The following is a 138,338-nucleotide window of genomic DNA, read 5'->3' as shown; positions in this document are numbered from 1 at the left end:
GGCATATGGGCTAATATCAGACTTATGGACTTGATCTGGAGCAGACTGGGATGTTTTCTCCAGAACCAATTGCTCTTTGATATAAAACTCTCTCTTATATACAAATGAGTGTCTGGATTTGTTTCTGTAGTCAACCTGGCCTACACCAGGCACCATCAAGAAGCACTTATTTGCAATCGGAATTCTAAAACACAAAAGGAGGAGAGGCGGGACTCACAGAGAAAACTGAGAGATTTGTTAGGAGGAAAGTTCCCTAATATCATGAAGATGGCGCATTGATTATTCAAGAAGCTGAATGAAAACCTATCTTTTTGGATAGGCCCCAAAAGAAAATCACCAAGACATAGCAAAGCCAAACTTTCCAAAACCAAAGACCAGGAAAGAATCCTGAAAGTATCTCAGGAAAAACGGGAAGTTGTCTACCAAAGGCAGTCACTAAGACGAAGTGGTTACAGACTGTCAGAAACTGGGCCGGCAAGAAGGCAATGGGGTGACATATACGAAACTTTGTGGAGAAAACACCAACCACAACATACAACTAGCAAAATTGTTCCTCAAATGCAACACCAAAATCTGAGAATTTCCCAAAAAACAGAAATAAAGAGCATTTGTAAATACCACACCAACCTTACAAAATTTCCCAAAGGACATTTTTTAGATAGAGAGCCAACAACAGCAGAGACAGCAGCCTGAAATTAACACCTATGATGACATTAGCAGAAGCCCACCCAGCTGTGGGCATTTCCAGAGTAAAGCAAACCTGAAAGGCTGAAAATACTCCACATATTACAAATTAAAAAGAGGGAATACAGAGTGTAGTTACAGAACTTCCAAAATGAAAGGAAGTCGGAATAATTTTGATATAGAACATCCTCTTTCAAACTTCAGAAGAAAACAATAAATTACTGGGAAACCTCAAAGAAAATCAATAAACTGTCTCATCAAAATTTAAAGTGACATCAGTCAGTTCACACCCACAAGTAATCATAAAAACAGACCAAGAATCAAAGGGTGGAATATACATATCCAACAATAAGAGAGGAGCAGGAGAAGCAATATTAACTTCTACTAAAATAGACTTGGTGCCAAAAACTAGCATAAGAGATCAAGAAGAACACTTTATTTGTTTTAGAAGAACACTTTAGAATGATTAAAGGGTTAATCGAACAAGAGGGCATAGTCACAATTAACATCTAGGGACTACAGAGAAAACCTCAAAAATATATAAATCACGTTTTAGCAGAAAGACAACTCCACAATAATATACCAAACAAACAAACAAAAACCCCACACTGCCATTGAGCTGCCCCCAGCTCCCAGCAATTCTAGAGGGCAGAGTAGAACTGTCCCTCGGCTTCCAGTCTTATGGGTGCAGCAAAACCTCATCATTCTCCCACGAAGGGGCTTGTGGGCTTGAACTGATGACCTTGCAGCGAACACCCTAAGCATCACCCGCTATGCCTCCAGGGCTCCTTCCACAAGACTGTAGGAAACTTTAATACACTACTTCCAGTGGAGGCTACAACACCTGGAAGTAAACTCAACCAAGACACAGGAACTGAGAACCGCAATCAGCCAACTTGACCTCACAGACAAAGCCCGCCACCCAACAACCGCCCAGCACGTGTTTTTCCAGCACATGGGGAACATGCTCCATAACAGACCACATTGGGCCACAAAGTAAGTTTCAATTCATGTCAAAACATGGAAACTCTACACAGCATCTTCTCAGGTCGCAAGGCTGTGAAGTTATAAATAACACCAAGAAGATCAAAAGGGTGGGGGCTTAAATGCATGGAAACTGAGCAACGCCCTGCTCAAGCCAAGCTAGGAAGAGTGCAGTGGGCTTGTAGCAAGATGAACAGTAACACTCGGCAAGTACACCTGAGATCAAGGACAACGCTCAGACATAGGAATGGAGGAGGGCAGGGAGTGGGATGTTGTCAGAACTGCTGAATGGGAAACTGATTTGCTTTGTAAAATCTTCACCAAATTCACAAGTTAAAATAAAAACAAAAAAAAAAACAAAAACCAAGAGGACAATGTTGAGGTAGGCTGTGGGACCTACCTTTTAGCTTCACCTGCTCGTAGAAGACAACAAAAGCAAACATCAGAGCTCAGAAAAATCAAATCCTTTTGTTCATCAATTAACTTTATCAAGAAAAGACAACCTACAGATTAGGACTGCCAAAAGAACAAAGAAATCTGTCTCAAAAGATGAACTGTCAGAATGTTCCTTAGAAGTGAGGAGGGGGAGACTTGGTCTCTTGTACTTTGGACATGTTGTCAGGAGAGCCCAGTAAGTCCCTGGAGAAGGAAGGACATCATGCTTGGTAAAGGGAAGGAGCAGTGACAAAGAGGACAGTCCGGGACAAGACGGATGGGCTCCAACAGAAGAACGGTGGTGAGGTTTCATGCTGCTGGGCAAGGGGTCACTAGGAGTCAGGACCCGCCCAAGCCACCTCAAAAGGGAAACGTGAGGTCATCCTATAACTTAACAGTATACAAACGCCTAAGGAAAGCCAGCGGAAACCTTCAAATATGTGTTTAGCACTGTTAATAAAAAGCAGGGAGCCAGCTCTCCGGGAACTTTATTCCCTGAGAATCAGGTGTTGCTGTCAGGAGGGGAGGGAGTGCGGGCGGGGGAGACTGCGGTCTACACCACCTGCCCTGCTCTTTGCCCTCACTCAGCGCTGGGTGTGAACCACGGGGCGGCAGTTAGAAGCCACCAGGTGCTCTGCAGGAGAAAGATGAAGCTGCCTCTCCCATTAAGAGTTGCAGCATCCTTGGAACCCCGGAGGGGTAGGTCAACTCTGTCCTATACGATCGCCAAGTCGGGATGGGCTGGATAGCACAGAGTTCGGCTTTTTAGTAACTTTTCTCTTAAAAAACAGAGAGGCTCGATGGCCCTACTGGACACACTACAGGAAAGCCATCCAGGGAGCAAACTGCAGCTGCCCTGAGGGGGACCCTAATCCAGGCTACCCCCACACTGCTGCAGAAACCCAGAGGGCGTGTGGACCTTCTGAGGTGGGTCCCTGCCTCCGGGGCTGCCCTGCCCTGTCTAAAATCTGGAGAGGACGCTCACACAGGGCCGTGTGATGTAAAGATGGCATGATGGATGGGTCTGCCCACCTCTCACTTCCTGAGAGAGGAAGTCACCATCAACACCAACCCAAGGCCTCCTCTCCAGCCTGTCCTAATGCCAGCCCCTCCCAGGGCACTCTCCCAGGATAGGAAGGGAGGATAGGAAGGAGGGGAGACCAGCGGCCCACTCACCTGCTCCTTGTTCATGTCCTCGGGGGCGAGCCCATCGACAACTGGGGTGCCTTTGGCTTTGCCTTTCTTCCCTTTCTTTTTGGGCGCCTGTGATTAAATGCAGGACAAAGGGATAAGTGAGCATCTCCAGGCCCTGCCTCTTGGCCAGCTCTAAGGGTGAGAAAAGCGCCTCATTGGAACCTCCATCAACAGGAGGGCCCTGGAGCCACTCTCTGGGGCTCACGCCTGCCCGCCCCTCTGGAGAAGCCAGAGGAAAGGGTCCCTTTTCAGACAGATCTTTCCCACTGAAAGTAGAGGAGGGGCCACCAAACTCACCACTTCGTGGTACAAGATGAACTCCTCTTAGTCTGGATGCAAAACTGACTTGCACTTAAAATGGAAAATTCCCAAAACCACACTGCCAAACTCGACGCCACTGGGGACAAGCTTAGTGACCAATGTGGAACCTTCCAGAAACCCAGCCTTGGGGTACAGAGATCAGGGCTCTGTTGCAATGACAACACAACGGTATCAATTTGAGGCTTTCTGGCTCAGAAGCGAGGGCAATTCTGCCCTGTCCTACAGGGTCATTAGGAGTCAGCATTCACTCACTAGCAGTAAGTTTTTGTGGAATCTTCTAAATAAGAGTCTAATGGCCATGTGTTAGGCTGCAGACTGCAAGGTCGGCAGGTTGAAACAACCAGCCACTCTGTGGAAGAAAGGTTTTCTCCTACAGTGAAGAGTGACAGTCTCCAAATCCCACAGGGCCAAGTCTACCCTGTCCTATAGGGTCACTGTGCTTCTGAATCGACTCGATGGCAGTGAGTTTGGTTTGAACTTCCAAACTAAAAAACGCTTTCAAGGAACCTAGGTCGGTCAAGAGAACATCCAATTGGAGGGGGGGGGCAGATAAGTTGGGAAAGGGGGAACAGACAGCAATGATGGTGGAATAACCCCCCTTGAGGGGGATGAACACCAGCATAGTCGGTGTAGGGATAGAATGGGTCGGTGTAAGATATGTAGAAGTAACAACACATAATATAATATTATGGGTTCGAGAGGGTGGCAGGGTAGGGAGGGAGGGAATAAAGAGAAGCTAATAACAAGGGGCTCAAGAAGAAAGATAATATTTTGAAATTGTTAATAGCAACATTAGTACATGTACTCTTGACATAATGGATGTATGAATTGTTATAATATATGTAAGATCCCCCAATAAAATGATTTATTAAAAATTTTTTAAAAGAGAACATCTGACCTTCAGTGGTGGTGGTCCCCAGAGGCCCTGCTCACCCTGAGCATCTTCCAGCCCACCCCCAGGACCCACCACCCTGAGAGCTCAGCCTGAGTCCACACTTCCGTGGGTCTCCATGTATGTAGCTTTCCCATGATTTCACAAAAATTTCTCAGGTGAGAATTTTAGAAAACAAAAGGAGGCAAAAGAAAAAAAAAATCTCGCCCATTCCTACAAGCAAATGACAATCAGCTTAACTACTTTTTTTTTTTCCGGGCGGGGGTGGAGTGGGTGGTGGTGCTGTCTTCAGTCTGCTCAACAACCACCCAACCCCAAATCCCCTCCCCTTTCACAGCTCTCCCTAGCCCATCTCTGAAGGTTCCAATCCTAGACGTCTTAGCCGGCTGCCTCTGAGCGACCCGTGGTGGGCGCGGCTATGCCCCCAGAGCCTGCTGCCCAGCCTGTCTTCCCAGGGCCTTGTGTGCCCTGGGCGGGAGCCGTGAGGTGAGACCCTAAGCCCCAAGTCTGCCCCCTCAGGCAGGAATTCCGGCGGGCACATGCTCTCTTAAGGGGCTCTTAAGGGCATCTGCACACCGGACCCTCGGTCTCAGCTTCTCCGAAGGGCCCCGTAAGCACAGCATCTGACAGCCCGTTAGCTCGAAGCCGGCGAGGTCATAGCCAGGAGTCGGAGCCAGGCCCAGGGCGCGCAGGTCGGGACCCCGATCTAAGATCCCGGTCTGGGGGGTCCCAGGACGCTCAGCTTAAGGGTCAGAGCCTGGTCTGGAACTTCCAGCGCGCAGAGACCCCGTCCCGCCCTCCTCACCATGGCTCTGCAGGAGAAGCGCCGCCGCCGCCGCCGCCACCTCTAAACCAGCGCGCCTGCACACCGCGGCTGCGCGGTCTCCCGGCAACGCGCCGCGCTTCTGCGCGAAGTCTCGGGGATCTTCGCGAGACTCCTCCCCCAAGGACGGGCGTGGCAGCAACAGCAGCGCGTCCCTAGCAACAAGCTCCTGGAAGGAGCTGTCTGGCGCTGGAGGCCGGATGCGGGAGCCTGGACGCAGCCTCGCCGATTGCCGGGACACCGCTCAACGCGCGTTGTTGCCAGACTCAAACGAGGGATTCCGGGATCCGAGTCGGGTCTGAGGCCAGTGGGGGTGCTGCCTCACCCATTCTAGCAGAAGCACCGTGAACGGAGGGGCCTCGAACCGAGGGGAAGCACCCCTGACCTCTTGCGCTCGCGCGCCTTGAACCAGCGCGCTCAGTAAAGATGTGACGAATAAAGGAAGGAGTGGGTGGACAAATGGCCCCTCATTAACAAAGTACCGATCATTGTCCACATCAGGTTCAGATTTCAGTTGGAAATTCTGCCCCGCTGGGCTGCCCTGCCCACCTTGGAGGGGTCTTCCTACTGGCTGTCCAGGGAGTGGGTTAAAGTGGTTGAGTTTCCATAAACCCTTGGCGGTGGAAAAAGGAAGGAGTGAACTTTCCAGCTTTGCGCCAGCGTTTTGAAATTAGCAGTCGACTTGACCCCTGTCCCCACTGCCAAGAGCAACCCTTAACAGAAACAACCCTGTCCTCAAGAGGAGAAATCCCTGGGGCTTGCAGACAGGTGCTACCTGAGAGCGCACAAAGAGGACAGTAAACAAAGGCTAGCCATTGTATGACACTCAAAGTGGATTTCCCTATGAAATTTGCTTAGAAATAAGCAAACGCCTGGAGGGAATGAATGTTGACCTGGGGGTCCAGGACAATCATCTCAGGGGACAGCAAGGTCAAGTCCCCTGAAGTAGTCCGCAATGCAGACAATGTTCTACAAACTACCTTGGTGACTGGTCACCCGTCTTGTCTTAGAATATCCCGAGGAGCCATCTGAGGTGCAGCTATGCATCTAATGTGCAACCATCACCCTCTCCCTGTCCTGTGCAAAACGAGACACATGGAAACAATTCATCCAATGAACTATGGACCACAGAGGCATCGGCCTCCACACCCCTGAGACCAAAAAAACCAGATGGTGCCCAGCCATCACCACCAACTGCTCTGAAAAGGGTCACATTAGAGAGTCCTGGAGAGAGGGGGAGAGACAGTGGAACAGAACGTGAAATCATGAAAGAGGCCAGGTTTCCTGATCAGATGGAGACTGGCCCTCAGCCATCAAGTCTGGAACTGGACTCACCTCCATGCAAGAATGATCAACCACGAAGACCAAAAGGACAACATGTGCCCAAGGACAGAGTTTCAAGGGTTGAGAAAGGAGGAGTGGAAGCAGAAGGTTTCCACAGGGAGGCAGTGGGTTAGCAGTGGTGCATCCATGGGACTGCAATGAATGCACTGAATCTGAGTGTGTGTAAACTGTTGAATGTAAAACTCTGTCCTGCTCTGTATTGCTCTTTTAAGTGAGTTTCCTCTCTGCCACCTGGACCTAACTGTGAGGACACACCACCTATCATAAGGACACCATTTGCCGTTTGTTCTGTGCGCTCAGCCTCAGCATCACCTCGAGCAGTGACTTCACAGTGGGTCTTGTTTTCCCATCTATTTTTCACCAGAGCAGATTTGTCCACCTTCCACTCCTGGAGAGCTGAGTGGAGGGACAATGTGAACAGTGACAAGGGCCTCCAGTGAGCTCTAGGGACCCCCACAATGCCTCGGTCCTCCAGTGCCCAGCTGCAGCTGGCTTCTGAGGACCCTGTGAGGAGCCTAGGGGCTTCCTGCTTGCCCACCAAATCCTGATTGTTCCTGGAGAGAAACAGTCTGTCTGTCAGAAGGATGGCATCATGATTTATGTACAGCAGGCCCGCCCCTCTTTGGTGGGGCCTGACTCCACTAGCAGGACAGGCCTCCTTCCCCAGAGGCAGAGACTTCCCAGAGTGGGTCTGGAAGGCAAGTTTGTGCAGCGGGGCAGCATAGGCGGCAAAAGTGATCGTTTCATGCTTTCGCCAAGATCCAATATGCTAGGTGCCTCACGCTGGTTGGTCTTTTGCTTAGAAGTGTGACTGTGAAGAGAAAAAGAAAAAGAAGTCTGACTGTGAGTACAGTGTTAAAGTAATAAATACAAAAAATAAAATAAAATAAAGAAATGCATGAGCAGCAATTCCTTTCACAGAAGGCAGGGAAAAGGTGAGCTAAAGACAGCGTGCCTCCCTAGGGAATGCCAAGGATAGATTTAGAGCCAGAGCATGGCACCTATCAGACTCGACTGGAAAGCACTGGTAAAGGACAATAAATAGACCTTGAACTATTTATAGGGGAGGGGGTTGTTGTTGCCTTTTTGTTGTTGTAGCTATTTTTTAATTTTACATTGTTGCTTCATTGTACTCAGTCTTGTGTTGGTGCATATTGTTGTTGCTGCATATCAACCTGGAAGGGATAGGTGGAATAAACAAGCCAGAAGAGAGAACAATGGGATGACAGTTTTGAGGGGATGTGGGAGACGGGGAGGCATGGGAAAGGAAGTGGGGGTTAACAAACCCAGGGACACAGGAACAACAAGTGATCCAAAATCAGTGACAAGGAGGGTGTAGGAGGTCTTGCAGGGCTGGATCAAGGACAATGTAACTGACAGGAATTCCTGAAACCCAAATGAAGGCTGAACATGATAGTGGGACAAGAGGAATAGAGGAAAGAACTAGGAGGCAAAGGGCATTTATAGAGATCTAAATACAGGCAAATACAGATGCAAATGTATTTATATACAACAAGGAGGAAATCTATGTACAGATAGTTATATGTTTAGTATTAAGGAAACAGTCAATGGACCCTTACTCAAGTACTCCCTCAACACAAGAACACTTTGTTCTAACAATTCGGCAGTCTAAGATGCTCACCTTCCTGGCACAATCTCTGAAGACAATGGGTGCATAAGCAAATGTGGTGAAGAAAGCTGATGGTGCCCGGCTATCAAAAGATGTAGCGTCTGGGGTCTTAAAGGCTTGAAGATAAACAGGTGGCCATCTGGCTCAGAAGCAACAAAGCCCACATGGAAGAAGCGCACCAGCCTATGAGATCACAAGGTGTCTAAGGGATCGGGTATCAGGCATCAAAGACCAAAATAATCATAGTATTGTGAATGAGGGCGAGTGCAGAGTGGGGACCCAGGGCTCATCTGTGGGCAATTGCTTGACACAATGGATGTATGTGTGGATTGTGATAAGAGTTGTACAAGTCCCCAATACAATGATTTAATTATTAATAAAAAAAAGAGCATGCCAGTGAGTCCCTCCATCAGAAAATGACTGCTCAGGGTGCTTCACTTCCGGGAAGCTGCTGGATGAAAAGTGGGAGCCCAGTTGCCATGCCCCCTGGATGCCAATGGGATCCTCGTTTTTCTTACATTGACTTTGAGTCCAAAGCTTTAGAAAAGGGCCTTTTCCTTACATGACTGGGCAGGATATTTGTTACACTGAGTAGCTAAGAAAGCTGCCTGGATAGCACCTCACTTCCTGCAGGACCCAGAGCAAATACTGATCCACACAGACAGAAGCACTGAACACTTCGCCTAACGTTTGATCAACATGGCCAAACTGAGGCTGCCTTTTCAGCACCCCGGGGACCTGGGTGCCACACACAACATGTTTAAGAAGACTGGACTCGCCTTTCTTAGAGATAAAGAGCAACATGTGTGCACATTAAAAATGCCCCCATGGTGGGAGGTTAGCTATAAAAGAAACAGGCCTGGCTATGAGCTGGAAATGGAACCATCTGAGCAAAGGGCCCCTCGGCTGGCTCTTTACCTTACCATGGGTGTGGACTGTCCTCCAGCTGGAGCTGCCTGCCGCTGATGAGCTCTCCCTGGAAAAGATCTAACCAGTTGTCAGGCTACATTACTTGGGCTGTTTAACAAGCTGGAGGGGTGGCTGACAAGCTCCTCCTGGACCAGCTTAGTCACCTCCCACGTGGGGATACTTAGTAACCAGTAATCAGGTTGTAGTTACCGGGGCTGTGTAACAAACAGTCCCTAATGCAGTGACTCTGTGAAATTATTTCCCTGAGTTTGCCATGTGGCCAGCACATGATGGGGACAGTTTCTTCTGTGTCCTCATCCACAGGGACAGAGTGGTCTGGAATCCTCTGGAGGGTCGTCAGGACTGGATGCTGACTGAGACTCTATCAAGGTTGCGTCAGGACACACGCAGGTACTCCTCCTTACACCGTGGCAGCTGGGTTTCAAGGTGAGCATTGTAAGGGAGCATGCCAGCCTTGCACGTTGCGTGATCATATCGTCCCAGCACACTCTATGGATTGGAGCAGTCTGGAGCCCAGCCAGATTCAAGCAGAAGGTATATACATGGAGCAAGGAGGTGTCTGTGGGAATGGAAGTTTCTGGAAGACCAAAAATACTGCTATGGCCATTTGGAGGATTATCCAAGCAGCAGTGCAGCACTGTTCTCAGTCTCCTGCTCCAGGGCTGGTGCGTGGCCTCCTCAGGGGGTCTCTGGGGACCTGGAGGCGCTACTGGATTTGGCCCCTTGCCGGCTGCATGCCCCCAACTCCTACGCCCACACTGCCCCCGCCCCCCGCAAGACAGCCTCTTCCAGCCTCTCTCCCACCTCTCTATCACAACCTGAAACCCCACTCGGTTCTCCAGCCTCCTGCCTCCCTGGCCACTGGCTGGGAGCTCTCGCTTTGGTCCCCTGAGCATCACACCCAGAGCCTCCACTTGCTGGCAACTGAGGAAGGATCTGAGTGAAAGGTCATATCAATTATGGGCAGGATTGCACAGTCAGTGATTGCAAAAAGTCGTGTGCTGGGTGCAGTTACAACTGCAGGGGGGGGGGGTAAAGAGCCAGTCCCTTGGATGGGAGGCTTGGGGCTAGAGTTTCGTGGGCCTCCAGACACTTGGCCTGACCCCATGTCCAGTGTGCCCTCACTGTTCATTACAGCCTTAAAGCTGGCCAGCAGGCATCCAGGACACAGCAGCTGGTCTCTGCTCACCAGAGAGAGTAGAAGTTGAGGAGGAAGTGGAAGGTGTGGCCCTGAGGACAAGCACCTCCTTTGCCATGAGACCAGAAAAGCTGCGTGGTGGCCAGTTCTCGTCACTGAATATTTTGATGCAAGATTTCATGGGGAAATCATGATCCAAAGGGGTGTGTGTGTGTGTGTGTGTGTGTGTGTGTGTGTGTGTGAGAGAGAGAGAGAGAGAGAGAGAGAGAGAGAGAGAGAGAGAGAGAGAGAGAGAGAGAGAGAGAGAGAGAGAGAACAAGAACGACAGAATCTAAAATTCTCATGGGCTGTAGGTTTTCTGAAGGCAAGACTGATGGACGAAACCCTGGAACCACTGCCCAGGATGCTATTGAAACTCTAAAACAAAGCTACCTCCGGCATCTTCTTCCAAGTATCAGCTCAGGGTAACTAGTAATGGAAGTCGGCTTAAGCAATGTCTACATGCGACCCAGTGGTGAGATAGGGGCGTGGGAGCAGCGGGCACGCTAGTGGGGTAGGGACACTCGGACAAGGACATCTGAGGACAGTTTTGCTTGTGTTTGAGGGAAAGAAAAGAGTAGGGAGAAGGGTGTGTGCCGGGTGGGGGCTTCCAGCGGCGGAGGAGGAAGATTATGAGGGGCCTGCAGCCGCCGAGGCAAGTTCCCGGAGGAGTGGGGTCCGCGGGTGGCGGGAGGAAGGATCGAAGTGGGGTCGCGAGGGCAAGGTCCGCAGTGGCTGGGGGGTTGGAGGCGGGGTCCACGCGCCGGGTCCTGGGGTCGGCAGGGGGCGCCCGCGGGCGGGGCGGGGCCGCACCTGTCCCGGAGGGTTGGGGATGGGCTGGGGAGGGGGGGCCCGGAGCCCCGGGAGCAGCTGCGCCCCGCCCCGCGAGTTCTTCTGCGGCCGCTGCCCCCCGCCCGCCACCCCGATGCGCTGCGCCCTGAGCCGGGGCCGAGCGCGAGCCGCCGCCGCCGCCGCCGCCGCCGCTGGGCCGCCTGGGCCCCGCCGGCCGCATGGAGCCCCCTGAAAGCGCCGGCCCGCGAGGTTAGTGAGCCCGGGACCCCAGGCCCCGCTGTGCCCGCCGGCCAGCTGGTGGTCGCCGCCGAGGTGGGAGCTCGGCCCGGGAGCCCGCTGTCCAGGATGCACGTCTCAGGCAAGACCCCCACCACCGTGGGTGGGGCCAGGAGCCCAGACACCGTCCCCACAAGCCGGGTCCCCTGAGTTTCCTCCCGGCCCTTACCCCCTTACTCCCGTTAGCTCCAGAGGGTGGGGGTAGGGCGGCGGCCCGGCCAGGTTTGGGGTCCAGCAAGGGGCTTAGAAGACCAGGCAGCCCGCTGAGCTGCCCGTCCGCTTTGTTCGCCGCGGCTCAGAGGGAAGGGGAGGCCGGGCTGGGGGACCTGCGGGGCGCAGGGGGCCGCGATGGGGTCTCCGGCCTGCGGGGTGCCGGGAGCGCTTCCTCGCCTCCCGTGGCCCCCATAGGGAGGCTGGCGATGAGAGGAAAGCCCGTCGCGGCCCACAGGGTTTTCACAAGGGTTTGCGGGGTGCACGGCCTAGCCACTTTGCCCCCCAATTGCTGGCCCCTCCAGTGATGGCCAAGCCCCATGCCCAAGCCAACAGGACTAGCTGGTCACGCGGGGCACATGTAGGCCTACTTGCCCTTCACTGGCCCCCACCTTCTCTGAGCCCAAAGACTGACCCTGCCCAAGTGTGGGGGGCAGAGATCTGTTCTGTGCTGGGTACTGGCTTGGGGCGCCTTCCTGACATTCCTTGGGCAGGGAGGCAGGGTGCACACCTAGGACTTGTTGGGTGTGGGTTTCTTCCTTGTATCATTTTTGAGGGGGCCCAGACCACTCTGTGAAGTTGGGGTCTTCTGGCAAGCAAGGGCTTGGAGAGACAGACCCCTCCCAGGCAGCTTGAGTTTACACATCAGTCAGTCAGTCCCCTACACCAAGCTGTAGGGCATGGGGGCTCAGGGGTCCCTCCTGGCTGGGGCCCTGTCCCCAGAGCGTTCTCATTCTCCATTGTTCTCCTGAACCCACATGTGGGTGGGCGCCTGGGAGATGATGGTCTGAGTCTGGCTTTGGAATCCTTTCCTTAGAGCAGTGGTTCTCAACCTTCCTAATGCCACGACCCTGTAATACAGTTCCTCATGTGGTGGTGACCCCCAACCATAAAATTACTTTCGTTGCTACTTCATCACTGTCATTTTGCTACTGTTATGAATCAGGCAACCCCTGTGAAAGGGTCGTTTGACCCCCAAAGGAGTCATGACCCACAGATTGAGAACCGCTGCCTTAGAGGGTCTGGAGGGTTAACAGGGAAATTGGGTGGTGTTGGTGTGACTTTCAGGGCGGGAGTCCACACCTCTGCCCCAGTTCCTGGCCCAACCAAGCCAGATGGGTTATCTCACTCTGAAACATCTCTGGAACTGAGAGGTGTGGACTCAATAAGCAGCGCTACAGCACCTGGGGACACTGGTGATTCTGGGATTGTCTTGCTCACCTGGTGTGACTGGGAAGGGGAACAGGCAGGCTGTGGTGCTAGCACTGGAGTCTTTGGAAACCCAGTGTCCCCCCAGGAAGATGGGGGAGAGTTGGTGGCCTTGGCCCTGCCCTCAGGCAGCTGTGGGTCTGGAATCTCAATGTAGCCTGGAAACACGAGGTAAGTGACAAGGTCTTGGGGAAAGAATGTAGATGTCCCCACCCTTATGACCATCTCCTCACTCCACATCCTCTTTATTTTTTCATGGCACGTGCTCATTCATGCATTCATGGTACATGCTCAGGGCAGGCCCTGGCACAGATGTGCTGAAAAAGTAGGCCATCCAACTGGCGCAGCTCATCCGGTGGCCCCACAGCAGCCTGGGCGAGGAGTGGCACTGAGGCACCCCAACTTGTGTGCAGTGCTGGGGAGTCAGGCTGGCGTGGCGAGTTCTGACCCGGCCTCTTGTTAACTGCCCAACCACCTCCTGAAGGCCTGGGCCTGGAGACCCAGTGGGAATGACAGCCTGGTCACACCATCCCAGCTAGAAATTGAGTGTGCTGTGCAGACACAGACACACACACCACTGCCATCAAGTCAATTCTAAGTCATAGCAACTTGCAGGACAGGGCACAACTGCTTCCACAGGGCTGCCGAAGTTGTAAATCTTTACAGAAACAAAGGGCCTCATTTCTCTCCCTCAGAGCAGCAGGTGGGCTTAAACCACCGACCTGCCAGCAGCCCAATGTTTAACCCACTGCACGCCGCTCTCCTCTTTCCACTGAGGTTTTCTGGGTTTTTGAGATATAGTTCACATACAGTACAACCCAACCCTCTGAAGTGCATAATTGGTGGTAATTAATACATTGTTATATAACCATAACCCATCTCCTTCCAGAACATTCTCATCACCCCAAAATGAAACCTCACCCCCATGGGCAGTCACTCCCCACTTGCGCCTCACCCTGGCCTCTGCCCATCACTGCTGGTCTGCTGTCCTTGGATTTCACGTAACCTTGTAACTTGGGGTCACTCGTCACTATTTGAGGCGTGTTCTCCCCACCCCAGCAATAGCTGTGCCAGCACGGCATTCTGGCTTTTGCTTGGATGATTGCCCCTCGTGTGGACAGGTCACATTTGTTTACCCGTTCCCCAGCTGGCAGTCATCTGTGCCATTTTGTTTTCTGATTGTTCCGAGTAATGCTGTTTTTAATCATAATATTGGGCGCTTGTACAACTCTTATCCCGACCCATACATCATGTCAAGCACATTTGTGTATGTGTTGCCATCATTCTCAAAACATTTCCTTTCTACTTGAGCCCTTGGTATCAGCTCATTTTCCCCCCACCCTCCCTCCCTCCTGAACCCTTGATAATTTATAAATTATTTTTTCATGTCTTACACTGTCCGCTATCTCCCTTAATCCACTTTTCTGTTGTCTGTACCCCCAGGGAGGGGGTTGTATGTAGATCATTGCGATGGGTTCCCCCTTTCTACCTCCCTTCCCTTTATCCTCTTGATATCGCTACTCTCATTATTGGTCCTAAGGGTTTTATCTGTCCTGGATTCCCTGTATTTCCAGCTCTTATTTATAGCAGTATACATTCTCTGATCTCGTCAGATTTATAAGGCAGAATTGGGATCATGACAGTGGGGAGGGGGGGAAGCATTAAAGAACTAGAAGAAAGTTGTACGCTTCATTAGTGCTATACTGCACCCTGACTGGCTTGTCTCCTCCCCACCGAGTAATGCTTTTATGAGATCTGGTGCATATTTTTGTATGGCCCTGTTTTTATCTGTAGCGGTGTGTACCCAGGACAGCATGGCTGGATCCTGTGCTGACTTTCCTGGGCCCAGGTATGCATAACGCAGTCTTCCAGCAAACAGCCTGGTGTCTTCGACAGCAGAGGTGCCACAGCAGAGCCCCTCCTCTGCCTCAGCTGCATCAGGTGCTCCAGCCTTGGGCCACCTAGTATCCCATGACTTGACACTGCAGCTTGCCAGGCACTAGGCGAGTAGGGCCCTGGGTCAATGTGCACTGGGCAGGGCAGAGGCCATGCTGAAGAAACCCATTTTGACATCTTCCCACGTCCCAGTCCCTCAGGGCAGTGTTGCATCTTCATTGATCTGGCAGGTCTGTGGCCAAGCCCTGTGACCACCTCACAGAGGCTTCAGCTGTGGGGAGGGTGCCCTGCCCCACTCACCTGCCTCTGCGGGTACATCACCCTCATGCCCTCTAGGAAGGAAGGTGTCCTTGCTGGCTGGTGTAACCTAACCCTGCCACCATAGCTGAAAACCTCACTTTAATCTCCAGCCAAATATGCAGGCTGCTAAAATTACCCACAACCAGGGTTATGTCTTCACCCCACATCTCTGACACTGCCCACCCTCCTGACACCAATGAGCGCCCTGCCTCATGGACAGTCTGACCGGGGCCCTGGTTCTGAACAGCGACCCTGGTGGTGGCAGGATAATGCAGCTGGTCCAAGGCAGGCACTGGAGAGACAGTTAGGGGTGCAGGGAAAGGGATGGTGGGGTGGGGCTGAGGGGGTCCTGTCGGGGACAGGCATGGACTGACAGGCCGCAGTCCAGGTGTGAGAAGTGGAGGAAGAGGTGATGGGATTTGTGGGTAGAGGGTGTGCCCCTGAGGAGACTGTGGGTGTTCCTGGAAGGGCTATGGGTAGGGCAGGCTGGAGGGGCCCGGGCCTATGAGGGGACATCCCTCCCAGAGACTATGGGGACCACTGGAGGGGGGCGGGGAGAGGTGGCTTCCTGCCTCTTGCCGTCAAAGTGTGTCAAGTTGTTAAAACAGGTCTATTCCAGCTTTGAAGCCATCTACCCAGCAGTGAACTCCCAGGGTGCCCTGCTCAACAACCTGTGCTTGCTACCTTTCTCTGCACACAAATGGGCTATTCTGAGTTTAGATGCTCATGGCCCAAGGCTGAAGCAGGTGGCTGGGGTGTAGGGGTGAAACAGGGGTACCAGCTGTGCTGCTCTTCCTGCCCCCCTCTCTGCACCCCGGCTTTTCTGAATTTAGACCCAACAGATCTCTTCAGGAGAAGCCAGTTGGCAGGAGGGGGTGTCTCCTCTCTGGGTAGGGTTGTGCTGGAGAGACATGTGGGAACCTGTAAGTGCCACCCTCACTGGTCCTGGAGGGGCAATGCTGGCATCCAACTCCCTGTGCCCATTCTGCCCACAGCAAAGCCACCACGTGGCCAAGGAGGCAGTAGCTTCCTGACACTTGTCTAGGCTTAGAGACCCCACTGCTGGCCACCCCTGGGTGCTACCCAGAAGCATCAGGAGAGCCCAAGTCTAAAGTCCTGACCCTGCAATCCAGTTGGGCAGGTGTGACCATCCATCCCAGTCTTGTGTCCCAGGTGGACAGGGTGTGGCCACCACCTCCCCCTGCATCCTAGGTAGACAAGTGCTCCTCCGTGACCTTGCATCTGGGGTGGACCTGGTGTCCCCTGAAAGCAACACCCTGTATCTTTGCTTTCAGAGTTCATTAAGGAGGTGGAGGTGCCCCAGGCTACTCTGGGTGTCCCAACCCATGGCACAGGGGGAGGCTGCCACACACCTGCGGCCGAGGAGGATGTGGGCATCCCCATCCCTGCACCGGGGCTTCTGCAGGTCACAGAGCGGAGGCGTAAGTAGTGCCAACCTGCCCACCCCACAGGGTCCCACCTCCTGACCCAGTGTGCCCTCCTGGGTGGGGACCTAAGTTGGAGTGAGGAAGGGTGAGGTTCCCCTGAGACCCTGGGTCCCAGACACTCTTGCTGAGCGTGGGCACATGGGCAGAGGGTGACACCCACCTGCCCCGTAGAGCCCTTGAGCAGCGTCTCCTCGCTGGAGGTACACTTCGACCTCCTGGACCTCACAGAGTTGACGGACATGTCGGACCAGGAGCTGGCTGAGGTCTTCGCTGACTCAGATGACGAGAACCTCACCGAGGACTCCCCAGCAGGTGTGGGCCTTGGGGAACCATGGCATGTGGGGGGTTATGAGGTTGTTAAGGGATGTGGGGAACTGTGTTGGAGGGTGCTGGGAACTGTTAACATGTCAGGGGCTCTGCGGTGTGCATTGGGGCTAACTGGGAGGAGATGGTGGCCACTGTTTCTGAACGTTGCTTGCTCTGGTTCTGTGTCATTCCCTGTGGCTGGCGCTGCACATGGCCTGGACTCTCCCACTGGAGCCAGGGAAGCAGGGTCACCAGGTGGGCTGGTGCTCCTGCTGTAGCCTCGCCCTCCACCTGCCCTCCGAGCCTTGACTCAGTTTCCCTCTTGACATGACTTCAAAACCCAAGGGACACAGAGGGTGCCCGGGGAGGTGATGGCACCCACGACCTCTCAGCCCTTAATGAGGGCACCTGGGAGGCACAAGACCCCACAGGCAGGGCCAGCAGAAGAAAGAGGGTCGGTTCAGCCCCCACCTTGCCCAGGACAACCCCATGGAATTGGACCCTGCCAATTCCTACCAGCTTCAGTGGCTGGGCTGTGTCCAGCCCGTTAGTCCAACCAGAGAGCGGGGGCTCAGGCCACTGCTGTGAAGTCGCCCCACCTCCCTGTACGCCAAGCAAGGCAGAGTGGACTCGCTAAGCCGCATGGGAGACTAATGAAATTCGGGTTCACACAGTCCCCATGGCCAAGGAAGAGACTGAAGGCTGACTGCCCTCTCGGTGAGGGCCCTGAGAACCACAATGACCACTGCCCCCTATGTCCCCCTCCAGGTCTGCACCCACTTCCCCGCTCCCCATCCTGGACCAGGGTGAGGGTGGAGCAGAACCGTGAAAAGCCCCCTGGTGAGCTGGAGCGGCCCACCACCACCAAGGACACTCTGCTCACCATGGACAGGCCCAAGGAGGACTGAGTCACCTGGCCTTCCCATAGACAGATGGGCAGACAGTGGACAGGCAGCAGCTCCTGGCCCTCCCCTTCGGCCCGGCCTGGCCCAGCCCCTGGGTCTCTGAAGCACAAGATCAGCCACTGGCCTTACTGAGCCCCGACCTGCACTAGGACCCCCCAGCCTGCACCTAGGCTCAGTCCTCACTCAGGGCCACACGGAATGACAAGGGAGAACGGGGAGGGGCACTGGGCTCGGCAGCTTCTGTGTGGACCTTCTTCTGGAAAGGTCCATCTGTATGGCCGAGTTCTCATCTGTCTTTGGCTCTCAGTGGGAAAGGCCCCTCACTGAGCCCCAGTCCCAGGCCTGTGACCTCATGTGTCCCACCATGTGCTGGGGACTCCTGGATACTCCCACCTCCCATATGTCGTCCACGAGCCACCCAGCCCCTCCCCCCACCAGCTGCACAGGCAGCAAGAACACACAGCTCAAAACACCACAACCACCTTGGCCCCAGCCGATGGTGGGACAGAGAAGGGCTGGCAGGTCACCTCCACACCAGGCCTGTGGGAAAGACACACACCTAGCTGGCCACACATGGTCCACCGCCACCCCAAAGCATGCCCATAGCAGTCACTCCAACCGGCAGCCTGCCCTGGGAACGTACACAGGACTGCCCTAACCCCAACTTAGGGGTCCGGCTGCCTGCTGTCTGCCTCTGCCCTCGACAGTCTGACAGCTGCAGGGAGGGTGACGGCGCCTGGCCCCCGTGCTCCTTGTGCTGTGGCTGCAGGGCCAGCTGCAGAGCCCCTCCTCACAGGCAGCAGAGGGCTGCCCATCCTCTCCTAATGGGAGGGGGTGTAATGGTCATGAAAGGCGAGGAGACTACCCTTTGTCCCTGTAAGGGTCTGGTGATGTGACTGCCTGCCCCACCCAGCACGCCCTGCCTGCTGCCATGGCTCTTGTCGCACGCGCACACACACACGGGATTAAAGTGTCACCCTGTCCACGCACGTGCCCATCTCCTTTATGGAACTGGGGGGCCATGCTGGGGGTGGGGGTACTGGCACAGACACTCCCCTGGGGATGCTGTGCACAGGCTGCACTGATCCAGGTCATGTTCTGGGGAGGAGTGCCCTGGATTTCGAGTCCCCAAGGGCTAGGGCATGCTGCCCACCCCCCTCCACCCCCCCTTCCGACACAGAAACCGGCACCAGGGGCAGGTGAGGTGCTGGGCTACAGCCAGCCCGTCAGCACCTGTAGGGATGTATGGGCGGTGACAAAAACGCTATCAGCAATGAACACTTTACAAACAGTGGAGACCAAAAGCATCCCAAGTTGGAGATTCTATTTTGAGGCTCTGAGGCAAAAGACAAATTGCTTGGAAAATTTTAGGCAACACTCCAGTGTCTGAGCTCTGGTTCAGGGAAGAGCCAGTGGGGGTGAGGGTGTGAGCCAAGTCATCCCACACCTTGGCCCCTGGTAGGGGTGACCCATGGCATAGCCGGGGGACCCTAGGAACCATGTGTATGCAGTGGATGAGGGGCTTACTCACCCCACCCTAAGTGAGCACTTCAGTGACAGGCCCACCTGCAGCCAGCCTCCAAGTCACACCCCATCCAGGCCCAATTGGCACCCCACCGAGAAGTCAGGGCTCCCCAGGTGCCTGGTGAGCTCCACAGGGCTGGCTGAATGCTGTCCTCCATGGTCAGCTGGAAAGCGGCCACCTCCCTTCCATGTCTCAATCACCACCATCACCACCACCCCCCAAGCCCGTGGTGAAGGCTGCTGGTAGACTGACACCCACTTCCCTTAGTACACCTGCTTCTTCCAGAGGCTCAGCATGGCCGCCACCCAGCAGTTCACTGGGAGGTTGGGTCCTGCCCAGGCCCCAGCCCTCTGGGGGCAGGTCAGAAATCCCGAGCCCCCACCACAGCACAGCCATGTGTCCAGGAAGAGAGAATCTGTAACTGAGTGCCTCGGAGGGCACCCCGAAGGGGTGACCATGGTTTAATGTGCGTCAGAGGCTGGGGTGGAGGTCGCGGCGGAGCCACTGAGCTACACAGGACTCTCTTGCACCCGGCCCTCTGCCTGCCCCTCAGTCCGCTCCTGGTTCCAGTCCTTCAGCCCCTCAGGGAGGGATGTGTCCTCATCCAGGCTGCCAGTGCCCTCCACAAACTCCTCGTAGGTAGACTTCTCCACAAAAGGTCTAGGCCCCAGCAGCTCCACCATGTCTGCCTTCTCCAGGACCTCTTTCTCCAAGAGCCGCTGCCCCACCTATGGAAAACACACACACACACACACACACACACGTACATCAGCCCCCAGCCACCGGAAGGGGCCATCTGGGACCTCACACATCGATCAGTCCCGGGAAGCCCACCCTTAGCTGACCCCTCCAGCCCACGTGCCTTCTCCACTTGCTCGCGGCAGCGCGTCAACAGCTCCAGGGTCCGGCCATGGGCCCTGCTGATAAGCTGCCGCACCTCCTCGTCGATGAGCTGGGCTGTAGCCTCGCTGTAAGGCTTCTCCACCAGTGCCCCGCCCTGCCGTGGTAGGTCAAAGGACACCTGGCCCAGCTTCTCACTCATCCCAAACTGGACGATCTGCAAGCACCCGGGAGTTGGTTAGCCTGCAGTCTGCACCACGCACCTGGGATGCCTGCCCATACCTGGGGTAATGCCAATGTGTGATGCCTCCTGCCTGCCCCGCCCTCAGGATATCACCCACGATGCTGCTGTACCTGAGAGTAGGCACTCTGAGTAACCTTTCGCAGGTCATCCTGGGCCCCTGTGGTGATCCGTCCAAAAAAGAGCTGCTCGGCGACCCTGCCCCCCAGCAGCATGCACATGCGGTCAAACAGCTGCTCTCGCGTGTACAGGTACTGCTCTCGGGGCAGGTACTGCGCATAGCCCAGCCCCTTTCCCCGGGGGATGATGGACACCTGCAAAAAGCAGCCAGGGCAAAGCCCGCCGTCACGCCTACCCGTGGGCACACAGGCCGTCCTGTGGAAGGCACCCGCGGAGTGCCAGTCCCTCAGGCAGCACATAACCACCTTCACCAGTAGGAGGGGTTCAGAGGGTGTGGTGGAGCAGAGCTGAGGGGGACGGAGGGACCTCGTGGAGGCGAGGGCATGAGGTGAGCAGCTGCAGGGAGCCAACCTTGAGTAGAGGGTCCGCATGCTCCAGGAACCAGCCGACCACAGCGTGTCCAGCCTCGTGGTAGGCCACAGTTGCCTTCTCGCTGGGCTGCAGGATCTGCGTCTTCTTCTCCAGCCCTGGAAACATGCTCCCCGTGAGCCAGGGGTGGGGCAAGAGGGACTGGAGGTGGGGGTCAGGAAGAGGATCCTGGCCCACCACACTCATCCCAAGTTCCACTGAGCCCCCCCAGTGCCTGATCCAAGGACACTTGCTTTAGCCCCATGAGAACAGGTTATGTGAGGGGTTCAGGAGACACCTGTGAGGCCCCCACATCCCCAGAGGACGCTGCCAGAAAGCTGGGGGTGGGAGTGGAGAGGATAGAGGAGGATGACGGGTGAAGTGAGGGTGACCAGCTAGCCCAGGGAGTCATAGCCCAACAAGCAATGCAGGCCCGGTGCGGGGTTAGGCTTAGCTCAGAGCTGCCAAGACAGCAGGTGGCCACTGAATGGGCACTCAGGGATCCTTCTGGTAGACCCACTGGGGAGTCCCACTCTGGAGGTTGGAAAAGCTTCTGCGCCCCAGTGTACTCTCACCCTCTGACCCACCTCAGGGTGACACAGGTGTTCTGGTCTGGCCCTGGGAGACCTTCGCCGGCTGAGGCTGTGGGGCTGAGGGCAGGGTCCAGGCTGCGCCACGGGGGCCCAGTTCATTGTGGTCAGTCGCAGCACCATCCCAGGAAACTGCCCGGGCCCAGGCCTCCAGCCTGCCTCTGACCTTTTAACCATCTCTCGCAGCCACCCTCTCTGCATGTCTCACTGAGGTCTTGGGTGGAAATTGGGTCCAGACCCTGTGTGCAGACGTGTGGGCTGGATCTCACCTCCCAGGACCCGCTCGATGGCCTGCTCAAAGTGCTTCTCCTGCACACAGGGGCTCAGGTGCCGGGCGGCGATCAGGGCTGCCTCATTGCAGACATTGGAGATGTCAGCCCCTGCTCGTGGCAGAAAGCTGGGGTCAGCCCTGACTTTGGGATCGGCCCTGCTCCCTCCCCTGAAAACCAAGCTGCCCAGCTCCCTCCATGTGGCATCAGGGCACCTGGAAGGGGGTCGACTTAGGTTTTACTTGAAAAGAAACAAGAAAAGCACAGGAGGGCAGGTGGGAGCTTGAGCCGCAGCAGGAAGGAGCGTGGCGTGTCCCTGTGACCCCAGATTCTGAGGGAAGGCTGAGGGGACAGGAGTACCATAGGCAACCAGCCCTGGGCTGAAGAAAAGCCGTGAGGACCATGACGCCCCCAAGAGAATTCACGTTCTGAGGTCCAGCATCACCTGTGAAGCCCGGGGTGTGTGCGGCCAGCTTCCTTGCCAGAGCATCCTTGCTGAGGCTCTCGTCCAGCTTCAGTGGGCGCAAGTGGACCTTGAAGATGGAGGACCTGCCTTTGATGTCGGGGGGTCCTGGAAGAGAGGCAGGCACCCAGGGCTACATCAGTGTGGGAGGGTGGAGGCGGTGCCCACCATCTGTCCTGGAGGCGCCCCGCAGCAGGGCCACCTCAGCATGGCATGGCTGTCGGAGGCAGGGAACAGGGCAGAGGGAGGGTCCCAGAGGCAGAAAGCAGGGCAGAACTTATGCAGTCCTCATAAAAACAACTCCCCAAAAGCGTAGACCTAAACTCACTCAAACTCACTGCCATCGAGTCTGCCCACTCACAGGGCCCCTAGAGGACCGAGCAGACCGGCCCCATGGGTTTCAAAGGCTCACTTCCTCCCCACAGAGCAGCCAGGAGGTTTAAACTGCTTACCTTGCAATTACAGCCTAAATGACAACCACACCATCAGGCGCCTTACTTCCTGGCCCAGGTGAAGTTGGCATTCCCAAGGCCACCACCTGGCCATACGACCTTCCCGAGCAGAGTCCCCAGGGAACGGCTGTTTACAAGCACACAGGTACAGGACCCAAAGGGCTGGGGTGAAGCCTAAGGGACCACCTTTCTCTCCTGGGTCATGCAGAAAGGTTTCCTGACAATGTGCTGGACAATAGAGCTGTGAAACCAGACGCAACCAGGAGCCCAAGGACCCTTCCTCCTTCTAAGATGTCACCAGTCACCTTTCAGGTACCACCCGTCTCAGCCAGGGGTCCACCCACCCAGAGGTAACTAGGGAAAGATAAGTCCCATGGGCAGCTACCGATGTAAATCTGCCGGTCGAAGCGGCCTGGCCGCATCAGGGCAGGGTCGAGGATGTCTGGGCGGTTGGTGCCAGCGAGCACGACGACGTTGGTGGAAGAGTTGAACCCTAGACACAGAGAGGCAGGTGGCACCTGAGCAGATCATAGGCCACGTCCCTAGTCACCTCCCCTCTTCCCTGCCCCACCTACAGGTACATCCTGTATACCTATACCTGCCCTTCCAGAGCTGCCCCATCCTCCCCGGTTCCAAGTGCTGGGAGGCGGGTGAGGAAGATGAGACACCTGCCCAGAGCTAGACTTGAGTGACTGCCCTGCAGTGCCCATCCCACCACAGCACCAATGGCTGGCTAACTGGGGGCCCTACTAGGACCAAGGGAGGGCAGACTTGTTCATCCTGGCCACAGCTCCCAGGGCTGGATGGAGAGCGCTCTCCCTGTGATGGGCTGCATTCGTCTCCTACTTTCTCTGTCATATTCTGGAATGTCCCAGAAGCACCTGGGCCTTTCCCCAGGGAGCATCAGGCTGGGCCCACAGCCTTCACTCACCGTCCATCTCCACAAGCATCTGGTTCAGCGTGTTCTCCTGCTCGCTCTGGCCCCCAAAATGTCCCCGGCCACGCTTCCTGCCAATCGCATCAATCTCGTCGATAAATAAGATGCACGGAGCGTTCTTCCTGGCCATCGCAAACATGTCACGGACCTACAGCAGGGGCCCAGAGGTCATCTTGCCCAAGTGCGACTGGGACAAGCGCACCCCAGCCCTGCCAGCTCTCTGTGTCCCACTCCCATGTGGTCCCATGTTAGTGAAGGACCCACATACTGTGGCCACCAACAGCTGCTGCCAGCCTCTGTCCACCCACCCTGGCTGGCCCAACGCCGACAAACATCTCCAGGAACTCCGATCCATTGACTGTGATGAAGGGCACACTGGCTTCCCCTGCGGTCGCTTTGGCCAAGAGGGTCTTCCCGGTACCAGGGGGACCTGTGAGCATGGCGCCCTGGAATGAGAGCAGGGAGCAGGGCGTCATCTCCACGTACACTCACTGCAACTGTTTCCTCACACAGCTCTGATAAGGGTCATTAACTCAGCCAAGACCTTGCCCAATCTTAGAGGCTCCCAAGAGAAGCTTACACACTATGGACACAGTGCAGGATGCTCAAGCCCCCTGGGCCCCACCCAGTGGGCGGGTAGACAGGCGAGCAGCTTTTTGTTTTTTTAATCATTTTATTGGGGTGATTTCTGAGGGAAAACTCCCCGGGTGGCACTGTGGGGTCAAAGTGGGTGAGCTGTCAGCACTTCCGGGTTCTACCCCTGGGACTCAGCGAGGCCAATGCCTTCCCTTCCCCGACACCCTTCATGACATCAGCAAGACTTCCGAACAGGGCACGCTCCATTTTCCATCCCTGTGTGACTTCAAGTCAGAGCCTCGAAAGGGAGCGCTGTGTGGCTTCATGAGAATCTACTCATGGCCGGGGGGCCCAGACCCCACAGCCCTGAGGGGAGTTCACACAGAGCCCCCACCCACCATGCAGAAGGGCTCTGCACCACAGGCTCAGGAGCCAGCCTATTAGCAAATAATGTTCCAGAAGAGGCATGCTGATGGAATTCCTGGGCAGAAACCCCGTAAGGAAAAGCTCACGGTCACACACCACTGTCCACTGCCCTGAGTGACCCTGGGGCATCTTCTCCCTGCCCACCAGGAGACCCTTGGCCAGTTGGGAAGCTTCTCAGCAGCTGAGAGGCCCACCCTCTTTTTCACGCACACTCCTATTACAAGCACCTGAGAACTCTGAACCTCTCAAGGCACAGCCCCTGAACCCCAAGCTAATGAGGGAGTGACAGCTGTTCGAAGGCCTCATCACCCTCACTGCCGCCCAGCTGCCCACAGTCAGCAGTGCACCCTCCTGCTCAGCACCCCCACCTGCACAGGGCAGCAAACCAAACTGGGGTAGACACAGCCACCTGGAGCTAGGATGAGTGTCTGCACCGAACTCCAGACCAACTCCCACTCAGCGAATGGGCTGCATGCAGTTCAGGGCCACGAGTCCCAGGCTTTCCCATCACACACTGTTCCTCAAGGACACCAGATGCCAGCTCTTCCCCACAGGCCCAGAGGGCCATAACCTCGTGGTGAGGCAAAGCTAAAGCTGTCGGAGTCTAGCCAGCCCAGCTCCCCAAGTGTGGGCCTCGGCAGGCTGCCTGGAGGTGTTGACACTTCCAGCAATCAGTACCTTGGGGATTTTGGCTCCTAAGTCTTGATATTGCTTTGGGTTTTTCAGGAAATTCACAAACTCCATGATCTCCAACTTGGCCTCTTCGCAGCCAGCTACGTCGGCAAAGCGCACATCCACACTGTTCTTTAGGATGCGGGCCGTTGTCTCTCCCACGCTGAAGATGCCCCCGCCACGCCCACCGCGCCCAGCCCCCATCGGGCCCCTCCGCACAGCGTACAAGAGGATCCCCACCAGGAGCAGGGTGGGCACCAGGCTGCGAACGAAGGAGCTGGGAACCAAGAAAAACAGCATTAGGGTGGCTCAAGGACTTGAGGCCGACGTACCTTCAGGCTGATGCAGAGCAGGCTGTGCTAGGATGCCACACTGCGACACAGGACACAGTGCATGTTCCTGCAGGTTTCAATGTCCACGTACAGATTGTGGCTTTCCCCAGGGGCTGGCCTCACGGCAGGGCAATTTAACCCTGGGCTACCTGGGGAGACTGCAGTAGCGACAGCGGACACCGTGCCCTTTGCAAGTAACTGAGCTCCCATTTCAGCTCTCCCCTCTCTTCTCTCTTATAGGCCAAGGAGCACAAGAAGGCTGAGGGCTGAGGCCTCCTGAACCACCCGCCCGCTGTCAACGTTACTTGTGCTCCAGAGCAAACCACATAAACCCACCATTCCTATGAGGCAAAAGGAGGGAGGCCTGAGTCTGCAGGACATGGCCGCCCAACTGGCCTGCAGACAGCATGGGCCCAGAACTCTGCCTATCCCACGGGAACAGAAATGACTTGAGGCACACAGGTGGCCCCAGAATGGTCAGAGGGACCTGGCATCACACATTCAGGGCAGAAGAGACAAGAGTAGGGAACCCAAGGCCCAGGGGCTCAGTCAGGACAGGGGCCCCTGTAGCTTCTGGGGACCCCAAAAGTCTCCTAAGAAGGGACATTTCTGCTAGGGTGACCCTGAGAGCCAGAGCTCAAATCTTCCTGCTGCTCTACACTGGCCCCCGGGAGACAAGCAAGGACTCTGCTCCTTGCTGCAGGCACAGCAACCGCTAGCTCATGAGCAGCCCAGCAGCCGGCCTCACGCGTGCTCACCCGTCACTCTCTGTGGTGTACACAACTGCGGCGTGGTTGGCCGGCTCGATGCCCAGCTCCCACTGCGCCGACTCCAGGTTCCGCTCAAACGTGTCCACGCTGCCAATGTTGAACCACACCGACTTCTACCAAGACACAGAAAGCTGACAGCCAGCAGAAAGGGCCTCGGCCCCCAGCTTCCTCTGCAAGTGCTTCCTCTAGCAGGGCCCCTGCCCAGCCCGCCTTCCACAGCAGGGTTGAGCCCCTTAGCTGAAAGCGTTGAGCTCCAGGATCAGTCTGACACGCTGGAACCACTGCTGGAACCTGCCCCTGATGACATCTTGCTGTGCTTGCTTTTACTCATGGCCACAGTCTTACACAAGACCAACTGCAAGTCTGTTGCCCATCAACAGAAACACTAGCAAACCTGGGGGGAGGGGGCGCGCTCCTTTAAACTACACAGAAACCACCGCCTGCCAGGAAAGCTCACCTCTGCCGCCCCAGGGGCAGGAATGACTCGCACATACTGCTTGTTCACCACCTCCAGTCGGTCCACCTGGAGAGTATAGCGGAGGTGAAAGGGGGCCTGTGATGGCTTCCCCTGGCCCTTGGACATGCCCAGCTGAGGTTGGATGCTGCTCCCAGCAGTGAGCAGAGGATGGAGCAACTCCACACCACTGCGAGGGCCCACAGTGATGTGAGAGCAGAGCCCGCTGCTGACGACCAGGCCGGTGCTCAGGGCCCTGTCTGCCCAGAGACACACCGTGCAAACAGACACGGGGTCTGAGCTGTTTAGCTACAAGGGCAGCGCTCACTCACTCACTCTCTCACTGACTCTCTCACTATCTCACTAATTCTCTCACTCACTATCTCACTCACTCACTCCCTCACTCTCACTCACTCACTCACTGACTCACTCTCACTCACTCACTCTCACTCACTGACTCACTCCTTCACTCTCATTAACTTACTATCTCACTCATTCTCTCACTGACATTAACTCTCACTCACTCTCTCACTTACTCATTAACTCACTCTCTCACTCTCACTAACTCACTCACAATCTCACTCTCACTTACTCTCTCACTCACTCACTCTCACTATCTCACTCACTCTCACTGCCTCACTCTCACTCCCTCACTCTCACTCCCTCACTGACTCACTCTCACTCACTCTATCTCACTCTCATTCACTCACTGATATTAACTCACTCTCTCACTCACTAACTCTCACTCACTCACTCTCTCACTTACTAACTCACTCTCTCACTCCCTCACTCTCATTAACTCACTCTATCTCACTCACTCACTCTTTCACTTACTAACTCACTCACTCACTCACAATCTCACTCACTCTCTCACTGACTCACTCTCACTGACTCTCTCACTCAATTTATCACTCACTCTCACTCAATCTATCACACTCACTTACTCTCTTACTAACTCTCTCACTCACTTATTCTCTCACTCACTATCTCACTCTCCCTCACTCTCACTCCCTCTCTCTCACTAAAAAAAAGAAAAGAAAAACAAAACAAGGGCAGCGCTTGTGTGTTCACACCCAAAGTGGGTGTGGGTCACACGACTAGTGAAGGTGAACCCAACACAAGCTCCTGGCCCTGTGGCCAGCCCACAAGACGGGGCTCAGGGCCCTACCTGGAGCATCTGGAGCAGTGGCACCCAAGGTCTGTAGCTTGGAGAGGGAGCATAAGGGCTCTGCACAGCCCGAGGTGTCTCACGGGGGGGGGGGGCGGGGGGGCCCCGAGGCCCTTGGAGCTCTGATGCTGGAGCCCAAGGGAGCGCAAGGTAGGGAGCTCTGGGCTCAGCCGCCAGAGCTATAATTCCTGGCTTGGAACTTGTCAAAAGGAGACTGCAGTTCTCAGCCACACAACTTGGTCGGGGAGGGATTTTTCCTAGGAACATCACTGGATGGGGAGCAGCTGGGAGCCAACAGGATACCCTAGGCTGCATGTCTCTCCATGAAGTCACCCAAGAGCGGAGGGATGTGCACAGTGCTCCCTGGCCCCAAAGGCAAGGAGCCCCTCTGGTGGGGAAACCCATGATCAGCAGAAGTGGGAGGGGCCCAATCCCCCAACCCCACCCCGCCCAGTGCATAGCCTCTCACCAGACCACGGGCCAGGTAATACTGCACAAAGTGCTTCCAGCTGATTTCTTTTCCGGGGTCTCGGAAGTAGAAGTACAAGAAGCCTGTGGCCAGGCCAGCTGCCAGCACGGCCAGGCTTCGAAAGTCCTTGTCATCCCATGGGAGCTCGCCCTGCCAGGGGAGTGGGGAGGTTGGGGGCTTGGGTCAAAGGGCAATGAAGACATCCTTCCGTTGTTCAGTTTCTCACTGCCCCTGCCAGGCATATGAGACCCGGCACGGTGCCACCCTGTGTAGGAGATGCTGAGCAGCCGAGTGCCTCTCTCCCAGCTCTCAACACGTCTTTGGATCTGACCTTTCAAAAATTAAACCTTTTCATAAATTAAACCTTCCTGTAAGCTCCCTCCCAAATTAGCAGTGCGCTCACACCAGTGGGGCCCTGCCGCAGCCAGGCCTGCGGTGGCACACCTACCTTCTGTAGCCGCCTCCACCAGTCAGCACCATCCCGTCGGCCGCCTCTCTTGCCACCATCGCCCACCGGCCCAGCACCCTTGGGTTCACCAGTTTCTAAGAGGAAACAGTTTGACTTTAGAAAGCCAATGCATGTAACTGCGGAGAGAGGGGTTAGGGGGTGCAAGGCCCTCTCCTACCCCCTTGCCAACAGCCAGGAGGCCTTCTGGAAGCACACAGGGATGGGGAGAGGAGGGGCAGCCTCGTCCAGCCTTGAAGGATGGACAGATGTCTAGCACCCCCAGTCCTGAGGAGGGGCAGGAGCATCAGTACACACCACAGACCCAGGTTTGGCCTCTGCAGTTGGGAGGGACTACACCCAGAGTGACTCGGTTGGCTGGGCTCGACACCAGGTGCTTGCTGGGCTTTCCTTTCAGGCACCTCATAGACACCTCCTGCCTCCTAGGGCTGGTGCCCATGCCTCACCCCTGAGGTGAAATGGACACTACTGGCAAGGGGCTGCAGACACCCTTCAGACTCACCCGCTGCCCACAGACCAAGATGCCATCGCACCATTTCTGGCCAGCCAGCATATGGGGGACAGAAGGAAGCCTTGGGCTGCTGCCTGCTGGGACTTCGCAGGGGCTCTCACTTCTGCACAAGTGCCTCCCCTGCCTGCAGGTCCATCAGAAGTGACTTCCAAGACCCTACCTGGTAGCTGGGGCCGAAGTCAGGGTCATGCCTGCCAGAGCAACTCTGAACACCACCTCACAGGTCAGGTGCTTAAATCACCTCCACCCGGCAGCCCAGGAGGGAGGGACACCCAGTCCCTGTGGTGGGGAGCTGGCCAGACCTGGGCAAAGGCATCAGGGCAAACAGAGGTCGGCTCTGTGGTGGGGAGCCAGTCACTGGCCTGGCTTGGCAGACAAGAGGCCAGCTCTGTGGCAGGCCCACCCACAGCTCCTTCCGGCCTGTCCCCTGCCACCACCTCCCCCAGGTATGCAGGGCTAGCCAACCGACCTTTCTTGGGAGCCGCTGGTTTGTCTGAGTCTGTGGTTCTTCCACTCCTCTGGAAGTACTCCTCAAGGCCTTGAGGACAAAACACTGAGGTCGTACTACTTACTGGCAGGGTCACACTGGATAGCCCCCCAGTGTCTTATCAGGATAGCACTCTCTCATCTTCCCGCCCAGAATGCATAGCCTCGGGGCAGCTCAGGGGCCCAGTGAGACAGCAACAGGGGCACATGGAGGGGTGGGGGGTCTCATAGGACAGACAAGGGGTGCCTAGGATGGGGAAAGGAGACCCACTGAGATTTCAGCAGGGGTGCCTGAGACGGGGTTGGTTCTAAAGAACTCAGCAGAAGCACCTCAGGGTGAGACTCACCTTTGGGTAGCGGAAAACAGGATGCTGGCCTCACCCTCAGAACCAGCTGTTGGCAGAAGCTTCGCTGGAGGCCCTGAAAGGGGAGGGAGGGTCAGTGCCTTCTGTGGGCAGTGGGTTTCTCACCTGGAGACCAGGCTCCTGGAGCCCAGGAGGGAAAAGATCACAGCCAGGGAACAAGCCTGGTTCTAGGGCTGAGGTCATAGAAAGCAAATTCAGGGCCTTCTGACTTGCCCGCTGGTCAGTCAGGGGACCTGCATGCCATCCTGACCTGGGCCTTCTTGGACCATAGCTGCCCAGGGCAGGTCCACTGACACGAACACTGGACAGGAGAGGATGGGGGCACTTTGGATGTTCCAGAACCATAGGTCTTAGGCCTTTACACAAACACGACAGCAATAAGAGCCACCACAACGATAAAAAGCCAACTCCCGAACCCCTTTGAGAATACACGTGTTTGGAGCAGCATCGACTGCACTCTGCAAAACCAGCAAAGCCCTTGCAAGTTAGCACTCTTACCCAGCCAGTGGGTCCTGCACACACGGCAAGCACCAAGCCTGTACCTCAGGTAGAAGTGCCCCGATGTCCCCAGCAGAATCCCTGTGGGTTAACAAGGTGAGGCGTGGCCAGAGATGACATGTCATCTACTCGATCTTGCAACCTTGGGACCTCCAAGGAGATGCTTGGACAGACACACAGGCTGACCAGGTGCCCACGAATAGATGTAGGTCTGACAAAGGGTATTTATTCGTGCATATTTACTCTTTTAAAAATGAAAGGAACAAAACTAGGAGAAAGAGAACGGTGCTGGCTGCAACTATGGTCACAATGTCCCCACCTCCCAATCCCCCTAGGGCGGGCCTGCCTACTGCAGCCCATCTCCAGCACCTGGAATGAAGCTGCATTCAGCTGGGAGGATGAAGATACCATGGAGACACGTGTGGTCGGTGGTTCAACCCCAACAGTCACTCCATTGGAGAAAGATGAGGCTGTCTGCTCCCAGAAAGATATTTAACCCTGAAAACCCTATCCAGAGCCGCCATGAGTCAGAATGTCAATTGTCTCCTCAGGGTGCCTTCACACAAAAGGATCCTATCACAGCCGTGTTGGGCTGTTAACTGTGAGGTCAGCAGTTCGAAACCAGCAGCTGCTCCTGAGAGAAAGAGGCAGCTTTCTCCTCTCATAAAGAGTGACCATCCCAGAAGCCCACAGAGGCTGTTCTACCCTGTCCCACAGGGTCGCTGTGAGTCAGACATGACTCCCTGGCAGTGGCTTTCCAGGGGGGCCGATGGGCCACTTAGATTCAAGGTGGATAAGTCAGCTCAGAAGACTATGGGCCTTCAAAGGGGTCAAAGGGCTACAATGAAAGGTTGTGAGAAAAACCTCACTGCAATGGTGAGGGGAGAGAACCTCACTGCAATGGTGAGGGGAGAGAACCTCACTACAATGGTGAGGGGAGAAAACCTCACTGCAATGGTGAGGGGAGAGAACCTCGCTGCAATGGTGAGGGGAGAGAACCTCGCTGCAATGGTGAGGGGAGAGAACCTCACTGCAATGGTGAGGGGAGAGAACCTCACTGCAATGGTGAAGGGAGAAAACCTCACTGCGATGGTGAAGGGAGAAAACCTCACTGCAATGGTGAAGGGAGAAAACCTCACTGCGATGGTGAGGGGAGAGAACCTCACTGCGATGGTGAGGGGAGAGAACCTCACTGCGATGGTGAGGGGAGAGAACCTCACTGCAAAGGTGAGGGGAGAGAACCTCATTGCAATGGTGAGGGGAGAGGTCAGAAAAGCTGCAGGGAGGGATTGTTTTTCCACCCAAACATCCCACCTGCTCATTCTTCAAGGGTAGCAAGAGCTGTCCGAGGAAATGTCATTGGGAAACCACATCCCAGCCCCATCTTGCCCCGCAGACTTAATTTTGTACCCCAAACTCAAAAAGCACGTCCAAGGAATGCCATTTGAGCCCCTTGGGGAGGGTGTCCAGACTGGCATTTGGATATGGCACAGGCCTGGGTACAGGTTCACCAGGGATCAGTAGTGACCAGAGATCCAACTCAGCAGGACAGTGCACATCGCCAGCATCGCCCCCAGCACTAGGGGCCAAGTTCAAGCCCAGGGCACCAAGATTGGGCACTCAAGCACCGTGGTGGGGTGGGAGGGTGGCCACTGTGGAAACGCTTCCAACTGTGGGAATGTGAGCAGAGAAAGGAAGGTGCATGCACACACTCCCTCTCACAACAGCAAGCGGGAGACAGGCCAGAGGGGGGTGAAGTAAGGAGGGCACATGCACACGATGGGCTGCATGCTGCGTGGAAGAATGACGAGACAAGGGTTACCTGGAGATCACCGTGTGGAGGACAAGTAGTCAGTCTCAAAAGGACACACAGTGCGTGGGGACTGTAGTACTTATAGCCTGGAAGGTTTTCACCCTAGCGGAAGCAGTCTTTGGGGGTGAACGGGGCGGGAGGGGAAGGAAAGGTGAGTCACTGACAAGAGGGCAGACACATACTCCCTCGGGTGAGGGGAAGGCAAGGAGATAGAGGTCAGCTGTGGAGACTGGACTCCATATGACAAAAACCAGGTAGATGCATCATTCAATGAATAACGGATTTGCTTTGTGGCCCTTCACTTGATTCACCATAAAAAGTAAACTCCAAACTCCAATACAAAAAAACGAACTCTGCCAATGAAGCCATTCCAACATATAGTGACCCTACAGGACAGAGTCGACGCGCCCCTGTGGGCTTCCAAGGCGATATTGATGGGAGAAGACAGCCTCGTCTTTCTCCCTCGGAGTGGCAGGGGCTTCAAACTGCGGCCTTTTCACTTAGCAGCTTCACTCCTCACCCACCCGCTTCCAGGGCCCCTCCCCCAAAGAGAGAAACAGGGCACACACACTGAGCAGTGTGTTAGAAAATGTATAAATCTGAACCCAAGTGGAAAGTGAATTTAGAGAATGACGAGGGCAACGAATGTATAAGGGTGCTTTACTCAATTGATGTATGTATGGATTGTGATAAGAGTTGTATGAGCCCCAATAAAAAGATTTTTTTTAAAAAGAAAATGTATAAATCTGAGGGAGATGCTATGCCAAGAAACAAGAGCTTCACATTTTCATAATTTTGTGTTTAAAGGTCTCTATAGAGTTTTGAGCAATACTTCTTGACAGAGCCCCGTGGGACAGGGTTATGCACTGGGCTGCTCTCCACAGGGCAGCAGTTGGAGGAAGCCAGGTCTTCTATTCCTGGGCACGGTGACAGTGTCAGACACCCCGGGGGCAGTTCCACACTGCCTGTGAGTCAGAAACGACTTTGTTGAAGTGAGTTTGTTTTGGGGGGGTTGGTAGGGAAACAAAATGACTTGGTATGGGTCTACTATCCACAGCCTTTGTAAGGCCCACCGAATGACTGGGTGGGACCATACAAATAAGGCACATTATTTAACTCTAATTAAAAGGGCTGGTCAGCTTTGCCGTTCCAATGGGTATAAAGAAAGGGAGGCATTTCAGAAACAAGAATAGAGAATCCCCCCAAGAAGGAACGAGAGGCAGAGCATGCCTGCGATCACTGTGCAGAGGCAGCGCCAAGACCATGAGACAGAACTGCAAGCTGCCAGGCTCCTGGAAGTGGTAACCTGCTGAGTACCTCTGGGAAAGAAGCGAGTTTGTCGAGTGAGGGCACCGCCTTTGGGACATTTAGCAGCTCTAAAGAGCTTTGTGATATCTGCCTGAGCCAGGCAGAGGCAGGGGCCACGTGGCTGAGAACCAGAGGGAGACATTTACCTACCACAGGACAAGAGAAGTGTGTCCTGACTTTACAGCCTGGTAACTTCCCTCCCAAAGACACCAACCGTGCTGCCATCCAGCGGATGCCTACTCAAAGCAACCCTAGAGAGCAGGGGAGAACTGCCCCTGGGTTTCCAAAACTGTCACTTGTCACAGGAGTAGAAAGTCCCATCTTTCTCCCTCTGGTATGCTGCTGGTCTTGAACTGCTGACTTTTTGGATCACATCCCAATTCATAACCACTATGTCACCAGGGCTCCAGTTAACTTTCCTAATAAACTCCATAACCATACATATTGTCTGTGAGGTCCATGTGACCACTGCGATGGTCACTGAGCCCTGAAAGCAATGTACCTGAGGGAAGGGTGGTGTCCTGCAAGCACATGAGAGCAGAGGCATGTCTGACCCCTGCCTGGCAGGAGCCACCCCTGGGCCGACATGGAGGTGGATTCTTGCTCCCTCCTGCTCAGGAGGTCACGTCCATCACATACACCAAAGGCAGAGCATGCCTATAATGGATCGGCATGCCCCAGAAAGGCTCACACTGATGCATGCCGTAAGATGGATGAACTTGGGAAGCATTATGCTGAGCAAAGTAAGTCACTCACAAAAAGGGCATCTCAATCATCTGAAGTAAGCAAGTAAAAATAAATAAATAAGCAAGTAAACAGAAACCAACAATCACTCATGGCTACCAGGAGTGGGAGGGAGAAGAAATGGCTTGGAGGACATTGAATTCGTTTAATGGCAGTGGGATATTTTCAAAAAGGATATTCATCATGTGACCCGAGATGAAGTGCCATCAGGTCCTGCTCTGCTTCCCGCTCCCGCGACAACCACAGACTCAACTCCCAATTGCAAAAGGTCATAGTCAGTGCAGGTCACAGGCCAACAGGCCGCCTCCTAAACAAAATGTCACTGCAGGGTAGCCAGCCACAGGGCACCACACCTTTTAACTGTAACACACATTGTTCCTGTCCCTTCAGCCAGCAAACCATCACATGCCCCTGCTCGCCATCCTGGTTAGTAGATTGTCTAACTAATGAGAGACGGATGAATGCTTGAGGCTGGGGCAGAAGTCAGAAGTTCACCCAACTTCCTCTCTCCCTCATAAATCAAAACTATGCAAGTCTCAGACTCACCAGTGAGACAGTAGGCCTGTCGACACTCAGCACACAGCTGAATTCAGCAGTGAGCGAGAGTCTCTGCCCTCTGCCCACCTGCCAATCCTGCTGGCAACAACTTCTCGTATACACAGTCTCCACAGAGATGTAAGAGAGAGAGTCCGTTCTTGAGGACAGAAAACAAAACCAAAGAATCTTCCTAGTACTGCCTGGGGACCATAGCACGTTCCTGGGACATGGGACGCATTAAACTTACCTAGCTATAGAAAGTTAAAGTTAAAGTTACCCTTCATGTCCATCCAGTGTGCTCACTGACCATGAACACGTGCCACTGGAAACCGCAGCAAGCCTTTCACAGGGGCAGAGTGAGTGGAACCCGAGGGAGAGATCGGGATGGTGCCTAAGCCTGAGGCACTGGAGCTGGAGAGGCCTGCACTGCTAGGCCATCCTTGGTCTCTACTCCTCTTCCATAAACCAGGATGACTGTAGGCTTTTACACCAAATAGCAGGTCCGTGCCCTGGAGCCGTGAGGCTGGTTAATAACCACTCCACGGAGAAACTTATCAAACGCAACAATGGGCACAAACATGAAAGCAACCGTGAGGACAGCCAGGCCAGGCAGTGTTCATGGCTACCATTCTGCTGTTGATGGACAGTCACTCTGAGTCAAACCTGATGCCACCCCACCAAGTGGAACAGAGAACGAGAAAAACTTATTTAGGAGGGTAGCCAGCGGAGCATCCAACAGAACCAAGCTGGTTAGTGGGTACTTGAATTACCCTGATTAAGTGATATTTATGTGAATTTCTGCTAGGTAGCAGGGCAGTGGTTCTCAACCTCCCTAATGCTGCGACCCTTTAATACAGTTCCTCATGTTGTGGTGACCCCTCATCCATAGAATTATTTTCGTTGCTACTTCATCATTGTAATTTGGCTACTGTTATGAATCTGGTGACCCCTGTGACAAGGTCATTCGATCATAAAAGGGGTCACGACCCACAAGTTGAGAACCTCTGAGATAGGGGGTTGCTCCTCTCCATGCCTAGAGGGCCCCCTACAGGAAGTTGGGAGCTGATGAAGGTTAAAGGGCATGTGCAAATTCAGGCCCTGGAGCCTGGAAGGCAGTGCACCTGGGTGGGCCCAATCTAGTCCAGGAGGGCTTAATTCAGTCAATGGGGTCGACCACGCCTCCCAACGGAAGGTCTTTAAAAAAGACTGGAACTTGGAGACCACCTGCTCTTTTTTAGCTCTTTTCCTCCATGTGTGGCTGGACCGATTACACACACACCACCACCAGCACCCCCCCCCCTTGCCATGAGGGTGCCTGTGTTCAGCTGACTGTAATGCCTGAAACTGCTGCTATACTATATAAAAACCCACTTGGATCACAAATTAGGCTTTGGCATGAATTCTTTCTCATGAGAAGCCAAGGACCGAGGCATTTCCCACAGAGGAATCTGACATTCCTTCTGTTAGAAGAGACAAAAGAGACAGAAGGTCTCAAATATAGTTTTGTTTTAAACATTTTATTAGGGACTCATACAACTCTTATCACAATCCATACATACATCAATTGTGTAAAGCACCCTTGTACATTCATTGCCCTCATCATTTTCAAAGCATTTGCTTTCCACTTAAACCCTTGGCATCAGGTCCTCTTTTTCCCCCCTCCCTCCTCACTCCCCCCTCCCTCATGAGCCCTTGATAATTTATAAATTATTATTTTGTCAGATCCTGCCCTGTCCGACGTCAAATATAGTTTACAGAGAACTTATTGAGTCTTCAGCAGGGCAACGATATCTCCAGATGGGGGAGATCATCAGCAGGAGGTCACAATGGCACCCAAGCATGTAGAGGGACTCAGAGTATTAAACAGGACACGGACAGGAAAGGAGGTCACAAAAGCATGACTGGTGGCAGGTCAATATGTCGTTGTTGTAGGCAGGACTGCAAAGGCAGGAATGGAAACATGATTGGGAGACACACACTGTGCTATACAGAAGAGCTTACAGATTGGTACAGAGCCCTCCAGTCAGGTAATCAGGCTGTAACTCGGGACTCCCCCCAAGTTCCACCAAGGACACACCAGGCAATTTTTTAAGGCAGGGGAGGGTAATGGCAGGCCCAGGGCCCATATAAGGCCCACAAAATCATCAATACCAGCTAATGTCACATGCCCGACCAAAGAGCAGCAGTTCCAGCCATCACAGCACAACCATTCATTCAATCAGCAGAATTGGTCCTAACTCAGAAATGCCACTGCAGGTTTCCGAAACTAACAATCTATGGGAGCAGAAAGCCTCATCTTTCCTCCAAGGAGCAGCGGGTGGTTCTGAACAGCTAGGCGTGAGTTAAATATCTGACCAGAAAGGCCTGTGAACAATATATCAATATCTATATGGCAGTAAAAAGGTTCCTCACCCCTGCTCTAGAGGCTAGGCACCCTCTCTGGTTAAGGGCAGTGATGATAATCCACTTTGTATGCACTCGGCCTGAGGGCAGGGCCTTTCACATAGTTCAAGTCAGAAAGACCTCAAAGGAAGCTTGAGTCCAGTGGAGACTCAACATCGGACTTCCAGCTAGCCTTCTGCAAACGTAGTACTCAGAACTATAATATACTTCTAACCATGAGTCGTGTTACAGCCCATATGCAGGTGGGCTATACTTCCTAAAACATTTCAGACTACAAAAAGCCAAAAGACGCAGTAAGAGCATAAAATAGAGTGAGTATATGAAAGAAGAGTTCTGCGATTCATTATCTGGGGGCAAGAGTCTCATCTTTCTCCCACAGAGCAACTAGAGGCGTCGAACTGCCGATCTACGAGGTTAGCAGGCCAATGATCCTCTGAGGCACAAAAGCCCCATGAGCAAGATGCTGCATTGTTAGGAGGCCGGGTCAAGAAGGTCTCGCAGTTCAAACTCTCGGCGTACTATCGAATCTGTTTGATAAGCAGCCCTGCGAGGGGCATGTCGGAAGAGGCTGTAGCACCGCGTAGCACCCCAAGAAGCCGGAGCGAGCTGCCCAAGATGACCTGCTTTAGGTGATGGTAGCGGAGGGACTCAAACTTACATCGATCCAGGTGACACTGGGCAGGGATGGGGGCACCTGTCCAGTTTGAGGACAGTGGGTAGTGACTGAGAGGAGCAGAAATTGGGACGAAGCGGGTCCAAGAGGGCAGGAGGCTGAGGAGCCGAGCTTTGGCAGAATCGAGAGGTGGGGCCACTTCACTGGGTACACGCCCACCACCTCCTCGAACTGGCCGGCGCACCACGATGGCGTCACTGCCGCGTCGAACGCAGTCAGGGCCCGCCCCTGCCGCCCGGAACCGACTGACAGCGCCCCTTGCTTACCTCCTGGGCGGTGCCGAGGGCCCTCAGGCTGGTGCTGGCTGTTCTGACGCCTCCTAGGCCACCACCGCCGCATCGCCACAGCACAGCGAGCGGCCTGGCCAACGCCCGCCCGCCAGCTGCTGCCACCAGCCAGTGCGACATCCCCCGCCCCCGACTGCGCGCCGCTAGGGCGCGCGCACGCGCAACACGGTAAAGGTCACAGTCGCCAAAGCTCCTGCGCGTGCGCAAGGGGCCCCAGGCGCCGCCCAGGGACCTCTGTTTAGATGTCTACTTCACCGCCGGACCCTCGAAGGAGTTAAACAGGAGCGCCTCCTTATCTTACTCAGACACCTGAGCACAGGAAACCCGGCGACGGACTCGAGCCAGGAGCGGAAGGATAAACAGCTCCACTGGACTTTTTAAGAGTCTGGCACATCCAAGGACACCTACTTTCGGGGTCCTCCCTGGGAAGTGGCTCACAAAAGTGAGACCCTCATCTCAGCGCCGCCCACCAGTTATCAGCTTCCTAGCTAGACCCAGTACTCACCCTCACGGGTTGCATGTTAGCGCTCGGATCGACGCCACTGCTGGACAGTACTGCAAGGCAGGCCCGTGGTGTTGAAGCTCCACAGGGACGTCAGCTCACTTCTCCGTTTTCTTTGAACAGATTAGGCGAGGGTGGTCACAGACTTTATTGCCCCTAGACAGCTATAGTTCCATTACGTGTGGGAGCAAACATGCCTGGGAAAAGGCCTCTTAATGCATCTGTCATCCTGAGGGCCAAAAGGGAGCGCAAGGCCATCACCCTCAACATCAAGTTAGAGGTGCTGCGGCGCTTTGAAGTGGGTGAGAAGCTCAGCCAGATCGCCAAGGCCTTGGGCCTCGCAGTCTCCACAGTGGCGACCATCCGGGACAATAAAGAAAAAATCAAAGCGAGTTCACAAATAACGACCCCCCTGAGAGCCTCGCGGCTGACTCGCCACCGGAGTGCGGTGATGGAGAACATGGAGCGCTTGTTGAGCGTGTGGCTGGAAGACCAGAGCCAGCGGAACGTGCCGCTGAGTGTCGCCATCATCCAGGAGAAGGCTAAGAGCTTGTTTGACGACTTACAGCGGAAACAGGGCGAGAGCCCTCCAACAGAGAAGTTCAGTGCCAGTAAGGGGTGGTTTGTGCGCTTCAAGGAGCGCCACTATTTACCTCACTTCAAAATGAACAGCACCCCTCTGGGCAGCAAGGTGAAGACGTATCCAGAAGTGCTGAAAAGCATCCTTGAAGAAGGTGAGTACACCCCTTGGCAAGTATTTAATGTCGATGAGACAGGACTTTATTGGAAGAGGATGCCCAAAGGAACCTTTCTTTCTGTGCAGGAGAACTTAGAGCCAGGGTTTAAGTCATCCCAAGATCGCCTGATGCTGCTTCTGGGAGGCAATGCTGCTGGAGACTTCCGGCTGAAGCCCCTGCTGGTGTACCACTCTGAAAACCCCGTGGCTCTGCGGGGTTACTCCAAACCCAACCTGCCTGTGATTTGGCGCTCAAGCAAGAAGGCCTGGGCTACCAGGGACATCTTTCATGAATGGTTCACATATTTTTTTTGCCCTGCTGTTGAAAAATACTGCACTCAAAATAACCTCACCAACAAAGCCTTGCTCATCCTAGACAGCGCACCATGCCACCCAGGGAACCTGAGCGATCTGTCCGACAATGTCCGAGTGGAATATCTTCATGACAGCACAGCTGACGCCATCCAGCCCATGGGTCAGGGTGTGGCCTCCATTTTCAAGGCTCATTACCTCAGAAGGACTTTTGAGCACATGCTGGAAGCAACTGATGGAGCAGATGAAGCCACAATCAGGGAGTTCTGGAGGAACTACGACATCATGGACGCCATGGACAACATCACAGTGGCTTGGGAGGCACTCAAACCATCAACCATGAACTGTGTGTGGAAAAAGATTTGGCCTGAGTGTGTTCAGTTCCACAGTTTTTCCCCAACAGACAATATTGCACGGATTCAACAAGACATCGTGAACCTTGCTAAGAATGTGGCCTTCGAAGAGGTTGTGGAAGCGGATGTGGGCCAGCTGCTGCAGTCCCATGAAGAAGATCTCTCAAATGAGGAGCTGATGCAGCTGGAACAGGAGCGGGCAGCAGGAGAGCAAGAGAGTGAAGATGCCCCACCAGCCTTGCGCCAGCTGACCACAGAGGCTCTGTCAGTAGCCCTTTCCCATTTTGAGGCCGGCTTACAGATTCTTACCAATAATGGCCCTGATGATGAGTGGATGCTGAAAGTCTCTAAGTCAGTCAATGATGCAATAAACTGCTACCGGGAGTTGTACAGTGAGAAGAAGCGGCGTTCCAAGCAGCTTTCTTAGGCCCCTTTTTCAGGAAGCATAACCACAAGTGAAGCAAGGTGACTTGAGCAGGTGAGGCCCAGGCAAGCCTTTCTGCTTCATCAACCAGCTCTGCTCTTTTTCACTTTGACCATTGGGAGCACGAAGTTTTATCATGAAGATTTCCATAACAAGAATGACCTGTAGAGTATTTTTAAAAGGCTACAAGGGAGGGACTAGCTCTGGTAGATATTAGAATGCACTCTGAAGCCCCTGGCTTGAAAGCTGTGGTTCTGGTGAGTCAATGGTCAGACCCATGAGATAGAATGGGGTGTCCAAAAATCAACCCAAGACCCTAGGATCATAAAGTTGACATCTCAATTCACTGGGCAAAGATGCGTTTTTTTATGATGGTGTGCCCAAGGGCTTTGCCATTTGGGAAAAGATACAATTAGAACTTTATCTCACAGCATCCTCCAAATGTAAAAAGTGAAATCCTACAAGTGCTAAAAGAACCCCGGGTTTATTCGTTTATAGCCTGCGTATCAAGAAGAACATTCCATAGGGACTTAAAACTCCAGATGAAACAAAGGGAAAGAAAATGTCACACATAAGGCCCACAGACACTGAATAAACTGAAAGCTGCCACAGATTGTAAATACCGTATATACTCGTGTATATTTTTTATGCTGAAAAAGCCCCCCTTGGCTTACACTCCAGTCAGGGTTCCCAATTACCTGTTTTCCGGTGCAGTGCGGGTATTCTCCGGTCTCTCCACTCATCTGCGGGCGCCCGCAGCCTCTGTGGGTGGTCCGATGACTGCTGGTGTCACAGCTCTTCTTTTCTCCTGCGCGCCCGCAGCCTCTGTGTTGTCCGTGCCGCACTGGGCAAGAACCTGCCCGCTTCTGTGTGCTGGGACTGGGGTGCACCGCATCCTTGTCAGATGAATGTCGGATGCGGCCGCTCTTCCCCAGGGCTGTGACCAGTGGCGTAGCCTTTACAGCCTTACCCATGCTTGGCCACGTCCCCTTGCTCTGCCCAAGCATTGCTGAATACAAGTACATCTCTGGTCTTGGATACACAGTACACTTATTTACAGTATTTAGTCTGCTATATTTTTATTTTTTACTTTATTATTAACCCTTATCTGGACCCAGTGTTGACTGTGCTTGCATTGGAGCAGCCTGTGTCAGGGCTCATCATATACATGCTGCGTTGTGTACGCACTGTGTTCCTGCATGTGTTGCTGTTAGCACTTCCCGTACATATGCAGTAATGCAGCTGCTCTGTGCAAACAGTCATGTCATCACATCCTGGAATATCATCAGACTGTATTAGGCTGCTACATTTCCCACCCTGGGTTTATACTCGAGTCAGTAAATTCTCAGTTTTTTGTGATAAAATTAGGTGCCTCCGCTTATATTCGGGTCAGCTACTACTAGAGCATATACAGTAACTCTTAAGGACTGAGAGGGGGCAGAAGATCAACAAGCAATACTAAAAATTACCCGAGGCAACAGTTCAAGGAGAGGCCGCCCCGGCATGTGTAGAAAGATGTCCAGCCTCACTGGCAATCAAAAACAAACAAACTCACTGTCGAGTTCATTCTGACTCAGGCGACCCTATAGGACAGGGAAGAACTGCTCCGTGGGTTCCAAGACTGTGACTTGGTGCTAACCGCTAAGCCACCAGGGTTCCTGGTAATTAGAGATTGGGATATTGAAAGGACAGATGCCATTTTTCACTGAGCAGATTCGCTGATAAAGTATGATAGCACTTTTCTCCTGGTGTGTTAACGTTGCCTTTTGTACACTGCTGATAGGATTCAAATCAGTACAGTTCCATGGAGGGGTGTTTGACACTTAAATAAACTGGTATCTTGACTCAGCAATTCCAGTAAGACTGTGCTCTGATACATACTCCTCCTACACAAGAAGACGCACGTGCATGGGGCCCTTAGTGACAGCAAAAGATGGGACGCAACCTCAGTACTCAATGGAATTCCACATCCTGGACTCTCCTGCCACCGCTGTGAACAGTAGTGATAACAGGGTGAAGGAGAACGTTGCTGGTGATGTGACTTCTTCCCAGGGTTACTGTTCAGTGAAAACAATATGCAAGAGGACAGCACACCAACTTCTTAGAGGAAAGAAATTCAGGCATGTGTATTTCATTCATTTGTACGAATGAGGCCCAGGAAGGGGAAGCCAGAAACGAATGAGGCTAGTCGGGGTGGAGGTAGAGGTAGCTGACACTTCCCTGAGTGGACTTTTTGTGAAGCTCTGACTTTGGGAACCATATTGATAAGTCAAATACATAAGATAGAAGGATGGGAGGAAAAACCATACAATGGACTCTTACTTGGGCCATATTTCCAATTAACAATCACAACGAAAGGTGACCAAGTGTGCTAAACAATCCATTAAATACTAAACTTTAGTTGCTAGGCTTCTTTTTCATGAGCCGTGGCTTAGCAGTTCTCAAAGACCCCCCTGTGTGTTGTAAGATTGGGCAGATAGGTAACTCTGTTGTGGAGAGCAGAGTCGAGTGTCTGATCTTGGTTGCCAACACCACTCTCACAAAAGAAAGTCAGGGTCCCTTAGCAGAAGGGTTCTCTCGGGCCTGGAATGGAAAGTGGTTTTGGCCTGGAGGCTTTATTGCACCAAAGAGGGTGGTGAGCTGACAGAAGCCGGTCAAAAGGATGCAAGAGAAAGGTCATGGGGGGCTTCCAGGAGCCCAAACCTGGGACTTGTTGGTTTTTCCAGTTCATAAATGTGCAGGTTTATTTCAAGCAAAAGATGTTCAAACGTGTTCCTGTGGTCAGTGGATGGGCACAGAAAAACTCTCAGTGACACACAAGCTCCCTATGGGTTCCGATGCATGGGTGAGCCTGTAGAACAGGGTAATGTGGCTTTCTGAGACGTCAACTGTATAAGGAAGAAGAAAGCCCCGCCTTTCTCCTGAGCGGTGGCTGGTGGTTTCGAATTTCTAGCCTTGTGGTTAGTAGCCCAATGTGTAACCACTATGCCATCAGCACTCCTTTAGTCTCCCTCTCCCATCCCCACCGCCACCCCCACAAAACCCCCTAAACTCACTGCCATCAAGTTGATTCCTACTCATAGTGAGAGGTGACAGCCTCTCTGTCTCTCTCAGAGCTGCTGCTGGTTTCAAACTGCTCATCCTGACGTTAGCAGCCCACCGTAGCCACTGTGCCACTAGTGCTCCTTAGGGAACCTTTAAAAAAGGTCCAATCAAAACAGTGGTTCCCAAAGGATGTGCTAGGCCAATTAAACTTCAAAACAGGCCAGCTCAGCAGGTTCAGGAGACTGTCTCTGGGGGCCCTCCAACAGCCTGTCTGACATGCTGAGAACATTCCAAACTGCACTGGTGAGGAAACGGCCAGGGGTTCCTGGGGATGTGTACCTCTTGGAGAACAGTGAGGCCCGCGGCCAGTGAGAATTCCAGTAGGGACTCTGCTACAATCTGTCTGACAGCCCTGCTCTCACCCCTTCAGACTCAGAGCATTTAAGAGGGACAGATTTGAGTATTGAAATTGTAAAGACTGCTACTTTGATGTGGTGTAAACCAGAGTCCAAACTTCTTCTAAGAAGGGTTAGAGAGCTGAAGCACCACCTTGCACATGTGGACAAGCCTGGGTCATTTTGCACATCAGGATGAACACAGTAAAGGATATGCACTGTAGAACAAAAGAAGAATTCACGAGTCCACAGTGAAAGAGGAAGAAGGGAAAGCGCTCCTATAAAATGGAACTGAAACATGCCAAAGGGAAGCTGGAGCTGGAAAAGCTTCCTCACCGAGTTAGGCAGAAATCACCACTGGAGCTGAATGTTGGCAGGTGGAATTTTGAGGAGAATCAGAATATTGGCATGGAGCTAAACATCTCTCTTCACAACTCCCAGATCCATGAGTGAGAAGGTTTAAGTAGAGATTTTATAAGCCCCCAGCCACCATCTTACCCAGAAGACCAAAGGTGACAGCCACCTGGGACACAGTGACCTGGTGTCCCTCCCGGTGTCACGCATCAAGAGCCACAGCGTCAGCTGGGCTACCTCTGCCAAAAGTGCAAAACCTACATGGAACGTGGGCCAAGTCCAAGCCGAGTAACACACCCCCTCCAGGTTAACGAGGCTGTTCAGGGGAGATTGGGTATAAAGGACATTATCTGGACAAGGTGAGTGGGGCTTTGGGTCACTGTACATGTCTTGTCAGTGTTAACTCCTTGATTTGATCACTCGTGGGGGGCGTGTCACAGTGACTAGTGGTCACTGTCCAATCGTCCAGAAAAATACCTGCGTGTGAGTGGAGAGAATACAGCAAACGTGACAGCAGTTAACAATTGGCCAAGAAACCCACACCCTTCATAGACTGCCCACCTCCCAGCCTTGGCTGTCCATCTGCAGCTGGAGGCAGCATGCTGACCCGGAGGGTCAGACCACCTCACAGCCCACTCTGCTCCAGAGAGGAACAGCCTCTGCCCTGGGCCCCCTTCAGGGGCTGTGTGGTGTCCACTGCATAAGCCACGGGGCATGAGCAGGCGTGGGTGATGTAGGAAGATACTTTCTAAAGCTTCCTGATGTTTTCTGGGGCCAGCCCCTCTGAGACCCTGCTCCAGACTACAGGGGATCTTCCCACATGGAAAGGTGTGGTGTTTTGACTCATTGGAAAGGAGTATTTATGGCTCTGTGAAGTCACCTATGTCATCTGCTTCCCAGATGGATGGAGACCAGGCTGCAGGAGCCTTGGACTGAGGAGACACGGGGGAGTCTGGCCTACGCACAACTGGCTAGGGCTGCTGAGCCTGCTCCTCCTCGGGAGTGAGACGGTTCTGGGAAAACAGACTCAGGAAGAGGCACAACTGCTTCATGTTGGCTGAGTGCTAGGGGAGCCCACAACCCCTCCAAGGCTGTCACCCCATTCTACAGAAGGAAAGCAAGGTTGGGAGAGACCACATCTCATCTGCAGGGGGCACCAGGTAGCCGCCCACCCCAGAGAGCAGCCCCCCGATCTACAACATACACAAGTCTACAGAACAGATGTTTAATGACCAGAGTCAGGGGCTGGAGCAGCTGGATGCCTTCCAGGCAGGGTTGTCCCCCACATTCCCCCTCCCAGAACCCCCTAGCCCTGCAGAACCAAGGAGCTAGTGGGTAGTCTGGTTCCTTCCTGATTCCTTCCCACCTCGATTGCAATCATGTTGAAAGACTGTGGACCAGACAGGTGTGCAGGGGACGGACAGGGAGGTGTGGCCAGAATGTAGGACATAGCCCGCCAGACAAATGCCACACATGAACACTTTCTGTGGCCACAGTGACTACGCAGCAAAACATGACACAGACAACATGGTGGCCGAAGACACGGGAATGTAACAAGCAGAGATGAGCTAGAAACGTGGAGCCCGGGGTGCAGGAAGGGGGTGCTGGGCCCGGACTCCACCCCCTCTGCAGCTGGGCAGAGAACAAGACACGCCAACCCTGGCCCTATGTGACATGGCTCTTAATGAAGGACCCCCAGGTCCTTCACCCATTGCCCCCCACCCCAACCCCCCACACAGTTCAGTGCCACCCTCCTGGTTGGTAGACAGTGACTTAGGGCCTGGCCAAGCATCACCATTCAGGCACCCCACACTCGGTCCCCACCCTGAGCTGACAGACCCATTGCTGACGGGCCCCCACTAGCTGTCTAGTCCAATTGGGGGAGGTCCCAAGAGCCCTGTCCCTCCCCCCTCCTGGGTGCCCATCGGTACCAAGAGTCCAGGGCAAGGAGACAGCAGCCGCAGAAGGCAGGAGTGGGCAACCCTGCTCTCCAGAGACCCAGACACGCCACTCGCCGTGCCCAGAGGGAGGATCTGAAAAGTGCACAGCACACTGGGCCGGCCAGCACAGTCCCACACCCGCCAGATGAAAGGTGGTGAGGTCTGACCTCTGTCATATGGAATGGGACCCTGCAGCTGAGGCACCTGGCCGCTCAGTCTGCCTCCAGACAGAAGCTGACCCTGCTGGCCAGCTTAGAGCAGCTGGAACCCTGGCAGGCCCTGGGACAGCAGGAGCAGGATGGGCTCATTCCTGGGTGACAGATTAATCCTGAGAAATGTCACTGAGCCCACTGTCTTCCCTAACCTGTCTCAGCATCACACCTGGGCCAGGGCCAGCCCTCAGCAGGACTCCTGGCACCCAGGTCAGAGCATGGAGAAGAAATGCTGCGGAAGGCCCTTCCCCTCTGTGTGGCCAGCATCATTGCATCCGAAGTCACTCCGGAGAACCCCCACTCCCACCCACCACCTGGGCTGGCAACCTCAGCCCCAACCAGCACATGGCTCTGCATCACTGGGAGGGGAGAAGTCCTCTTCCACATCCCTCCCCACAGGTAACAGAGAAGCGGCAGGTACAGTGACAGCCCTCGGGGTTGTGGGCTCATCTCTGCCCAGCAGGTGGATCCAGGGGGCATGTCTCTAGGGCAAAGCAGCACCTGGATTGGTACCGGCCTGCCTTGCTGCCCTGCACCCTAGGCGTCCACATCCAGGCTGGGCTCCTGGAAGAGCGACCGCTTCCGCAAGGTCAGGCGGGCACATTTGGGGCAGGTGGTGGAGTTGTCGTAGTAGCAGTCCCTGGAGAGAGGGGGGCAGAGACAGGGTCAGTGGGCTTGGGGGCATATGAAGTCTTCTGAGGGCCTCACACCCATTGTCCCCAGTCCTGCAGTCATACCCTGCAAACATGGCTGCCTGCCCAATAATGTCAGGGACCTCCAAACAAGTGGACTTTGAAGGGGACACATGTGACCTCTGGCAGATAGCGGGAAAGACACCTAGGGGAGGTTTTTCCTAGGATGTCATAGGGAACTGGAATTTCGGCAGTCACCATGAGAAACAGCGAAGACCATGGAAAACGGGGTCTGGGCAGGACAGAGGGGATGGTGTCCACGCTGACCTCAGCCTCCAGGCAGTCTGAAGGTATACCCACCTAGCACACGCCTGTTAGTTAGTCAATGAATGCTTTATCTATGAATGGAAGAAGTTGTATCTTTCGTCTCATGTGTGTGGCTCTTTTTCAAGCAGCCCCTAGAGAAATGAGGCTGTCTGCTTCCCTAGTCAGGGTTTGGCAACATATGTACCTGTGAGCTACCGGTGAATTTGTAAGTCCTTTGAACCTGAACAATTAATAGGGTTCCTTTTGGCTAGGGATGAAAGTGAGGGGCTTTGGAAAAAGGGCTGAGCAGAAAGTTTATGGACTGCTGGGCTAAGCTGAGCCTGAGGGAGAAGGCAGGGCCAGCTGGGGCTCAGACTGGTCCAAGCAGCCTGGACTGCAGCACACCCCTGAGCCCTTGGCTACCATTGTCTTCAACTCATAGACATGGGTGTTCAATCCTGTCCTTGCCACCTCAGCACCCAGGTCAGGCAGGAGGGAGACCCCAGGGGCCAAGCCCACCCACCTGTGGAAGACGGCCGAGCAGTCTGTGCACACGGAGGTGTGACTGTCAAACGGGAACAGCACGTCGCCCTCTCTGCAGAGTTCGCACACGAAGCCCTTGGCCTGGCAACGCTGGGGACGGGGTGTCTGCATGAGTGCCTGGGCCCCCCAGGGATGAGACCCACACCCCATGAAGCCCTTGGCCTGCCAGTGCTAGGCATAGGGTGTCTGCATGCGTGCCAGTTTGGGGCCACTGCTCCCAGTCCCACCATGGCTGAGACCACCCCACCGCCCTACCTCACAGTCCAGCTTGATGTGCTTGGCAAAGAGGGTGTGGATCTCGGTGAGCGAGCAGCTGAGGCGGCCCACATGCACGTCCACCAGGTCCTGGACGGAGTACATCTCATCGTTCTCCACGAAGTGCTGCCGGTCCTGGAGCTGCCAATGCCCTGGACCGTGAGGTCCCCTGCATGCATCCTCACCTGGCCACCCTCGCCCACCCACACCCAGGGCTGTGAGGCCAACAACACTCACCCACACCTGGCTGACCCACCATGGGGGCCTAGGCAGTGAGGCCGCCGCACACACCAGTCAGTGCCCAGGCTTCAGGTAGGAACCCACCCCACACCTGTACACTTGCTCCAGACACACCTCCCGGCTACCCCCGCCCTGCCCCCTCCTCTTTGTTCGCTGCTCTTCAGCCTCAGACGGTGTCTGTGTGCAGCAGATGTGCAGCCAACACCCACCAGAAAATAAGTAGGTGGCCTGGACAAGTCCGATCTGTGGGCAGCCCTGCTTGGAACAGCTGCACCCACACACCCCTCACCCAACTGCAGACACAGGGGCACAGGAAGACACCTGCTTACCTCAAGTCTTTGTGGGTAGGGTACTAACCGAGGTTCCTGGGGCAGTTTGGGAAACCCTGCACCCTCAGGGCAGCCCTCCGGTGCCCCCTCCCCCATGCTAGCCTCTGGCCCCCTGACCTGCAGAAGCAGACGGGACTCCATGGCCTCCTTGCAAGTGATGAAGTATGGCTTCATGAGCAGGATGTCCTGGCGCAGCTTCTGCAGCGGGAAAGATGAGGCACCCTCAGCCAGCGTTGGGGTGCAGGGGTGTTTCCAGGCCCCCAGGATGGCTCAGCCAGGCACAGGGCTGAGCCACAGCTGACCACACTCCTCCTGTACCTACACTCCCCCCACAGCATAACCCTTCTTCACCAACACCCCTGTCCAGGACAGACCTCCACCCACCCCAGGCCCTCTCAGCCATGGCCTTGGTCACTTCTCTTGTTCTGCCTCAGTCTCCACCTCCCTGAGAGACTTGCTGTCTGCTCTGCTTACTCCTCTCACACCACACTGGCCATCACTGCTGACACAGTGGCCCTCAGACACAGCGGCCCTCGCCTCGGGTGGCACTTGGCTCCTCAGGGTTCTCAGACACACACAAGAGTGGAAGGCTTGTTGTGACGTGCTATGGAGTTGGTGCTGACTCATAGGGACCCCGTGCACAACAGAACGAAATACCACCCAACCCTGAGTCATCCTCACAACTGTTCCTGTGCCTGAGCCCAGTGTGGCAGCCAGGGTAACTGTCCATCTCCTAACGGTCTTCCTATCTTTTCGCTGCCCCTGGACTTTAGCAAGCATGATGTCCTTCTCCAGGGACCAGTCTCTCTTGCTAACATGTCCAAAGAAAGTGAGATGAAGTCTTGCTATCCTTGCCCCTAGGAATTTCATGTCAACTTGAAAATATATAACTTGAAGATCTTTCAAAGTGTAGGGGTTGAGTTTAGTCTGTCAGTCAGGTCACAACTTTGATGGTGCCTCCTTGTGGGCATGGTCCTCTCAAAAAGAGGGCCCTGGGGACCTCCTCCACCCTCTCTGCCCTCACTCTTCCTGATTGCTGCCAGAGACCTGGAGATGTGTCCACTGCCATTGGATCGACAGGACTTTGCACCTACTAGTCTGTGATCTTGCTTTGTTCTGCATCATTGCATGTGGCTTCATGAGTCTGAAGAGGGACTTATGGACTAGTGTTACTGGACTTAAGGACTTAAATGGGATGTTTTCCTTATATACAATTACTTCTTGATATAGAGCTGTTTCTTACACATATGAGTGTCACTGGATTTGTTTCTCTGGTCAACCTGATGCCTGACACAGAAGCATTCTGGCCTTACTTCTTCCAATATAGATCGGTTTGTCCTTTTAGCTGTCCGTGGTACTTTCAATGTTCTGCTCCAGCACCACAATTCAAATGCATCCATTCTTTGGTCTTCCTTATTCAATGTCCAACTTTCATATGTATGGGAAGCAATTGACAATACCATGGCTTGGGTCAGGTGTACCTTAGTCCTCAAAGTAACAATTTTGCTTTTCAACATTCTAAAGAGGTCTTTTAATCTCTTGACTACTGCTTCCATGGGAGACTTAGGTAAAACGTCCCAGTGATTGTATCCATTGATTACATACCGACATCACCTTGTACACACAGTTAGAATACTCCATCAAGATTAGCTGCTCCTGTTTTCTTCTTCAAAGTGGCTGTCAGGTGAGTTAGATGATCCTCAGGGTCCCAATTCCTCCCTATCCTACACTAGGACTGGAGACCAGGTCCTGTGAGACCCTAGCCCCTCCCTGTTCCCTCTCACCTGGGGGAGAATGGACCCTGCCCCCTCCCACCCCAGGATCCTCACAGGCAGCTCTGCTCCATTACTCCCTACCACCACCACCACCCACTTGTCCCACGCCCTCACCAGGAGGACAGCCCCTCACCCCACCACCGCCCAGCCCCCTTCACCCGGAAAGCACAGACTGCCCCTCTGCCCTGTCCCCATCGCTACCCCTCCTGGCCCAGCCCTTCACCCGGATCTCCACCAGCTCCTCCACATAGTTGAAGAGCAGCGGGTTGATCTCGCGGAGCCGCAGGACCGGTCTGGACACCATCAGCGCCAGGTAGCGCATGCTGCAACGGGACACCTAGGAGGAGCTGAGTGGTACTACTGATGCTCGCCTGCCCCCCAACCCCGGCCACAGTCTCTGTCCCTCCTCCCCAGGAACAGCCCTCTAGCCTCTCAGACCTGCTCAGTGGACTCACCCCCAAACCACAAGCCCCTTCCCCCAAAGATCAAACCGACTGCACTAGGACCACACCCCTTGCACAAGAGCATGCCCCCTGAAGACTATACTCCAGCCCAAGCACATCCAGTGCACTAGGACCATAACCCTTGCACAGGACCACGCCCCCACCCTGAGAACATCCTGCCTCAAGACTACACCCACTGCTAGGACCATACTCGGCCCCAGCAGCACGCCCCCACCCCCCCACCCCAAGACTCCATGTTCAGGACCACACCCCCAATCCAAGACCACACCCACGGCACTGGGACCACACCACCGGCGGATGGGGAGACCACACACCCACACCCGCCCCAAGACCACATCCACTGCATGATGTCCCTTGGACAGAACCACACCCACTTCCACTTCCCCTTCCCCTGCGGTGCCTTCGCCTTCACCTTGCGGGGCTCGAAGTCCCAGTTGTGGATGACACGAGCAGGGATGACAGCCAGGTCGTTCCAGTGGCAGTGGCTGCAGTAGTACTGGCCAGTGTAGTCGCACTGCCGGGCCTCGCTGGGCACGCCCCCTGAAGAGCACAGCACTCAATGAGGAAGGGTGGACCCAAGGGCCACTCTCCACCGTGCAGAAGCCCACCGCCAGCCAGTCCACGGCCCCCTGTGCGCGATGCCCACAGCAACCTCCCATCTACACTCGACTCCGCCTCTCACTCTCTGCGCATCAGTTGAGCGCATCTCCAGCACGTGGCACATGCTTGCCCTGCTCTTCCGGGACTCCCGCCACTCCACTGGCCACCCGCTGAGGTCTGTGTGGGCAGTCAGGAGCGCCTGACTTTCAGCTTGCCCACACTGGGTCCTCTGGGGGACCTGAGGACAGTGGCGGGGCGGGCCCCCTGACCTGATCCCGTGTCCCCCATCCCATACCCTGCTCCTCACGCAGAGAGATAGGTGCGCGGCACTCTGCACAGCGGTAGTCCTGGCAGTCCAGCCCGGCCTCAGGGCAAATGTTCAGCTCGTATTCGGCTTGGTGGCTGACCTGAGACCGCACACAAGGCTTCGAGATGAGGTTCAGGCACTTGCTGTGACAGCGGTAATAACACCCTGGGGACATGCACACGTGACTGAGAAATGGGGGCATTGGCAGATCAGCTTCCTACCTTCTGCTGCCAGGACCCCACCACTGTGCCAGGCAGAGACTAGGCTGGTCAGACCAACTCCGATGAGTGCCCCAGACCCCAAACCATGAGGACCTTCTGTACTTGCACTGAAGGGACAGGCGTACCTCACCCCTCAGCTTCAGACCCCCAGGACCGGGGTTGCCTCCATGTCACCTCCATAGCCTTAGGGGACATCAAACCCAAGCTGCTCAAAACAAAAGTCCGACCTTCCTTACACCCCACCCCAAGTCTCCCTGTCTCCCCCTCCCGTGGCTCAAACCAAAGCTCCAAGGCCAGCCTCAGCCTCAACCTCCTCCTGGGTCTAAAACCCTTCCTCAGATAGACCCAGGGTTGTTACTGCTGTCTCCTCTCACACACCTTCCTCTGCCACCTTTGCCCTCCCCACTGCAGTCCACATTCAGGCCAGCCAGAGTGACCTGAAAACCAAAGTCAGCCCGACACCCACCCTGGGCCCTCGCTGCACTCAGAGAAAAGAGCCACCATCTGAGCCCCGTCCCCGCTGGCTGCTCCTCCAGACACACAGGGCCTTTGTCACTCCAAGCAGCACCATCCAGGACACAAGCAGGTTTGGGTCATCAGCTTACCTGTGCAGGTGTACCAGGACAAAGTCACAGGCTTGCCTGTGCAGATGTACTAGGACTGGGTCACCAACTCACCTGTGCAAGTGTACCAGGTCTGGGTCATCGGTTTACCAGTGCAGGTGCACCAGGACAGAGTCACCAGCTCACCTGTGCAGGTGTACCAGGTCTGGATGAGACCCCAGATGATGGTGTTACACTTGTCGCAGGTCTGCTTGACGCTCTTGCTCTTCTCCTTGTAGAAACGGTGCTCTAACAGGACTCGGATGTTGGGCTCATCTTCATTGGGGTCCTGCAGGGGAACAGAGGAAGTGGGTGACCCTGGCTACCATTTATAGTAAACTGTCTACTAGCTGTCCCCAGGGTCACATATATCCTTCTCCTTTGCACTAGAAAACCCAATACTTGCCCAGTACAGCCACCAAGAGTACAGAATGCCCTCCCAGCATTCCTTGCTATGAGGTGCTGCTATGGGATTGCACTAGGGCCAAGGACACATGCTAAGGGAACTGTACTCTCTGCCTCGCCCCTCTGCCAGAAGGGAAAAGTGGGGGCATCATGGATTCCTCCAGGGATGGGCTAAGGGACAGGACAGGAGGACCCAGGGTTCCAAGGTCCCCACACTGTAACTTGTCAAGTGGCCTAGGTCACCAACTACATTTGCACATGAGGGAAATGTGAAGCCACTGCCCTCTGGGATGTCTTTGTTAGCACTGATTTGTCTGTTTCTGAATGAGTCGCCCACCTCTGAGTCCCCAGGGTTGCAACCAGTGCAGGGGGTGCAGTAGCCCAGCCTGAGCACATGCCATCCAGGACCCAACACCCCTTCTACTATGCTTCAGGTGTTCAGCAGATGGCATATGACCCAGGTCTGGCCAATTAGTCACTGTGATTGCTTGAAGGGTGGACAGATGATCCAAGCCTGGCCAATCAGTCACCAGGATTAGTCTAGAGCTAGGCACATGACCCAGGATTGGCCAATGAAAGTCAGGCCTGAGACTTGAACTGTGAGCATGAAAGCTTCCATGTGTTCGGGTCCTGTGGGGCAGATAAGCTGATGGTCAGAGCCCTGGAGTATTTCTGGCACGCCTAGGAGAAGACCATCTGAGAAGAGGCCAGCCTGGGTCAGCAGAGCTTCTCGTTGCTAAATCACAACTCCCCCCCACCCTTTTTTTTTTTTTTCATTTATACTAATGTGTGGCTGGGTTTCTCTCATCTGCAGCCAGGAGGTTCTGGAGTCATTAAGAAAGAAATATGGAAAGAACAAAAAATCATATCATTGGCTGCACACCTCCATGCTAGGATCGCCGAAGACAATGGGTGCATAAGCAAATGTGGCGAAGAAAGCTGAGGGTGCCCGGCTATCAAAAGAGACAGTGTCTGGGGTCTTAAAGGCTTGAAGGTGAACAAACAGCCATCTAGCTCAGAAGCAAAAAAGCCCACATGGAAGAAGCACACCGGCCAGTGCAATCACGAGGTGCCAAAGGGACCAGGTATAAGGCATCATGCAAAAAAAATAGATATATATGTGTGTGTGTGTGTGTGTGTGTATATATATACCATATTGAATGAAGGGGGAAGTGCCGAGTGGAGACTCAAGGCCCAAGTGTCGGCCAATGGAGATCCCCTCATAGAGGGGTTTAGGAGAGGAGATGGGTCAGTCAGGGTGCGAGGTAGTACCGATGAAGAACACAGCTTTCCCCCAGATTCTGAATGCTTCCTCCCCCCAACTACCATGATCCGAATTCTACCTTGCAGGCCTGGATAGGGCAGAGGTTGTACACTGGTACATATGGCGGCTGGAGGCACAGGGAATCCAGGGTGGATGATACCTTCAGGACCAAGGGTGTGAGGGGCGATGCTGGGAGAGTGGAGGGTGAGTGGGTTGGAAAGGGGGAACTGATTAAAAGGAACCACATTTGACCTCCTCCCTGGGAGATGGACAGCAGAGAAGGGTGGGGAGACTCCGGATAGGGAAAGATATGACAAAATAACAATGTATAAATTACCAAGGGCACATGAGGGAGGGGGGAGCGGGGAGGGAGGGGGAAAAAAAAGAGGACCTGATGCAAAGGGCTTAAGTGGAGAGCAAATGCCTTGAGAATGATTGGGGCAGGGACTGTGCAGATGTGCTTTATACAATTGATGTATGTATATGTATGGATTGTGATAAGAGTTGTATGAGCCCCTAATAAAATGTTTTTAAAAAAATAAGGAAGAAATATGGAGTGAGGGCCATCTCCACCCTCATCCCCCCTCAGAGCCCACAAAGAAGCGGGCCCCTGGGAAGGGGCAGCATGTCACCACCTTCAGCTCTTGTAGCTTCAGCCGCAGGTGGATGAGCCGGACCACGGCGTCCTTCTGCTTTTCGGACTGCTCAGGGAGCTCCAGGATCACCTGCTTGCACTCTTCGATGGCCTGGCGTAGCTGCTGCACGTCCGAGGCCAGGAACAGGCCCTACCGGGTAGAGAGACACTCAGACCGATCCTCACAGACCCTTAGGTCAAGAGGGGACCTCAGTCCCTGGTCCCACATAAGGACACTGAGGTGAGGTGAGAGGGGTTGGCTCATGTCTCATGCAGTATCAGCCAGGATGGGACTCACTCCTGACCCCAAGCCAGCCTCTATCCACAGGCTCTGAAAACCCAATGCAGGATGTTTTTCAAAAGACAACTTCCTTCTTCAGGGGATCTGAACACTTTTGGGGCTTTACATTTCTGCCTTTCACTTCCTTCCTAGGACGAGACTGAATTCCTCCTCAAGCCCCCCACCTCTCCTTCCCAACCTCCCCACCTTGCACAATGGCTCAGAGGAGCAGGATCCAGGAAGGCTCCTAGGCTAAAGAGCTGCATTGTCCCCTGCCCTCAGGAGTGTCTCGGCATGGGAAGGAGGAAGCCATGCTGTCTGAGCCACAGAAAGGACTGAAAATGTTGCTTATAAGATTCACAGGTCAAGCTGAAGGGCCACACAAAAAAAGAAGTGAGTTTAGGGTTGGGCATTCCAAATGACCTTTTTGTTAAAAGGTGCATTTTTTAAAGTTTAAGGCTGGAATGATTTGACATAGGAAAGGAGATGCTTTAAAACTGACAGGGTAAAAAAAAAAAAACTGGCAGGGTATTCTGGAGCATATGAAAAAGAGGCAGGCCGCCCCGGGAAGGCCGAGCTCCCTGACATCATCAGCCACTCTGCAGGGTACTTACTCTCCAGTGTGATTACTTGCCCGGCATTTAACCATCACCAGAGGAACCTGGTGGCTCACTCATGGCAACGTTGGCAGTTGGAAACCACCACCACTCTTTGGGAAAATGATGAGGCTTTCTACTCTTGTAAAGAGTTAGAGTCTCAGAATCCCACAGACTCAGTTCTATCCTGGCCTATCGGGTCTGTGAGTTGGAATCGACAGGATGTCAGGGTGTTTGGAGTTGGAATGTTATGATGCTGCTTATTGCAAGTCAAAGTTGACATGGCTTGCCTGAAACTCAGAGGTTTTCACATTTTTAATTACCAGTGTCCTTCATATTTCTCATCGGTCCTTCTTGGAAGTCAAGCCTGGAGCAGTCAGAAGGGGCTGTGTGTGGGAGGTGCATATTAGAGCTCAAATTCTAAGCACTAGATTTGCAGAAGGCTACAGAGAAGGAGCCCTGGTGGGGTAGTGGGTATGAGTTGGGCTGCTAACTGCAAGGTCAGCTGTTTGAAACCAGCCACTTCACAGGGAAAAGATGAGGATTTGTACTCCTGTGAAGATTTACAGCAGTGGTCCTCAAACTTTTTAAACAGGGGGCCAGTTCACTACCCCTCAGACCCATTGGAGAGCTGGACTATAGTTTTAAAAAAATACTATGAACAAATTCCTATGCATACTGCACATACCTTATTTTGAAGTAAAAAACAAAACGGAGCAAAAATACCTGGCAGGCCAGATAAATGTCTGTGGCGGGCCGCATGTGGCTCGCGGGCCGTAGTTTCAGGACGCCTGATTACAGTCTTAGAAACTCGAGGGGCAGTTCTACTCTGATCTATAGGGTCCCTCTGAGTTGGAGTCAACTCGGGCACAGAGAGTTTGTTTTTTAGATGAAAGAACAGTGAAAGCCCCCAATCCATTTGGCGAGTCCCCACGAGGATAAGGTCTCCACTGATTTCCTTCTCACTCCGAATCATGAAGAATGTGAACCATCTGGCCCACAGGCAGAGTGCCTTAGAAAGTGGGTTGTTACCACTTACTTTGAGGTCAGAGGCATCCCTGATATAAGACATGGTATTTCCAACCACCTCAAATGCACGTGAAAGTTGGACATTGAATAAGGAAAACCAAAGAAGTCCTATGCCTGTGAAGAATCTTGAGAACACTACGACTGCCAAAAGAAAAGACAAATCTGTCTTGGAAGATGTTCAGCCAGAGTGCCCCTTCAAGGCAAAGGTTGCGAGACTTTGTCTCACATACTTTGCACATGGTATCAGGAGAGACCAGTCCTTGGAAAGGGGCACTGAGCTTGGTCAAGTTGAGGGTCAGTGAAAAGAAGACGCTCAATGAGATGGATTGACACAGCAGCTGCAACAGAGGCTCAAGCTTAAAGAACAATTGTGAGAAAGGCACAGGAACTAGCAGGACAGCATCCAACAACAACGGCAATGACCACCCACCTAGCCAACCCACAGAGGGGCTTCCCTGGGGGGGTCCTCGGTGAGAGCACCATACTGGGGCCACATAGTCATGGGCCATGATCTGACTGCTTTGGTCAAGGGCCACGAACCAGTCTTGTAAGCTCTTCTATCTAGCAAGTTGTGTGTGTCCCATTCCTGCCTCTGTTGTCAGACCTGTAACTGTGCCATGAATCAAGCTTTTGTGACAGTGCCCTTTGTCCTCCCATGTCCTCTTGAAGCCACTGAGTCTCTGTAAACCCTCGGGCACCATTATGATCTCATGTTCATGGTCTCCCTCATCCAGGTGACATGTGTCTGTCTCACCTTTGTCCTGTCTAAGACTTAAGAAATGTTCTCCTCAAATTGTACCTGAGATTTGGGGTCTCTTTTGGCCCCTAAGAGAGGTGGCAGTCCTCCTCTCGTTCCCTCTGCCTCTACCCTACGCAGGTCCACAGGGCCCCTAGGACCCAAAGTGCTCTGACTCTGCTTCCTGAAGGCCTGGGGCTTAGGGAGAGGCACAGCCCCAGGCCCCACCTAGCTGTCCCACCTGCCCTAGGTCCTGGCTGCCTCCATGGTCCTCACGGAAGTTTGGGGGGTTGGACGCACTGTTATGGCCTCTGATTTGAGGCCCAGGCTCTGGGTCAGATTTGGGGAAGGGGCCACTAAACTCAAGGACCGTGGCTTGGAAGAAAGTAAATGGGAGCAGCCCCTGGTGACTTGATGCTCACCCACTCCTGTCCCCCTCCCAGACCCCACCCCCTTACCACAGGCCGGGAGAAGTGGTCTTCAGCCAGGCCAAGGTCCATCACGCACTGGGTACAGTGGAACTCTGGCTCTGCAGGGGACAGCTCTGGAGGGGCCTCTGTGGGCAGCAGGGCAGGAGTGGGAGAGCAAAAACGTCAATGACACCACCCCACCACCACCCCCAGCATCCCTACCCTTCCTCAGGATCAGGGGCAGGGAGGTGGGGTTTGTGGGGCCCTGGGTGCAGGAAAGATCCAAAGAGGCACTTGGGGTGGGGGGGGGGAGCACACACATAGGTTCCTATCCCTCCCTCCCATGTACCTGTGGCCACACCTGTCATTTCTGCCTTCAGGTGGGCTCATCCTGGGGCTCCCAGGGTGGGGTGGTGGTGGGGGGCGGGGAAGCATGGGAATTAGAGGGAGAGCAAGGAAGTGAAGTCCAGTGAGAAGGGGGCAGGGGGGCTCCCCTCCAGATGGGCAGCTCCTTCACATTCTGGGGGACAGAGCTGAGGTCATGAGGGGGACAGCAGAGATGACCAGAGTAAGAAAAGAGTGCCCTGGCTATGCAGAAGTAAGTTGGCCAGGTATCAGTGACCTCCCATCCCCACCTCCACCCCCCTCAGTCCCCTTACTTAAGACCATCCAGGCCACTAGCCCCTGTGAGGACACACTGTGCCAGGGTCGTTCTGCATGAAGCAAGCAGGATCCCAACACAGGCTGGATGAGTTGGGGTGGGAGGAAACCGGCCCCAACCCAGCATCCACCTTCAGTAGCCAAGTCAGGGGTCTCGTCACCAGGTCGCTGTTCATGCTGCTGCGCTCGGAGCTGCTTGTTGAAGGGGTTGAGGTGGGCTTGCCGGAACCGGGCCAGCTTCTCATCATATTCCATAGCATCCCACCTATGGGCCAGGCAGGGTGAGGGGCTGGCTCAGGGATGCTGCAGTGTGACCTCCCTGGGAGCTGGTAGCGCCTGGCCCCTCACTGGCAGTGGTAAGGCCAGAGCTGCACCTCCTCCTCCCTCCCCTCCCCCCTGCTCCAGTTCAGTCAAGGGCAGTGATGGACCCTGCTTGAGAAGGTCCTCTCAGTGAGGCAGGATAGGGCTGAGCGGGCAGAGATGTGTCAAAGCCACACAGGAAGCACAGGGATGATGTTCCACTCTGTCTACATCCTTAGGAGCCCCAGTGGCATAATAGTTACCCATTGGGCTGCTAACCGCAAGGTCGGCACTTCAAAACACCAGTGAGAAAGACAGGGTTTTCTACTCTTGTGAAGAGCGAGATCTCAAACTCCCAGGGGCAGTTCACCCTGTCATCCTTCCTGGAGGGTACTATGCATTGGCATCGACTCAATGGCAGTGAGATTTTTGGTTTGTTTGTTTGTTCTTACCTCCTTCACACAAAACCAAACTCACTGCCATTGAGTCCTCTCTGATGCTTAGAGACCCTTTAGGAAGGGCTGAACTGCCAGAGTGGGTTTCCGAGTGGGAAACCATTCACGGTTATGAATAACTCCTCCTTGGAGAGATGTCACAGGTGGAGGAAGGCTGGGCCACCTGGAACCTGTCCTTCCTGTTCAGCCTCTGTGATGGCAGGGGTGTTGTGTGGCTGCGTTTCTGTTGGCAGCTGCATCAAGCTGGAGGCTCAGGGTTTCCCCTCCTTGCTGACCCTCAAAGGACTGTGACTGGGTCATACTAGGAGTTTGGGTTAGAGGTGGCCCCCTGATGTCTCCTGGCTCCCTGAAATGGGCAGGTGCTGGAAGGTTCCATGGAACACCCAGAAAGGAGATGTAGCGCTGTCCTAACACCCACTCACTCTTCTTGCCTCATCTTTCTCCAGTGGAACAGCTGGTAGTTTTGAACCGCAGATCCCAGAGCCCAACACACCACCCTCTGCCAGCAGGGTTCCTTGAGGACAAGCTCACTCACAGCCAAACTCAGAGCATCTCAACCCCCTGTGGGTTTCTGAGACAGGTACAGAAAACCCAGCCTATCTCTTGCGGAGCTGGTCGTTTCAAACTGCAGACCACGGAGGTTGCAGACCAGCCTGTAACCACTAAGCCCCCAGGGCTCTGTAAGGATGAGCAAGATGGATCCAGTTCAAATCCCAGCTCTGCCATTTCCTGCCTGTGTGGCCATTGTCAAATACCTCAGCTCCTTTCTGCTTCCAATCTCTCATGTCTCAGTGAGGATAACAAGTTGTGTTGTTGTGTGCTGTCGTGTTGGTCCCCAATCCTGGCAAGCCTGCAGGACAGAGGAGCGCTGCCCCAGCCCTTTCCAAGCCTGCAGGACAGAGGAGACCCAGCCAGGTCTCCTCTCCCAGGCACGTACTAGGGGTTCAAACCGCGGACCTTTTGCTTGGTAGCACAGTGCTTAACTACTGTGCCACTGGGCTCCTGAGGGGAACCCTAGGGCCCAACATGCAGGGTCACTGTGAAGATTCAATTTGTTAGTACCAAGTGACCAGCACCTAGTAAGTACTCGGTAACCACTATTGTTACTATTGAATTTGAATCCTGGCTTCCAGTTCTAACACTCCACCTCACTTTCTCACTTTCTCATAAACCAGGGTACAGAGCTGTCTCCCTGCCGCCTGTGTCAGAGAACCGGTACCAGGTGGGATCTTGTTCCTAGCACTGTGTGACCTGTCTGATCCCCCACTGGCCCAGAGCACCACCCCGACTTCCCTGAGAGACCCAGGAAACCTCTCAGGATTTTCCCACCTGGCCAAAGGAGCTCAGCCAGGCCTGCCAGGTGACAAGGGAACAAGATCAAGGCCCAGGAGTCACAGGACTTCTAAGAGCCTGTTTCTCTCACCTCTGCTTCAAGCTGCTCAGGGCAGGTGAGGGGATGTGGGATGTGGGGCTGACTTAGAGCTGAGTCTCCCCCTCCCCACCAGGGTCACCTCAGAGAACTCTGTGCCCATTGCCTCTGGAGGCCAGCCAGGGCTGAAGCGGAGCATGAGCCCTGGTACCCTAGTCAGCCACATACATCCAGTCCCTTGACAAGCCTCCAAGAGGTGGTGCTGTTTCCACAACTGCTGCTGGGAGGGCTCAGAAAAAGGGTGGGGGGTGGGGGTTGGGAAGGTCTGTCCTTTCTGCTTAGACCTGTAATGAAGCCTTTGGCTGGAAGCCAAGGAGATGAGGGGCCAGGGTCACTGTTCCTTTAAGAATTGTTTACTATCTCAGAAGGACCAGACTACAGAGTGGTCACCATCTGAGGCAGGGCCTAGCTGGCCTAACTGGCCCTCCCGCCACCCTCACCCACAAAAACAACAAACATCTGCTCCAGGCAGCCTCCTGTCTCCCCTTCACATGCTCTACAGACTACCCCTTCCACAGTCCCGTAAACTGAGGTCGGAGTAGACCAGCGACCACCTGAGGGGGCAAGGCCCAGGGCTTACAGTCCTCACAGATCCTAGTGACAGCCCCTATTGACAGCGCAGAGAAGGAGACAGTGTCACCTGGGCTGGGGCGGGGAAGAGAGATGACCGGGTGCTAAACTCTGCTCTAAAGGGGTCATCCACTCCCCCTATATCCTTTCCCCTCGGAGCCCTAGTGAGCGGCTGAAGGTAGTCAACCCAGGCGGCCGGGGAACTGAGTCTTGCCGCGCGCCGGTCACTGGCCCCTCGGGGTCAGTCTCAGAAGATGAGGAGTCCCGGACCCCACGCAGCGGGCGTATGAACCCCCACAAACGAGCCCCCCTGCCCGGCTCCCTTCCCCAGCACAGCTCACCAGCCCGCCGCCGCCTTGCCTTTGCTACATTGTAATCCGCCACCGCCCTCGCTATTTTTGTATCCAGCCCGCGGCCCACTGCTGCCGCCAGCGGCCTGGAGGCTCATGACATGCCCTAGGAGGGTCGGTTTCCCCAGAGCTAGGACCACACTCCTCCCCTCTGATCCAGGGGAGGGGTACATTCCCCGATGTCCTGTGGTCAGGCGGTGTTTGGGTTGATTTTTTTGGAAGAACAGTGGTTGTGAGAAAAGGCCTTAGCTTCTACCTGTTGAGCCCCGTGTGGTTGGCTCAGCTGCCAGCCAGAAGCACACTGACCCCGCATTCTATTTGTTTAAATCGTTTTATTAGGGGCTCATACAACTCTTATCACAATCCATACATACATCAATTGTGTAAAGCCCATTTGTACATTCGTTGCTCTCATCATTCTCAAAACATTTGCTTTCCACTTAAGCCCCTGGCATCAGGTCCCCATTTTTTCCCCTCCCTCCCTGCTCCTCACTCCCTCATGAACCCTTCATAATTTATAAATTATTATTTTGTCATATCTTGTCCTGCCCGACTGCGTTTGGTGGGACAGTCCCAATTTTTAACAAATTTTCCTGCGTCCCGCAGCGTTTTCAAAAAGTCCTAATTTTCAGGAGGAAAATCAAGGGAGATGGAGGAAAGAGCTAGGAGTCAAAGGGCATTCATGGAGGTCTAGACAAAGACATGTACATGCAAATATATATAGGAGGATGGGGAAATAGATCTATGTGTCTACATTTCTAGGTCAAGTATTAAGGTGGCGGAAGGACCTTGGGCCTCTACTCAAACACTCCCTCAATGCATGAATATCTTCTTTTATTAAATTGGAACTCTATGATGCTCACTCTCCCAACACAACGGCTGGAGCCAAAGTGGGTGAACAAGTAAATGTGGTGAAGAAAGCTGATGGTGCCCGGCTATCAAAAGAGATAGTGACTGGGGTCTTAAAGGCTTGAAGATAAACAAGCGGCCATCTAGCTCAGAAGCAACAAAGTCCACATGGAAGAACACACCAGCCTGTGTGATCGAGTGGTCCCAAAGGGATCAGTTACCAGGCATCAAAGAACAAAAAATCATATCATTGACTGCACACCTCCATGATAGGATCGCTGAAGACAAATGGGTGCATAAGCAAATGTGGTGAAGAAAGCTGATGGTGCCCGGCTATCAAAAGAGATAGTGTCTGGGGTCTTAAAGGCTTGAAGGTGAACAAGCGGCCATCTAGCTCAGAAGCAAAAAAGCCCACATGGAAGAAGCACACCGGCCAGTGCGATCACGAGGTGCCAAGGGACCAGGTATAAGGCATCATGCAAAAACAAAAAAAAAAAAAACTATATAAGTGTGTGTATGTATGTGTATATATGTGTATATGTATATATATATATATATATATACCATATTAAATGAAGGGGGAAGTGCAGAGTGGAGACCCAAGGCCCAAGTGTCGGCCAATGGAGATCCCCTCATAGAGGGGTTTAGGAGAGGAGATGGGTTAATTAGGGTGCGAGGTAGTACCGATGAAGAACACAGCTTTCCCCCAGATCCTGGATGCTTCCTCCCCCCAACTACCATGATCCGAATTCTACCTTGCAGGCCTGGATAGGACAGAGGCTGTACACTGGTACATATGAGGGCTGGAGGTACAGGGAATCCAGGGTGGATGATACCTTCAGGACCAAGGGTGTGAGGGACGATGCTGGGAGAGTGGAGGGTGAGTGGGTTGGAAAGGGGGAACTGATTACAAGGATCCACATGTGACCTCTTCCCTGGGAGAGGGACAGCAGAGAAGGGGGGAAGGGAGACTCCGGATAGGGCAAGATATGACAAAATAACGATGTATAAATTACCAAGGGCACATGAGGGAGGGGAAAGGGGAGGGAGGGGAAAAAAAAAAGAGGACCTGATGCGAGGGGCTTAAGTGGAGAGCAAATGCCTTGAGAATGATTGGGGCAGGGAATGTATGGATGTGCTTTATACAATTGATGTATGTATATGTATGGATTGTGATAAGAGTTGTATGAGTCCCTAATAAAATGTAAAAAAAGAAAAGAGAAGAAAAAATGATTAGGGCAAAGACTGTACAGATGTGCTTTATACAATTGATGTATGTATATGTATGAACTGTGATAAGAATTGTATGAGCCCCAATAAATTGTTAAAAAAATTTTTTAAAGTCCTAATTTTTAGAAGAATGCATGACAAGCTAGGGTATAGGGTTTTGGGCTGCCACATGGCTAGTTCGCCAGGATATGAGTTTTATCAATGGTGTCCCACTTTACCAATGTTAAAATCTGGTCACCTTCACCCACTTTTCTGTTGTCCGTCCCCCAGGAAGGAGGTCACATGTAGATCCTTGTAATCGGTTCCCCCTTTCCAACCCACCCTCCCTCTACACTCCCAGTATCGCCACTCACACCACTGGTCCTGAAGGGATCATCTGCCCTGGATTCCCTCACACCGCATGAGAAAACTGAGGCAGAACAAGGTGACCGCTGGTAAGTGGAGGAGCAGAGAGTGTGACTTCGGGGCTGATGCTGACTGCTTCCCAGTGGTTCATAAACTAGAAGATGCAGGCTCCCACCCCTATGCCTTCACACCCGTCCCATCCCACAGTCAACGTCTTCACAGAGTGGGTCTCGCACCCACAGGAGGTCACAAGGACACACCACGGCGAATACGAGGTAGCATCCCAGATGTGGGGCCCACTAGCATCCTTGGCTCTGAACATCCATGGCTCTGATTGCCTGAAACTGGCCCAACAGGTTGTGCCTTGGACCAATGGGCCATGACACCAGGATCCATTCACTGGGGACCTCTCAGGTAGGACTTGGGTCTCTGTTATAACCATACACTCCCTACAAGTCTGGGTTGTGGCTCCTACCTCGGGAGACTCAAGGATCTTCAGCCAACCCCAAGGTCTACCAGCATCCAGGCTTTGTCTCTGCTTGCTTTCAGACCTAGAGGGAGGTGACCCCAGTGGGAGCTGGTCAGCCCACTCCTCTGGTCCTTTTCCTCCCCTACCCCTCTGTGAAGAAAGGCCTGGCTGTCCACTGTCCTGACCTACTCCTTTCCCAGGGGCTTCAGGTGGATCTACACATCTGTCTCCACAGCTGTCTCCACTCTGCTCCCCAGGGAAGGGTGGTGACAGCCACTGCCCTGAGACCTCACTCCGCAGCAGCAGCAGCCCCCTCCACACGCAGACCTGATGGGCACACCGAAAACTTCCTCTGAGCGACTGGCTGGTGTGTCCGTCAGCCTGGCACACATATTTGGTACTACCCAAGCACGTCCTTTGCAAAGAAATCTCTTCTTCCAAGTGAAATCCAAACGCAAGGTGTGTTACTCTTTACAGAGGAGATTCGGCCCCTATGCGGGGGGGGGGGGGGGGGGGGGAAAGGGCCGCCCTCAGGAGGAGGTCGCAGGATGCCTGTCTGAGCAGGCAGAGCAGACCTCAGCCCGAGCCCCTCAGTCCCAGCAAGGCCCGGCAGACTGCAAGCACTGTGCCTCAGTTTCCTCATCCATAAGCCCGCCTCTTGGGATAGTGGGTAAAGGGTGTGTGGACTGGTAACTTCCAGATAGGTGGGCTGATCTGTCCAGAGCCAGGGGAGGGGAAAAGACCCATTAGGACAATTGGGACAGAGCCTAGGGGCGGAACAGCCAATGAAATAACCAGGCCTGAAATGCCAGCCAATAGGGCCTTCCACACGAATGGCACCTGACTAACCAGAAGCCCTCTGGGGAGTATAAACAGAATGGCTGGATGTTGTCAATTTGGGGGCGGGTCGACTTAGAGCCTTAGAATCCTCACTTGGACAGCACAATTGGATGTCTCTGGTACACATGCTTCTCTCTGAAGGTCACCTGGAGGCAGCTTTACTTTTCCTTTGTAAAGTAAGGAGATCGCTCCTTACCAACTCCCCCACACCGTCCCGCCACCACCCACACAACTGTAGGAGAGGCCGTGGTGGCAGTTGAGAAGGCACAGCGCCCGCTGAATGGCCTCCACCTCAGTGGACCGCAGACTAGCTTCCCCTGGGAAGGGCGCTGTCTACTGCCTGTAGGCCCTAGACCCCAGCATGGACCCCCCCCCCAACTTCCAGGAAAACACAGCCGGAGCTGGAGTGCAGCACCCCCAGGGCCTATTCTAATGACCTCTATAAGACTCAGTGGGGGGCACTGAGAATCCCCTGAAGGTATGACTTGTCCCCTGCTCCAAGCCATCTGGGGGCTGGGTGAGGCTCCACTCACAGGCCTGGAGCTGGACAGACCTCAGGCTTCCTCACAGGAAGGGATGTCAGAGCCTGGCGGCTTCCAGGGCAAGCTGAGGCCTGCCATCTCCTCTGCCTGGCTCTTTCTGAGAGGGGGCTGGGGCCAGGGGGTGGGTAGAGGGTGACGAATCCAGCTTGGAATGGCTGGGGTGGCTACCAGGGTTTCTCCCTGCAAGGAGTGGGGGCCAGGTGGAGTCAATTGGTGACACACCACAAACCCACACCTGGTCCCAAGGCTGCTCTCTCACCGCCCGGACACACACCTGCTACAGGGCATATTCCATGCTCCCCACTAAGGTTGTTGGGCCTCATGTCAGCCTCTGCCTTCATGTCCCCACGTGTACCAGCCATGGAGCTCTGGAGGGGATGCTCTTGTTGGCCCTCAGTGGGAGGTGAGGGAGTGGAGGGCTGACCCCAAGGCTCCCCAGAAGCCACTGCACAACATGCTTCTGAGTGTGCACTGGGGCACTGGCCCTGCCTGCCTGCCTCAGGCACCTCTTCCAGGAGCCCTGTCGGCTCAGAGCACCCACCTGGGAGATACGGTCCCTTGGCCTGCTCCTGCCTGGGCTTCCCAGACAGCCCCTCGTCCCCAAACAAAAAGAAATCTCCAACAGCAAGCAGAGGTCTCTGACAGCAATACATTTATTAAATATCCAAATCAAAGTAACACCAAAATAAACACACACCAGTAAAAAACAAAACAAAACCACGACACACAGATGGTAGGCCTGCAGCCGCAGTTGAACAGACACTGGAGCAACATGGATATGGAGGTCAGAGGACCAGAGCTAGGGGGCATGGGATGTGGGTGGCATGAACACTAGGGACAAGAACTCGGGACCCCAAGCAAAGCACTGGCAGCTAGGGTGGGGGCACAGAGCTGAGGGCTGCTCTGAGGAATGAGACCCTGAGGACAGATGTTGCTGCCCCCTCCCCCCTGCTCCCTCTGCCTCCAGCTAAGGGCTTTTACTTGGGGCCCTGGGCCTCGGACTCCTCATCGTCATCCTCGTACATCTCGCCCTCCTCCTCGGCCGTGGCATCCTGGTACTGCTGGTACTCGGACACCAGGTCGTTCATGTTGCTCTCGGCCTCGGTGAACTCCATCTCGTCCATGCCCTCGCCCGTGTACCAGTGCAGGAAGGCCTTGCGCCGGAACATGGCGGTGAACTGCTCGGAGATGCGCTTGAACAGCTCCTGGATGGCCGTGCTGTTGCCGATGAAGGTGGAGGACATCTTGAGGCCGCGGGGTGGGATGTCACACACGGCCACCTTGACATTGTTGGGGATCCACTCCACGAAGTAGCTGCTATTCTTGCTCTGGATGGCTAGCATCTGCTCATCCACCTCCTTCATGGACATGCGGCCCCGGAAGACGGTGGCAACGGTCAGGTAGCGGCCGTGGCGCGGGTCGCAGGCGGCCATCATGTTCTTGGCATCGAACATCTGCTGGGTGAGCTCGGGCACGGTCAGGGCGCGGTACTGCTGGCTGCCCCGGGCAGTGAGCGGCGCAAAGCCTGGCATGAAGAAGTGCAGGCGCGGGAAAGGCACCATGTTGACAGCCAGCTTGCGCAGGTCAGCATTGAGCTGCCCAGGGAAGCGGAGGGATGTGGTGACGCCGCTCATGGTGGCCGACACCAGGTGGTTGAGGTCCCCGTAAGTGGGTGTGGCCAGCTTGAGGGTGCGGAAGCAGATGTCGTAGAGGGCCTCGTTGTCGATGCAGTAGGTCTCATCTGTGTTCTCCACCAGCTGGTGGATGGACAGTGTGGCGTTGTAGGGCTCCACCACCGTGTCCGAGACCTTGGGCGAGGGCACCACGCTGAAGGTGTTCATGATGCGGTCGGGGTACTCTTCACGCACCTTGCTGATGAGCAGTGTGCCCATGCCGGAGCCCGTGCCCCCGCCCAGCGAGTGGGTCAACTGGAAGCCCTGCAGGCAGTCGCAGTTCTCACACTCCTTCCTGACCACGTCCAGCACCGAGTCGACCAGCTCAGCACCCTCTGTGTAGTGTCCCTTGGCCCAGTTGTTGCCTGCTCCACTCTGGCCTGCAGGGGTGGGCAGAAAAGGAGGAGAGAGACCCTGGTTTGGGATCTAAGACCGGACCTGTAGCCGCCATTGTAGGGGCTCAGGGCCTCTGCTCCCCATCCATGGCCCGGCAACACAACCCTGTCCTGCTGCCATAAGCCCAACAGGACCTGATGCTGGGACCACACCCAACCTGCTGGCCGCCCATTATGGACAGGACAAGGACCAGGAACCAGAGTGTTGGCCCCAACGACATTGAGAGGGGTGTTGGGCAAGTCACCTGGGTTCATTGCTAACCTCCCACCGCCCGCACCTACCCCCACCAGCATAGTCACAACCCACATGCTTGCCACTAGCTTGGATCAGGGTGTGAGTTCATATCATTTGTCAGGCACAAGGGTCCAGGGTCCAGCCGGAGGGCTGGCCAGGAGGCAGGCGGGCAACCCGGTGAAGACAGGCCCTGTCTTCTCTGCTCAGGTGCACAGGCCTCGCTTCCTAGGTCAGCTCTCCATGTTGCTGGAAGCACTTTGGCCTCAGTGTTACTGTGGTGGATCCTGTCACTGTGGAGAATCCCAGAATCCTGGCTTGCCCTGAAGACCTGGATGGAGGCCTCTCTGATGCCTGGTCCTGGCCCTTCACCCCACAACCGGGTGTACTCAGGACAGAGCAGGGCAGGAGGACTTACCAAAGATGAAGTTGTCAGGTCTGAAGAGGTGCCCAAAGGCGCCTGACCGAACGCTGTCCATGGTGCCAGGTTCCAGGTCCACCAGGATGGCCCGAGGCACATACTTGTGAGCTGGGGGTGGGGGTGGGGAATTATAGATTTCCAGAGGGCCATCCTCCATTCTGAAAACCAGACCCACCCTGTGGCCTCTGCGCTGGCCTTTGGCCCCGGGCTCCATGACAGTGGGGTCATGGTTGCCACTCCAGCCAGGGTCAATTGGGTGGCCCAGGAAGCCGGCTCTGCACCAGTCACCAGCTCTCCCTGAGAGCCCTGAATGACCCTGCTTGGTCCGCACAGCCCTCCCCAAATGACCATGGCCACCCAACTGTCCACATACCCCCAGTTCCTTTGGTCTCCTCTGACCTGTGACCTGCCTGCTTCCCAACTATGATCACCTCTCAGTTTCCACTGCTGGCCTCTGGCCCAACACCACTGGTATGCTTACTCCTCCTCTTCCCTCCCACCCCCATCCAGGGAAGGAGGATGAGGTCCATCATTAGTCAGAGGTCAGAGGGGGTGGTGCTCACAGGATGCCTCGTTGTAGTAGACGCTGATCCGCTCCAGCTGCAGGTCCGAGTCCCCAACGTAGTTGCCACTGGGGTCGATGCCATGCTCATCACTGATGACTTCCCAGAACTGCAGGAGAGGGAGCAGAGGGGCCTGCCCGTGAAGGTGTGCCTCTCCCCTAGCACCCACCCATGCTCCCTGAAGACCAGGAAGGCTGAGGCATGGAAAGCGAGGCAAGTGATAGAGCTGGGCTGCAGCCCAGAGTCTGGGCCTGAGTGCCTGGCCAAAGGCCATTGTGAGCGCCTTCAAGGGTCCAGCTCAGGGGTTTACAGTCTGCTTTCAGAGACACCAGGGGCTGCAAGTGAGAAGGAGCTGACAGAGGCCCCCCCTAACCCCCGCCAGCCTGTCCACCACCACTGCCCACCCCCCCAATCCCCAGGATTCCCTTTGGCCTGGACTTTCAACTATCAATTTCCGGCCATGGGTGGAAGTCCTTGGAGATTCTTGAATTTACTCCACAGAGTGGGACTGGACAAGGGGCGTGGACAAGGAGTCAGGCCCCACTCTTCACAGCGACCTTTGCCTGAACCACCATCTGATGGCGACCACAGTGTGACTCCCAGAAAAGCATTTGCCCAACACCTGGCATGCACAACACACACACCTGCTCCAGAGAGAACTCTGCCCGACCCAGGGCCTCTTTGCAGGGACACTGGGTCGGGGACTCCCATCACACGCTGGGACTTCTAGCCAGCTACTCCCCACCCTCCCCCGAGCCCTCCTCCGGGCTGGAGTGACTAATGGGTGTGAAGGGCCCGGAACACAAGCGCCCCATGCATGTGAGTCACATGGTGCAGTGGTTGCTCCGTGAGAAGAGCAGGTTACAAAACAGCGTGAGTGTGCTCGTTTATGTAAGGCTGTCCTGGCACAGGCACAGGCCCCACACAGAGCAGCTGCCCCTGGGGGACAGCACCGGCCGGCGGGAGAGAGGCGCCTTTTCATAGCTGGCCCTGTCATGTGCATGTGTCCATGTTGCAAAAAAATTAAAAAGGTTAAAAATAAATGGAAAGAAGCTAAAAGTACAAATTATGATTACACTAAAAGGCCCAGATGACCACTTGGCGATTCAACAGCAGAGTGTTCTGAGGTCAGCGCTCCAAGGGGAGGGGATTCTCCTTCCTCTGGGTGCATTTCTGTGATTGGTGCAGCTTCTTCCTGCATCCAGCCTACATTCGTTTTGTAATTAGGAAAAGCAGAAATGTAGGCATGTCACCAAGGTGTTTGTGACCTCTCAGTCTGCTCCTGGGCTGTGTCAAAAACAACAACAACAACAAAAACGAGCAGCAGTCTCCTCGGTGGTCCTCTCAGCCCTGTGGGGTCCCTGACCTTTGGCCTCAGGGACACTCACAGCCAGAAACCCCTGTCAGCTTGTGTGTGGGGCCAGGTGACAGTGACCCTACCCCCATCACATGAATCAAACCCAAATGAGACCCACCACTGTTGGGTTGATTCTGACTTGCTGGCCCAGAGGCTTTCTTCTAAAAGGTTGGTCCTCTTTCAGCAGACCACCCATCTCCCACCCCTGGAGTGGTGGGCAGGTTCAAATGCTAGCCTTTCAGTTAGCAGCCAGCTGCTGCCAGGGCTCTCTGCCATCCACAGACCACGGGAGGGCCTTCACAGCAAGAGCCCACAGAAGCCGTGGGAGCAGGCCCACCTACAGCACAAGACCTGCCCTGGGCAAGCACCAGCAATGCCAGCTTTGTGGCCTTCATGGGCATTTGGTGTCACGCAGAAACTATTCAAGTAAAAATGACAAAGAGCTTTGAAATCAGGTACACTCAGACCCTGTGTGGTAGCAGAAGACTGGGGCCGAGTTGTTAATGGGGTTAAACCCCTACCACAAACTGGAGGAAGCTACACTCTGATGAGGCTGGCTTCCCTATAAAGACCCCACACTCACTTAAGGAGGGTGCTGAGGGAGGCCATGACCATCTAGGAGCCTGCGGTGGGCTGGATAAAGGGAGCATTAGCCTTAGTTGCAATATTTCCACTTTTCACCTTTTATAGGAGAATCTATTAACGATTGCTAGAGCAGTTAAAATTTATGAAAATTTCCCCCCAAATTATGAAAATTTCAAGTAATTTAAAACAGCAAGTGTTACTTAGCAAAATATAGTATTACAGAATATATGGAATTTAATCGATAATGTCTTATTCTCAGCGCTACAAATGTGAAACCGTCCAGGATGGGCGCCCTCAGGGAAGCAGGTGAGGCCCGTTTTTCCAGAGGTGCCGGAGGCACCACCTGCGTGAGACCGCCGCTGTCCGTGGTGCTGACCCCTTCGGCGTCCCCCAAAAGCAGGCTGGGAGAGTAGGGGTGTTGAAGCTCCCTAACCGGAGCCTGCGCCTGCGCCCCCGCCCCCTCGCCCAGTCTCCCATTTAGGCTGAGCTGAGGTTGGGCGAATCCTTGCGTGATGCAAACCGGTGTGTGTGCGCTGCGGGGGGGAAGGGGGGCGGGGAGGAGCGGGGAAGGACTGTCGACAGAAAATTCCTTTCCCCATTGGTTGACCGGATAGGGCCCCGCCCTGGAGGCCCCACCCAGCAGCTGGGAAGGAGGGGTCCGGGTCCGCGAGCAGACAAAGAGCGCTCAGGGGGAGCCCGGCTCTGGAGTGCCAGGCACCCAGGAAACGGGTCTCAAAGACTGCCAGTGGAACCTGGGGTGGGCCGTGGGGATCCCTGATTTTTCTGCCCTGGAAGGAGCGCATGGACCTCCTCCCAGCCTGGGGCCCTCCCAGGTGTTCAACCGGCTTATCTCCACAGACTCCACCCACTTAAGACCTATCTCCGCAGGTCTTCTCAGACGGGTGTCGGTGCGGATCCTCGCGGTGCCCAACAGTCCCAGCAAACGATGGCTGTTATACATCGTTAACACCGTGTCGCCATTCAAGGGGGCCCCCTCCTGGCGCCAGCCCCCACCTTCACACCGCATCACCCCACCCGCTGAGGTGGCGGCGGCCTGCACAAGTGGCTTCTCCTTTCACTCGTCCCACCAGAGACTCCACACCACCATGAGTGCCTCCTAGAGTCATGCTCCTTGATGGGCCAGGTTTCCACAGCCCTTCTCCACTCAGCACTCCCTTTGGGAACCCCACTGAACTTTGAATTTCCTGGTTATCCCCAAAGGATAGCCGAGGACAAGGGAGAAACAACGGTGTTTCCTATAATGCACCTCTTTATTGTTTGCATTGTTTAAAAGGATGTTCACTTAGGAACCACGAATTCGGGGGGGGGGGGAAACAAAGGGAGCCAGAAGCTCTGGCACAGTCAAGGGAGGGCACCACATTGAGCCACAGAGACACGCCCAGAGGCTGCCCCTCATGCTGTGTCCAGTAACCCCATGGCTATACTCCACTCCCTTTCCTGGTGATCTCAGGCGGGCCCTTCCTAGGCCTGGAGCTGGGGGGTGGGTTTCATATAACCCTGGCCCTGGGCCACCTGCCCTCCCTGCTCCCTCTCCCACAGTGACCCCTAGCCAGCCTAGAAGCAGATGTTCAGGGCAGGCCTGGCCCCGGTGACACTTTAATGAGCCCTGGGCCCCTGAGACCTGGACGGGCCAGCTGTGTCTGCTGCCCCAGGAGCCCTGATTGATTTGAGCTCCCCCACCGAGATGGCACAGCTGTCTCTCCACGGATTAGTCTCCCCACTAGCACTCTTCCCCACCCCCCACCCAGCCACCTCCACCCTAGAACCAGCCAAACTTGCAATTTACACATCAGCCACGTGGCTGCCCCTCCCTCCCATTGTAATGAGCTTTTTGTTCTTGCCTGGTTTCCATGGCAACAGCATCCCTCTGAAGCGTTCAAGGTGCCCCTCCCCTCCCACCTATTTCTTCAGGGAGCCATGGTTCTGCAACCCAGAGCTTGGCCCCTCCCTGTATTGTTCCCTGGGACCCCTGGGGGCCCAGCAGGTCCCAGCCACCCTGTTGCTAACTCCGCAGGGTTTAGCTGTATGACCTTGGGTTAGGGACACTCTCTCTGGACTGAGGACTGTGACATATTTTATGGGGCTGGGGCGGGGGTCGCTACAAAGTCCCCTCCCGCTCACTTCAGCACCTCTTCCTGCCTCAGTCCCCTTGTCTGTGACATGGGCAACAGGGACCCGTCACTCAAGATGCAGCTCTATCCCTGATGGCTCGGGCTTTGTTCCCAGGTCGTCGGGGTCTGCAGAGCTCCTGGTGGGCGCGGTCGCCCCTTGGTGCGGCTCGGCATTGTCTAAATAGGGCTGCCTCCTGGGAGAGCAACGGCAAGGTCACCCGTCCCCTGATCTGGACCCAACGCCTCCCAGTTTCTCACCCAACCTAACAAAGACAGGCTGGGGCCTGGACACCTCCGGACTGGAGCGGGATGGGCGCTGGCGGCTCGGGTCTGATACAGACACCCCACTCTCTAGTCCGGAGGAGGGAGTCACACGGCCGTGGGAAGAAAGCCCCACCCAACCTCCCAACTCCTCTATCTCTTCTCAGGCGGAGGTGGGTCCCCGAGAGGACAGACGGCCGCGCCCAGGCAGAGGTGCCAGGGTCGCTGGCCCCGAGCTCGCTGAGGGGGTGGACGAGGGGATGATCCGAGCCCAGCGCGCCACACAGAGAGGCCCAGGACGAACAAGCCTGGGCAAGGCCGGCGGGGTGGGGGGGTGGGCGAGGCCGGGCCGGCTCCCCGCTTTGTTCCCAGTCCCGCATTCGGGGTGCGGCCAGCTGGGAGTCGGGCCGGCTTGGCGGGGAGAGGGGCGGGAGAGGGCGCACAGCCTCACCTTGGCCCCGATCTGGTTGCCGCACTGGCCAGCCTGGATGTGCACGATCTCCCGCATCTCGGCGCTGGGGCTGCAGATGGGCGCTGAGCGGCTGGCGACTGGCTGCGGAGACTCGGCGCGCCGAGCTGCGCCCTCTTATACACTGTCCCCGCCCGGCCGGTCGCGTCAGTGTCGCGGGCCAATCCCAGGCCTCCGCGCACTGCGGCACCGGCTCCGCAGCATCAGCACCGCGCAGCGTCTGGCTCCGCGCACAATGCGGCGGGGGCGCGGCACCTCCCCACCGCCCGCCGGAGACTGGGGTTGGGGGGTGGCCGGGCGGCGGGACCGGCACCCCGACCAGCAGGTGGGGTGGTGGCGGGCTCTGGGGCGGACAATGGCAGCGGTCGACCCCCCGACCCCCTGCCCCGCACCAGCTCGGAGGCGTTGCGAGAACCGAGATCCATTTGCTCTCTGCGCACCCGCAGCCGCCACACCCGCAGCCCAGTGGGGCAGGGTCTTTATTCTCCCTGTTGGGACCCCCTCGACCTTCTGGGGAGGAAACGCTGCGGGTGGAGAGAAACGGCTGTGGGTAAGGGTCACTCGACTTCCTTCCCCTCTGCTCTCCCTGCGGCTCGATAGAGGGTCTGTAGAAGGTCGGGGGAAGGTGGATTTGAAGGTGTGTCACCCTGGCGATCAGCACATCCGTCCCCCTGAGGGGACACGGTGACTGTGACAGGAGTCATCATGAGGTCGCACCAGCGGGGAGGGGCGGGATGGTGGTGAGGTTTGGGTTTGACTCACCCCTCTGAGGTCACCTGCACCCAAGAATTTGTTCAGTCTTGGGATTCTTAGTCAAAGGGAGGTCTGCTCCTCTTCTGATTTGGGGTGGGGGTGGGGAGTGGGGGCTGGTCCAGTTAGGAACCCCCTTATGGAGAGACTGTGGGTTCATGGGGTGGGGTTTTGCAGGACAAAGAGGCACAAGAAGCCATGACCAGTTTTCTGGAGGGAGTGAGAGAAGCATTGAGATGGTGCTTTTGAGACTTCCAGCACACACATAGGCCCCCCATCACACACACACACACACACACACACAGGGTCTGTCTCTGTCTTTCTGTGACACACACCATCCCATCTATCTCTCTGTCACAAACACACATACAGGGCCCCCTCCCATCACACATCAACACACACATAGGGTCCCCCCATCACTCAGTCACTCACACCCATATAGGGTCTGTCTTTCACACACACACACACACACACACACACACACACACACACACACAGAGTTAGGCTTTTTGGTGAAATCGCATCTCAATGACAAAGGCCTTCTGGAAATCAGCCCCAAAGTCGGTGACACACAAACCAGATATCCACCTCACATCCCCCAGCCCATTTTGTAGACCCTGAGCTTGCCTGAGTGGGTGTGGCTCTGCAGCCCCTACCCCTCCCTGCTCAAAAGAAAAACCTCTTTGTGGTTCTTTTGTTCTCAAGAGACTCCCCCTCCCCCACAATGAGTCTTAGAGGTGGCTTTTTGTGGGTGCCTGGACCCTTCCTGCCCCTGTCCCTGACGGGCTGGTAAGCAATTGGTTCTTCCTAGGAGCCAGGAGCTGTGGCTGCTGTTCCTCCTCTGCGCAGGGGAGGGCTCCCAGCTGTCACCCAGCCTGCCTCCCTGCCTGCCCAGGCACCAGGCCAGACCAACTCGGGACTGTCCCCATAGGCTCCTGGAGCCAGCTCAGCCTGAGGTCCTGACCCACCTTCCAGTAAAGGCTAATGCTGCCGGGAAGCGGCTCCCAGCTTGGTGGAGGGGCAGCAGTCAGCAGCCTGTCAGCAGGGACAAAATGGGCAGTATGGGCTCATGTGCTGGACAGGAGTGATACAACCCTTGAGCTGCCTTCCCAGGCAGGCAGGGAGTCTACAGTTCTGGGAACCATGGCTATAGGGAGGATGATGGGCTTAAGGCCAAGGAGGCACAGACTGCTAACCCATATCCCAGCTCCCCTAGGGCTTGGAAACCCTCAGGCCTTTGATGCCTCCAAGGAGCTTGAGCTGTTAGCCCATCATGTGCATCAAGACTTTGACCTAAATGTCCCTAGCCAGGGCCCCTGGGGCTGCCCACTGTGTGCCCGAGCTGGAAGGGCCTTGGCTGGTGGTGTGCCCTGGTGAGAGAGGCCTGAGCCAGCCACTGGGGTCTGGACACCTACAGGCTTCTCAACCAGGTTGGGTCTGGGTGCGCTCTGGGACTCTGTCCCACTGCCCTGGCTCTCCTCTCTTCCCCGCAAGCTTCCAGGACTCAGCAGATGGAGGTGCCAGGGTAGGGCTTTATTACCAGACCACCACCATCCCTCCACCCCCCAAGACAAGGGTTCCGTGTCACTGAACTCAGGTCCTCTGGCTAACGTGAGCTGAGCGCGCAGCTGGCCCGTGGAAGGAGGCGCCATGTCTTCTGCAGAGCCATTTCTTGGCCCAGGCAGCCTCGGCGGGCGGGCCGGCGGGGGGGGGGGGGGTGGCGCAGCACGCAACCGGGGCGCTCCTCCTGGTCGCTTGCCCGCCTCCGCCCACTCCCCCCCCACCCCCCCCCCCGCACTGTCCATCCTGTTTACAGGGGCAATGAAAGCCCAGGTGTGGCGGAAGGTGAGGGCGCTGCTGAGGGTGGTCTGGGGCCTGTGGAGTCGGGCGGCTGGCTCCGGAGACCAGCCCTCCTGCTGGTGGCCGCCGAGCAGCGGGGAAAGCGCGCCTCTGCCGGCCTTTCTAGCCCGCGCAGAGCAGCACCTCTCTGAGGGTCTTGCGGAGCTCCGGGTTGCGGAGGGCGTAGATCAGCGGGTCCACGAAGGAGTTGCAGACGATGAGAATGAGGAACAGGTTGCGGTTCTTGAAGACGCAGCTGCAGGTGGGGTGCTGGGGGCAGAGGGCGATGAGGCTGAGATGCAGGAAGAAGGGGCCCCAGCAGAGAAAACATAAGCCCAGCAGGAGGGAGAGCGTGGCGGCGCCCTTGAGACCCAGGGCCCGGCGGGCCGGGTGCCATGGCTTGTGGAGCCTGGCGATGCGGCGGGCGTGCTGGCAGGCCCTAGCCAGCATGTGTACGTACAGTGCAGCCATGAGCGCCATCAGGCCCAGGAAGAAGCTGACCAGACCCAGGGGCACGGCTGCGTGGTCATAATAGGCGACGAAGAGGGTGCTGCCCAGTGAGCTGGCCCCCCAGATGGTGGCGATAGCCCAGTGCGCACGGGGCGAAGTCATGATGCTGTGGTAGCGCATGGTATAGAAGATGGTGATGTAGCGGTCCACCGCGATGGCGCCCAGCGAACAGAGGCTGGACACCATGGCGCCACAAGTGAGCACATTGATGGCCTTGTCTAGGCGCTGCATGGTGTCAGCCCGCAGGGCCAGGGTGCCAGCCTCCAGCAGCAGCTCAACTGCTGTCTCCAGCACAGTGCTCACGCTCACCAGCAGGTCGGACACAGCCAAGCAGCAGATGAAGCAGTACATGGGCGAGTGCAGGTTCCGGTTCTTGCTGATGGCCACCACCACCAGCAAGTTCTCCAACAGGCTCAGCAATCCCAGCGAGAGGAAGAGCCCGTCGGGCACAGGTACTTCCGGGCACCAGGTGCCAGTCTGGTTGGCAGCCAGCTCCAAGTGGGCTTTGGCAGGGGTTGTGGCATTGAGTGAGCCCCAAAGCCTCCCCTGGGAACCCTGCAAGGGCATAGCTTCCCTCCCCCAAAGGAAGGGGCCTAGATTCCAGCCCAATCCGTGCTGTTCAGCACCCTGGTCAGTGCATAGTACCCGTAATGGGCAGAGAGCTCCCCACCACCTCCTGGGGGCGGGGGGTGGGGGGCAGTCCTTACACTCACCTGGCCAGAGGCCTATACACGCATGGCCAGCTATGTGGGCCCCTGGAGTCAGCAGTAACCCCCTCCTTGCTCACAGTCCCCAGGCTTCAGCTTCCTGTCCTGATTCTGCCCTGAGGGCAATGCTGTTCAGGGGCCATGTTCTCCCAGCACCCCCTGCCCCATCTTGTCGCCCATCTTCCTGGCTGCTCAGGGCCTAGCTCAGTGGCTGCTTGGCTTCCTACCTCCTGGGAGCAGGGCAGGGTGAGGTCTGGAAAGAATGGGGTCTTTCTCCAGACTCTTTAAAGGAACATACGGCCCCTCCCTGAGGGCAGCCACATGACAGCTATGCCCAGGACACAGGGAGGTGCCAGCATTCTGCCACGCCCCTCTCCTGCCCCATACCCCCTACAAGCCTGGCATCCCACCCAGGGCCCCAGGGCCTGCCTCCCTACACCACACCCATTGGAGAGACTTCAAGCTCCTTCCCCGCCCTTTCTGACGTCATTGAGGCCAGTCTGGCACCCGCCACTGGGACTCAAGGCAGATTCTACGGCTGGATTAGGGATGTTTCATAATGCATCTTATATCGAGTGGGCAGAGTGGGGGTGGAAGTTGGGGCTTCCGTTGGGACCAGAGGGCACCACGGGGCAGCAAGTTGTGGGAGCTTGAGGCGCCCGTGTGGCTGAGTGGGATCCACTAGCCACATCCGCTGTGGGGGCCAGGCCCGCTCTCTCACGTTCTCCATTTCCTTTGCAGATGATGACCACAGGCCCTGAGCCAGACACCACATCAAGGGCAGACTCCCTGTCTCCGCTGGGCGACTCACGCCACTCGGGGCAGTTAGGGCACAAGGCTGGCGGGTGGGGGGTGGGCGGTGAAGACAGGCCAGAGCTGGGGTGGGGACCGAACCAGGTCTGGCCAGGGGAGCTGAGTGAACATCTGCGATGATCCTCCGGCTGCGCCTACCTGCCCACCACTGATCAACGATTGTTGTGGCCCCACCTGACTGAGCCAAGTGCCCACCAGGGTCTCCGAGGAGGGCACCTGTTGGAGACAGGCTGTCAGCGCTCACCCTGGGCCTCCTGGTGGCTTGTGTCACGGGCTCCCAATGACACCTCAGGGCATCATTCTCAAATAGGAGCTTCAGAGATTACCATGGCCTTCACCCTCTAAGGAGCTCAGAGGTGTGCAGAGACCTCCCCGACCCTGCCAGCAGCCTCTGCCGGTGGATGGCCACCATCAGTCTGGTGTGTGTCCAACCTCACAGAAATGGAACCCCACGGTTGTGTGTAGGCTGAGCGAGTCCCGTGGACAGGAGAGGATGGTGTGTGTGTGTGTGCATGCGCCTGTGCATGTGTGCATGTGATGTTAGCAGAGTCGGTCGAACTGCTTTCGTGTTTGTCGTAGTCAAGGCTCAGAGAAGACCCTCCACCCAGGCGCCCCGCCACAACCCCTCCAGGATCTCCTCCCAGCATGCAGTGAGAGTCACCCAGAGGGCCAGGTCTCAGAGGGTGAAGGAGGTCAGCAGCCACATTGGGGCAAAGCGAAGCCACCCTGGGCTGTCCTCAGCCACATGGCCCTAGGACCCAGTTAGCAGCAGACAGGCCTGGGTGCTCTTGGGGAAGTGCTCCCCATTGGCCTCCGCGATCAGTGTCGCCTCAGGCATCATGCTGAATGAGGTCTTTGAGGGGGACATTGTTAAGCCCCACCCCTGTACCAACCCAGCGGAGACCTTCACGGTGTGAGAACTGGTGAACCTTTAGCAGAAGCCGTCTGCGGCCCTATTTCTGTCATCAGAAGTGGTGGCCCTGACCTGTGACTCCTGTCCTGGCCCCTGGCTGCATGGATAGGAGGTGACAGAGACAAGTGGGCTGGGCAAACCCTGCCCTGATCTGATCTGCCGTGGGGCCAGTGGCACCACCTCTCTCCTGGGAGAGGGTCTAGCCAGCTGCTCCCTCACACAGCCCCCTCCCATGCCACTTCTCTGTCTCCCCTGCCACAGATGACGAGGCTGAACCTGTGTTCATGGCGCTGTGCCCAGGCGCTAGGAGGACCTGGACGTGCCCTGCCGGGGACAGTGGTAGGGCTGTGACATCTCCTGAGAGAAAGTCCTCTCTCGCTACACCATGTCTCATGTCTGGGAGCACACGGCCAGCCTGGGCTTGGACAGCTGTGCAGCCTGAGGGCAGACATCCCCTGTGGGAACTCACCCCAAGACCTCCGCCTTCCATCTAGTCCAGGCCCTTCTACAAGGGAGGTTCCTGAAGCCTCAGTGCAGTCCCCACCCTGGTGGATTGTGGCAGAGATGGTCTTGCCTGTTTCCCTGAGTCCACATCCAGGTCCACACATGCTTGCAGGAGACAACCTAGGACCTTGAGTGTCAGCCACACCATGTGGCTGCAGGTGGGACCCCATGGACTCTACCTCTACCCCCAACATACTGAATGCCCCTTCACCCCTGGGTCTAGCTCCCTGACCTCCAAGCCCAGGTGCTGCTGCTGTTTCCACTAAAAATATGGGCAAGTTCGGTACCCCAGGTCTGACCCAGCATCTTCTCCAGCTGCACCTCCTAACTCAGGGCTGGCCTCCCCTGGTCAACGCAAGCTGGCATACAGGTGGTGCTAGAGACCAGGGAGCGCCTTCTCTTCTCCCCAGAACCCCCAATCCCAGAGCATGACCAGCAGTGGGGAAAGGCTTTGGGAGTTCCGGAGTGCATGAGGGAGGTCGCACTGGGCACCTGGGAGTGCTGGCTGCAGGGGGCACGCATAGGCTCTTGAGATAAGAGCTCCACCATGGCAGTGGTGCTGACCCCAGGAAAGAAGCACAAGACACAGCAAGGATACTGACGTTTATAGGGCAGGAGAATACTGAAATTTACCAGACAAGAGCCACCAACATTTACAGGGCGGGTGACCAGTGATAGTCACAGGGATGGGAGACCATCAACATATATAGGCAGGAGACCAGTGACAGTCACAGGGGCGGGGGACCATCAACATTTATAAGGTGAAAGACCATCAACACGCAGAGGCAGGAGACCAGTGATAGTCACAGGGGCGGGAACCATCAACATTTATAAGGTGAAAGACCATCAACAATTATAGGCAGGAGACCAGTGACAGTCACAGGGGCAAGGGACCATCAACAAATATAGGGTGGGAGACCATAAGCAATTATAGGGTTGGGAAGCCATCAACATTTATAAGGTGGGAGACCACCAACAGTTATGGGGCAGGAGACCAGGGATAGTCACTGGGGTGGGAGACCACCAACATTTATAGGGTGGGAGACCACTGATAGTCATGGGTCAGGAGATCATGGACATTCACAGGAGAAGGGGTAGGAGAAGCAGCTTCCTGCTTTGGGGACTGGCTTACCAGCCAGAACAGAAGTCAGGGACATGATGGCAAGGTTAGGGAAGAGGGCACTGTGTGCTTAATCCCACTCCCCGTCCCCATCCCCCTCGTCCTGGCCCTCGACCTGGCCTTGGCCCTGGGAATTCTCCCGGTTCTCCTGGCGAGGCATGTCCAGGTCGTTGAACTGGAAGTTGGCCATCATTTCACGCACGGCCACCATCAGCCTGTTCAGGCCCTGGACTCGGTCCAGGCTATCAGCTGTGCTGCCACTGCCGTCTCCTCCTCCTCCTCCTCCTCCTCCTCCTCCTCCCAGCCGCTGCTCCTGAAGCCTGTCCTCCTGTGACAGCAGCAGCCTGAGTCAGCCCTCCAAGGGGCTATGGTCCCAGCACTCAGCCCCTACCCCAGTGCCCAGCGTGGTATAGGGCACACTTGTCCCCTTGCCCCATCTGAGCCCAGGTGGGGGACGGATCCCAGTAACTGTGTGCTATCTTCCTAACCAGACAGGTGCCCTCCTGAACCAGGTGGCCACCCAGCAGGAATCTCACACGCCCACACTGGATGAGCCTGTTGGCTGCCATCCATGGAGAAAGGACAGAGAGGCACACAGGACTTACCTCAGTGTTGTAGTTCGGTAACAGAGATCGGAAGAAGAGGGCCACTGTGTTGGTTTGGCCGGCGGGAGTCTGCCTGTTAGATAAAGCCGGGAGGGGCCCGAGAGGACACTGAACCAAACCTTTTTTCAGGACATCTACCAGCCCAGCTCACGATGTCCCGTCTAAGGCCCTCCTGCCCCCATCTCCCAGAGGCGGGGGGGAGGCATCCCTAAGCAGCAGGTAGGGAGAGTGGTTGAGCTAAGCTGGGGCCCTAAATCCACACCAGGACTGGGGGGTGGGTGTTGAGGACTCCTGGTCAGGTTAGGGTTGGGCCGTGGGCACTCCAGTAACAAGGGACAGATGGTTCAGATGGTACCAGGAAGGGAAATCCAGAACTGGGGGCAGGCCCTCTAAACCTGGCTCGCTTGCCATCCTGAGAAACCAACTTTGAGACAGGTGGGCAGCAGAGCCCACCATGGCTGAGCTGGGCATCAGCCATGGCACGGTAGGATTCCTTGTTCAAGAAAAGGTGCAGCGGTGATGTTTCCATCAGTCCCGAAAGCCACAGCGAGGTGACTAAGGGGAAACCCCTACAGGTGAAGTGGAAAACAGTGCCCTAGCTCTCCTAGACATCTTAAAACCACCAGGTGCTGTGGACTTCAACCCTGGTTAATCCTGTGTGTGTGTCAGAGTAGAACTGCGCTTCCTCAAGAGTTCTCAATGGCTTATTTTTTTGGAAAGTATATGTATCACTAAGCCTTTCTCTGGGTGGCCTCTGGGTAGAGTCAAACTCCTAGCCTTCCTTTCTGCAGCTAAGCAGGTGATCTGGGTACACCCCTGAAGGGACTCTTTATCATACACTTGGTGGTGGTGGTGTGCTGTTGACTCGGCTCTCATTCATAGCGACTCTATAGGACAGGGTACAGCGGCCGATGGTGTTTCTTAGGCTGCAATTCTTATGAATCCACTGCCATCAAGTTCATGCCAACTGATAGCAACCCTAGAGGACAGATACAGCTAACTGGTGGGTTCTCCTGGGCTGTACTTGTTATCGGAGCCACAGCTTCTTTTCTTCTGAGAAGCAACTAAGCAGTTACCCACTGTGCCATGGGGGCTCCTTAAACACTTTAGTCATCTACACGTAAAGAGCCCTGAGGTGAGTGAGAACAACAACGATCCAAGTAGCAGAAAACGATGAATCCCTCGCTCTAGAATGTCCAGGCTAGCATGAATCATGTCATTAAAAAACCCCAAAAACCAAAACAACCTACTGACATGAACAGTTCATTACGTCTACCTTAATCTATTGCTAAATTTAGCTGGGAATGATTTCCTCATGAATATGGAGCATGGTTTTATACTACAATCTAATGGGAGAATAAAATGGACAAGATGTGTTCCTCCCAGGTCTGGAAGGCACCATGTCAGGAGCCTCATTCAATGGGGAAATGTATCTACACCTCCCTGACACCACCACTGTGTGGGTGCCAGGTGCCAGGCAGGGCAGGGGCTCAGCCTCAGAGGTCAGGAGGAGGACAAGCAGGTGTTTCAGCAGTCCAGGTTCTGACAGTGTCCACGCAGACCTGTGGCCTGTTTCGGCAGGCAGGGCTGTGCTCCCACCTCAGTGTACAGGGCCTTCTGAAGGTCTCTGGATATGCTGTCTGCCCTGCTCCTGCTAAAGGTCTTGGCACACGCTGGCTCTTGTACTTGAAACCAATGGCCTTCTCAACCGATTTTCTGAGTGTGACTCCCACTTCCTGCCATTCCCTAGTTCAGTTCCATTTTGTACTTATTTCCAAGTTCTGTGACTGATGTCTGTTTTCCACAGCACACTGGACTCTGGGAAGGCAGAGGGGACTTTAGTGGGTTTCTCACCATCACCCCCACCCTGCTGTGGAATCCGACAGCTTAGAGAGCAGCTCAAAGAAACGACAGGACCTGAAGATGCTGATAGTGACCACAGATTACACCATCCTGTCACTTTCTCCCAAACCAAACCCACAGCAGCCCTGTAGAGCAGAGTAGAACTGCTCCCGCAGGTTTCCCAGTCTATAAGTCTTTATAGGAGCAGACCGCCTCAACAGGGGCCCCTGATGCCTGTAGCTGATCTCCTTGGGCTGTGTGAAGGAGGCAGCAAGCCCCAGAGAGCCAACGGCACTAACCTGGGAGCTGGGCGGCCAAGTACGGAAAGACATACCTCTCAGGTCTGACGTAGGAGTGGATACTGTCTGCGGGAGGCAGAGGGTCATAGCTCATCACAGCCTCTGCAGTCACCTCCTGCAGGAAGGGCACAGACACACACACACACTGCAAGACGCTGCCCAGGGCCACAGGCATGTCCCCTGCAATATGCATGGGATTCTGAGTGGCTGCAAGAGTGCTTCAGAATCTGACAAGAATGGTCTGAGTGAGTGGGTGAGGATAGCTTTTCACTGACCATGGTCTGCCCTGCCGGGGGGCAAAACCCCAAAAGTTAAGCACGATGCTATTACTGGGTTCCTGACTTAGGGAATCCAGGAGGGGGGCGTGGCACCAGGGTTACCGGGCTACACTTTTATGGACACAGACTGCAAGCTTTTTTCTCCCGCAGGACAGCTGATGTGCTTCCAGCCAGCCAGTACACCAGCAGGGTTTGGTGAGGACACCCCTGGGGAGGTAGGGGCACTGTAGCCACTGCTCATGTATTGTAACATGCACGTGGCACATCAGGGGCCTGGTGAGCATGCAGGCCGGGCCACTCACGCTGCACACCCCATTCCTCCCGGCCCCTCAGCCTGGACCCTCATGAGGTGGCACCGGCCTGTGGCTGGAGGCCCACCATGTGCAGTGAACTAGCAGAGAACATTCTAAGCCCCTGCCCACAACCCTCTGCACAGCAACACAAGTTTCACTCTATTCTCAAGCGACAGCAGCTGATGCTTTCACAGCTACACGGACAAGAGAAGGACAAAGGACTGACCCCTGTGATTTGTTTGATTACCAGTGAGGGGATTTGACCAAGTGGCACTTGAAGGCCATACAGGGTAGCTAGCAACACTAGGCAGGTCCAGGAGGCCAGGTCTGCACTGAACCTGTAAGGACCTCGCTGTGGATGGCATTACTTCCTCAAGGCTGCCCTCTGCACTCTGGCTGCAGTGAGGAGGGAAGGGGTGCTCCTGGCCCAGCTTACCGGGGACAGGGTGGCGATGGCCTCCTTGATCTCGGAGAGGATGACATGACGGTGGATGTTCCGGGGAGCACGCTGGTAGAGCACCATGCGCCTGTGGCCAGGGGAAGACGAGGTCAGCACTTGGGAGACCACCAGGGATGCCCAGCCTGGGAAAGGGCCCCAGCTGAACATGATTTCTGGACCAGTGAGGAGCAGAATTGCCCCCCACGGAAAGCTCCACTTTGTGATCTGTGACTCAGCCTCCCTGTTGACGCAGTGGGATGGGTCAGGCCCTAGGCTGGGTGCAAGCTGGTGAGGATGAACACCTTGCTTGGCCAGTACTGCCTTCTGAGGCAGAGGCACCCCTCAGCAATGGTCACTGCTCTGGAAAGGATGTGGCCTGCCTCAGCCATCTCCTGGACAAGAGGTGGCAGTTGCCGGGGTAAGGGAGGGAGGCAGAGGCCCTGCATCTCTACTCACCCCTGAACAGAAGTTTCTCGAAGCACAGGATGGGTAATATCCCCAACAGTGTGGTTGAGAAGGGGTCCTCAGAATCCCCACCGCACCCCTGCCAGTCAAGGGGAGAGTGCCCCTCCCAAGAGAGGGGTGCACTCTTGGAGGCCTGGGCAGGTCTGTCGCCCTCAGGTCACGCCCTCCCAAGCCCACGCACCTGCTCTCATAGGTGCGCACGATGGGGTCCCTGGCATTCACTGCCCGCACCACCTCACGGACGTTCTTTTCCAGCCAGGCCATGATGGTGGAGTCTTTCCAAAGGGAGTGTGACCTCCCGAGATACAGGGTTACCAGCTGGGACATCGCCGGCGATTGGCTGCGGGAAATTGGGGCCGTGAGCGGGTGGTACACAGGGGTGAGTGCCCGTCCGGCTGGTCGCCCAGAGATCCGCACCGCCGTGCTACAGAGGCCCCGCCTACTGTCCCGGAGCCACCCCAGCACCCCAAGGTCCCGCCCCGGAAGCATCGCCCCGGAAGCAATCGCACCCCACCGATTACTGGTTCTGCAGGTAACCGGCCGCTGGGGAGCTGATATGGAGCAACAGGGAAGCAGATGGGGGTACTGCTTAGGCCACAGGTCAGCTATGGGGAGCCAGTGGGGGCGACGAGGAGTCAGTCGGGCCTAAGGGGATGGGCGCGATGGAGCTGGGCTGGGTGTGACGTGGACGGACAGCCATGGGTGTGTGTGCGCGCGCGCGCGCGGTGTGCCAAGCCAGTCGAGGGGTGACGGGGTGGGGCCAGAAGGCTGAGCAAGGGCAAACTAGAGGACAGGTGCCCAGTACGGCTGGGTTGGCGAGGCGCCGCAGGTGGGCGGGCGAAGGGCGGAGCGGAAGGTATGACGTGGCAAGCGCGGTGGCTACTGGGTTACGCAAGGGGTGGGCCCGTGGCGTCAGTGACGTAGGGGTCAAATGTGGGTGGCGCTTGCCGCCGTACTTGCGCAGGTTGGGCGGGGCCACGTGACGCGTGAGCAGAGGGGCGCATGCGTGTCTGAAGAGAGTGGCACTTAGCCTGTCACCGCATTCATTGGATGTGCGGTGAATTTTATGGGGTTTGAATTTCAGAAGTCAGACACTGCAAGTCTGAAAAGTGCTTCGGGAATAAATGGTATCTTTTGGGGTTTCTTTTATAATAAAGGAACTTTGTTCCTAGTTATCAAGCAAAGGGAAGATAAATGCTATTTCCTTACTAAGTTTCTCCTTTATTTTTTATATTAAAGATAAATAGTATGTGCAAATGTGTAACATAGTCAAGCAGCTTTAAAGCCCAGGTTCTGTGAGGTGCTGGGCACCCACAACCCAGAGAGCGGTGCTCACTCTGGCCCACCCGCCAGCCGGTTCCAACGGAGGTGCACGCGTGCAGAGGCCACGCTGTGTACAACGCGGATCCTTTTGCCTCCTGATGGCTTTGAGCTTCAGTCTGTGGGGTGGCCGTCCCCAGGGAGCAGTGCAGTGCCTGGTGCTCACACCTGACACCCCAACTGCATCATGAGGCAGGGCCCCCACTTCCAGACAAGTCCTGAAGGGTGGTGGGCCCCCAAGTAGGAGTGCCCAGGGAAAGCAGGTGCACACCCACCCCTGCCTGGGGTGGCCTTCTGTCCTCTACCTGATCTGGGCGTTGGGTCCAAAGAAGGGGTGGTTGGCAACGGCGGCATCAGGCCGCACGCCGCAGTACTCGAGCAGCGGCAGGAGGACTGTAGAGGAAGAGAGTGAGGCGCTGTGAAGTCACAACCACCTCTGACTCCAGCAGACAGAGAAGTGGTCCCAAGGCTTTGTCACGGGGGTTTCACGGTGAGCCAATGGACGGGGTCCAAGGGCCTCATTTCTGACGGTGTCCCCCTTGCTGCTGACCAAGGTTTGAGGCAGTCTCCTTAGACTAAGTGCCCAGAATGCCTGCCTTTAGGAGCATACACATCTTGTCTGACACACCACACACCCTGCACCCTGTACTCCCACCCAATTAACCCATCTGCTGGCCTACAGCATAGGCTCCCAGCCTGCACCCCAGGAACGTGCCATGAAGCTGTGGTCCAAAAGGGAGGTGTAGGTTCTGCCTGGTGCTGGAGGGCTCTGAGGAGAGCTGTCCTGTGCCGTGCCTGCTGACAGCCCCGAGAGTGTGGTCAAATGCCCCCAGCATCCCACAGGCCTTTTCATTTGTGTCACACACAGGTGTTTGAGGGGCGGGAGGCTCTGCTCTCCACCCAAGTCTGGCCCATCCCCACCAGACTCGGGCAGCGCCTCCAACTCTGGGTGGGTGCCTTCTCTAGGTTTGCACAGCCCACCTGCTGTCCCCAGTGGCCCTAGCACTGGGGTCTTGGTAAGGAAGCAGTGCTCTCCCCAGTACAACAGGCCTCACGTTGCTCCAGGCACAGGCTCGTTAGGATGGACACGATGGGGCTGAGGGCCACCGCTGAGCAGCCGTGCCATCCTGAATACCCAGACACCAGAGGAAGGTCCATCCCAAGAGGACAGAGGTCCTGCTCCGACTGACTTGTTCCTGTTCCAAGCAAGTTGTCAACACCGAAGCAACTCGGGCGCAGTGGATGCTATGTCTGGCTGGAGTGGGGGTGCTGTTGTCCTCTGCCTATGCTCCCCACTCCCCTCAGGGAGCCTGGCCCCTGCACCCACCTGCAGGGAACATGATGAGCGCCTGCCGGATCAAGAAAGAGGCCTTCTCTCTGGCAATGGCGATCTCGTAGGAGGAGCGGTTTGTCTGCTGACTCAGCAGGAAGTAGGCCAGTGGCACAGAGTAGGCGAAGTTAGGGAGCTGGGACAGGTTCCGGTGCACCTACAAGACAATGGTGTGGAGTTTGGGCAAAGAGCAGACTCCAGTTTGTGGCCGAGGGTGGCCTGCTCCTGGGGGTCCCCATGCCCGCTCTCATATCTCAGACTGTGTACCCCAAAAATGGTCAAGAATGTCCCCTGCGCCCACCCCCATCCCCTGCCCAGGAAACGAGGCCAGAGAGGGGAGTCCTCGGCCAACCACATTGTCACATAACTGCAGGTGCTCTGCACATGGGTCTCACTCTCACAGGTTTACTGGCAACTGTGTGACATGGGCATTCTAAAAGCCTACGCTGTGGTGGGCTTGAGGGCCCGCTGGCCTGCCAGGCAGTGCTGCCTGACAGCAGACTCAGACCCATTTGAAGTCACCCACACCATCCTTCCCCGAGTCTCACTCTTCCCCGCCCACCTCCAGTCGGTGTGCAAGAAGGGGCCTTGTTGGCATTCCTCAAAGCCTGCCAAGCCACCCTGACCAGGCCACTGCTGCACAAGCACACGGAGCCAGGCAGTGTGTGAGCAGGCACATGGGTCCATCTCCCTGCCTCCAGTCCCAGACAGGTGGGGCACACCTCAGGTGTGCTCCATGGGCCACCCTTATTAAGAATCGTGTCTTGGTTCCAGTCAGAACTGCTCTGCTGTCTGCACATGCACAGTTGTTAGGGGACACGGGCTGACCCACCCTGAACTTGGGACTCGTAAGGAAGCTAGCAGCTTCTGGCTATGCTGTGCCAACTGCCTGACCACCTACCCAATCACTCAGAAACGTGCAGCAGCTAAGTGCCAATGGTCTCTGGCAGGCCCCTTTCCATGTGCCCTCCTGTGTGGGTGGGGCACCGAGCCAAGAGCACGTGAGGCAGGCACCAGTGGGCCTCTAGGTGCTCGGCAGCCACACCTACCTCCCAGTCCATGTAGAGACAGGTCAGGTCCTCATAGCTGCGGGCCCGCAGCGCCAGGTGGTCCACCATCAGCAGCATGCACAGGGGGTCCTCGTTGGGCTCCAGGCTTTGGGGCAGAGGAAGGTGTCACAGTGTGGGGGCATGGGGCAGGACATGTGCACCCGGGGCGGGCACTCACCTCAGGATGAGCTTGCAGTACTCCAGGGCCGTGCGCGGGCAGCCCCGCTTCTCCAGGAACATCATCTGCTTGTAGAGTGCCAGGAAGAAGCTCCTAGACCCGAGACAGTTTACATACCATCAAGTGGCGCCCAGGTGGGTGAGGGGGGGGGGGGTACTCGTTCGGGGCAGGGGAGATGGTGGCACTTCAGTGCTGCTCTCCTAGCTATGTTCTCTATGCCCTGATACCACCAGGGCTCCTTGTCGTGCGAGGCTCTAGAATCTCGAGAGCGGACTAGAGTTTAAGGCATCCAGTGTCATCACGGCGCCGGTCTCCTCACTCTCTGGTCCGGCTGGTCACCAATCTGTGCCATCGTCAGCCTGGGGCTGTTACTGCATCAAGAGCCGACGGTCCCTTGATGGCCTGGATGTGCTAACATGGACACTTATTACAGCCTATAAGAACTAGGATATCCGCTAGAGATAAGACACACAAAGCTGGCAGAGCCACTTCATACCCAGCAGGTAGGGAGGCTGGAGACCCCTGCATGTCAGAGCACTGGGGCCCAGGGACAGGTGGGGTGAGGCTGGCAGAGCAGTGATGGCTGTAGGGGGCATGCTGGGGCAGGAAAGATGGCGAGTGTGGTACCGGGCTCTCTGAGTGACTCCTCTGAGATGTGCTTGCTCCCTGTGTCTGACCACCCAGAAACGCAGGTTGTAGCTGCATCTTGGAGTGGGTTTGTGGGCCACCCTTGTGCAGGGTGGTGGCAGCACTCACCTGTTCTCGGGCCTGCGGTAATCCAGCCGGGCACTCCCGTTGGTCAGGCTGAACATGGGGTGGAAGGCGCACTCCATGCTGTACAGCGCCCGCTCTGTGGACAGACAATCGCTCACCACAGGCCCTTGCTCGGCTGGTGATGACGCACCAGCAACAAGCCTGGAGCATGGTGCTCTGCACGCATGTCCATCTGCTGAGATGGACAGCCTGCACTGAGATGCTCCCGTCACCACCCAGCAGCCACCCCATGAAGCGAGCCCTGACATAACAACAGGGACGAGCGCTGAAGGAATGGTCCTCTACTGCTGGGCGTGCGCACTATTGTCAGCTGATGGGAGGGCAGCTCGGTGTAGACTGCTTGGCCCACGCGCTCACCTATGAGGTCTCTGGCCGTTTCCTGGTCATCCTGGAGCCGGCAGGCGTCGCTGAGTTGCAGGAGTGAGTCCACATGGTAGGGGCTTGTGTGGAGCAGGACCTGCTGGCCAAGAGGGTCCTGCCTTTAGGCACTTAAGAGGTAAGGCAGCACCAGCCAGCCAAGGACACAAGCTCATAGGAGCATGGTCACTGGGGGCCGCCCCAGTTCAGCAAGAGGAAACTAGCAGCACAGCTTCCCACCTGGGACACAGGTGTACAAGGACAACAGCTCTGTATGCCAGACAGCTAGACTCAGAGGGCAGCATGGTGCACAGGGCAGGTGGCCCTGGGACAAGGTGTGGCCCCCAATACATGTTATACGGCCACAGGTCAAGCTGTCTGCACATAGGCACTTAAGGGCAGGCCCAGGGTGGTCGGGCCAGACACAGGTGGGGCAGGCCCAGGGTGGTTGGGCCAGGCACAGGGGTGGCCGGGTGGGGCAGGCTGGACGCACCACAATGTTGTTAGGCTCCATGGAGTCCACGGCGTCAAGGAACCGGTGCTGCACCTGCTGGTATTCCTCGTTGTGCTCAAAGGCAAACAGGGAGCGCCCCTTCCTTGTCTCCAGCAGCCGCATCGAGAGCCCTGAGGGCGAGTGAGGGCATGGGCTCAGGGGGACTGGGAGCAGCACCCATAGGCTAATGCTTCTCTCAGAGTCAGCCTGCCTGAGGGACCAGCCTGCCTGGAGGGGGCCCCTTTCTCCTCTCGGCCCACTGTAAGAACTCCAGCCTCCAACTTCCCATCCATCCATGAGAGGTCCCGGGCCTCCAGCTTCAGGTGCTGGGAGGACAGGACACAGCCTGCCCGCTCCTGGGCCCTCCCTGTCAAGGAGAGGGCAGCAGTGAGCCCTGAGCTATCACCTGCACACACACATGGTATCCCTATCCCACCCTACAGCCTCAGGCCCCAAGGGCATTGGACACGGGAAGCCAGCGGGTGACCACGCCACCACCCCCACTCCCACCCCTCTGTAAAGGCTGAATGCCTCCTACAAAACAGAATCCCGCAGGTGGGGGAGCAGGTGACCAGAGGCCACCCCGGTTTCTAAACTGCCAACTTTAGTCCACCAGGGACTCAGAGGCAGACTCCTTATTGGGATGCATCCCTCACTCCAGGACCACCTGCACAAGCCCCACTGGCCCCATAGCCCTCACCTGGTTTGGTGTACCGAGGCCAGGTGCTCTTAGGGTTCGTCAGCCACATGGACTTGATGTACGAGCGCTGTCTCTGCCGAGACCTGGGGGGACATGTGCTGACTTAAGGCATTAAAAATAATTGTATGGCCACTGCTTTGGAGGTCATGCTCCCTCCCTCCAATAGATCCAGAAAAGCAGAGTTGATGAGAATTAGAAATTCTGTTGTGTATTTCCCCCCCATTTGATCAGGATTCTTCTATGGAATCAATGATCAAAATGGTTGGTTATGGTAGTCGGGCACTACCTAATTCTTCTGGTCTCATGTAAAGGAGGCGGCGCTCAGGGACTTATCTTTATGGCTAAGGTGAGGCTGCTTTGGACACACAGCTCAGTGTAGAGCTCACCTTTGCTCCCCCTGGATTGCTCGAGCACCGAAGTACCTCCTCAGTTCTGTGTCTGGATTCAAGTGTCTAGAGGAGCGACCATTTCAGAAAGAAAGATAACATCAAGTTCTACGACTCTGGAAAACTTTAAAAATCACATCAAACCCAGCACCAGGGAGACCACTTCCAGGTTCACTTTCTTAAGCCCCACCATGGTTGGCAGCCATGCGGCCCCTGCAGGACACAGCAGGGTCACTGCCATCATGGTGGAGCCTGTGCTTGGTACCACTGCCTTTTCTGTGCCACGCGGGGATGTGAGGAGCATGAACACTTAGCATTATGGGCTAATGGGCTCTGGGGGATAAAACACAAAAATCAACATTGTCAGCAAATTTCTGTGGTAAGGCAAACGCAAAACATTTAAACCATGGACATGAGTGGATTTGGGGCTCACATCTGACCTCGAACTAAGAATAGGTAGCTCTTATGTCATGGCCCTGCCCCACACGTGCCCTCACAAGAGATCCCTGAAGATATGGGTGGTGTAGCAAAGTGCGGTGAAGTGAATAGATGGTGCCCGGCTAGCAGAAGGAACAGTCTGGGGTCTTAAAGACTTCTCTTCAAACAAGCAGCCATCTAAGTGAGGCATCAAGTCCACATACAAGAAGCACACTAGTGACTAGCCTGTGTGATGCAAGGGTTGTATGTAAATAGTAAAGCTCAAATCAAAGTGTGAACACCTCGTTTATAGAAAGCTGTGAATGACGGTAGAAGCCCAAAATCCATTTGCAGGGTCCACACGTGGATTAAGCCTCTGATGAATCCCCTCTGATCATAGGTTGAGGGTTTAAGTAGCATTGTTATCAGATAGAGAGCATTATAAAAGCAATTATGGCAGATACAGTTATGTTAAAATATAATATCATTGGATCTCCCTTTGGATCCACTTGAAAGTTGTTCCAGTTTTTAAGAAAAGTGACGGAGAATGACACGGATCCCTGGTGGTGCAGTGGTAAGGAGTTGGGCTGCTAGTCTGAAACTACCCGCTGCGTCTCAGGAGAAAGAGTCTCTGAAACTCACAGGGCAGGCCTACCCTGTCCTTGAGGATGACTACAGTCGCCGGCATCGGCTCCATGGCAGTGAGTGAGTCTCTAATGCATCCCTTCAGATAGGCAAGCCTTGCTGTCCTACAGAAGGCACTGATAAGTGGATGAGGTGGGTGCAGCTAGGTTAAAACGTAACACCTTCTCATTCGATTTCCATCTCAACCCCTTTTAAGTTTGCTCTAGAAATAAATAAATGAAATTTGTTTTAGTGTTTTAATATTTACTGCTTTCTTTTCTATTGAGGTTTTCCTGCTTTACTTTTGTTTTATTGTTAATGTTTTTCTGTATATGCAATCCAAGATATGTAAATCTATAAAGACAGGAACTGGATTAATGGTTTCTTTGGGATATGGCAGGGGAAGTTTGGAGAAATGGGGAGCTAATAACAATGAGCATAAGAACCAGAAAATGTTCTAAAATGGATTGTGGTGATGACTGCATAACTCTTCTTAAATATGAGTGAACTATTGAATTGTGTGATTTGTGATTTACATGCCATTAAAACTGTTGAAAACTGTTCAGTTGCTGTGGAGCCAATCCCAGCTCACAGCTCCCGGGTGGCAGAGCAGAATGGCCCCACGGGGCCTTAGGCTGTTTCTCAGCAGCAGCCAGCCAGGGCTCTCCACTGAGGACTCTGCAGGGGGACTGGAACCTCCACCCTTTCACCTAGCTGGACGAGTCATAACCATTTGTCTCACACTGGGGCCGTAATGAGCACAGGCTTCCTAACGCTTTGAGGAGACCAAGGGATAGCGTTGTAAAATCTGACTTTATCCGAATTTAAAAGAGTCTTTTAAGATACAGTTTAAAAAACAGACATACAGTAAAGCAGGAGCTCCCCGAATCTAGTTTTCTTTCCATCTTATTTCCTAAGAGTTTAACAATATGCTTATCACTACTTTTAAGTATTGTAGAATTCCCTTTTTTCTTTTTAAAGTAAGTGCCATCCTCCTGGCTACCGAAAAGCTGCAGGGTAGGGGTGGAGGATGGCAGGGGCTAGGGTATGGGCAGCCTTACCTGTGTTCCACATGCATCGAGTTCCTCCGGGAGCCTTGGGGTGGGGGGCTGGCTTGGGCCTGCCCGTTGTTGTCCTCCATCCCTTCCTGGGCTTCGTTGATGTCTTCCTGCCCATTCCCCTAGGAGCCCAAACAACCTGTTAGTGACTGTACCAATTCTACTTTGAATGCTGGGACAATTAATAATAAAGTCACTTATTTTTAAAGAAAGAAGACATGAAGTTTTATGGATTGCCTTAAAGACAATATATTTCATAAACTGCAGACCATGTATACATTTAGATCAGTGGTTCTCAACCTCTGAGTCACGACCCCTTTTGGGGGTCAAACAACCCTTTCACAGGGGTCGCCCGATTCATAACATTGGCAAAATTACAGTTGTGAAGTAGCAACAAAAATAATTCTATGGTTGGGGGGTCACCACAACATGAGGAACTGTATTAAAGGGTTGCAGCAGTAGAAAGGTTGAGAACCACTGATTTAGATCCAAAGAATCTTTAAGCAACAGTAGCAGCAACTCAGAATAGACAGAATAACAGAACCAAGGAAGCCAGGATGGCTCAGCCCAGCTCTTGCGGATGAAACTGCAGTTTGGCAATGCCACACTGCCTGCAGGCAAGCCTGGCAGAGCTGAGGCGGCGGCATGATGGCAACACCTGTTCCCATCTGGGAGCGGCTCTGGGACTCCTCCCCCTTGAAGCAGTGAGGTCAGGCTGGAGGAGCAGTAGCTCCCCTATCAGAAGATTAGAAAGGGGTGCAGGGCCCTAACCCGCCACAGAACTCAGTGAACAAAGAGAGTGCAGCTTGGTCAACATTGCCCTGTGGCCTCTCCTTGATAGCAGGATCGAGGGGCTGGGGGGGGGGGCAGTGCCCAAGCTGGGCATGGAGGACGCACACGCACTGGAGCCTCTGCCGCAGCAGCAGCCGCCGCTGCCGCTGCCGCCGCCGCCGCCGCAGCACTCTTCTTGTTCCTCGGCCTCCTCTTCTTCTTTCGGCTTTTGCCATTGGATGCAGGCTGTAAGGAAGCAGTGTGACCCATGAAGCCACAGGGAGATGTGACAGTCACAGAACCCTGAGATCCCGGCCTCTAACTGCAGAGACCCCCTCCTGCCTGCAAGGCAAAACAAGACACTGCTCCTGAGAGTCCAATTTCGGCCCTGAAGTTGGTGGCAGCCATGATTCTCTCATATGAGTGACACCCTTCACACCAGCCCAAGGAGAGGCCGACAGCACCCAGACACAGCAACGGGCCCTACAACGGCCACGTCCCTGCTCACAGGGAGGGGAGTTCGTGTGGGACAAACACTCCTGTCCAGACACCTGCTCACCAGGCGTCAATGCTGTCTTACGGGCACAAAAGTGACACAAGAGAACTTGGTGCTCACAGGGGCGGGGGGCTGCGGGGGGCTGAGTATATCTGGGGCCCCATACCTGCTCGGGGGCTGCTGCCTTGTCGCCACCCTCGCTGTCCATCTTGGCCTCTGTGGTTCCAGGCTTGGCTCGACCTTGGCTCCCTGCACCTGCCGAGTCCGCGGAAGCACTGCCCTCTGACTTGTCCCCACCGACCCCGGGCTCCTCCTCAGGTTCTTCAGGGTTGATCTGAGAGGTGACAGATGAGAGCGTGAGATGGCAGGTGCGCACAGTCACACGCGGGCTGGCGTGAGGTAGGGGATGGAGACAGGACCCTACACAGCAGGGTTGCCCTCAAGCAAGGGGGAGCCCTGCTGGGGGCCTTGTCTTCAAGCATTGAGTAAACCCACTCCAGCCCCTTACCACCCACAGCCTGGCCCCATGAGGAGTTAAGACACAGGTTTTCTGTCAGCATACTAGATGCCCCCAACTGGTCCAGGGCAGGGGGTTATTGCTAGTTTCCCCGACCCACAACACCTAAGTACTATGACTATAATTATAACAGACATGCCAGAGCTGCACTCAGAGGCACGACATCAAGTAGAAAACCATACTTAGGGGCAAACAGTCTCCCTTTGTTGAGCCCCTTTGGGGAACTTAGTGTTTTGACAAACACAAATTCCTAAGAGGCTTGAAGGTAAACTACACTTCACACAGAGAGGCTCCCTGGGAGGGGTGGTACTCCACCGAGGTCAATACTGGCTGTGCTGGACCTCTGAACGGGTGGGGAGGGCCTAAGTCTGACAGAGGTCTACCTCTACACACTGGAGCGGGAGCAAACGGGCAACCTTCTGAACCCTCTGAGGTAATGCTAGCACCCCAAAGGAAGAAGCTGCTGGGTCAGAGCCTCAGGAGAGCCCGGGGCCACTAGCACAGCGCAGCCACGAGGACAATGGTCAACATCCAATGGTCTCTTCAAAGCTCCTGAGTGGCCGAATCAGGTTCAAGTATTGGTCTCTCACTGTCCAAAGCCAAGGAGGAGTGAAGACAACGGAGGATGCATGGTAACGAGTCCTCGGTGGACTCACAGGCCACACCAAACACCAGCCCCATGACTCTGCACCCCGAAGACTAGATGGTGCCCAGTTACCCTCGCCCGCTGTTGAGAGAAGGCGTAAAAGATCCTGTATGGGGTGGGAGAAAATGTTGAAAAAAACTTCAAAATCACAAAAAAGACTGAGTTTACTTGTCTGATGGGGTGTATCATTTATAGTTCGGTGTGCTTTGGCAATTACATATGTGTGTACCCACAATGCCATCAACCAAGTATACGCTTGTGCCTGGGTGGCACAAGCTTATACACTTGCTGCTGACCCAAAGGTTACTGGCTCGAGCCCACTCAAAGGTTCCTAAAGAGGAAGGCTTAGAGACCTAGACACCCCACCCCCACTGCAACCATATGGAGAATAGTTCTACTCGCCACAAATCTGAGTGAATTCAATGCTAAGTGACTCATTTTGAAATCTGACACTGGTTATATACAACTCACTTATTGTGTTCCTAGTGCTTGGTGCTTTGAGTTGATTCCGACCCACACAAACCCTATGTACGAGAACACCGCCAATCCCACCACTCTCACAACTGTCCTGGGTAAGCCCTTTGTTGCAGCATGGTGTCAGTCCCTCTCATCAAGGTTGTCCTTGTCTTCGCTGACCCTCCAGAGGATATGTCTAAGGTATGTGAAATTAAGTCTTGCCATCCTTTCTTCTAAGGAGCATCTGGCTGTCCTCCTTCCCAAAGAGCTTTGCTCGTTCTTTTGGTAGCCGATGTTGCTTTCAATGTTCTTATTCACCGCCATCACTCCAAGTCACTACAATTCAAGTGCACCATTTTTCCTGTGGTCTTCTTTATTCAATGTCCAGCTTTCACATGCACAGAAGGAGACTGAAAATAGCCTGGCTTGGGGCAGGCACACCTTAGTCCTCTTAGTAACATCCTTGCTCTTCAACACTCTGAGGTCTTGCACAGCAGATTGACCCAATGCATCATTTGACTTTGTGACTGCTGCTTCCATAAGCATGGATTGTGAATCCAAGATAAAAGCCTCGACAACTTCAATCTATTTTCCGTTTATCAAGATGCTGTCTCTTGTAATCCTTACAACCCAGTTGTAAGGGTTTGGGTTTTCTTTTCTTTTTTTAATCATTTTATTGGGAGCTCCTACAACTCTTATCACAATCCATATATCCATCCATTGTGTCAAGCACATTTGTACATTTGTTGCCATCATCATTCTCAACATTTGCTTTCTACTTGAGCCCTTGGTATCAGCTCATTTTCCCCTCCCTCCCTAATGAACCCTTGATAATTTATAAATTATTTCATCATATCTTAAACTGTTGGATGTCTCCCTTCACCCACTTTTCTTTTTTCCACCCCCCAGGGAGGAGGTTATATTATGTAGAGTCTTGTAATTGGTTTCTCCTTTCCATCCCACCCTCCCGGTATCGCCACTCTCAGCACTGATCCTGAAGGGATCATCTGTTCTGGATTCCCTGTGTTTCCAGTTCCTATCTGTACCAGTATACATCCTCTGGTCTAGTCAGATTTGTAAGGTAAAATTGCGATCATCATAGTGTGTGTGTGGGGGGGGGGGAAGCATTTGGGAACTAGAGGAAAGTTGTATGTTTCTTCACTGCTACGCTGCACCCTGACTGGCTGTCTCCTCCCCGCAACCCTTCCGTAAGGGGATGTCCAATTGCCTACAGATGGGTCTTGGGTCCCCAATCTGTACTTCCCTTCATTCACAATGATTTAATTTTTTGTTTTTTGATGCCTGATACCTTGATCCTTTGGACAACTCATGATCACACAGGCTGGTGTGCTTCTTCCATGTGGGCTTTGTTGCTTCTGATGGGGTTTTGCAATTCATATGGAAGGCTGCAGTCCTTTTATCTTCATCAGCAAGTGCTTCAAGTCCTCACTTTCAGCAAGCAACATTGTGTCACCTGCATATGGCAGGTTGTTAATCAGCCTTCCTCCAATTCTGATGTCGAGTTATGCATATAATTCAGCTTCTTCAGTGCTCTTTGGATACACATCTTCCCTCCTGACAAACCTAGCAGAATGTGCTTGTTCTTTTCCCATGACTGTCTCTTGATCTGTGGACAGGTTTGGCATGAGCACAATACAGTGTTCTAGAACCCTCATTCTTCTCAGTGCCGAGGTGGTGAGGATTTACATCGTTAGCCCACTTACTGAGGTCTTCTTCTCTTTCCTTTGGCAATGTTCCACACTTCTGAGTATAAAGATCATGCGAGTCTTTCATTAAACTTAGCCCTAAATATTTAGTGCTTTGGACACCATGATAAGTAGAATCTTTAAAGCTCCCTCCAAGCGTGTTCACTGCTAGTATAAGGAAACACAAGTTTTTACCAATTGGCCTGAGGTCTTGCAATTCTGCCATTTTCCCCGAGGAGCTCCACATTCCCTGACCTGTAAGATGCTCTAGGCGTGAGATTACGTGCAATGAAAGGGCGCTTTTACTTCTTTTCTCAACTGGGTGTCTTTCATTCCTTTTCTTATAATGTCACATTTAATTTTTAAAAACCCTTCTTTCAAAGAAGTTTAAAAACTAGTCAACATACTACTGTATATCTGACTTTTAGTTCCCATTCCTGGTACTCTCACAAAGATCCACATGTCTATCTGGTGTTCTTTCCTTCAGAATTAAGCATTTCCTTGACCATTTCTTTTAGTAGAGACTTTCTGGACATGAATTTTCTTATGTTTAGAAATATTTTTCTATGAAAATACCTCGTGTTTTCTAAAAAGTTTTAATGGCATCAACTTCACATCTCATATGATTTAACCATTCAATCATGTTAAGATGATTTTTACAATCACCACCACAATCAATTTCAGAACCATTTCTTTTCCTACTTGTTGTTAGCGCTCCATTTCCCCATTCTCCCCTGACATGTTCCCAGGCAGATATCAACCCACTTACTGTCTCTATAGATGTACGGATCCTAATTTCACATACAGGAAGCCATACATAACACAGACAGAAAGCAGAAACACAGAAACATCAACCACAATGACTAGACCAAACAGAAAAAAACTATCAAAAAGGAAGCACAAAATATTAAAAACCGAAACAACTTTAACAGCGTCCAAGGTATCAGATTTCACCTAACTCTGGGATCAGCACACTGTGGCTCTCCGGAGGTCCTTTCGGTGTGTACATGTGGCTCTGACGTAAAACTGAACGTGAAAACTATCAGCTTCATTTAGAGTACTATTCATTCAGATCATGGTGATTTGGTTTGTAAGAATTGATGGCTTTCAAGTAATTTTTAAATTGTTTTGAAGGGCAGGATTGGCTCTCCCATCTTAAAAGCTTGCTAACCCCTGACCTAACATCTACCTGCCCACAAATGACTTTACAATGTTCTCTGATGGCAAGTAATTTTTATGCCCTTTACTCACTTCAGGAGCCCTGGTGGTATAGTGGCTACTCACTGGGCTGTGAATCGCATGGTCAGCAGGTTGAAACCACCAGCAGAGCTTCTCAGTAGACTGACTGGATTTTCTATTCCTATCAACAGTTACTGTCTCGGAAACCCAAAGTTGGTTGCTATGAGTCAGCATTGACTCCATGGCAGTGAGTTGGGGTTATTAAGTATTTCTCCCTTCTCTTGTTCTGGTCCTCCAGTTACAGATACATCAGACTGATTAGCATTCCTCACGGTTACTGACACATGTGGGCTCTTTTTGTTTGCTTTTCCAGCTTTTTTGGTTTCCTTTCTGGATATTTGAAGTCTCTTTGCCATAACTTAAAAATCACTAATCTTTTTTTTCTCCAGTGTCTATTAAGGTCAAGTGAATTTCCGATATTGTATTTTCCAGTTCTAGAATCAACTCTTTTTGTGATTTTTTTCCTTATTGTGATTCACTGTTCTTGTATTGTTTGTAATGTTAACACTGAACTTAAAAAAAAGACTATTTTAAGATGGTCTCAATTTTCATTGAATGTCACTGTTTCTGTAATTTCGGGGTCTATTTCACCTGATTTATTTTCTCCTGATTATGCATCACATCCCCCCCTTTTTTGAAAATCTGGTAATTTCTTAGGGTATGGCAGACATCCTGAAATGCTATGTTGTTCAATGCCCCCGACCTCAGGAGAACATTGCACTTGGTTGGAGAGGCAGGTAATCTACTTGTGTACCAGCTTGTTCCTTTTGAAGCCTTATTTTAAACATGTGTTAGGGGAGGGCTGAGGTCTTATTGATAAATGTGTGCAGACAGACACAGGTTGATAGCTGGATAGATGGGGTGGAAAGGGCTGGGACGGGAGCTGGATGGTGAGCAGCTAAATGAGTCTCGGTCATTTTGTAAAAGACTGGAATAAGCAGATACTGGGATTGTCTCCAGAACTTTAAGAAGTCCACACACAGTGGTCACTCTGCTGCTAAGGACAGGCTTGGTGATCAGCCAGGAACCCCTTTGGACATTTCTACTCTCACACCTGAAAGGATGGACTGGCAGAGTTTTTTTGTTTTACCATCTGATACCGTCCATGAAAATGGCTGCCTGCAGCACAAGCAAACTTGCAGAGGTGAGCAGTCCAAGAGAAATCAGAAACGTTACCAGCAAACTTAAGGATACTTGGCGTTCAGCGTGGACAGTGTAATGGAGATGGGGGTGCTTCCTAGGACACCCTCTTTTCTGTCTGAAACGTCCCACAATAAAAAGAGTTAATGAGATTATGTGCTTCAGTGTGATTATCAACGTGACTGGAGCCCACACTCCCTCCTGAAACGTCCCACAATAAAAAGTTAATGAGATTATGTGCTTCAGTGTGATTATCAACGTGGCTGGAGCCCACACTCCCTCCCCACCATACAGGCTCCTTGCCCTCCAGTGACCACTGATCATTGCCCAAGGCGCAGAAGTCCAGCTAGTCATGTCCACAGCCCTGCTGTGGGGGCTCAGCGCTGAGCTAGCCTTGGACGTCCCGGGAGAGGAGTGGCTGTTAGGTGAGGACGAAAGGAAAATACGGATGTGGGCACAAACTAGGAGACCTGGGAAAGCCCGTCATACTTGCTTTGAGGGTCCCTAGCCTATTTTCCTCCAGCCAGATTACTGACGTCACTGCCCGGCTGGCCACGCCCCTGACGCCATAAACTACCCACCCACCACTGCTGTCCACACTCTTTCGCCACGCCCACTGCGGCACAGCGGGGGCCCAGACCCAATCTCGCCCCGCCCCTCGCGTCACAGCTCTCCCCCCCCAACCCCTTCACTACAGTCCAAACACCCGCCCCCGTCTACTGCCGCACTGCGGACCTGACCCGGCTAGGCCCGCCCCGCCCCCCCCCCGCTGCAGCCCAGACGGGGGCTCGCAGACCACCCCCACTTCAAGCCCATGCGAGCTCTGGCCATTGCTGTCAGTCTGCATGGGGGCCGTCCCTACTGCAGGCCAGACTTCGGCCCGCAGACCACCCCCACCCTTAAGCCCAGGTAAACTCTGGACATCCGGGTCCGCCTGCGCAAGAGCCTGCTCGATCTTTACTGCAGCCCAGACGGTGGCCCGCACTCTCCCCGCCCCCGATGCCCCAGCAACCCGGGAAGACTGGACGTCGCAGTCGGCCCCGCCCCCACTGGAGCCCAAACCTTGGCCCTGCAGACGGCCCCCGACACCACTCCCACTCCCCCGCGAATCCAGGAAAGCTCTGGACAAAGCGGTCAGCCTGAATGAGGGGCCTGCCTTGTCCGCATTACAGCCTAGACGGGAGCTCCCCCACCCCGTGACGTCAGGACCGCGGCCGCGCAGGTCCCGCCCCCACCCGCCGCCCGGGTTACAGGTTGCGGGTTCGGTACCAGCTCGAAGCGGTTGTTGACGCAGACGTCCTCCTTCCCTCCGCCCCGGGGGCGGCGGCCCGCCGGTTCCTGTTTTGGCCCCTCTTCTTCTGCGTCATCATCTTCACGGAGGACAAACTGCAGGGCACCGGGGCCAAGGGGCTCCTGGCCGCGCTGTTTTCCCCTGAGCCTCCGGAGGGCCCGGCGCGACATGGGACCCAAAGGCTGTTGACAGCTAGAGCCAAGGAGAAGGGACAGCAGCAGAGAGCGAGCCGCAGCAACCCTGCGCACTCGCTGCCGGCTGGCTGCAGGCTGGCGTGTCGCGTCTGCGCGCTGTGGCTCCCAACGCTTCTGACGTCACCAGCTGCGTCAGAAGATGCGGGCGCCAGGCGGCTCTCGCGAGAGTCGGGCCCCCTCTCGTGGCCGAACCCTGGGGCGGACGTGATGTGCGGGATGTTCTGGAAAGATCTCCGACAGATACTGGGGCTGTGGCAGGGGAACATAGACCCTAGCTTTCAGGGGTCATCGCAGGGTTTAGGGCTGGGGCGCCCAGGGGGACAATCCGCCAGTGACAGAAGGGGAGGAGTGGGAGGTCTTCATCCCGTCGCTGCACGACCCACCTGTGGGAGGTGGCAGGTGTAAGTAACTAGGGCCTAGTTACTAGGCAGCTTTGCTGCGCTTTCGCTCCTGACATCGGCAGCCCCAGACAGGCCAGCGCGCTCCTTGGTAGGTGATCAGTTTCATGGTGACCCTAGTGATGGCGTCTATTTCCTGGGCTGTGTTTTACATACGAACCGACCACCAGGCCTTTAGCCTAAGAAGCCTGCTGGCCGTTTAGAAGCGGAGTGCAAAATATTGGCAACACCCAGATCCAGGAAAACCCACAATCTTCGCAGACCCTGACTCTCAACAGCCGTATATGGGGTTTCCAAGGCTGTCAATCTTCACAGGAGCTGCTGCCCTTTTACCTGGTGCCTCTCAGGGACCCTGTGACTATAAGTACACCTAGACCTAGGACTTCTTCAAAATCAAATTTCTAAACCTCACCCAAGGACAAATCAGTGCCCCCAAGTCAATTCTGACTCATACTGACCCTGTAGAACAGAGCAGAATTGCTCCTTAGGCTTGCTAAACCTGTAGATCGTTGTGGAAATCGTCACACAGCCTCACCTTTTCCACCTAGAAGCACCTGGTGGGTTGAGCCTGCTGACCTTTTGGGTGGCAACCCAACCTATAATCCATTGTGCCAGGGATCCTCAAAAACTTTTTAAACTGGGGGCCAGTTTACTGTCCCTCAGACCCATTGGAGGGCCGGACTATAGTTTAAAAAATACTATGAACAAATTTCTATGCACACTGCACATCTTATTTTGAAGTAAAAAAAACAAACGAGGCAAAAACACCCGGCAGGCACGATAAATGTCCTCAGTGGGCCGCAGTTTGAGGACACCTGAGATTGTGCCATTGGAGTGCTGAAGATCAGAAGAGGCAGATGGAACCAGAGTTGGCACTTTGGTCCTTGGCTTGTCTGTAGGTGTGAGTGTACAGCCTATTTTGAATCAGTCTCTTGAGAAGAGATGGGGGAAAGTGGAGATGAGAAAGACATGGCATGTGAACCCCACTCAGGAGAGACAAGACCCTTTTTTTTTCAGAGCTCACAGAGAGATCCTATCCCTTAAACTGGGACCCTGAACTTGGACTTCTAGCCTCCCTGACCTGAGAGGAAACATGTAAAAGCCACCTATTTATGGTATTTCTGTCAGAGGTCGGGAGAGAGGGCAAGTGAAGCAGGTTGTGTGTTAGGCTGCTAACCACAGGGTCAGCCATTCAAAACCACTAGCTGCTCCACAGGAGAAAAATAAGCTTACAGATTTATAGCCTTGGAAACCCACAGAGGCAGTTCTTCACACTATAGGCTCATTCACCATGGGTCGACGTTGACTTGATGGCAGTTGCTTTTTAAATGGTTTTTTGAGACATCACAACCTCTTGGGCGATCTGCTTTGTCCCATTATCTTCTGGGGGGGGGGTGTCTCATTTTCCCCCATGGTGGCCTGCCCTCAGTCTGGACAAGCTGTGTATCTTTGACCAAGTCCCTTCCCCGGAGAGCCCTGGTGACCTCGTCTGTATGAGAAGACAATGGTAAAACTACCGGCTCCCACCCCATGTTGGTGGATTGAGCACCGAGCACTCAGTGTAAGGCATGAGTCTGAGAGCAGACCCTCCAGCCCCCAGGTTCCTGAAAAGCAGGTGGGCCCCACCCCGGCGACAGTGTGTCCCCAGGGTGGTCAGGGACCCGGGAGGCAAGGATTGCAAGGGGCCCTGGAGCAGGGGCCTGGAGTGTGCTGTCCTGATGGCATGGGCCAGCATCCTGAGGTGCGTACTGTGGACATGACTGGGCATCCAGCAGTGGGCAGGCAGCCCTGAGAGTCCAGCCATCATCTTCTGGGTACATGTCCCCTGCTGCAGGCAGTAAGCAAAACTAGATCACACCTCAGGCCACACCCCACACAAGCAGCAATGAGATCATCTTTATTCGGCCTCATATGGCCGTGGGTACAAACTTACAGAGCTGGTCCAGGGGCGGCCCCCAACTCCCAGGCCCTTCCAGGCTGGAATGACAGCCTGGTGAGGGGAGCCCATGCCTGCTGTGGGTGGCCAGGGAGGAGCAGGGCCAAGCCAGGGCAGGTGTGGACAGCAGGCCAGGAGAAGGGCACAGCAAGATCTGTCCCTGAGGTGTGGGGGCAGATGAACCTCAGTGAGGGCCCTTGCCAAGTCCCTGAAGGGGAGCTGCTGGATGCAGGATGCCTTGTTCCTTCCCCACGCTGGATGTCCACCTAGGGAGAACTCCAGGGCATCGCAGGAGGATGGGAAAGCAATGAGAGTTGAGTGAGGAGGGGGCAGGTCTTACCCCTGGCCCCGCTCTACCGAGAACCCTCCATCCTACTCCTGATCCTGAGAGGAAATGGCCTCCCCAGGGAGGGTCCTGAGGGGCCAGGAGCCATGAATATAAATATAGAGGCCGTGTATATATTATATAAATGTGTCTATGTCTGTAAATATGTACATGCACAGCCAGTAGGCGGGGCTGCTGTGCCCCAAGGGAGGTCACTGGAAATCCAGAGTCTGAGTGGAGGGAATGTACAGGGACTGGGTCTGGCGGGCGCGATGTGGTGTAGTGTTGAGAATGTCCACACTCTTGCGACTAGAGCGGATCACGTCGGCCACAAAGCTGGTGCAGTCGCTGCAGACACCCCTCAGGATGCAGCCATGGGCGTAGATGTGAGGGAACTCCTCCTCAACGCCCCGCCACTGGGACCCCTGCAGGGACCTGGGGGAAGAGGGTGCATTCAGTACGAGCTCCCCACCCCCACCACCACCCCTTACCACATACACAGTGGCCTCGTATGATGTTGCAATGACTAGATGAGCCCAGAGCAGGCTCCTGAACAGCTGGTGAGCCAAGCCCTGACTACCTACCTCGGGCAGTGTCCACACCTCAACTGCTCAACACCCCTGAGCCCCTCTGCAAGGATCTCTGTCCCTAAACAACTTTGGCTTCCCATGGCCTTTGGGCCCAGCAGACAGATGGAACTCCCCCCTCACCAGATCCCACATTCCCATGGGCTTGATCACAGCAGTGATGTCACCCACAAGAGAGCAGGGACTCACTGGAAGACGTCTTTTCTCTGTGCAGGCATGGTCCTGCCTCCTGCTGCCCTCTGTGGACTCTCAAAGCCCAGTGTGTACACAGGGATGTGTGCAAACTTCTTCGATGGCATCTTCATCTGCAACACCCGAAGGTTGAGTGAGACCCCACCAGCAGGGAAAGACAGGCATGCGTGGGGCAGAGCGCGCGCGCACGCACGCACACACACACACACACACGTCTGCAACCAGCACAGGCCTTTGGTTCGTGGACACGATGCTTCCTAAGGGCAGACACAGTGCCTTCTCTAACTGCACAGGAACTAGGGGCATGCCCTGTGCTCAGTGCCTCTACGCCCTTCATACTCTGCACTCAATGGGTGTTTGAGGCCGCCGAGGTGAAAGGTTTCCAGTTCCATGTCACAGAATGGGAACACAGGCTAGGTAAGGGGTTGGGAAACAAGCCCCCTTTGAGCAGTCTCTTGTTTCCGAGCTGGGGTGCAACATGGTAGTACATTGCTTATGTTACTAGTTCTTGTTCACTGTGCACACCTGCTTCTGGGTGGCCATGCCTGCTGTGCAGAGCCCCTCCCCAGGAACCCTGAGGGGTACACAGGGCCAGAGGGCAGGGCTTTTAGAGGGGCACCAGTCTGAAAGCTCGCTGCCGTCAAGTCGATTCCGTGTCACAGGGACTGTGGAGGTTGGAAAAGAACTGCCCTGGTGGGTTTCTGAGACTTGAAATCTTTATGGGAGTGGGCAAGTGAGTTTGAACTGCTGATCTTGTGGTTAGCAGCCCAGCACATAACCCGCTGCAAGCCCAGGGCTCCTTTGGGCACCAGCCTAGTGGCATGAAATGTTTAAAACCTGCATTCTTGGGAAGTTTAGGATTAGATTCTTTCTAGATGGGGAAGATGGGTGAAATGACTGGGGAGTGTGGGATTGTCCGATGGGAGCTGGCAGAGCCCCAATTATCCTGCCCCGTCCCCCCACCCATGCTGCCCCTGGAAGCTGTCACGGCTCACCTTTATGCTACAGGAAGAACACACGGCTCTGGAGGGAAAGAGTTGAGGAAGCATTATCAGCTTTGGCAAGAGGAGCCTCCTGGCCTCCGAGTCCTGGGGGCACACACCCAAACCTGGCTGGCTCCACCGCAACTAGCTTGCGGCTACCTCTGCTTCATGAGCCCTGCAGGCTTGCTCTCCTGCTCAAGCACTCCTGCATCTGGGTGGCTGGATGGCTGTGCAGTTCCTGATCTGGAAACCCACACCCCCCCCCTTGTCTATCAGGCCTTGGGCTTCACAGCTGAATGCAATACTCTGTTCTTTAGGGGCACAGCCAGTGCCACACCCTCACAGCACCTTCTTCCTGGACACCCGTTCCCCTGGGGGGCTAACCCATGATCAAGGGGCCCCCACCAAGACTCACCTCTTACAGAAGACACAGGTGGCGGGCCAGGAAAACAGCGGGAACTTGACTCGGCAGCAGCAGCAGATCTGTGGGGTACAGTCTGGTAGAACTGGGTTGGTTCCAAGCTCACGGGGCTCTCCTTTCTTACCAACCCCCCGGAAAGGAGGGTGCACTCCTGCACGCCAGCCCGCCCACCACTCTCCTGTGGCCCTGTCCAATAAGGGCAGCCAGCATGCCCCACCAGTGCCACCCTCACCTTCCCCTTCTTCAGGTTGTTGTAGAGCTCCCGGTTCTGCAGGAACTTCTCCATCTCAGCCTTCACCAGCACCTGGCGCACGGCCATCACCTCCTCCACTGTCAGTGCCAGGCTCTCCACGGGGTGACTGAACTCCTGGGGCGGGAGCCAGGCGCCCTCTCAGGACCTCAGCGAGCAGGCCTAGCCCAAATGCCTCTCTCCACTGAAGACCGTCACCTCATGGCCTCCCTCAGTCCCCCAACCCAACCTCCGGAGGTGCCAGGCTGTGCCTGGCAACTTCCTAAAACACCCACTCAGCATGGCCAGGCTAGAAGTCCAGGATGACTGTTGCTTTCGGGATCTGGGTCCTAATTTGGCAAGTTATAGACACCTTGCCCACCCTCCAGTGAAGAAGCTGGTGTTGAGATGCTGTTCCTAATCAAGAAGGGGACCACTCAGAAGTGACACCCCTGGCTGAGCCTCCAGGACTTGCAGAACCGTATGAGGGGTGTTGCTGGAAGCTGTTGGGTTGGGGTGATCCGTCTGAAGCCACAGATAAAGCAGAGCTCAAAGGAAGGAGCTTAACACGCCCTCCACTCACAACTCACAGAGCTCCCACAGACCTGCTTCACGAGAGCCTCTGGATCAGACCTGGAAAGCTGATCACCCCACCCTCCTATCTGGAGCTTTGCCCAGGACCTCCCTCCTTCCCCAATGTCCGCCACTTGCTCGGTCTGTCCTGTGGTGGTGGCTTGTGTGTTGCTGTAATGCTGGACGCTATGTAGCCAGTATTTCAAATGCTAGCAGCGTCAACCACAGTGAATCATTTTCAGCAAGCATCCAGACTAAGAACAGACCATGAAGAATAGGCTGTCCACTGAAGAGTAATTAGTCAAGGAAACCTGTCAGATGTGGAAAACCTCATGAAAAGAAGCAGAACATTGTCAGAGACAGTACCAGAAGATGAGCCCCTCAGGGTAAAGCCCCTCAAAATATGGCTGAGCAAGAGATGCCTTCTCAAAGCAGAGCCCGCCTCATGATGTGGACAGAGGAAAGTCTGGGGTCAAGTCTCAGGGACCTGGGGCACGACTCAAAATGAGAAGAAATGGCTACAAACATCAGTCAATGGCTGGAGCTCAGAATGTACAAAGTATGAATCTAAAGGAACTGGAAGTCATCAAAACTGAAATGGAATGTATAAAAAATCCATGATCTTAGGCATTAGTGACCTGAAATTGGTGTTGGCCATTTGGAATCAGCGAACCATTTGACTTCTGATTCTGGAGATGAAACGAGGCATGGCCTGGCAGTCGTTCCCCAAAAGGGCAGGTAAGTTCTATCTTGAAGGACAACACTGTGTGATAGAATGATATCTATCCACATTCAAGGAGATCCAATCAAGACAATGACTGTTCACATTTATGACCACCAATCAAAGCTAGTGATGAGGAAGTTGAAGAATTTCACTTAAGTCTTCAGTTGGAAATTGATGCAACATGTAATTAAAGTTCATTGATAATTCTAGGTGATTGGAAGGTAAATGCTGGAAACAAAGAAGAAGGAACAGTGGGGTTCTAAAGGAAGACTTTGGTGGTAACAACCAAGCCAGAGGGAGCTCTCATGAGGGAATTCAGTAAGGCTAACGACTTCTTCATTTCAAACAACTTTTTTCAAGAATACATGTGGACATCTCCAGGTGGAATACACAGAAATCAAACCGACTACATTCATGGGAAGAGATGATGGAGAAGTGCAACGTTAGTGGCTAAAGCCAGACTAGGGCTGACAGTGGAACAGACCATCAGTTGTACATATGTAAATTCAGGGTAAAGCTGAAGAAAATGAAAAGTCTGCATGAGCCAACACACCATCTTGATTATATCCCACCTGAATGTTGAGAACATCTCAAGAACAGATTTGATGACCTGGTAACCAAAGACAGGAGCCCTGATGAGCTGTCAGTTGAGATCCAGCACATCGTTCATGAAGAAAACAAAGGTCATTAAAATTCCAACAAATAGAGGGGAAGGGGAAGGTGGGGGTTGAAAGGGGGTGCCAATCACAATAATTGACATATAACCCCTTCCTAGGGGCACGGACAACAGAAAAGTGGGTGAAGGGAGATGTCAGACAGTGTAAGATGTAACAAAATAATAACTTATAAATTATCAAAGGTTCATGAGGGAGGGATCGAGGAAGGGAAAAAATGAGGAGCTGATACCAAGGGCTCAAGTAGAAAGAAAATGTTTTGGGAATGATGATGGCAACAAATGTACAAATGTGCTTGACACAATGGATGGATGGATTGTGATAAGAGTTGTACGAACCCCCATTAAAATGATTTTTTAAAGGAAATAGCTTAGAAAGCTTAAAAAAAAGACTGAGTAAAATATAACAAAATGTGCAAAGACTTGGAGGTAGGAAACCAAGTAAGAACAGACTCAGCATATCTCAACCTGAAAGAACTCAAGAAAAGAAACTCAAGTTGAATATTGAAAGATGCTGTGGGAAAAATACTTAATAATGCAGGAAACATCCAAAGAAGATGGAAAGAATACACAAAGGCACTATACCCAAAAGAACTAATCAACATTCACGCACTTCAAGAGGCAGCACATGAGCGAGAATCAAGGATACTGAAGGAAGACGCTCCAGCTGCACTGGAAGCATCAGCCAAGAGCAAGGTTCCAGGAACTGAAGGAACATCACCTGAAAAGTTCCAACAAGCTGAGGAAGCACCTGGAGCTCTCACTCCTCTACACCAGGACACTGGGAAGATAGCTTATTTGGCCAACTTGCTGGAGGAAGTCCATATTTGTACTCATTCCAAAGAGATATTCCTACTAAAGTGAAGGATAAGCTATTGCATTTAGCGCCCCCAACAACTAAAAAAGAGGCACATTGCCTAGTGGGCCTCTTCAGATTTTGGAGGCAACATATCCCTCACTTGGGTGTTCTACTTTGACCTATTTATCAAGTGACATGAAAAGCCTCCAATTTTGAGTGGGCCCCAGAACAAGAAAAGGCTCTTCAACAGGTTCAGGCTGCCGTGCAAGCTGCTTTGCCACTGGGATCATATGATCCAGCTGACCCAATGGTGCTAGAGGTTTCAGTTGTAGATAAAGATGCAGCGTGGAGTCTTTGGCAGATCCCTATTGGTGAATCACAGCGTAGACCGTTGGGATTTTGGAGTAAAGTCCTGTCATCCTCTGCAGACAACTCCCCAATTGAAAAACAGTTGTTGGCCTGTTACTGGACCTTGGTGGAGACTGAACGCCTCACCATGGGCCACCAAGTCACCATGAGGCCTGAACTACCCATCATGAACTGGGTATTGTCTGACCCACAGAATCATAAAGTTGGACATGCGCAGCAACACTCCATTGTTAAATGGAAGTGGTACTATACAAGATCAGGCCAAAGCAGGACCTGAAGGAACAAGTAAGCTGCATGAAGAAGTGGCCCAAATGCCCAGAGTCTCCACTCCTGTCACATTGCCTCCTTTCTCCCAGTCTGCACCTATGGCCTCCTGGGGAGTTCCTTACCATACTTTAAGTGAAGACCAAAAAAATCATGCTTGGTTTACGGATGGCTCTGCACGATATGCAGGTGCCACTCGTAAGTGGACAGCAGCAGCACTACAGCCCCTTTCTGGGATCTCCCTACAGGACAGTGGTGAAGGGAAATCTTCCCAATGGGCAGAACTTCAAGCAGTGCACCTGGCCATTCAGTTTGCATATAAGGAAAAATGGCCAGATGTGAGACTATATACTGATTCATGGGCTGTGGCTAATGGCTTGGCTGGTTGGTCAGGGAATTGGAAGGACCATGATTGGAAAATTGGTGACAAGGAGGTGTGGGGAAGAGGTATGTGGATAGACCTCTCTGAATGGGCCAAGAAAGTAAAGTTAATTGTATGTCACGTGAACGCTCACCAAAGGATCACCTCTGAAGAGGAGGACTTTAATAATCAAGTGGATGAGATGACACGCGCTGTGGAGACTGGTCCTCCTCTTTCCTCTGCCACCCCCGTTATCGCCCAATGGGCACATGAACAAAGTGGACATGGTGGCAGGGATGGAGGTTATGCATGGGCACAACAACATGGACTTCCACTCACCAAGGCTGACTTGGCCACTGCCACTGCTGAAGGCCCCATTTGCCAGCAGCAGAAACCAACATTAAGTCCAAGATATAGGACAATTCCTTGGGGAGATCAACCAGCAACTGGTGGCAGGTTGATTGCATAGGACCACTTCCATCATGGAGGGGACAGCGTTTTGTTCTTACTGGAATAGACACCTACTCTGGATATGGATTTGCCTTCCCTGCACATGATGCTTCTGCCAAAACTACTATTCGTGGACTTACAGAATGCCTCATCCACTGGCCTGGCATCCCACATAGCATTGCTTCGGATCAAGGAACTCACTTTACAGCAAATACAGTGCGGCAATGGGCCCATTCCCATGGAATCCACTGGTCGTATCATGTTCCTCATCATCCTGAAGCTGCCGGCTTGGTAGAACGATGGAATGGGCTCCTAAAGACACAATTAAGGCACCAACTAGGTGGCAACAACTTGCGGGGCTGGGCAATGTTCTCCAGGAAGCTGTATACACTCTAAACCAGCGGCCAATATATGGTGCTGTGTCTCCAATAGCCAGAATTCATGGGTCCAGGAACCAAGGGGTGGAAGCTGGAGTGGCCCCACTCACTATCACTCCTAGTGATCCACTTGCAGCATTTTTGCTTCCTGTCCCAGCAACCCTGTGTTCCTCAGGCCTGGAGGTCCTGGTCCCGAAGGAAGGAACTCTCCCACCTGGAAACACAGCACAGATTCCACTGAACTGGCAGCTGAGAATGCCCCCTGGGCACTTTGGGCTTCTCATGCCTTTGGATCAACAGGTCAGGAAGGGTGTCACTATACTAAGTGGTGTGATTGATCCTGATTACCAAGGAGAAATTGGACTGGTGTTACATAATGGAGGTAAAGAGGAATATGTCTGGAATCCAGGAGATCCCATAGGCCAACTCTTAGTGCTACCATGCCCTGTGATTAAAGTAAATGGTAAGTAACCAATCCTGACAGGACTTATAATGACCCAGACCCCTCAGGAATGAAGGTCTGGGTCACTCTGCCAGGCAAAAAACCACAGCAAGCTGAGGTGCTTGCTGAGGGCAAAGATAATACAGAATGGGTAGTAGAAGGTAGTTCTACCTATCAGTTACGACCACATGATCTATTGCAAAAGCGAGGTTTGTAATTGTCAGTGTATTTTTTATGTGATTATTGCATATATTTCCTTTGTTAAAGTATGATATACCAGATACAATTTGACTCAGTGTGTTTTCATTTATATGTATGATAGATGATTGATGATAAGTGTAAGTGTGATTTCATCAATGTCTGGAAATTATATAAGTATATATGGCTAAAGAATTGTGTACAGGTGCCAGATTCACAAGGGGTGGATTGCGATAGTTTATTGTGCCAGCCTGGCCGATAAACACAAGGGGGATTAATTGAAGGGCAGAGAGATAAATGGCTCATGAGCCTCGCCTTCCTTGTCGCTCGTTCTTTAATTATCGGACCAGCGTGCGGCTGCCTTGCTTGTTCTGTGGCTCAATTTAAAGGGTACACTACCTGTGGGATGCTTAGCCTGTGTCACTGTAAGTTGAGGTCCCTTTAAGCCCACACAATTGGAATGTACATCTCTGGAGCTGAGGACCGATGGTTGGTGACAGTCGGTGACCTGCCTTGCTGTTTGCTGCCTGGGTATATATAGCCCAGCTCTTTCTATAGAGGAGGAACTGGCGACCCTCAAGACTTAAAGGACTACTAGTGTCTCACTGCTTTATAATTTATAATTTAACTGTTCATTTCTTGGATTATATATCTATCTGTATATAATTTAACGGTTCATTTCTTGTGAATATATATATATATATATATATATATATATATATATATATATATATATATATATTTACTAGAATCTGGTTTTGTCTCTTTAGAGCACCCTGTCCAACACAAAAGGTGACCCAAGAGAATGCTCAAATTGCAGAACAATATCATAGTAAAATGTTTCTGAAGATCATCCAACAATGGTTACAGCAATTCGGAAGAGGTTGTGAACAAAGGTGATCATTAGAGATGCCAGGTGGATCTCAGCTGAAAACAGAGAGCACCAGAAAGATGTTTACTGTGTTTTATTAATTATGCCAAGACATTCAACCGTGGATCATAAAAAACTGTGGATAGCCTTGAGAAGGATAAGAATCCTTCATGCAGAACCTGTGCAAAAATCAAGAGGCAGCTGTGGGAACAGTGCATGGTTTAAACTCAGGAAAGGTGTGTGTCAGGGTGGTGTCCTCTAACCCTCCTTGTTCAAGCTGTGTGCTGAGCAAATCATCAGAAAAGCAGATGATATGAAGAGTGTGGCATCAGGATTGGAAGAAGGCTTGTTAACAACCTGGGATATGCAGATGACACACCTTGCTTGCTGAAAGTGAGGAAGACTTGAAACCCTTGCTGTGAAGATCAAGGATCACAGCTTTCAGTACGGATTAGAACTCAATATAAAGAATACCTGAATCCTCACAACTGGACCAGTAGGCAACATCGTGATAAACGGGAAAAGTGGGAGTTGTCAAGGATTTGTCTTGCTTGGATTCACAATCCAGGATCATGGAAGCAGCAGCCACGAGATCAAAGGAAGCATTAGGTAAACCTGCCGCACAAGATCTCTTGGAAGTGTTGAAGAGCAAGGATGAGATTTTGAGACTAAGGTGTGCCTGACCCCAACCGTAGTTATTTTCAGTTGCTTCATATGCATGTGAAAGTCAGACGTTGACTAGGGAAGACCAACAATCAATGAGTTTGAACTATAGTGCCTGCGAAGACTATTGAAAGTACCATGGAAAAAGTATGGCCAGAAGGCTCCTTAGAGGCAAGGATGGCAAGAATTTGTCTCATACTTTGGACATGTAGTCAAGAGAGACCAGTCCCTGAAGGACATCATGCTTGGTACAGTAGCTGGGCAACAAAAAAGAAGGGACTTGACAAGATGGATGGGCACTGGCTGTGACAATGGGCTTCAACAGAGGGCAGCAGAGAGGATGGCTCGGGATAAGGTGGCTTTGTGTCTGTTGGGCACAGGTTCGCTATGGGTCAGAACTAACCAAAGACACCTAACAACAACTACATCCCATTTAAGGACAATATGCAGTGAGGCTGGGGTGGGGTATGGGGTGGGGTGTGTGTGTGTTTGTTTTCAAAATATCCAAGTATCAGACCCTCACAATCACTGAACCAAGAGTTCCCAACTGAGGGAGCAGGTGCTGAGAAGTAAGTGCCAGTGGTAGTGGGACTGGGGGCCAAGGTCTTGCGACCTTCAAAGAAACATAGGCCTGGCGTCTGTCACTGTCACAGTCCTACACAACTTCTTGAGACACCAGCAGTCCTGCAGTGGGCTCTACTAGAACTCTCCAGCAGGAGGCAGTGGAGACCAACCTTCCCACAATGGCGGCCCACCTGCACTAGACCGAAGCCAGGGCCACTCGAGGACCCCCCCCACCCCCACCCCCGCCCCTGCCCTGAGTCCCCAGGTGGACAGAGAGAACCAGGCAGGCACTTAAGATATATGCCTCACTCACCAGCCACAGGTGCTTGGTTTGGCTGTCCAGGTTGGAAGTGGCTTCCTGCCTCTCCTCCACTGCGTTCAGGTGGCTGGGAGGAGCTGGACCAGGGTCAGGTGTGGTGTGGACGTTCTCAGGGAGGCGACCTGGAAAAGAGCAGGAGGCCATCAGAGTGAAGACACAGGAGCCTGCCTGACTGGTTGAGGACGAAGAGCCTGCCTGTGTGCACCTGCTAACTTACTGGGAGCCGGGGACAAAGCAGTCATGCATTGGGCTGCTAACCATAAGGTCAGTGGCTTGAATCCACCAGCTGCTCCGCAGGAGAAAGAAGAGGCTTTCTGCTCTCTGGAAACCTGGGGGCAGTGGTACCCTGTCCTGCAGGGTCACTAAGAGTCAAAACTGACTCCCTGGCAGTAGGTTTGTCTCTATGTCCCGCCTCTCTCTCTCTCCCCATCTGTCTGAGGAGCCCCTGAGCTGCAGTTAATGTGCTCGGCTGAGAACAAGTCTCCCCAGGAGCACCTCAGAAAGAAGAACTGACAACATAGAATGGAGAAATGAAGCCCGTGAGCACTGCGTGGGGGTACCCCTGCGTCGGAGAAATGAAGCCTGTGGAGCGCTGCCACCCTCGTGTGGGGGGACCCCTACGTCGGGACAGGCTGCATGGCAGCTGGTGACATCTGGCTGGCTGGCTGCCTGTCTAGATCTCTCTTCCAGCATATTCAGAGTAATTACCTCTAGCTAAGGCAGGGATCTGTCAAGCGTTTCCAGGAGGTCTTAGTGCAAGCAGGGATTACTTGTTGATAGGAACATGTCAAGTACACCAAGAGAGAGAGGGGCGACTGCCTGAGCTGTGCGGGAGGGTGGGCTGAGGGTGCTCAGCACTTGCCCCGGTCCTGGGTGCTGGGTCTCCAGGTGTGCATGCTGCCTGCTCGGGGCCGGGCCAGCGGCTTTGCTGCTGCAGAGGGCTCAGTGGCAGGCAGGCCCGGGGCCATCTCACTGCGGAACTGGGCCAGGTCATGCTCCGAGAAGGAGCGGTCCCGCTTCAAGGTCGTCTCAGGCTCACCACATGGGGACTCTTCCTCCTGCAGAAACAGCCCTGACATCCAGCTGAGCGCCCAGCACCCAGCCCAGCGCCTCCCCTGGAGCCAGCCACAGGGGCCCCACAAAGGGCTGTTCTCAGAAGGACAGGTGGCCCAGGGAACCTGTGGGGTGTGTGGCTCCTCAACGCTGACTAGGGCCCAGGGGTCACTCGCTGTCCCACTGCTCCATCAGCCCTATCCCACTGGCATGGGGGGCAGCAGGGCCCCTGTATGCCTGCTTCCCCACTTCACCTCTTCTCAACAAGCTCTGACCTCTGACGTGGTCATCTCCTCCATCTCCGCCAAGGTGGGTGCCTTCAGCAGGACCCGGGGTCTCGGGCGCTGGGTGCTGGTCCCGCCACCAGGGATGGCCAGGTTGATGCAGGAAGTGGATGTGACCTCCCCCGAGCAGGCACTGAGGATGCAGGGCAGAGAGCCGAACCCTGGGGGGTGGGGGGAGAGGGTGCATGGAGAAAATGATGGAGGGCAGTAAGAGTGGAAAGGTGGCTTGGGGGGTGGTGAGTATGAAGACCATGTGGGGTGAGGAGGGGGTCAGTGAACTTGCAAGGCTGCGGGGAGCAGTGGCAATCTTACAGGGTTGGGTGGGGGGTTGGGAGGCTGAAGGGAGGATAGGTAGCAATGAGTGCAGAGCTAGGTTGGGGGTTGGGAAGGTGGTGAGCTGGGCCCTCACCTCGGCTGTCCCAGGGCGAGCTTCCCACCGGCCGCAGCTTTCGCTCCTGCTTGATCTCCTCCAGGATCTTCTCATGCAGGGTCCTCTGCTTCTGCGGCAATGGGCGCAGCCTCCTCTCTGAGACCTGCAGGAACAGTGGCAGCACATGGCAGGGGGTCGAGAGGGATGGGGGGGTGCAGCGCCAGGAGTAGCTGGCCGGGGTCAGGACCCCTAGGGATCCAGCAGGTGTGGACACAGCTGGATTTGGTGGGAGGAGTTCCACGTGGGGTAGTGGGTGGGGAGCTGCCAGCGCAGTGACAGCCGGGTCCCCCCCTGGGGTACTCCCAGGCTGTGGCTGGTGTGCAGTGCCCCGTGCCTGTGCACAAGAGTTGTTGAGCCCCAGAGGGCACTGGGTGCCTCCTGGGGGCTGTGGAGGAGCAGGAAGTGAGGGAGGGATGTTGGACAGTACCTGCTTCAGCGGTGGCCTTGAACGGATGAAGTCCAGGATGATCTCGTGGGCATCCTTCTTCACCCTGGGAGGGATGTCCCCATCAACCTGTGGGAATGCCGGGAGGCAGCTGCAGCTAAGGATAAAGGCCCTGGCCAGGCTGCCTGCCCCTCTTGTCCCAGTGCCTTGATCTGGACAGGGGTTGATGGTGTCCACGTACAGGGTGCGGTGAGAGCTGCAGGTTAACATCCTGCCAGCAACTTAATCTCCCTCTAGGAAAACGCAAGCAGCATGCACCTTGCAGAGCAACCAAGTCTCTTCACCGGCAGAGTAGGAAACAGTGCCCAGCTCAAAGAGGGCAGTCAATTGCTTTGAAGGAAGGTTGCTCTCCAACCCCCAGCCCTGCCAATGATCCACCCTCCTGCACCCAGGCACCTGCAGGGCTCAGCTCGCTTCTCTCGACTCTCCCACTCCAGGGTTTTGATGCAGTTACCAATCCGGATCGCCCACATTTTAAACAGCCAGCTCTGTTGACGTTGGCCATGACTGAATCAATCAAATTGGCTCAAAGCCTTGTGTGAAAATCTTTCTCAGAAACTCTGCACCTTGCTGTGCATCCTGCCCTCCAGAACCTGTGCATCTCCTTCCCCTGTCACACTGCCTGATGTCCCCTGTTGAGCCGGAGGCAGGGGCCATGTCTGCAGCCCAGGCCCAGCTCATCTCCAGCAAGGGGCCTGGCTCCCTAGAGCTGCTGCTGGCTGGCAGGGGTGGTGATGAGTGGATGGAGGAGGAAGGGAAGGAACAGGAGCTCTGCTCCACTCCTGCACGCACCATGACCTTGCGCAGCTTGTAGTTTCGGGCGCGGATGTCCTGCATGAGCATCTCGAAGGGTGTGAGCTGGAACTCCGTGGGCAGGGGGTTGAACTCCTGATCCTGTACCTTCTTGAGTTTCACTCCGTGGCGCAGCTCCCGCATGAGCTGGACCCAGAGTCTGGCCTGTGCACGCAGAACACTGGTCTTCAGATCTGGCCAGGGTCCTGCCCCCTCTGCAAGCCCAGGACTGAGCAGGCCAGTGTTTACCGCCCAGCTTACCCAGTCTGTGCGCCCCAGGTCGTCAAGTTCTGTCAACTTCTCTGTCTGTGGCTCGTCCTCCCGGAACTTCTGCAGCATCTGTGACCACAGGCCAGCTTGTGTGAGTCGGGAGAAGGCAGGGACATGAGCTGGGGGGCCTTACCATACCGGCTACTGCTCAACCAGCTAGCCCTGGTCCATGGCCTTCTCTGTTTGGGCAGCGCTCGCGGTTTTCCCAGTCTGAAGAGGATGCCTTTTACTCACAGATGTTCACACTCTATGGAGCGCACATCTGGCACAGACACAGGCCACTGGCTCGTGTGGGAAGAGCCTTCTCACCCAGAACCTGCTGGGCTACACACTAACCTGCTTCTCTGTAACAGCTGCTGCCCCTCCCCCCCATTAGGTAATGGGGTCTGTGAGGTCGGGGACCACAGCTGTTGCTTTCCCCAGCTCCTCCCCCGCCTATTCTTGGCAGCTAGAATGGTATGGCACATACTAGGTGAAAACCAAACCAAACTCACTGCCATCGAGTCAATGATGATTCATAGCCACCCCCTGTGGGTTTCTGAGATTTTAGCTGCTTACAGGAGGAAGTAGGAAGCCCAGTCTTTCTCCAATGGAGCTGCTGGTGTTCAAACTGCCGACCATGTGGACTGCAACCCAAATAAGCACTACACCACCAGTGATCAGTATACTAGGTGGAACAAATGAATAAAGAAAGGAATGGATGGATGGATAGGCAGGTGGATGGGTGGGTACAAAGAAGAATGGATGGATGCATGCATGAGTATATGGGGCTAAGGGCGCAGACTGTAGATGGAAGAAGGATGGATGGATGCATGGATAGATGGAGTTAAGTGGACGTATTGAAGGAATGTTGGAATGATGGATGTAGGGACAGAAGGATGGATGGATGGAAGGAAGGATGGATGGGTAGATGTGGATGAGTGGGTAAACTAAGGGATGGATGGATGGATGAATGGGTGGATGGAGGTGAGTCAATGAGCGGGTGTAACGGTGAGGGAACCATCCAGCCAACGCTGAACATTAGCTGCTGGAAAAATGGCAACACGGAGTGAAGGCTTAAGGAGGATATGAGGGACGGTGAGGTGACTGTCCTGTGCTAAGAGCCTGGGGAAACGCTGCTGCAATCACTGCCTTGGTCAGCCAGAGTCCCTGTGATACTGGGGGCCACTGTTCTCACAAACTACCTCACCCCTGGAGAAGCTGCTCCCCTCTAGCACAACGCATATCCAACTCCCAACCAAGACAGAACCGGTTACCCTGGTTCTTGCCCCTAGACACTTGCCAACGAGCCTTGGGACATTCTACACACCACTGTCAATGCCGTAAGCAGCCAAAATGTGTGGATTCTAATAATAGTCCTCAGGTGTGCCCCAGCACTCCCTCAGGTGGAGGGTGTGGCCTGGCGCTCCCATCCACTTGCAGTGCCCACGCTGACCCTCAGTACCAGGCCCTGCTACTACCACCACTGACCCACAAATTCCTCCAAGGGCCACATACTGAGGGGGTGACGTGGGCCCCCTTGCTCTTGCTAAATAAAGCAAGGGCTGCCATCGTCGGGCTGAGGGACTGATCTTGGCAAAGGGACAGACTGTCTGGAGGAAAGACACAGGTTTGCCCTTACCTGGGGAGACCAGCTTACTAGAGGGACACACAGACTGCCTTGTGAAGCAGTCCACATGAAAGTCTCTGACCACTTTCCACGCTGCTTCCCAGGCCCCATGTGCTGGCCAGAGCCCTACCTGGGTGCTCCCGGACGTCTTAAAGGGTGAAGTAAGAACTGGGCACCAGCCCCAGGTACTTTCAAAAATACTTCCTGCCACCGAAGCTAGACAAAGAGGGCAGGTTCCCCGGGCTTCCAAGGGGGCATGGGAAGCCGGGAGGGGCGGAAAGGAGACCTGTTTAGAGGGCATGAAGATGCGGAAATGCTTGGGCGTCCAGCATGGACAGAAGGGTCAGGCAGACCAGGAAAGGGGAAGGGGTAGGAGGGCAGGGAGGGTGCGGGGTACTACGGCAGCACACAGAGGGACCCCGGGCGCCGCTCACCTCCTTAGCTTCACGCACGCGGGCAAGAAAGGCACGCAGCTCCAGCGTCTCCAGAAAAAGCGCGCGGCACACGGCCTGGTAGTGCGCCTGGGCGCCGCGGGGCTCAGTCAGGCGCGCTGCGCACAGCCGCATGGCCTGGGAGAAGGTGCGCACAGCGCGTGGGCCGCCCTCGGCCTCCTCCTCCTCCTCCGGGCCACCATAACCTTCGTCTGCCCCGCAGCTGCCGTCGTCAGCGTCGCTGTTGGCCATGAGGTCAATGAGCCGTTCCAGCTGGGGGCTGAGCTCTCGCTCCTCGCTCTCGGCCAGGCCCCAGTCCAGCGCGCGGTAGATGGCAAAGCCCAGAGACTGCACCATCTGTAGGGCAGGCAGGGGTCAGCGGGCAGGCTGGGCACCCACAGGGCGGGGCGGGCTGTCAGGTGGGCCGGGGAGGCATAGCAGAGGGACGTGGAGACCCGGTCCTGAGTGGGGGGCTGTGATCGGAGATCACCAGAGAGCCCACAGCATAGCTGGCCACAGTGAGCCAACAGCTCATTGACTTTGACTTAGTCACCCGACTCCTGACATTCAGCATAGGGAATCCACATAAGACTGGCCTCCAGTGCCCAGGAAGCACTGCCACAGTGTACTTCCCTGGGAACGGGCACATATAGGGCATGTCCTGGCAGCAGGACACTGCCCTGCCAGAGACCCAAGGCCAGCATGGCCCAGACTCCCACCCACAACCTCGGAGGGAGACCAAAACCCCTGCTGCGCTTTGCCTTTGCAGCTACCACAGGTCTGCTCTACCACCCCTGCAGGGGCCCCTGCGGAGGTCCTGGGGACAGGAGTGTGTCCCCATAGGGCAGAGGACACCGAGCCTCCAGGCAGATGCAGCAGAGTCGGGCAGGGACATGGGCTGACGGGCTAGAGGACACAGGTCTCCATCCTGTCTCCTGGGGACCAGGGCAATGCCTGGGCCCGTCTTCCTGGAGCTTGCTTATCTCTGCAGAGTCACTGGCTACCACCCAGGTCAGAGTCACACCCAGAGAGCAAGAGTCAGGCGGGGGGGGGGGGGGGGGGGGGGCTAGGTCAGAGGGCACAACCACTCCACACTAGTAACAGATCCAAAAGGAGCTGAACCAGGCGGGATGCCTGGGCAGTGGGGCCCTGGTGAACACACCTAGCGCCCCCATGCCTACCAAGAGGGGCTCAGCTTTGTGAGTCGGGTTGACAAGAGCCATAGCACACGGGTTCCCAGCATTCTTGGCCCGGGTTGTGGGCAGGGGTTTGTTACCCATGGGGCCCCATCACTCTCTCAGAGACCAGGCTACACCACAAGTATGGAGAATGAGGGTGGACGAGGAAGGGCCTCTGGGGACCTGCCAGCCTCTCCCTGTCCCCTGTGCTGCTAAACCGAGCCTTTCTTGTGGCGACCATAGGGTTAAACCAATCCCAGCCTCTTTATCTGCAGCTGCAGTGCCCTGGAACCTTCCCTGGAAGGCAAAGAGAGTACACACTGCCTACCCAGAGATAAATCTGGGCAGCAGGCCAGAGACAGAGCACCTGCCAGCCCCACCTTGCCCACTGTGGGGCCTGATGGCACCTCCAGGCTGGGGGCCTGCAGGTGTGGGAATCCGAGAAGCCTCCATTCCCGCCAGCCAGGGGGCTGCTCCCACCCCATAGGGGCTCAGGAAGAATCTGGCCATGAAGCGCCTGCCTTTCATAAAATCCAGCGAATGGCAGCTCGATTAACTGATAAGGGGCTGGGCTGTGCTCCCCAGGCCAGGGTATCAGGTTAATTCAAGGGCCCTGAGATGCAGGCCCGACTAGACTGGAGGACTCAGGCCAGGGACCTGTGGCTCTTTATGATGCGTAAGAACTGCGCCAACAGGAAGCCTTTGGGGCAGGACAGTCTGCCTCCCAAAATGATGCAGTGAGACCCAGGGTCCCTAGGTGGCCCGCTGTGACTCTGGAACATGGAGGCTGGTGTGGGGGTCAGGTGGCAGCTGAGGAGTTGATGTGAGGGCAATTGCTAGCTCTCAACAATAGACTTCTTTCTCTGGGTTTCTGCATGCTGGGAAGGTCTCAGGCCGGGCAATGTTCCAGGCTGCTGTGTCCGGGGCCCCACAACCCATGGCGGCTAACAGCAGTGACACTTGGCTATGGCACTTGATGTGGTGGGCTTCTCTGGATTCTATTCACGCATATTTTCACCACACCAACAGCCCATCATCCGTTCAGAAATCAGATCCCCCAGCCCAGTCTCACAGCCAGCTTCATTCTTGCGCTGGCCTGGGCAGTGTACACAGCAAGACGCAGGTCCACAAGAGCGGCTGTTACTGACAGGGCAAAGGACGTGTTAGTCTAGCCCATCGCATGACCTAGTTAGGCAGGAATTTGTCTGAATAGAGTCCACTGCAGTGTTTCCTGGCCACGGTCCTCATGCATATTCCAGGTGGATGGTTGGCCACAGAAGGGAGGCCGCATCCCTCAAGGGAGGCCGCATCCTTTCTTAACCACTGCTCTGGGCTCCTTCTCTACCTCCAGCTTCCCCTCCACGAGAGCCACAAGGAGGAGGTAGCTCACACTCTGACGGCTCACCTGTGGCTGCCTCCTGCCCAGACCTTACCCAGTGATAGTCTACGCAGTTCATGCCGAGCACACAAAAGGTCGACCCACAGCGGCGACCCTATGGGACAGGGTAGAACTTCCCCCGTGGGTTTCAGAGACTGACTCTGTACGGGAGCAGAAAGACTGGTCTTTCTCTTGTAGAGCTGGCTGGTGCTTTCGAACCGCTGACCTTGTGGTCAGGAGCCCACCTTGTAACCACTGCACTACCATGAGAAAGAGAAGCTCTTTAAATGATAAAGAAAAAAAAAGCCTCCAGGTGTGGCGGACACACAATGCCACTGTCTGGAGAGTGCACATGAGTCTGAGTGGCTTCAAAGGTGAGGTCCAGGTTTACCAGAATGGAAAAGACTGGAGTGATGTACCCTGTGGACTCAGAGAGGGGGTGCAGCTGCACAGGGCTACTGTCAAGAGTAAGAAATGGACAGGATCTCACTTGTCCCTAAACTCCTTGAGGGCCAGGGCTGTCCCACTGGCCACTGCCAAGCCCAGCTCGTAGCTCAACACAGGAGAGGGTGAGGGAATAAGTGCTGAATTAGTGAACGCTGCCCAGTGGACTAATGATGCCCACATCTCCTTGTATTTCAAAACCGCAAACATGCCACTGTGTGCTGTGTCCCTGGCCAGCATGGGGGCCGCTCCCCTGACTGACACCCTGTGCTCAGCCCAGATCCCCCTGTGCCTCCCACCAATGCTGAAGACATTCACATTGTGATGTGTGTAGTGTCCGACGGGCAGCGGGTCACCTTGCAGATGACCATGGGCGTACCTGGGCCTCTGAGCTGGCTGATGGCACCACCATCGTTGCAGGTTCTGCAAGAGAGGAAGGGCACAGTCAGGGTGTGTGTGCGGCCTTCTGAGCCCAGACAGACCGGGGCGCCCACCTGCCGCCCCCTTGGGTGACGCAGCAGCACCCCTAAAGTCTCTGCCAGATCGACAGCAATCCTGCGGGTGGCTGGACACACCCATAGGCCGCGGTGGGCAGCAGGCACTCAGACACACACACAGGGCATGGCGGGGCGGCCAGGACCACAGAGCCCACACTGCTGCCAGTGGGGCTATTAATCACACCTGCAGTGGCCTGGGGCAGCCATGTGGCCTGAGGGGGCCTTCCCAGAAAGTCTTAGAGGTGAGTCAAGGAGGTGAAGGGGGAGCAGGTGGATACGCCCACGGCATTGCTGGAGAAGAGACAGACAAGCTACCTGGCGTCCCCACCACTGTACATGCAGGAGGAACAGAGTAGCCCCAGCCTGTGGGCCCTCTTTGAAAACCATGGGGTGGGGAGGAGTAGGTGACAGGGCTAGTACGTCACCTAGCTTTCACTCATGCAACCTGGTAAGCACCAGGAGGAACCAGGAGGAGGCAAGGTGGCCTACACACACACACACACACACACACACACACACACACACACGCCCAGAGGGGGAGATCGTTTGCCCCGTAGTCACCAACCCCAGAATGTGTGCTGCAGGAACACCCCCTCCCCTCAGTCCCCAGATGTGTGCCTCCTGAAGACCCTCCCTGAGATCACACACACAGTCATAACCCAGTTGGATCTTCATCTTGGCTATCTGAAGCCCCTACCAAAACAAGGTGGGGATCAACAGGCAAACCCTGAAACCAGTCCCCCACCACCCACCCACACACACACACAACCCCGCACCATCAAGAACAGGAAGAAAGCCAGAGATAAAAGAAGTCAGTGCTGGGGAGCAGGGCATTAAAATAATGAAAAACCATATCCTCCAAGTGGTGGAGCTTATAGAGTGAGCAGCCAGCAAAGTGAGGCAGCTCTGGGTCCCCAGGGCTTGAGCTGCGCGCACGCAGGCACAAAACAGCAGTAGCTGAGGTTGGCTGCAGCGGAGGGAAAAGATAGAGCAGAGCAAAGTGCTTCAAGGGAGGCCAGCCATGGTCAAGGCAAGCAACGAGAAGCAAGGCTGCCTGTGGTCAACTTTTTCTCAGTCTGTCCCCTCTCACCTCCCCCTGCCCCGCCGGGAATTTTGAAACAATATGTACATGACAGTCTTGCACTTGTTTCCTTCTTGGTCCCATAGCCATGTCCATAGCCCATGGCCAAGGCTGGCCCTGAAAGGAAACAAGAGCCTGTGGCCAAGGTTGCCCCCCCCAAAATGGAATTCCTATCCCTCTAAAAGTTAAATATTTAAGATTTTTTACAAAACAATCTTATCACCTTCAAAGTACTCTCCATTACACTTAATACATTTGTCAAATCTGCGATTCCATCCTTGGAAACATTTTCAAACTCATCTGTTTGGATGGCTGACAAGCACCTCCCTTGTTTTTTTCTTTACCTCTTCCACATCATCAAATCGCTGTCCTTTCGGTTCCTCTTAATTTGTGGAAACAAAAAGAAGTCACATGGAGTGAGGTCGGGTGACTCAGATGTGTGGGGCAAAAGAGGCATGCTGTCTTATTTGCAAAAAACTGGTGCACCGAGGTGGCTGCACAAGCAGGTGCACTGTCGTGGTGGCAAAACCAGTCCCCCATCTGCCACAAATCAAGTCTTTTTTGTCCCACACTGTTTCACAGTCATTTCAGAACCTCTAAATAGAAAGCTTGCTTAACAGTCTGACCTGGTGGAAAGAATTCCAAATGCACTAGAGTCGACATTTTCAGCCATTCAGGAAGTTGACAGACTTCAGAACAAGTTTGGAATCAATTGACATTTCACCTTTTTTTTTTTTTTCATTTCACCTTTTTTGAAACAAGAAAACCCCTTGTACACTTGCGTTTTCCCCATAGCGCTGTCCTTGCAAGCTGTGTCCATCATCACAAGTTTCTGTGACATTTTTCCAGAATAGGAAACAAAATTTCATAGCTGCACAGTTCTCTTAAATCGGCCATTATAAAAAATGAGGTTTGAATGAAACTGACCAGAGAGAACCTTCCCAGATGACACCACTGGGTGCCCTAACTCAATGCCACTGCACTAACTCAGAGCAAGTTCCCCGATGCTTGCCTAGCGGGAAAGATGCGTACTAAGAAAGCTCTGCCCAACGCAATTCCAGTTTTTGGAGGTATATATTTTAAATTATGTGTTCACAGAAAAACTGTATTGGGAGCGGCAAGTGCAGAGCGTCACTGGGCTCTGTGGAGTAAACTAAGGGTCCTGGAGGTTCGGGGCAGACAGAGGCCAAGCAGCCTGGTCTCAAGCAAGTCCTCCACCCTCACCTCCATTTCTTGCTTTTAAATAACAAAGGTGGGGCATCAAAAAGTGGGGGGAGGGGGATTCTTTGGAGTGATCCCAGGCCATGCAATAAGAAGCAAAGATTTGTCTGTAGTCAGCAGTCCCTGGTCAGGCACCTGTGGATGGGGAGTGGCAGGGGAGGAGTCCTACCTGGCAGCCTCTACAACCTCATTTCCTCACCTGGAGGCAGAGACACCTGCCCAACCCAACTCCTGGCATCCCCTCAAAAAGCAGGTAAAATGCCCAGACTCCCCAGAAGCTCCCAGGGTGTCGAGGTTGGGGCCACCAAAGCCCCCTGGCCAGGCTCATCCATAGAGAGAAGACCCCACAGGAGTCCTTCCATGCTGGCCAGAATGGGGGGTTTCTGGCTGTCCTGTGTCCTGGCCACCTGGATTCACCTGCAGCTCATGGTGGGGCGGTCAGCAGCTGTTCGCCTCTGAACAAGTAACTGGGTCTCCCTCAACCACCAGACACAGGCCCCTCTTGGGGGAAACAGGAAAAGGAGTCATGCTTTTCCTGCTGCGCAGAAATAATCTCCAAAGGTGACTAAATGGGGCACAGCCCTTAGTTGATGGGTGGGAGCGCAGACACCACCAAGCAGAGACACACGGGAAACAGCAGGGACAGAGGTCGCTGTGTGTTTGTTCAGCACACTCAGGTGGGGAGGCCCATTTGCAGCATGCCCTGCTTCCTCCACTGCATCTCCATGGGCCATTCAGACTGAGTTCCACCCACCTGCCTCTCTGGAAGCTCACACCTCCACCAGCCTGTGCCAGGGGAGAGCCAACTCCCTCCAGGGGTGGGGGGTGGGGGGACTGCCCCAGCTCTGAGCAGTAGATGCTCTCTGAGTCTCTGGAAGGTCTGACTGAGGTGGGCCAGGTGCTTCTCTGCCCTACAGAACTTCCAACCCAATCCACCCAGCACGTCTTGGGCACATGCCAAGGAAGCCCACTGAGGCCAGTGTAGTGGGAGGCCCCTGCCCCATGGCTAACTAACAGTACCCACTTATTGAGGACCCTCTATGAACCAAGCTTTCCCTGGGTGCAGATCTAGTGGATTGGAACCTGGGGGTGTTTTATAGCTCCCAGGTGTGATGGGCATTTGGCCATCATAGTATGTCCACAGACATCCACCTTTTTCACTGTCAAAACTCTGTATCAGAAAAGCTGTCAAAGCACAGCCTCCTCGAGACCAGAAGAACTAGATGGTGCCCCGCCACCACCACTACCAGCTCTGATGTGATGGGGTCACAGCAGAGAGTCCTAGACAAACAGGAGGAAACTGGTGAAGGAAAACATTCAAAATCAGAAGAAAAGGTCAGATTTACTAGTCTGATAGAGACTGGCGGAAGCCCTCAACACTGGCCCTCGGGAACCCTTTAAGCCTGGAATTGAGCTCACAAGGATCAACTTTTGGCCAAACAATGGCCAATGAAGTGAGTACCACTGCCCAGGCAGAAGCACTCCTATGAACAATCAGCTGCACAGACTGAGCCGCAAAGCTCAGAGGCAGGAAGGGGTATGTGGGAAGGCTGGAATGGGCACCCAGGGGGTGAGGTGAGTGCTGTTCTCTGAGGCTTTGCAGCCAATGTCAGGGGACAGAATGTGTGTGAACTGTTTAAAGTGTTGAGTGGAACACTCCGTTGCCCTTTAAACACCGTCAGAACTAGCTTAAAAGGCCCACAGACAAGTACTGGACTTGAGTCTATTACAGGCATCCAAGCAGGTACGGTGCAAACACGTCACCTGTGGAAAGTTCAAGGGACGTGACTTGGAAGGGACATGGTGCAGTTGTGCTCTGCATACAGGGTCACCATAAGTCGGAGCTGGCAGATGGCAACCAGGGGCTTACTTGGTTCAGAGTCATTGAAGTGCGCCACAAGCCCCCTCAGAACACACTGAAACTTGAGCAGGAGGGCCGGAGGCTACGGGGGACTGGTGGTGGGAAGACAAGGATCCTCTCTGTAACCCAGGCATGTTCTCCAACTACGTCCACATGCATCGCGGGGCAGATGGCTGTGTGTCAGAAGGACAGGGTGCAGTGCTTCTGTACAGGCCAATAGCCTGGCAAACCCAGGAGCAGTTCTTTCCTGTGCTCTTGGCCCAGGAGTTCAGGGTTGAGGGTTTGGTGTCAGGAGTCAGTGAAATGAGCCTAAAAGGAATGGATGGTCCTGGGTCATCGAGGTGGGCACAGTGTGAGCCTGAGGGTCCTCACATGGGGATAGGGGAGGCAGGAGGGGAGAGTCTGAGAAATTAGACGTGAGGAGGACTCAGCTGGCCATCATTGACTTTGAAGCTGAAGGTGGGGCCACCAGTCACAGAGACACGTGGCCCCCGGGACTGTGAGCTAACCAGTGTGTGTTGTTCTAAGGCAGCAGCGGTGTGGTTACATTACAGCAGCGACAGGAAGTACATCTGTCCTGCTTTGAGCGGTCCCACCTTCTTTTCTTCCCTCTCAGCTGACAGCAACTCATCTGGTCCATCTGGTTTCGTCAGCAACACGCTCGCTCGCCAAAAGGTTTGTGAGAAGTCTGCAGACCTCGGGGAGGATTCAGGCGAAATTCCACTCATTGGACAGCCGTCCTCAAAAGACCCTGAAACTGAGGCTCCGGCAGGAAAAGAGGTGGTGCAGTGGGCAGCTCTCAGCTGGGTCTCTGCACGCCTCTGTACTCCACTTGCTGGGCCAGACTCGTCCACTGGTGTCCAGGGGAGGTCAGAACCACAGTGAGCAGCTGGCAGCTGCCATGTCTGTTTACACCTCTTCCCAGGACCAGCCTGACCAATCCAGGCAGGCCTCTCTCTCCTGCCGCACAGCCCGGCCTCCCTCAGCGCTGGCAGCAAATGGGAAGAAACTGAGGTCTCCACCTGGTGAGCTGAGGTCCCTTCTTGGTGGGTCCTCAGGTGGTGGGGCTGAGGATGACAGAGATCTCAGGATGGCGTCCCGAGTCCCGACGTGAGCCCCAGGGACTCCAGAAGCCTGGCCTCAGACTCAAACTCTTCCTAAAACACGCTGAGGATGCAGGTCTGGCTGCCCTGGTCACCAGCAGCCCTGGCTGCTGCCTCACCCTGTGGACTACCTTCCTGTGAGGCCATCCTGGCTGAGAGGTGAGGTGAAACAGAAGGCACTGTGCAAACACACCCCCATCACACACACAAGTTCAGCTCCCAGTAGCACTCGGCCACACGCTCCTCCACACATTCCCGGCAGGCAGGCACCCAGCCCTCAGTCACCTGCCCACTGCCCCACCCAGAATCACCCACATGCTTCTCTGTTATGTTGCCCTAAAAGGGAGGGGCCACAGCTTGGGCTCAGGGTGGCCAGAGCCCCCTGACCTGCTCCAGCTGTGCTTCCAAAGCTGGTCTCAGGGCGATGGGCACTGTGACTGGGTCAGGGGGCTTTGCCACAGTGGCCTTGCTGTCTTGACAGTGACCCCTGGACTGGTGGCCCTGCATCTTCACAGATTCCGAACTGAAATCCGGGTGCGACGGTCAGAGAGCGAGGCCTGAGCACTTGCCAATGGGTACCAGTGCGGCCGGAGCTCCTGACTTGGCGCCCCTACCCCCCACAGCCCCTGGCTCTGTTTGTGCCCTGGAGACACAGTGACCCCTCTGTCTTGACCTCCAGCTTTAGAGGCTAAGTGCCCACAGCACCAAAGCAGCAGGCAACAGAGTCCTGTGCCTCTTGTTCAACAACTCCCCTTGAGCCCTCCCCAGGGGTGGGCCAGACCAAGCTCCCCCAGGCTCTTCACAGGTGGTTTTGGTTGGTGCCTTGTAAGCCTGTTTCCTCTCTGTATGCCTCTCTCCCGGGAGGTGGCAGCAGCACGTGGGTCTGCCCCTTGCATATCACAGCTGTGCACTCTGGCCAGTGGCCAGCTTCACATCAGCATCTGCATGGGGGTCTTTGCTGTCAGTGTTCTGGGGAGCTCGGTGGCATGCCCCCAGCTCTGGTAGGGAGCTGGGTGCTAGAGACCAAGCCACACAGGACCCCATGAGAAGACGCTACATCAGACAGGACTTAGAGTGAGTGGGGACAGACTTTCTTCCAAAGCAGAATCCTGGTCTTCTAAGCTCCCCTTACCTGTCTGTAGGGAAGCCCTGGAGGAGGGATGGGCCTCTCATCTGTGTCACCTGAACCCACACATTCATCTTCCAGTAGATGAACTGAAGAAGTCAAGGCATGCGAACCCCAGCCCCAGAAGGCTCAGGAGGAACCCAGTGCTGAGCGTGGTACTTGAGCCTGTGAGGCTGGCAGCATGTGGCGACTGCCTATTGACACTGGTGGCCCAGTGACAGGACTCCGTAGCCACAGATGCCACCTCAGTGCTCGGGATGGGGGCATACTGGGTCCAGCAAGGCAGCAGAAGCTTCCACAGCCCTCAGCTAGTCCACAGGGAGGCTGGGGGAGGGTAGCTCAGAGGCCCCAGGGAGCCAGGGAGATGCCCCAAGTCTGTGTCAGAATGCAAGTCTGAGAGGCTCAGTGCTCTGGCCTGGATGGGGGCAGTGGGCCCAGTGAGTACCAGAGAGTGCAGGGGAACAGAAACCAGCTGGCGACAGTGACAGAGGGCACTGGTGTGGAAGCGACCCGGGAAGAAGGGCAGCAGTGAGAGCCCATCCCACCGGGAACAAATGGGAAAAGTAGGGCGGTGTGGAATTAGCCCAGGCGGCTGGAAGGGAGGTGGGGAGGGAGGAGGTAAGCCCCGTTACCCACCTCTGACAAGCCCCATCCACTCTCACCCCAACTTCACCCCACATCCACTCTCATCCCACCTCAGACAGGTCCCATCTGCACCTATGTCCACTCTCACCCCACCTCAGACTGACCTCATCTGCACCCGTGTCCACTTTCCAAGGGGCTCTTAGTGGTGAGCCCAGGCCAGGGAGAGAGTTGAGAGGATGGTAATTAACCAACAATATTACCAGGGGGCTGGGAGTTGCCTGTCAGCAGTTAGAGGTCACTCCTGGTGTGAGTCCTCAGGCATACAGAGAGGGTCAGGGGTCACCCACCGCTGGGCAGCCTGTGTGTAATTGGCTTTGCCTCCAGATGCTTAGCACACACTTCACAAGTGGTGTCTGCTTCAAAATCTCAAGAAGGAACCCCTTCTTGTCCTGAGTTTCATGACGGCTTCCTACAAAGAGCTCAGAGGATGGGTAAGCTGCTTTCTCTTTTCCCACCACAAACGAACGTGGAAAAGGGGTCTCCTCCTGGCCCACAGTCCCACTGGGCTTGGGGAGAGGGGAGAAGTACTGTCCCCTGTGCAGTAAGATATGAGTCATCCTCTGAAGCAGAGCTGAGTGCTGCCATTGATTTTCTTTCAAGTGTTTTTAGAAACTTCCTTAATGCCCAGAGTTCCTGAGACTTTGTAAAGGGCAGGTACTCCGGACACAAAACTAGACTCAGGAATTAAAAGCCAACGGGAGTCAGAGGCAGATAAAAACCATAGGTCCTAGCCCCAATCTAAGAACAATTAGTTCTTACAGACATGGCCCTGCTTGACACTCGCCCTCAAAAAGGAAGCACAAAAAACATGGGTGCCATAGCAAAATGTGGTGCAGAAATTAGATGGTGCCCAGCCATCAGATTAGCATCTGGGGTTCAAAGGCTTGTTTCCAAACAAGCAGCCATCTACGTGAGATGTCAACTAAGTCCACATGGAAGAAGTACACCAACACCCATGACCCAAGGATTGTAAATTATATAATCGGACTTCGAAGGAGGGAATAGCATCAGAGCCTAAATTGTGAGATACTGGTGTGCAGAGGCTATGGATGACAGTGGACGCCCAAGAAACATTTATGAGCTCTACACAGGAAATAACCCTCAGGGGATTTCCCTCTAACCCTAACTGAGAAATGGGAATCAACTGGTTACCAAACAGAGCGTATTGCAGAGATGACTATAGGAGATCAAAATGATAAACCTGGCTGCAACAGTTAAAACCTTGTCACTTGCTTCTCTCTCTGATACACTTTAGGGCTGATCTGGTTTTCTTTTTTTTTTTGTATAAACCCAGGGCTTTATTTCAGTGAGGAGCCGTAGCACCCATGGGAGTCTTTTTTTTTTTTTTTTTTAACAATTTATTGGGGCTGATACAATTCTTTTCACAGTTCATACATATACATACATCAATTGTATAAAGCACATCTGTACAGTCTTTGCCCTAATCATTTTTTTCTCCTCTTTTCTTCTTTTACATTTTATTAGGGACTCCAACAACTCTTACCACAATCCATACATATACATACATCAATTGTATAAAGCACACCCATACATTCCCTGTCCCAATCATTCTCAAGGCATTTGCTCTTCACTTAAGCCCCTTGCATCAGGTCCTCTTTTTTTTTTTTCCCCCCTCCCTCCCTTCGGGCTGATCTGGTTTTCAATATTTTCTGGGTTTTTTTTCATATTGGGGTTTATCTCTGATGTATTTTGTCATTGTGGGTAGCCTTCTTGAATCTTTGTTATATGTTATTCTGTTTTTCGGTCTATGAAACTCAGAATTGATGAACTTATCAAAATGGTAATTAAAATAAGAGTTACTAGGTGGTATGGTGGGAGAAGTGGGTGGAGGTGGGGGTGTGTGAGTAGGAGCTGACATCAAGGAGCTCAAGAAAGTAAAATATGTTTTGAAACTGGGGTAGCAATTGTACAACACCATTTGATATGATTGAACTATAGAATGACATGATATCTGTATTATCTCCCAATAAAGTGGTTATAAGTAATATATAAAAACTGGATTTTTTTAAATTAAAAAAAGCCAAAATGCAGGAATTAAACAATGACAAGCAAAGGTGGTGCCACTTGCCCGACCGCTCCCAACAGCAAACACCAGAGGGTCACTAAGTCAGGATTTTGATTGCACCTACTGCAAGAAATCAGTGGGTTTTGTTAGGTGGGCAGACTGGCTGAGACTTCCAGCGCTTCAGAAGCGCTGGGTTGGCTACCTTGGGGGAAGCAGCTGGTCTAGTTTCAGCTGATTCACAAATGCTGAAAAAGGGCAGAAGAGAAAGTTCAGGGTGGTTTTTTTTTAAAACTCTTTAAAGAGACAGAAAGCCATAAACCTCGGTCACCTTTATGAGGCATGTTTATGAGCAGAAACCAAAGATCATATCGAACAGAAAATAAATAAATGAGAGCAGCCCTCACGTGAGCTTTGAACCCTAGCCTGCATTTCAAGCCCGGCCAGGATGGTTGCTCCCACCAGCAGGACCTGCTGCTGTGTGGGAGATGACCAGAAAGTAGGGCCAACACATCCCAGGGCGCAGCACAGGACCAGATGACCGCTACCCCTCGGGGTGCCCAGCCCTCCAAGACCCACAAGAGACAGCTGGTGCAGCAATCTGGAGGAGCCCTTGTTTCTGACAGCTGCTATGCCACTCAGTGCCTCAGTTTCCCCAACTTTAAAATCAGCGTGTCAGAGGACCCTGCGGTGGCAGCAGCCAACAACTCTGGGTTTGCAGCTTGTCTCCAGAGGTGGGAGGGGTGGTCTTCTGAGGAAGTAGGGGCTTTGTAGGGGTGCCCCTCACCAGCTAGCTCCCTCCAAACAGCACACTAGGGCCCCACAGCTGAGGTGATACCATGGGCCAGAGTCCAAAGCAGCCCACTTTCTGTGGGTCTTTGGGGAGTCCCTTGCCCCTCAGAACTTCAGTTTACCCAGCTGTAAAATAGGAGAAATACCATTTGCTGCTAGGCTTAGTGCTTTCACCTGTGCAATGTTTGAGTGCTTTGGGGTCAAATAGTCACTCATAGGTGTAGCTCAGAGTGTGGCGGGCTGGGCGCAGGGTGCGGACCGGAAGGGGCCAGTGCAGAGATATAGCAGAGGTTCTCTCCCTCCCACCCCCACCCCCAAACAGTCCCTGGCAGTGTGTGGCTCTGACTCCTGCCCCGAGGCTGCCCGCAGCGCCCTGAGGCGCTCTGCAAACCCAGGGCTCTGGCTGGCGAGGGTCCAGACCTCTTCCAGCAGGCATAACCTGGCTTTGTGGGCCCCGGTCGCCCCCGCTCCACAAACACACAATTGAGGGCTAGTATCACCAAGTGCCCCATCAACACTCTGGATCGCCCGGCGGGGAAGATCACTTTTTCTCTGTGATGAAAATTTCTGAAAATAAAACCGCACACTCACAACCCTGAATGGATCGACAGATCATTCAAAGGCTTTGGCTGGTTTCGGTCAATGGCGAAGCCGAGCCGGGTGCCCCGCATTCCCTACACCCGGGGCTGGGAAGGACCCACTCCGAGAGCGGTGGCGGGGAGACCGGGGTGGGAGCGGCGGACTGCGCGTGACCCCGGGTCACTGAGGGGACTCACAGCCAACATAAGCCCCTCCTCCTCCTCCGAGAATTGGCGACGGCCGGAGGCTGGCCCTGGGACTGGAGAGAAGGCTCCAGGTGGGGGACCAACTGAGGGGGCCGGGAGGGGAGAACTCAGGCCCTGCAGAGAGGGCGGGGTTCCCAGGGCTCCAGAAACGGGCCGCGAACCCAGGTTCCAGTCCGGCGAAGAGGGCGGGGTCCCCCGGGACCAGCACAGAGGGACCACCCCCACACCCGGGTCCGGCAGAGGGAGGCCGGGCGGGCGGCAGCCCCTGGTCCCGGGAGGCCCTGGTCGCGCCCGCACCCGCGCCAGCACTCACCCGGCGCGCCCGGCTCCCGCCGCGCGCCCACCGAGCCGTCCCGACGCAGCAGCAGGTCCGCCGTGTCCCGGATGCGGCGCCGGCCGCCCGGGACGCCCCGCAGCCCGCGGCAGCTCTGGAAGCACACGGCCCACGCCTGCTCCTCGTTGATGGGCTGCTCATAGGCCTTCAGCACCTCCTCCAGGGACAGCTCCCAGGGGTCCTGCGGCTCCGCGTCCCCCGCCCGCTCCGCGTCGCCACTGGGGCTACCGGCCCGGGCCATGGCCGCCCCATTATCGCCACCGGCGCGCCGGGCCGGTTTCCATAACAGCCGCGCTGGGCCAGCAGACGCAGCCCCGCGGAGGCGCTGGGGGCGGACCCCTTGCCTTCCGCGGGTGCTTTGTCATCCCGGCGGCCCCGCCCCGCGAGCGGCCGCAGGTGAGGGCGGGGCCGGGCCGGGGGCGGGGCAGCGGGCGTGGGCAGGGCCGGGAGGTGGCTGCAGCTCCGGGCCGGGAGGTGTCTGGGGCGGGGACCCGAGGGGAGCGGGGCTGGTTGGGACTGGATGGGAGTGCGAGGGGCGGGAAGGTTGGGCCGGGCGCGGGGCGCAGGAAGGAGTGGGGGTGGGGGGTGAGTCCAGGAAGCCCAAGCCCAGCTCTCCTTCTCTCAGAGCTCCCCCTACATCCCCATCCCCCATCCCCCACCCCTGTCAGTTCCAGCTCACTCACGCAGACATCTTCGGCCATCATCTGGACACTGGGCTAGAGCACAGTGCAGGCCGCCCCCACCCCCCACACATTTGCCCTCTGGGGAATGTGGGGGTGCAGAGAGGAATGAATCTCAATCTCTCTCTACCTGGGTTCAATAACATTGACACCCCCCCCAAAAAAGGGAAGACATTGACATTGACAAAATCCACAGTCCTCTCTGCGGAGGGGTGGTTGACCAGGGGACCTCCGGTGGCTCCTGAGAGGGTGACCCCAGCTGCTGCAAGACCCTTAGGCTGGAAGCTTTCTGAGTGCCAGCTTCCGACCTTCCCCTGTCTCTGAGGAACGTAAACAGACCACAATCCACCAAGGACAACATGACACTTCCTCCTAAGCAAGCCAACCCCACAGAGCAGCGGCTTCATCAGAAAATAAATAGCAAAGGAGCTGACCTCCCCCACCCGTGTCCATCTGAACAACCTGGGGACGACATAAATGCAGAATTCTGGGCTCCCTCCTGGCTGGGCATCCTTCTCTGTTTCTTTCTGACATTTGGACCATTCATGGCTTGTTTTTTTTAAAAACATTTTATTAGGGGCTCATCCAACTCCTATCACAATCCATACATATACATACATCAATTGTATAAAGCACATCTGTACATTCTTTCCCCTAATCATTTTCAAAGCATTTGCTCTCCACTTAAACCCCCTGCATCAGGTCCTCTTTTTCCTTCCCCTCCCTCCCCACTCCCCCCTTCCTCATGATCCCTTGATAATTTATAATTATTTTGTCATATCTTGCCCTATCCGGAGTCTTCCTTCACCCCTTTCTCCGTCTCCCAGGGAGGAGGTCACATGTAGATCCTTGTAATCGGTTTCCCCTTTACAACCCACTCACCCTACACTCTCCCAGTATCGCCCCTCACACCCCTGGTCCTGAAGGTATCATCCACCCTGCATTCCCTGTGCCTCCAGCTACCATGTGCACCAGTGTACAACCTCTGCTCTATCCAGTCTTGCAAGATAGAATTCGGATCATGGTAGTTGGGGGGAGGAAGCATCCAGGATCTGGGGGAAAGCTGTATTCCTCATCGGTACTACAGCTTGTTCTTCTTTAGTTGCCTTTGTAATTCCTGAAGGAGGCTTGAAGGTGGGGTGCAGGCTAGCTCACCTTGGGTCCTACTATTACAGAATCCCATCTGGGTTTTTCATCTTCCAACAGGAAATGTATGGTTTGATAAAAGATTGATTCTGCTTAAGGTTGATCCATAGCCTTTCCCACCTTCTACTTTTGAGGCTTGCTATGCTCAACTGCAATGGGAGCATTGGGCCTTCTAGAAAGGAAAGATGCTCATCTCTTGAATAAGTGGTGCAGAGGGACCTGGGACTCAGGCCGACCTTCTTCCTGCTGGTTATTCATGGAGGATGGGTCAGAAATGCCAAGCTCTGCCTTGGAGCACCGACAGAAGAAACCCTATCGACGCAGTAGTGCGTCCACACAGGTTGCTCAGACAATGCCAGGTGTGTGGTCATGGGGAAGTGATGATATTGTCGTGCCCACACACAGGGTGGTTTCTACATTTAGAGTCCAGGAGAAGAAATAAAGACTTTCTTCCTTTCCCTGCAGCTCCGTGTGGGCTGACCACCCACTCCTCAGAAACTGGGACTGCTTAGGCCCTACCCCCACTGGTGGGCATGTCTTCAGCAGACACATGTCACCAGTGCAGACAGGAAGGGAGAAGCCAGTGGAGATTCGGGTGGGAAATTACCCTAATTGGAAGGAAGGTGCTGTGTCCCATCAAGGAAAAGACTTCGGGTTTTCTTTACTAATGATGGCAAGGTCTTCAGCATCTCATCTGATGAGCAGCCACTGAGGGAGAACCTTGGAGGTCACTTAAGCCCAGGTACAATGCCTCTTTTTGACCACTAAAAAAAATTCATTTTATTGGGGGCTCATATAGCTCTCACAATCCATCTATCCAGCCATTGTGTCAAACATACACATGTATTGCCATCATAATTTTCATATATCATTTTCATAAATCATCATTTTCAAAATTTTTTTTCA

The 138,338-nt window shown here is 54.5% G+C and overlaps 8 protein-coding genes across 12 annotated transcripts in view; 1 reads left to right on the top strand and 7 right to left on the bottom strand.

Moving 5' to 3' along the window:
- The window catches only part of DRC4 (dynein regulatory complex subunit 4), a 20,731-nt gene extending 15,332 nt beyond the window's left edge, over nucleotides 1–5,399 (bottom strand). Inside the window, exons 1-2 of the mRNA XM_075537314.1 lie at nucleotides 5,316–5,399; nucleotides 3,280–3,366 (exon numbers count right to left, since the gene is read on the bottom strand). Coding sequence (XP_075393429.1) covers nucleotides 3,280–3,366; nucleotides 5,316–5,318 — 90 coding nt within the window. The 5' untranslated portion in view covers nucleotides 5,319–5,399. The remainder of the gene's footprint in view (nucleotides 1–3,279; nucleotides 3,367–5,315) is intronic.
- Nucleotides 5,400–11,424: 6,025 nt separating this feature from the next.
- Nucleotides 11,425–18,723, top strand: DBNDD1 (dysbindin domain containing 1). Its single transcript, XM_075537334.1, has 4 exons — nucleotides 11,425–11,455; nucleotides 16,393–16,539; nucleotides 16,717–16,857; nucleotides 17,620–18,723. Exons 1-4 carry the CDS (start codon nucleotides 11,425–11,427, stop codon nucleotides 17,757–17,759), a joined length of 459 nt encoding a protein of 152 aa, XP_075393449.1. The 3' UTR covers nucleotides 17,760–18,723.
- Nucleotides 18,724–19,065: 342 nt separating this feature from the next.
- Nucleotides 19,066–38,723, bottom strand: LOC142431372 (mitochondrial inner membrane m-AAA protease component AFG3L1-like). 2 transcript variants are annotated; one of them, XM_075536276.1, is made up of 17 exons: nucleotides 38,539–38,721; nucleotides 30,279–30,351; nucleotides 29,915–29,983; nucleotides 28,917–29,011; nucleotides 28,469–28,618; nucleotides 26,835–26,900; nucleotides 26,366–26,490; nucleotides 25,282–25,552; nucleotides 23,910–24,047; nucleotides 23,596–23,749; nucleotides 23,050–23,157; nucleotides 22,195–22,320; nucleotides 21,750–21,860; nucleotides 20,894–21,009; nucleotides 20,476–20,676; nucleotides 20,144–20,338; nucleotides 19,066–20,009 (listed from the first exon to the last, which is right to left on the bottom strand). In XM_075536276.1, exons 1-17 carry the CDS (start codon nucleotides 38,677–38,679, stop codon nucleotides 19,791–19,793), a joined length of 2,358 nt encoding a protein of 785 aa, XP_075392391.1. In that variant the 5' UTR covers nucleotides 38,680–38,721; the 3' UTR covers nucleotides 19,066–19,790. The 2 variants fall into 2 exon arrangements, with proteins under 2 accessions (XP_075392391.1, XP_075392390.1); XM_075536275.1 differs by lacking the exon at nucleotides 21,750–21,860 and having other exon boundaries at nucleotides 38,539–38,723.
- Nucleotides 38,724–46,211: 7,488 nt separating this feature from the next.
- Nucleotides 46,212–62,289, bottom strand: DEF8 (differentially expressed in FDCP 8 homolog). 3 transcript variants are annotated; one of them, XM_075536569.1, is made up of 12 exons: nucleotides 62,216–62,289; nucleotides 59,252–59,385; nucleotides 58,509–58,606; nucleotides 55,411–55,560; nucleotides 53,254–53,395; nucleotides 52,272–52,448; nucleotides 51,789–51,916; nucleotides 51,136–51,249; nucleotides 49,255–49,335; nucleotides 48,569–48,709; nucleotides 48,294–48,403; nucleotides 46,212–47,472 (listed from the first exon to the last, which is right to left on the bottom strand). In XM_075536569.1, exons 2-12 carry the CDS (start codon nucleotides 59,373–59,375, stop codon nucleotides 47,370–47,372), a joined length of 1,368 nt encoding a protein of 455 aa, XP_075392684.1. In that variant the 5' UTR covers nucleotides 59,376–59,385; nucleotides 62,216–62,289; the 3' UTR covers nucleotides 46,212–47,369. The 3 variants fall into 3 exon arrangements, with proteins under 3 accessions (XP_075392684.1, XP_075392687.1, XP_075392686.1); XM_075536572.1 differs by having other exon boundaries at nucleotides 52,284–52,448; XM_075536571.1 differs by lacking the exon at nucleotides 62,216–62,289 and adding an exon at nucleotides 60,631–61,317.
- A 4,845-nt stretch (nucleotides 62,290–67,134) lies between these two features.
- On the bottom strand, nucleotides 67,135–74,726 carry TUBB3 (tubulin beta 3 class III). Its single transcript, XM_075537482.1, has 4 exons — nucleotides 74,570–74,726; nucleotides 69,784–69,892; nucleotides 69,218–69,328; nucleotides 67,135–68,552 (listed from the first exon to the last, which is right to left on the bottom strand). Exons 1-4 carry the CDS (start codon nucleotides 74,624–74,626, stop codon nucleotides 67,477–67,479), a joined length of 1,353 nt encoding a protein of 450 aa, XP_075393597.1. The 5' UTR covers nucleotides 74,627–74,726; the 3' UTR covers nucleotides 67,135–67,476.
- Nucleotides 74,727–77,146: 2,420 nt separating this feature from the next.
- On the bottom strand, nucleotides 77,147–78,253 carry MC1R (melanocortin 1 receptor). Its single transcript, XM_075537483.1, has one exon. The coding sequence runs from the start codon at nucleotides 78,251–78,253 to the stop codon at nucleotides 77,300–77,302; it is 954 nt and encodes a 317-aa protein (XP_075393598.1). The 3' UTR covers nucleotides 77,147–77,299.
- A 2,960-nt stretch (nucleotides 78,254–81,213) lies between these two features.
- TCF25 (TCF25 ribosome quality control complex subunit) lies at nucleotides 81,214–103,209 on the bottom strand. Of its 2 annotated transcripts, none has more exons than XM_075537480.1 (18): nucleotides 102,891–103,209; nucleotides 96,084–96,251; nucleotides 95,548–95,667; nucleotides 94,654–94,772; nucleotides 92,552–92,617; nucleotides 92,166–92,248; nucleotides 91,466–91,596; nucleotides 90,973–91,072; nucleotides 90,598–90,691; nucleotides 89,842–89,934; nucleotides 89,664–89,769; nucleotides 88,612–88,771; nucleotides 87,590–87,677; nucleotides 86,146–86,304; nucleotides 85,497–85,587; nucleotides 84,525–84,604; nucleotides 82,349–82,421; nucleotides 81,214–82,071 (listed from the first exon to the last, which is right to left on the bottom strand). In XM_075537480.1, exons 1-18 carry the CDS (start codon nucleotides 103,080–103,082, stop codon nucleotides 81,814–81,816), a joined length of 2,181 nt encoding a protein of 726 aa, XP_075393595.1. In that variant the 5' UTR covers nucleotides 103,083–103,209; the 3' UTR covers nucleotides 81,214–81,813. The 2 variants fall into 2 exon arrangements, with proteins under 2 accessions (XP_075393595.1, XP_075393596.1); XM_075537481.1 differs by having other exon boundaries at nucleotides 95,554–95,667.
- A 2,222-nt stretch (nucleotides 103,210–105,431) lies between these two features.
- On the bottom strand, nucleotides 105,432–135,871 carry SPIRE2 (spire type actin nucleation factor 2). The gene is given in 15 exon segments (XM_075537026.1): nucleotides 105,432–106,200; nucleotides 106,542–106,657; nucleotides 107,540–107,567; nucleotides 107,943–108,010; nucleotides 108,181–108,315; nucleotides 115,819–115,891; nucleotides 116,641–116,882; nucleotides 117,153–117,322; nucleotides 117,571–117,694; nucleotides 118,019–118,105; nucleotides 118,829–118,993; nucleotides 119,090–119,167; nucleotides 121,142–121,495; nucleotides 124,518–124,561; nucleotides 135,586–135,871. Coding segments are annotated over 15 exon segments (2,169 nt in total). The 5' UTR covers nucleotides 135,848–135,871; the 3' UTR covers nucleotides 105,432–105,977.
- Between the last annotated feature and the right edge of the window lie 2,467 nt (nucleotides 135,872–138,338).

This window comes from Tenrec ecaudatus, chromosome 18, assembly GCF_050624435.1.
Source record: "Tenrec ecaudatus isolate mTenEca1 chromosome 18, mTenEca1.hap1, whole genome shotgun sequence".
NCBI lineage: Eukaryota > Metazoa > Chordata > Mammalia > Afrosoricida > Tenrecidae > Tenrec > Tenrec ecaudatus.
Note: the sequence above shows the minus strand (reverse complement) of the source record. Positions and strands in the feature narration are given on the sequence as shown.

What these genes read in the sequence shown, in the direction of transcription:
- DBNDD1 (XM_075537334.1), top strand. Translation starts at nt 11,425, where the DNA reads ATGGAGCCCCCTGAAAGCGCCGGCCCGCGAG. An exon ending in TGAAAGCGCCGGCCCGCGAG is followed by an intron (nt 11,456 to 16,392) that starts GTTAGTGAGCCC and finishes CTTTGCTTTCAG; the next exon opens with AGTTCATTAAGGAGGTGGAG. An exon ending in CACCGAGGACTCCCCAGCAG is followed by an intron (nt 16,858 to 17,619) that starts GTGTGGGCCTTG and finishes GTCCCCCTCCAG; the next exon opens with GTCTGCACCCACTTCCCCGC.
- LOC142431372 (XM_075536276.1), bottom strand. Translation starts at nt 38,679, where the DNA reads ATGTCGCACTGGCTGGTGGCAGCAGCTGGCGGGCGGGCGTTGGCCAGG. An exon ending in CTGTTTTCCGCTACCCAAAG is followed by an intron (nt 29,984 to 30,278) that starts GTGAGTCTCACC and finishes TTTGTCCTCAAG; the next exon opens with GCCTTGAGGAGTACTTCCAG. An exon ending in CATCGAGCGGGTCCTGGGAG is followed by an intron (nt 21,010 to 21,749) that starts GTGAGATCCAGC and finishes GCATGTTTCCAG; the next exon opens with GGCTGGAGAAGAAGACGCAG.
- DEF8 (XM_075536569.1), bottom strand. Translation starts at nt 59,375, where the DNA reads ATGGAATATGATGAGAAGCTGGCCCGGTTCCGGCAAGCCCACCTCAAC. An exon ending in GACCTGGTACACCTGCACAG is followed by an intron (nt 52,449 to 53,253) that starts GTGAGCTGGTGA and finishes GCATGTCCCCAG; the next exon opens with GGTGTTATTACCGCTGTCAC. An exon ending in GGGACTTCGAGCCCCGCAAG is followed by an intron (nt 51,250 to 51,788) that starts GTGAAGGCGAAG and finishes AGCTCCTCCTAG; the next exon opens with GTGTCCCGTTGCAGCATGCG.
- TUBB3 (XM_075537482.1), bottom strand. Translation starts at nt 74,626, where the DNA reads ATGCGGGAGATCGTGCACATCCAGGCTGGCCAGTGCGGCAACCAGATC. An exon ending in GCAACCAGATCGGGGCCAAG is followed by an intron (nt 69,893 to 74,569) that starts GTGAGGCTGTGC and finishes CCTCTCCTGCAG; the next exon opens with TTCTGGGAAGTCATCAGTGA. An exon ending in ACCTGACAACTTCATCTTTG is followed by an intron (nt 68,553 to 69,217) that starts GTAAGTCCTCCT and finishes CCACCCCTGCAG; the next exon opens with GCCAGAGTGGAGCAGGCAAC.
- MC1R (XM_075537483.1), bottom strand. Translation starts at nt 78,253, where the DNA reads ATGCCCTTGCAGGGTTCCCAGGGGAGGCTTTGGGGCTCACTCAATGCC.
- TCF25 (XM_075537480.1), bottom strand. Translation starts at nt 103,082, where the DNA reads ATGTCGCGCCGGGCCCTCCGGAGGCTCAGGGGAAAACAGCGCGGCCAG. An exon ending in TACCGCAGGCCCGAGAACAG is followed by an intron (nt 89,935 to 90,597) that starts GTGAGTGCTGCC and finishes TCTCGGGTCTAG; the next exon opens with GAGCTTCTTCCTGGCACTCT. An exon ending in GTCTCTACATGGACTGGGAG is followed by an intron (nt 88,772 to 89,663) that starts GTAGGTGTGGCT and finishes ATTGTCTTGTAG; the next exon opens with GTGCACCGGAACCTGTCCCA.